At 47.3% G+C, this 142,078-nt stretch overlaps 5 protein-coding genes across 6 annotated transcripts; 1 reads left to right on the top strand and 4 right to left on the bottom strand.

Annotated features, from left to right (window-relative positions):
- Positions 1-47,710: 47,710 nt before the first annotated feature.
- On the bottom strand, positions 47,711-58,449 carry MRM1 (mitochondrial rRNA methyltransferase 1). Its single transcript, XM_054394515.1, has 7 exons — positions 58,364-58,449; positions 57,770-58,116; positions 56,901-57,705; positions 56,375-56,468; positions 53,117-53,237; positions 48,598-48,717; positions 47,711-48,272 (listed from the first exon to the last, which is right to left on the bottom strand). The coding sequence occupies exons 1-7, from the start codon at positions 58,447-58,449 to the stop codon at positions 48,229-48,231; spliced, it is 1,617 nt and encodes a 538-aa protein (XP_054250490.1). The 3' UTR covers positions 47,711-48,228.
- A 4,718-nt stretch (positions 58,450-63,167) lies between these two features.
- On the bottom strand, positions 63,168-88,227 carry DHRS11 (dehydrogenase/reductase 11). The gene is made up of 7 exons (XM_054394421.1): positions 88,096-88,227; positions 75,441-75,650; positions 67,552-67,646; positions 67,049-67,178; positions 65,902-65,994; positions 65,188-65,253; positions 63,168-63,209 (listed from the first exon to the last, which is right to left on the bottom strand). Exons 1-7 carry the CDS (start codon positions 88,225-88,227, stop codon positions 63,168-63,170), a joined length of 768 nt encoding a protein of 255 aa, XP_054250396.1.
- A 2,222-nt stretch (positions 88,228-90,449) lies between these two features.
- Positions 90,450-110,058, bottom strand: GGNBP2 (gametogenetin binding protein 2). 2 transcript variants are annotated; one of them, XM_054394132.1, is made up of 13 exons: positions 109,946-110,058; positions 106,425-106,505; positions 103,948-104,201; positions 102,174-102,272; positions 99,063-99,176; positions 96,837-97,040; positions 95,602-95,776; positions 94,055-94,249; positions 93,316-93,466; positions 93,002-93,127; positions 92,186-92,337; positions 91,552-91,797; positions 90,450-91,017 (listed from the first exon to the last, which is right to left on the bottom strand). In XM_054394132.1, the coding sequence occupies exons 1-13, from the start codon at positions 110,036-110,038 to the stop codon at positions 90,814-90,816; spliced, it is 2,094 nt and encodes a 697-aa protein (XP_054250107.1). In that variant the 5' UTR covers positions 110,039-110,058; the 3' UTR covers positions 90,450-90,813. The 2 variants fall into 2 exon arrangements, with proteins under 2 accessions (XP_054250107.1, XP_054250108.1); XM_054394133.1 differs by having other exon boundaries at positions 93,316-93,463.
- A 5,160-nt stretch (positions 110,059-115,218) lies between these two features.
- On the bottom strand, positions 115,219-116,742 carry PIGW (phosphatidylinositol glycan anchor biosynthesis class W). Its single transcript, XM_054394438.1, has one exon. The coding sequence runs from the start codon at positions 116,740-116,742 to the stop codon at positions 115,219-115,221; it is 1,524 nt and encodes a 507-aa protein (XP_054250413.1).
- A 2,072-nt stretch (positions 116,743-118,814) lies between these two features.
- MYO19 (myosin XIX) lies at positions 118,815-137,826 on the top strand. The gene is made up of 24 exons (XM_054394336.1): positions 118,815-118,826; positions 120,710-120,854; positions 121,592-121,740; positions 121,966-122,079; positions 122,867-122,999; positions 123,210-123,279; positions 123,401-123,503; positions 123,821-123,917; positions 124,391-124,467; positions 124,836-124,926; positions 126,055-126,226; positions 126,554-126,627; positions 126,749-126,870; positions 128,515-128,628; positions 128,992-129,168; positions 130,100-130,246; positions 130,678-130,785; positions 131,536-131,606; positions 132,539-132,648; positions 134,461-134,624; positions 135,282-135,411; positions 135,594-135,679; positions 136,002-136,307; positions 137,698-137,826. Exons 1-24 carry the CDS (start codon positions 118,815-118,817, stop codon positions 137,824-137,826), a joined length of 2,901 nt encoding a protein of 966 aa, XP_054250311.1.
- Positions 137,827-142,078: the final 4,252 nt, after the last annotated feature.

Genomic DNA, 142,078 nt, shown 5'->3' with positions numbered 1-142,078 from the left:
AGGGTGGCAAAACTCAGATGACTTTGATTCTGCAAGGATACTGCAGACAAGAGGGGAGGCAGCAACACCTCGTGCTGGCTTGTGAATGTCAGCAACTGTTCTATGTCACACTGTAAGGTCATGTACTGCCCTTTGGATACCTACCCTTGTGTATTCTCCATATCCTTCTGGTTTGTTCTGATTTTTAAACAATGTTTTGCTTGCTTTTGCCAAGAAAAAATTCTCTATTCCCATTCCTAAAGCTGTTTACTTTTTCGTGACAACTGTCACAGATTGTACTTGCTACTTCCAGCCAGCATAAAGTACCAACCAGCATGGAAGCAGAACCATGAGTTTTCATTTAGGTACAATAGACACTGAGGGGTCTAAAAATCTGTGAACCTTCCTAGCTAACACTCTCATCCATCTCAGCAGAGCTACATGAAGAAAATGATTAGCTCTGTGAAGTTCTGATGACATATCCAAATAATTACCTACCCGAAACATTTCATCCTGGAGAAGAGAAGGCTGCAGGGACACCTTAGAGCAGCCTTCCAGTATTTGCAGGGGGCTACAGGAGAGCTGGAAAGGGGCTTTCTACAAAGGCATGGAGTGAAAGGACAAAGGGTGATGGCTTCAAACTGGGAGAAGCTCCATTTGGGTTAGACATTTAGGAGGAAATTCATCCCCATGAGGGTGACAAGGCACTGGAACAGGTTGCTCAGAGAAGTGGAAGCTCCAACCATGGAAGTGTTCAAGGAGAGGTTGGAATGGGGCCTTGAGCAACCTGGTCCAGTGGGAAGTGGCAGGGGGTTGGAACTGGATGATCTTTAATGTCTCTTCCAACCCAAACCCTTCTATGAGCTCCTTCCTTCTACCAACAAATTGGCCTCACCTTAGGTAAAAACCTCCCTTAATTACTAAATTTCAGTTATTTTTTGTAGCTGAAACTTTCTTATCTCCCATCCCCACGTGAACTGCTTCACAGCTTACCTCTAGTTTTTAACAGCTATGACCACCTGAACTACTACAAAAGTAAACTCTACAAAGTCACAGCCCTGAGGGTCAAAGCAGAACCCCCTCCTTTATAGGGAGCACATTTAACTGTCACCCAGCTCCTGCCCATTTTGTGTGTCACCATTACTGACATATTTCTCCAGCCATCCCTGCCTCTGTGCACTCAGCTTTTGAGGGTGAGCACCACCACCTTGGACACTTTGTGGGACAAGGGAACCAATAAAAAGACATTCATGAAAATGACCATTTCAAGGGAGATAAAATATCATTATGTGAAATGGATTTGCTGGCACTCCTCACCAAATTTAGCACCTATTAAATTATAGAAACCATTATTCCTCTTATACAGAAAAGTTTGAAACTTTCCCTCAAAGACAGATTTTTATTGTTTTAAGTGGGGGCTTTAATTATTTTTTTTCTTCTCCTTGTGATAAATTTCCACACATGAATGTTCTTGGAGATCATAGATTCATGGAATGGTTTGGGTTGGAAGGGACCTTAAAGATCATCCAGTTGCAACCCCCTGCCATGGGCAGGGACACCTCCCACCAGCCCAGGTTGCTCAAGGTCTCATCCAAGCTGGCCTTGAATACCTCCAGGGAGAGGGCAGCCACAACCTCCCTGGGCAGCCTGTTCCAGTCTCTCCCCACCCTCACTGTCAAGAATTTCTTCCTCATCTCCAGTCTAAATCCATTCTCTTCCAGCTCAAATGCATTGCCCCTTATCCTGTCACTGTAGCCCTCTTCTGGTACTGGAAGGGTGCTCTGAGGTCTCCCTGGAGCCTTCTTTTCTCCAGGCTGAACAGCCCCAACAGGTTCTACTAATGATTTCATTGACCAAACAGGACAATCCTTCTCTTTCCTCACAGCAGAGGAGCATTTCCCTCCCCAAGTGCTGCAGCTTGGTTTTACTAACAGGACAGCCAACCTGAACTCAAGCAAGTGTTATGTGCAGAATTACTGCTACACTTCCCAAGAGAGATCCATTTAAATCCTCTCCCCAGGCTTTCCTCCCACATCTTCTGAACTCTGCCTCCTTACTTGCTTTGGTCAGTGTGTCGTTGAAGAGGGTTAGCACAGCCTGGCCTGTTTGGAGCTGTAAGAATCATTGGAGGTTTTATTTCCTTTCACCAAGTAGCACTCTGGGAAGACTGGAGGCTGCAGTAGCATTCAGCAAGTCTGTAATCAAATTTCCCATGTCTGGGTGGGCTGAGTGCAGGAGGCCAAACCAATTAAACAGAACATCAGCACGCTGAGGGAGTCAAGTGTCTGAAGGAAGCTGCCTGGAGAAAGAGGGATGGGTTGGAGAAGTGTCTGGTGAAGGAAGGAGACCTGACCTTGCAGGACGAAGCTGAAGCGCGCTCCTAGGAATACTTTCTGCAGATGCCTGGAGGGAACCCATGCTGCAGATTCCCAGTGGATGCTGCTAGACATCCAGGAGGCAAACAGGGAGGAGAAACTCGAGAAGGGCTGATCCTGTTTGATCTCCGAGCATGGACAAAGATGGAAGAGTGGAAGCACCTCTGCAAACAATTGTATTTTCCTCTTCCTTTTTAACATCACGAAATTTTGAAACACCTGCAGTGGGAAACAAAAGGTTAATTAAAAAGACCCCCCAGTCTTTGCACTAAACTGATTGCTGGGACTCCTGCCAGCCTGGGAAGGTTAAAGAGCTCAAGCATGCGTGGGCTGCAGGGGGAATGGCTAAAATTTACAGCTGGCTCCCTGGAAAGTCACAGTTCAGCTGTTCTGCAGAGCAGGTGCTCATGGGAGCAGGCCTGTCCCTCTCAAAGCCTGAAGATTGATGAAGCCTTCGCTCGCACCAACTGTAAATATACAACCAGCCTTGTCAGGCCAGGTTTGTAACATCACTTGCTGACAGCAAGGATTTTTTTTAACCTCCTAAACACACACACACACCTACCCCATACAGCAGCAACACCAAAACACAAAGCTTTTGCAGGAAACACAGAAAAGCCAATAAATAAAGTGTGGGAGAGGCATTTATGTTTTTCCCTGCCCAGAGAGGCAGTCGATAGAGGATGTGCACAGGGTGATTTCATCTTGTCCTTCAGGAAACAAGCAACATCTTCCTTGGACTGCACAGTTTATGCCCAAGTCTTGTAAGGCAGCTCAAGCACTTCAGCAGCAGAGCCAGCATGGGAGCTTGGCCAGCTGAAATCAGCAGAGCAGTGTGCTGCCAGCCACCCCTCTATGGAGATGGAGAACAAGAGATCAGAAGAGATGATACAGCTAAAACAATCATTTCACCCTGCCCTGATGCCTGCTAGCTGAGGACTTAATGTGCTACAGAGAGGAATTACTTACCCCTTGCAGCCACACTTCAAGAAGTTTGACATGGCTGTGGTTAGATCAGGATTTTCAGAGAGGGCTTTGGAGAATCCCTCCCTGGGGGAAGCCTGTGGGGTGAGCAGGTCTCCCTGGGGAACCAGAGAGCAGCACAGAAGTGATGTGATGGGTACCTGGGGCCCTAGCATCTCCCTTTCTGCTTTTACTGACAGGTATGACACAACCCTTGGAGCTTCCTGCAGGGTCTGAGCGCAGGCACAAAGTACGCTGGAGCAATGCATAGCAGAGACAGCAGCAGGGAAGAGGTGGCTGCTGCTCCTCAGAGGAAGTTCTTCCCACTAGTAACATTGAAGAGTCACAGGCAAATCTAGCAGGAAAGAATAGCATTGGCAGGGCCTCCCCAAGGCCCATTGAAGCCAAACAGACTGAATTGACTCCTGACTCCAGTGACTGAACTCCTTGGATGATTGGAAGCAGAATTAGTATTCTTGCATGAGTTTATTGTCCTGCCCCAGAATTCATTTTTAGCATTGCAGTCAGTTTAACTAAAATAATTCTGCAGCATCCTTTACCCATTTCTTTCTCATGGAAATTCCTTCTATGTTATCTATTCTCTGAGGCAGAGCTTTAGGCTAACAGAAAATGTTTAGCCTAATTTTCTGAAGTTTGATGTCACCCTTGCAGTATGGGGGCACTAAAATCCCTCAAACCCTCAAGGCTTTCTTTGGGGTCTGTGTGTGTGTGTTTGCTTTTGTTTTTTTCTCCACTGCTTTTACTTTACTACTTTCTTCAGGCTGGATGAGGCTCTGGCCAGCCTGATCTAATGTGGGGTGTCCCTGCCCATGGCATGGGGGTTGAAATTAGATGATCTTTGTGGCTCCTTACAACCCTGACTGATTCTATGATTCTATGATTATTAATAGCTCCCCAGAGCTCAGTGATATATCCCCTGTGCTCTTACACACACAAAAAAGGAACCCCACACCTCAGTTAATTTCCTCACATTTTCCAACAGCCCTTTGGTTCTCTTTTCCCACAAGAGCTTTCTGCCTGTCTGCCATGCAGCACCAGCAGAGCCAGCTTCTCTGGGATAAAACTCATCTGCATTTTCTGCCAGAAGTTAAAGGCCACACCTATGAAAAAAATCAACTCAGAGCCTGCAAACTGCCAGCTGCTTCCTTTTGCTCTGCAGGTCCTGGACTGACCTGGCTGTTTGCCCTGCCAGCACTCAGTGCTGGGCACTGGCACTGTGTTTGCTGCTGTGCTTACCCAGGGCTGCTCACAGCAGGACTCCCCTCCCCAGTCCCTCACACCATGGCACACAGCTTGTAAGAGGCACAAGCCCTTCCCTTCTTATTTCAGCAGCAGACATGGAGCAGCCTGATGAACAGGCCAGAGACTGGGAACGTTTCCAGAAGCTGTAAGGGGAAGAAGAGGAGTAATTTATTGCAGGTGCTAAAAATACATCATATACCTGTGAGTACAGGTGACCATCGCCTGCTCAAACATCTGCTGCTGTCCTTGGAGGGAAAAAGACCACGAAGGTCTCTTTCTAGTGTAGTAAACAGCAAAGTCCTACCCGAGTTTGGGAGGGGCAGACATTGATGTGTGCCCATAATTTACTTCACAGCAGAGCTGGCTGGAAACACAATTAAATTTGCTCAGTGAAATTACATTCAGGTCTTCCATCAGATCCAAAATGGTTAAAGCAGTTTTTTCTACCAGCTTCATTATTACCCTTCAAACAGCATTATCCTTCTCCTCCACTTTTATTTTGCTTATCCCTTCATTAAACTTCACCTGCTGAGGTTTCAAATCCACAGCTAGTTGCCTATTCCTGCCCCATCTCTGCTCCCTCTCCTTGGCTCCCTTTGCCTCTCTGCAGCTAGGAGAGAATCACACACGGGGGGAGGGTTTGGAAGGGAGCTCTGGAGATCATTGAGTCCAACCCCACCCTGCTCAGGCAGGGTCACCTAGAGAGGGTCACACAGGAACATGCCCAGGCAGGTTTGGAATGTCTCTAGAGACGGAGACTCCACCACCTCTCTGGGCAGCCTGCTCCAGGGCTCCAGCACCCTTATATTAAAGTTCCTCCTCAAGTTTAGGTGGAATTTCTTCTGTTCCAGTCTGCACCTGTTACCCCTTGTCCTGGCACTAGGCACCACTGAACAAAGCCTAGTGCAATCCTCCTGCCACCCACCATTTGAGTATTGATCAGCATTGATCAGATGCCCCTCAGGCTGCTCTTCTCCAGACTGAACATCCCCAATTCTCTCAGCCCTTCTTCACCACAGAGCTGTTCCAGTCCCCTCTGTAGCCCTTTGCTGCACCCATTTCAGCAAAAATGCCCTTCCTGAACTGGGGAGCCAAGAACTGGACACAGTACTCCAGATGTGGCCTCACCAGGGCAGGGCAGGGCAGAGGGGGAGGAGAACAGTCAAGGTTTTAGGGGTAGGGGGGCATGCACCCCCTGTCCCACATGTATAAAATGCTCCATAGTATCAGGACTGCCCCAGAGGGGTCCTGCTCTTCCTCACATTGCTCTGGGGTGGAGCTGTCATTACTTGCTCCACGTTGAACACAGAGTCACAGCTCCTCCGAATTTCTAGGAGGTCTTCAACCAGCCACATCCTCAGGTACCTTCTCAGCAGTCTAAATTAATCAAGCTTTTTTAAAGCCCTATTAAGGACTGCTCCAGTTTTGATCTGTGGAGGATCAGACCAAAGAGATTGCTTTCTTTTACTCGTTGTGTGGCCAAAATGTTACAAGGAGGGTGGCCAAGGCATCACCTCCTAAGCCCTCCCTCACCTAACTCCTTCTTCAGACACTGAAGCTCTGCTCAGCCCCTGTCTCCCCAGCCCAACACAGCACCTGACAAACTCCTGCAGTTGAGAGGATCTGATTATTTTTATGGAAATTTGCTCCAAGTTCAGAAGTGGATCAATGGCAATTTCTTGAGCTGGCTCCATTTTGAGAACCTAAATTGACTTTCTGGAGAAGCTGCCTGATTTCCCAGCTTCCCCCCCACCAGAACAGAGATTATTGCATAGGGCAGGGTGATACAATTCAGCTCCAAATATGTTCTGGGCCTATTAGACCCCAATATGAAACTCCCCCAGGCTCCAAGGAGAGCAGAAAAGCTCCCTGCTACTCTCTGCCTTCTCACCCCTTACACCAGAGGGAAAAGGGAGGTGTGGATTTACACTGCTAATACTGCACACACCACACAGGTATAAATGGCAGCTCAGGACAGAAGGCAGGAGAGGCTCATTTTGAGCAATTTCCTTCAGCTGTTCCTCTCTTGAACTCCCCAGTTTGCCCAATTTCCATTACCCAGCCCTGCAACTTCTTTGCTTTCTATATTGTCTTGCTGTCTGCCCATCTCTCTCATCATTTTCTTTTCTTCTTACATTTGAAAACACTTTTACTCTACTTCAAAAGCCTTGTATGTGAGTTCTTCTGTTTCCCTCTCACCCATCACCTGCTAGACCCCTACATGTTGCTGGGACCACACAAGCACCACCCAGTGCTCCCTCTTCTACCGAGGAGCTCTCAGCATCTTTCTGCCAGAGCAGCCCAGCCTGGTAAACTTACATTTCATGGTCTGCTTGCAACACAGAAAGGGACCCCAGATGCTTTCTTGGCCTCTCGGTGTCCCTGAGGGCACAGTATGGTGGCAGATGCAGACACTGCAAAGTTATCCTGCTCCACAGCAAGAGTTCCTGTGCCTGTTCTCTGCTCTGGGAAAACAGGACAACCTTTTCCATCTGTCTTGGATGGAGAAATTCAGAATTTGTCTTCTTCAGCTGGGCCTTTCTCTGGAGCAGGATGTGCCTACAGAAGCTGTGCTGCAGGAGAACTTTGGGTATGTTTGCTAGAGTTCAGCAAAGAGTCTGGAGAACAGGGCTGGGGAGGAGCAGCTGAGAGAGCTGGGGATGTTCAGCCTGGAGAAGAGGAGGCTGAGGGGAGAACTCATTGCTCTCTACAGTTCCCTGAAAGGAGGCTGCAGTGAGGTGGGGGTTGGTCTCTTCTACCTAGTCTCAGCTGATAGACGGAAAGAAAATGGCCTGACATGTGACAGGAGAGGGTTAGGCTTGAGAGGAAGAAAATTTTCTTTGCTGCAAGAGTGGTCAGGGATTGGCACAGGCTGCCCAGGGAGGTGGTGGAGTCCCCAGTCCCTGGAGATGTTCCAGAAACCTGGGGCCATGGTTTAGTGGCTATGGTGGTGCTGGGTTGATGGTTGGACTGGATGATCTGAGAGGACTTTTCTAACCCAAACCATTCTGTGATTCAGCAAACATTTACTTGGATTACACCTTTTCCACCCTCAGCCCTATAACTCAGTCCCTCTTAGTAGGGCCCAGTGCCTGTAATGAGCACAACCGCTGTAGTCTTTCACTTATCTGTTAAAATCGTTTTGGGGGCACCAAGGCTGACAAAGATTTAGGCAATCAATGCAAATTCCTGGCATCAGGTTCATGCAGAGCAGAGCCTTCTGTGAGGCCTCCATAAAGAGGCTTTTAATTTAGCTCTAATAGGGAGGCTATTGTATATTAAATAAATACTAATTGATTATTTAATATCTATGCATTGAGGGTTAACTGCTATGTAATGAGCTCCTCTCCATTAGTGGAGCTGCTGAACATCAGTTATTATGGGGGTTATAATCAATTGGTATTTAACATGTCCTAACTTTTCTGGTCAGACTGGATGGGTCAGCACTCCTGGAGTGGCCAAGGTCAACAGGTTCTTTTAAAACTGAAAAAAAAAATATTTGGTGCAAGATTTACAACAGGCCAGAAAGTTGTGAAGCTATTAAAAGCTCAGCAAGTCAGCTGCACAGAACTGGGCTCTGCAGGGTCTGTCTGATGCCAAGAGTCGCAGGTACCAGAGGCCTCTGGAAACAGAATCACAGACTGGGTTGGGTTGGAAGGGACCTTAGAGATCATCCAGGTCCAAACCCCTGCCATTGGCAGGGATACCTCCACCAGCTCTGGGTGCTCAAGGTCCCATCTAACCGGACCTAGAACACCTCCAGGGAGGGGACAACCACAGCCTCTCTGCGCAACCTGATCCAGTGTCTCACACCCTCACTGTCAGGAACTTTGATTCTAATATCCAGCTGAAATGGGTGAGAGGAGCCACGTTCCCTTCTCTTCTGTGGGACTTGGGATTTTTTTTCTCAAGAGTTTCCCAGAAAATGCTCTGTAACCTTTCAGAGCTTTGTGATGTGTTCTCCTTACTCAGAACATTAAGCAGTCTATGGCACAGAGCTGGGCTTGGCCCATGTATGATCCTGGTTTGCCTGTCCAGTTGCACTTAGATACACACCAAAAATGGGATGTGCAATGCCCCATTTGGAAATAACCACAAGATAAAGATGAGGGACAAGGTTTTCAAGGACGACCAGAGGATTTAGACACACAGCTTCCATTTGTCTTAATAAGCATCATGTCTCTAAATTCCCAACTGCCTTTTTAAGTGTCTAACAGCTAAGATTTTATTCCCTTTGCTTCCCCTCCCCAAACACACACAAATAAATCATGTGAAAGACGTTTGTGGTGTACACCAGGAAGAAAACAAGTTTCTAATGAAAGAAGTGATCATAACACATTTACAAGCATTATCTAGCAATTTCTTCTCTGATTTCCTTACTGGCACCTTTTCAGCCAGTTGCCACGATGTGGCAGAGCTTTGCCAAAAATTCAGGCTGGCAGATAAGGTACATGTGAGCGTGGGACCTTTCCCCATCTGACTGTCCTTTAAAGGTTTGCCCTCTCTTGAACCCTCTCCAACCTCTGCATACTAGCAGGTCACTAGAGAAGTTAAATGCTGCCTGGCAGTATTGCAATATTTCTAATCAGCAGGGCTGGGTGCAGGATGATGGATTCCCATTTCAGTGCTCTCACTGCAGTATGCAAGAGGACTCATTAAAGGCAGCTCCATCACTTTGCTGTTTTGGAGAGCAACTCATCTTACCCACACAGAAACACCAATGGGCTAACCAACACCAACATCACAGCCTAAAGCCTCTTCTGGTCCTCATCTCCCATACCTGCTTAGTAGAGAACAAGTCTTATAAGGAGTAGCTAAGGGAAGTGAGGTTGTTGAGCCTGGAGAAGGCTGAGTCTGGAGAAGGCTGAGCCCTCTGCAGCTCCCTGAAAGGAGGTTGGAGCCAGGTGGGGTTGGACTCTTCTCCCTGGTGACAGAAGAAGAGGAATCAGCCTGAAATTGTGCCAGGGGAGGTTTAGGTTGGAAATGAGGTAAAATTTCTTTGCTGCAAGGGTGGTCAGGGATTGGAACAGGCTGCCCAGGGAGGTGGTGGAGTCCCCATCCCTGGAAGTGTTCAAGAAAACTGTGACCATGGCACTTTCAGAGGTGGTTTTATGGCGATAGTGGTGTTGGGTCAATGGTTGGACTGGATGCTCTGAGGGCTTTTCCAACCCAAACAATTCTCTGACAGGCTTTGTAAAACCTGTCATATTTGAAGCAACAAAAGGCTCTCTGCAGAGCAGATGAAAGCTTGGAAATGCCTCCTCTGACTGCATTTGTGCAGCACAAAGACAATGGAGCTTAAAGCATCATTGCAGCTCTCAGGGAGTGTTATGATGCAGATAACAAAGATGAAGAAAGAACAAAGAGGAGTATGTAGCCAGATCATGGTTTGAAGTCTACAGGCTGATTTATGTCATCTGAGGATCAGGCCCAGTTAGATCTAATTTTAACACCCTTGACAAATTCCCTTTAACAGCAAACTGACAAAAGGGAATCTTTTCTCCGCCCCTCATCGTTCCATCTCCATGAGCTGCTCCCTGTGACAACACTCTCTCCAGCAGTAATTGGCAGTATCATTCTATTATCACTTACTTTTGAGGCCTGAGGATTTCATTCCTTGCAATTTTCCTGTTGTACAAATTCCTGTCTATTAGTTTAACAGGCGTGCATGTGCACGCAGCCGTGCCGGTGTGTCCGGGGAGGCAGCCAGCGCTGCAGGCTGGAAAGGGCATTGTCTTACAAAAATATCATCTTAAGAAGGCAACAGAGCTAATTGCTGGCACTGCGTAGTTGTGACTTGCAGTAGGAGGTGCCTCTGGCTTCCCCAGCAAACAGGCTCAATTCCCCACATAAGCATTTGAAACGGATGATGATCCTAATGAACTTCACAGCATCACTACCCAAGGACGGCAGCGGCTCGGCGCCGTCCTGCTTTCTGCAGAAGCAGCTCCTCGGGAAGCAGCCTGGCCCTGCTTTGAGCAGTAATGGTTTTTAAAAGTGTCTCAGCACACAAAGGCAAAATCTTTCTTGAAACAGGGTGGAATTGGTTGGTGATTATCACTGAAAAGCTGGCAGCCACCAGCTAACCTTCTAACAATGAAATATGGGAATTTACCTTCATGCTTCAATGCTTGCTATTCAGCTGTCTACCAGGGTCTAAATCAATGATTCTACATCCTCCACTCAAGGTTTCTCTTTCAAATGCTGCAGATATGACCTTAAGTTCATCATCTAAACAATGCAGTTCATGTTTAATTTCATTAATCTAAGATCTTCCACAAAATTGCAATATGGCACCATACCTTTCAAGTACCTTCATTAAAATCCATGTTATTTCTAAATCCTATGCATATCTATGAGGTCATACAGTGGTTTATTAAAATGGATTTTTGAAAGGCTCAGCTATTCTCTCACCAATTTTCATAAAGTGGTTTACAATAAAAAAATAAAAAAAGAAACCCCTCTCCTTCAGGGATGAGCAGATCACCCAGTTGTGCACCTTACCTCTTCCCTAATTTTTAGTCTTCTTCCAAGGATTTTATGTTCAAAGAGGGGAGGGAAAAAATTATCAAGCCCCCATTTAATAATTATTAACCTCCTTGTTTATGTGTTTTCTACTGTTGGCTGTGCCTGGTGCACCCTTGCCAGATGGCTCAAGCCATTCACATCCAGGGGACGCAATTCCCAAGGTTTGCCTGCAGACTGCTACATGGCACTGTGGTCTCAAACTGGACACTGAGATGGTTTTCTCCTCTTCTTGGAAAAATAAACTGGCACACGTTGGTTTTTCTACTGCAACCCTTGCCTTATTTCTTGCCTATGTCACATATTGCTTGGTGTAACACTTTGGAAGGCCAGTTAGAAGCAGTGATCTCATGATAGCAGATCCTGAGAGGACAAAAGACAGATCCTGCTCCCCCTACACCCACCCCCCCTACACCCACTCAAGCCCCCTCGCTCAGCACTTCCCACCCATTTAGACTAAATATATTCAAGGGAGAGAAATTCCCTCTTTATTTTGTGCTCAGAGCAAGCAAACACGATCTGTGCAGCAAAGTTCTTACATAATTCAGGCTTATGTGCATGATAATAATAATGGCAGTAATGCAAAATAAACAGATTAATCATCTTCCTAATAGGAGATCTGCCTCCAGTGCCCTCATCCTGCAAAGTCCTCGTGTGCTGCTGCCTTCCCATACCCCAGGCACCTTCAGACTCCAGACCTTCCTCCAGGCCATTGGTGCTGAGAGGATTAGTCCCAGGATCAGGGAACAGATTCATCCTGCAGATCCCTGAGCTTACCTGAACCGTGCTTGACTCTGGGTGTTTGCAGAGGCCCCCAGCACTGCTTAAATAAACAGCATCATAGCAGTGAAGGAGGGAGGGAAGGTTGGGCTCCCTTGGGAAGCATCTCAGTGGTAGGGCAGATTCCCTCAGCCTTGCAGAGTTGTTGTGGATTCTGCCTCTTTATTAGCACTTGCTCTCTGTAAAACAAGCAAAACAAAGCACTGCGCCCCACCGTTTATTGCAGAGCCACCAAAATCCTCTGCCATGAGAGATCAAAGCAACAATAAGTTCCTTAAGACAGGGATGGTCAATGAATGTCACTGTGAACCAGGGAGCAAAAATACCAGAAAAGACCTGGATTGAAAACTCTCTGGAGTATGGCAGAGCCTGGGGAATACCTGCCCTGGTTGAGAAGACAGGAGTACACCAGCAGGCAGCCTGGCTCAATGCAGAGCTGCCCAAGATGCTGCTTTGAAACACTCAGTAACTAACTTTGGTCCCTACCCACAGCTTGAGGTGAACCAGCAGAGTGATTCCTGCCTTCCCACCCTCAGCAGTTCCAGACTGCACCAGACTCAGTTGGAAACCTTGGGAATGCAGGTGACAATCCCAGCCTCCCACGTTGTCCCCAGACTGGTTTCCATCAATGACGTCTGTGAGTTTGGAGCATGCTGAAACCACCAGAAGCTTTTTAATTAACTTTAAGTGAGGCTGCACTGGAGCAACCACTGCTCCCCACTTAATTAAACTTGCTGCTGAGACCCAAGTTCAGCATCTGCTCTATCGATCTCTTCTGGAAGAAAATCCACCCCTTACCTTAGTGCTAAACAAAACCAGATCTCGGTAAAACCTAAGGTAAACATTCCAGTCTTTAGATGTTAAACAAAGCTAAAGGGAACACTGGTGCCCCCAGTGTAAGAAGGACATGGAATTGATGGAGCAGGTTCAGAGCAGGCCACGGGGATAACCAGAGGCTGGAGCACCTCCCATATGGGGACAGGCTGGGAGAGTTGGGGCTGTTCAGCCCGGAGAAGAGAAGGATTCAGGGAGACCTCAGAGCAGTTTTCCAGTACCTGAAGGGGCTCCAGGGGAGCTGAGGAGGGACTTTTGACAAGGGCTGGGAGTGACAGGATGAGGGACAATGGCTTTGAGCTGGGAGAAGGGAGATTGAGACTGGAGATGAGGAAGAAATTCATGAGAGTGAGGGTGGAGAGGCACTGGAACAGGTTGCCCAGGGAGGTTGTGCATGTCCACTCCCTGGAGGTGTTCAAGGCCAGGTTGGATGAAGCCTTGAGCACCTGGGCTGGTGGGAGGTGTCCCTGCCCATGGCAGGGGGTTTGGAACTGGATGAGGTCCCTTCCAACCCCACCCATTCTATGCATCTATGAAAGAAAACCAACATGCCACAATGCTTCCTTCTTATAAACAAAATATTCAGCAGCCTGAAGCTGTGCCATGCTCCAGCCCCCATCCTCTGCACTGTTTTACTGAGGCTACGGCAGGAGACACTGAGATGCTGCTATTGATATGTTGGTTGTGACAAACCTTCCACAGTTAATATGGGTTGATGACTTCAACCTAGTCTTCCTTCATCCTTCCATAAAAGCCTGCCCCGGCTGCAGTGCTGCGCTGCCGGTGCAGCATCGCTCCGAGGAAGCAATTACAGCGAGCAGGGGGGAGCTACAGACAGGGCACACAAATGAATGGAGGGGAAGGGGCACGGGAAAACAAGAAATGTCTTCATCACTTTGCAGGCTTCAAATTGGAAAAACAGGGATCAATACAGCAGAACTTCATTTAATGGTGTGAAAAACAATCCACCCTGAGACAGGCAGGAATCACTTACGGCAAAACAAACAGACCCAATTAGTGCCAGGCGGGGAGCTGCGGGGAGCGCCACCCGGAGCCATTTCCCCAGCAGCAGTTGCCCCAGACGTGGCAGCAGGGGCTGAAGCCACCAAGAGGTGTTTGACAGGCTGAGAGGTGGGGCTGTTCAGACTGGAGAAGAGAAGGCTCCAGGAAGACCTTAGAGCTGCATTTCAGTATATGAAGGGGGCCACAGGAAGGCTGGAGAAGGACAGTTTCCAAGGGTGTGTACCAACAGGACAAGAGGCAATGGTTTGAAACTAGAGCAGGGCAGATTTAGATTGGACACTAGGAGGAAGCCCTTTACCGTGAGGCTGGTAGAACACTGGAACAAGTTTCCCAGCTTTGTGGTAAAGGTTCCATCCCTAGAGACATTCAAGGTCAGGCTTGATGGGATTCTGATCAGCCTAATCACGTTGGGGATGTTCCTGCTTACTGCAGGGGCTTTGGAGCAGATGACCTCTAGTGGTCCCTTCCAATCAGAGAATTCTATGATTCTGTTTTCTGGAGGTGTTCAAGAACCATGTGGACATGGCACTATGGGACAGGGTTTAGTGGCCATAGTAGTTTTAGGTTGATGGTTGGACTCAACCTAGAGGGCTTTTCCAACCATGATTCCATGACTTGTAAGATGGTAAATGGGTGTTCCCTCCTCCCTTTTTCCTCTCCCTTGTCAGTCACAACAACTTCTTGTTCTACCAAGTCACAGGGCTGCTGGTTTACAAAGCACCTCAAGATGCCAAGTGGACATCAGACCTCAAAACTAACTTTGAATTTATATTTACCTTCAAAAAAGAAGAATCCACCCCAAAACATGTAGCCAGACTCTCTGGACACATTTACAGAAAACTGCCATGAATTGCAATTTTTATCTTCCTTCCCCCTTGCCTCCCTGCTACTGAAACATTGGTTGTATTTCCTCCCTTTATTTATTAGAGTGCTAAATTGATTATTTCAGTGATAAATCAGGGCCTTTCATTACTTTTTTTAAGGTGTTGTCACTGTTATGAAGTACAGTGTGCCATCAAAATTAAGCTCAGATTGCATTACCACCTCTTTTATAGATAGAGAATTACTTGATGGATTTATTATTTTTTTTCCAGCAGTCCAAGCACTTTGTATCTTTCCTTCAAAGAAAACTGACTTCCCAATTTCACTGCAATTTTCCTCTGCAAGCAATGGAATTTTCCCTCAGGTTGCCTCCCAAATATCTTTGTTTTCAAACAGAGGGATGAGATTTCTTTTAGCCCAGCTACTCATGTAAATGTGAGGACTTGTAAATGGGCGCAGGCAATGCTAGAGAAGAATTACCTGGAGTGTCTGGCTCCTCTCTTCACTTCTGGAGGTATAAATCAGGAGTCATTTCACCAAAGTCAGCACATATACCTCACAGCACACAAACATTGCCTCCATGGCACTCAAGTGAGGCAGCCCTTTGGTTTTGAAGGAGGTTCTGGTTTCCAGGGTAATTTCTAGCTAAATTCATCTGAGCAAGAGTCCATTTTCCATGTCCACTTTGCCCTGGGTGAACATATGGAGCCCATTTCATCCTCCCTCCATTCCATGGCTTCACCGCAAAGGAGGAGAGCAAGCTCTAGAGAGACCTTACAGTATCCCTCCAGGGAAGGAAGCTGGGGAGAGATTTTTTACAAGGGTTTGTAGTGACAGGACAGGGGCAATGGATTGAAGCTTGCGGAGAAGGGAGATCGAGACTGGAGATTAGGAAGAAATTCTTGCCAGTGAGGGTGGTGAGACACCGGAACAGGTTGCCCAGGGAGGCTGTGGATGCCTTCTCCCTAGAGGTGTCCAAGACCAGGCGGGGTGAGGCCTTGAGCAACCTGGACTGGTGAGAGGTGTCCTGGCCCATGGCAGGGGGTTGCAACTGAATGATCTTTAAGGTCACTTCCAACCCAAACCTTGCTGTGATTCTGATTTTCAGTCACACAAGTTACATTCAGACCCCTGAGCTGTGATCCCCTTCCCCACTCTGCTGCCCTGCAGCTGTTTTTCAGCAATAGATGGTGCTTCAGGAAAAAGATTTTTCTACATTTTCAAAGTAGGGAGGTATTCAGAGTTCCACCTCAGTGCCTTTCCTTCAAATTGACAGTAAGGTTTTTGCCAGGCTTTTTAGAACCCAGAACGTGCCAGAAGAAATGAATAAAAGATGTCTCACCTGAAAATCTATACAACCTCCTCCCACCTGCGCTGTGCCTGATCCTTCTTGTGACCCCCAACAAACTAGGAGCAATCCAAAGAAATTAGTGATATTACCCTCCAGCAGCCTGCTGCCACTTCTGCTCCAATCTTCAGAAAAGTGGCTGCAAATCTGTGGCTGTGCCTGCCTAGTGCTGCAGAAGTCATTCGAGCAAAGTAGCTGCTGCACATTATGGGCAATGCTTTGAGAGCCGAGCGTGTCAGCGACCTGCTGCTGCATCCTCCGGCAGAGCTGCAGAGCATTTCATTTGTCTTCCCTCTCTGGCCACAGCACTGGCACGATGAGTGCCTGAATCTTATGCATTATTTAAACCTTCCCTTATTTTTCTCTCCAGCAGCTCCAATTGTCCAGTTTGGGATAGCCACAGCCTTGGGAAGATGGGACCAGTCTTTTCTCAGTGGTGCCCAGTGAAAAACGCTACAGAAAGAGAACAGCGAAGGGCTACACAGATGCAGAGGGAACTGGAACAGCTCTGTGACGAGGAAAAGCTGAGAGAATTGGGGATGTTTAGTCTGGAGAAGAGCAGCCTGAGGAGGATCTGATCAATAATTCAAAGGTGGGTGGCAGGAGGATGGGACCAGTTCAGTGTTGCTCAGTGACAAGGGGAAATGGGCACAAACTGGGACATCAGAAGTTCATCTGAACTTGAGGAGAAACTTCTTTAATGTAAGGGTACTGGAGACCTGGAGCAGGCTGCCCCGAGAGGTGGTGGAGTCTCCATCTCTGAAGACATTCCAAACCCACCTGGATGTGTTCCTGTGTGACCCTCTCTAGGTGACCCTCCCTGGGCAGGTGGGTTGGACTGGATGATCTCCAGAGGTCCCTTCCAACCCCTGCCATTCTGTGGTTCCCTGCTTCTGTAATGAGCTGTGTTTCTGCAGTCCCAGCACCACAGCATCTGCAGATCCTGATCTAGAAGCTGGCCACTGACCACCTCCAAGCCAGGCTTTGCTCTGTGGCTTTTCAGGCTGCAGGGCAGGAGCAGAACTTTGCAGCTTGTGGGGAAAAGCAAGAGTTTGCCTTTCGTGCTCCAGGCTGACTCTCCCTAAGTGCTGAGAGGGTGGAGTGTGCTTGGTGCTCGCTGGGGAAGGACCACATGCTCTCAGCTCCTGGCCACAAGAAAACAACTCCTGACAGCTCCAAAGTTTTCTCCTTCGTTAAAGGCATAGCAGAGGACCAAGCTGCTCAAGGAGTTAAATGTATTAAGCAATTTACAATTAATATAGAACTCATTCCAGAGATATCTACTAGAGAGTACAACAGGGCAATTAACCCACTAATACACTAGGCTATTACATTGCTATGTCTCTTATTTTAGCCTGAGGTGATTTGAAACGCATTGGATTAAAGGATATTACAGGAGATAGCATGAAAAATAGCTTAATGTAATGAGCCATCCCGTGATGTCTGCTATTAAAGATGATTTGCAGTTGAAAACTACAACATACAGTAGTTCAGCCATTTAGAAATGTGAGGATGTTTAACCCTTTTCTAGCCCACGTCCCTTGAATGAATCAGTGCAAGAGTTCCTCCATCTCCTCCTCTCCCCATCCCCACCCTCAACTCCTTTATCTGGGGATTATCAAATGCACCTTATTAAAGCACGATGGTATCTTTGGGAGACTGGTGCCTGAGGCTGATAGAAAGGCAGTAATCTGCTAATAACTTAAAAATAGATCCCAAGTAAACAGGCTGAGGCTGAAGGGAGGCTGCTTGAGTGGTGACACCTTGGTGAAATGGGAACTCGTAACAAATTTCTGTTCTAGCCCTAGGCCTGCCAGAGCAGCTCAAGCAGTAACTCAGAACTGGGAAACAAAAGCACCTTATCTGCAAATCTAGAACTGCACAGCTTAGCATGGGAACAGCAACACCCAGGGAGAGGAGGCCTCAGCAGGTGAAAAAATTCCTACCTTTGAAGCAGCCTTGCCATGGAGAGCTCTTTGATAGCTCAGGCATGTTCACTGCTGGGGCTGGACTGTGGACAGCCACAGGGCATCAGCTCCTCTTCTCTAGTTGAGTCTGGCTGTAGTTAAGAAACCAGCATAAGAAGTCTGGGTATTGAATAAAGGCATCCAGAAGGCATCTTGTCTCTGAAGAGAAAAACTCACCTGAGCATGGACAAAGCTTACAGCTGAGTACTTGCTCAGGTGAGCTTTTCTTTTCAGGAACAAGATGCTTCCAAGGATGGTGACTCCACCACCTCCCCAGACAGCCTGTTCCAATGCCTGACCACTCTTGCAGAAGGAATTTTTCCTAATATCCAATCTAAACCTCCCCTGGAGCAACTTTGGGCAATTCCCTGCTTCTACTTACTTGGGAGAAGAGACCAGCCCCCACCTGGCTCCAATCTCCTTCCAGGGAGTTGTAGAGAGCAATGAGGTCTCCCCTGTCACAGTTCTAGAAATGCAGGATTGGAGGTTAGGAAAAATGTCTTTGCTGCAAGAGTGCTCAGGGATTGGAACAGGCTGCCCAGGGAGGTGGTGGAGTCCCCATCTCTGGAGAGGTTCAAGAAACCTGTGGCCATGGTGGTGTTGGGTTCATGGTTGGACTCGATGGTCTTAGAGGCCCCCTCCAACCTTAATGATTCTGTGATCCTTACCAGCAAGGGAAGGATTGTGCTGGTGATATGAGGCAGACAGCAAGACTGTGGAGTGCTGGGTGGCAGACGCTGCCCACAATGGTGAGGCAGCCTGCACGAGAGCCCAAAATCTGCACTGCAGACAAGTGGCTTTAGCAATGCTTTCTGCCAAATAATGCAGCTCTAGGTCACCTTCCAAACCCTGATCTCCTCCATGGACAGGTTAGGGAGTAGCAGATAAGGAAAGTAAGGAAAAATCTTTCCTGTTTTCCTGCACAAAGTCACTGACCTCAGATGATTTAGATGCTCAAGGTCTTCTTCAGATGAATTTTAAAACTCTCCAGGGATGGAAATTCCCCTCACACCTTTGGGCATCTCTTCCAGTGCCTGGTCGCCATCACTAAAAAGTGTTTGTCTCAGATCCAGTGTAAAATGTATTTGCTGTTGTCTCTCATTTCATTTAATACCACACAGAAACACCTACAGAAGACCCCTCCAGCTGCTACATCTACTGATCTTGAGAGAAAGAGGAGAAATCAAAAACTCAGCAGGAGCAAATTAACTCAAAGCAGGACCATCCCATGGCCTCTCTCAGAGCCTGCAGAGCTTTTGCAAACCCACTCAAGTCAGCAGCCTCTGCCTGTCTATGGTGAGCCAAGGAATCAAACCCCAAAACTGCCCAGGCTCAGGAGCCCCACCAAGGAGCTCTGGACAGCACTGCTGAGGAGAGGGAGCCTGTCCCTCACTTTCATTGTGCTGTGCTTCTAACACAGCTTTTATCACTTCTGTCTGCGGGAATTGGAGCCCAGCTTGCTGTCTGTCAGCTGGGATCCTTCCAGCCCAGATGTCTGCTGACTTCAGTTCTCAGGAAAAATCACAGTGCTGGGAAAGCACTTCCCACCTGGCCAGCATGCATTTCCTCCTCCTGGTTCTGCATTTTCCTCTCTGGCTCAGAATGCAGGAAAGCCATTGAATTCGTGCTGCCTGTCATGATGGCGTTTTGTCTGTGAGATAAAACCTCTATGAGGTAAGATTCTGCATGCCCCAGGCACAGTCTCTCTTCTGAACAACCTCATTTACACAGAAGCAGAGATCAACACAACTGACACTTGTTTTTCTATCAGAAAAGAAGTAGGATTTTCCCCCCTTTTGTTTCCTGTGAAAAAGTTTCTTTCCTCAGCAGCCCATTAGAGACATCCCAGAAGGACCTGGGGGGGAGTTAGACATGAAAATACAATTAGAAGATGATCATTTTCTGGGCAGCTTTGCATTACAGAGCTGGGATGTCTCACCCATACCAACGGAGACAATGCCACAGCCACTTCTCAACTGTTGTCATCTTCCCCATCCTGGTTTGCTATGAAGTCCTGCAGGTCTGTGGCAAACGATGGGTCTCACCTCTTCCATCTCAGGTGGCCTTTCCCTGGCTGCAGTTCTCTGCATTCATGCTCTATTCTCAAATAAATAACAGCCTGGTGTGGGCTGGCTGACTTCAGAGGAGTCAAAAAGAATGTATCAGGATGGTTTGTAGGCAGGAGGACACAAATGCTGCCTCAACCCACACCTCCCAAATATCCTCTGTTGTGGGTGCAGCCACTTGTTTCCCAGGAGTTTCCATCACCTGCACCAGCACTGCTCCTGAACAACCTTCTCAGAATATGCGTAGACAGCATGACCAATTATCCAACAATTACAGCAGGCAACCACCAGTGACACAAACACCACAAAATTAACTCTCCACCTGAGAGAATATAACCTGGCAGCACTCAGCACCTCCCTCATGTTGCTCCCAGCCCTGTCCCAGCATCATCCCCATCCCAGCCCCAGCCACCTGGGCAGCAGACATTGCCCAAAGTAAGGTCAATGGCTACTCAGAGATACTGCCACTGGTCGTTTGCTTGATTGTTACCCCACACCCTGACATTTAAAGTTATTTGTTGGTCTGCACTGCAGTTATGAGGATGGTTGGTACCACTACTGCTCTTCCTTTGAAAAATTCGTGAAGAATCATAGAACTGTTTGGGTTGGAAAAGCCCTCTAAGATCATCCAGTCCAACCATCAACCCACCACCACCATGGCCACTAAACCCTGTCCCCAAGGGCCATGGCCACATGGTGACTCCACCACCTCCCTGGGCAGCCTGTTCCAATCCCTGACCACTCTTGCAGCAAAGAAGTGTGAACCTAACCCTCCCCTGGCACAATTTCAGGCTGATTCCTCTCCTTCTATCATTTGAGACTAAGGAGAAGAGACCAACCCCCATCTGGCTCCAACCTCCTTTCAGGGAGCTGTAGAGAGCAATGAGGTCTCCTCTCAGCCTCCTCCAGACACACAGCCCCAGCTCCCTCAGCTGCTCCTCATGGATGAGGAAAAGAAAGAGAAAAAACAAGAAATATTAGGGAAAAGATAGGTCTGAGCTGAGACGTTTCTGTACCCAAGTGGAAAGAGGAGACAAACCCCATTCATTTCCCCAGCTGGCTCCCACCTGGCAGCACTCGGAGGGGATTTTAGGAAGGAATGGTGCTTTCCACAGACCCTTCCACACAGGTGGGCAGGAGCAGGTGGGCAGAGCCTCTTTCTAATCAAAGAACTTGTCACTGTCACTTGGGTGTTAGCAACTGCCATGAACAATAATCAGGCCCCTGTGCCTCCAGATGCATTATTAACAGGCTGCACTCACTGCTCTCCACCCTGCTCCAGCCGGCTCTCCTTTTCGCTTCTCTCCAGGCTGCCTGCATCCCAAGCGGCACAGGCACCTGTCATCTCTTGTTTCCATCCAGAGGGGCAAGTGATTTGGGAGAAGGGGAGAGGATGACCAGGGCTTTCTGACCTTTTCTCCTTCAATTTCATTCCTCTCCTCTGTGAGGAGAAAATGGCAATCAGGCTAGGTGGAACCGACAAACTCATCTGGGTCCCACTGTCTTACGTGAACGGTTGCTGTGTCACTTGGTATCAGGGGCAAGCGGCATCCAGGGCATTACAGGCCCATGATGGTCCTAATCTGTGAGCAGATTTAAACGTTCCTGCTGTCCCTTCCTGCTGCTGGCTGGGATGGGGTTATGTAATTGTGAGCATGGTTGTCATGTGCACCAAAAATCTACATGCTCAATGCTTTTCTCTTTTCCAGATGGGATTGGTGCAGAACTCTTTTCCAGATGGGATTGGTGCAGAACTCCTCCTCAGGAAGTAAGACCTTGTGGCTTACAGGCTCACCAAGCTCTTCACAGCACTTCCTACACTAAATCGAAGTTATCTCAGTTATTTCACCACCATCTCGCTATAGTGATGGGGAAACTGAGGCATGGACTGTCCCAAAGCATACCACAGCTCCTACCCTGCTGCTTCCAAGTTCATCTGTGCCAAGCAGAGATGGGCATCCAGGGCCAGCCTCTGCTCTCTGTGGTGTCCACCCTGTGCTACCTCCAAAACTGCTCTGCCTGCATCAGCAATGAAGACAAGAGACCAGTGAGGGGAACACTAGCAGCAGTTCACTGTAACTAGTTCTAGATGAGCCATGGTGGTGCAGGACTAGATGCTCCTGGCCAGCATGATGCAAACTGGCTGATTACTCCCCACACTTGAATGGTAAAATGCAGAAAGGCAAAGGGAGGAGTGGAGAGAAGCAGGGGAGAAGGTTTTGTACAGAAAGATCTTCTACAGGAAACTCCCTTTTTGGAGGGTAGGAGAGATATTGGCTGGTAGCAGCAGGAGCACAGATTTTTGCACTCCTATAAATCATTATTACTGGAGTGTCCCTGAGGGGAGGAGGAGAATGAATCAGTTACACAGAGACAAACTTTTAGATGGAGAAATGGGAAAAGGGGGAGCAGGAAGGGAAGGGGGGAAGGGGGAGCAGGAAGAGGGGAAGAAAAGGGGGAGCAGGAAGAGGGGGAAAAAGGGGGATAAAGAAGAGGAGGAAAAAGGAGAGAAGAAAGAGGGGAAACAAAGGAGGAGAAGGAAATATAATTTTTTTTAAAGGAGAAAGAAGAGTAAAAAGCAAGGGAGAGGAACATAGGCAAAAAGGAGAGAAAAAGAAAGAAGATTAAGAAGATAAAAAAGTGACAGAAAAAAATAAGGAAAAAATATTTAAAAAGCAGAACAAAGGCAGGAGGAAGGGAAGAAGAGAGTGAGGGAGTGAGAACAAAACCAAAAGGAGGAGGAGGAAAAGAAAGCAAAGGATGAGAAGAAGAGAATGAATGAACTTTGGAAGCAATTTATAATTCCTTTCACCTATATCATGAATTGAACATTAAAAAAAAAACAAAAACAAACAAACAAAAAAAAAAAACACCACACAAAACAGGGAAGGCAGGAAGGGAGAATATCCTGCCTGGCATGCAGATTATCATTTGAAAAGATTCAGTTGCTATGTTTTTGTCCCTGGGTGATGAAAATGAAATTGTCTGATGTGTGCGCCGTGTTAGATTTACCTTTGCAGGGTTCACCCACAATCAGCAGAGAGGGGTCACGCCACAATATGTCATCTCACAGCTCCATCACACCAACTCCAATTTAGAGGAGGAGGTATTATGCATTTCAAAGGAACCCCCTGCGCGTGGCTCTTGTTACTGATCTATATCACAGCTCAGCTGAGGGAAGATTAGTTCTGCTGCAAGGGCAACCAGACTTATTTGTTTATGATGATATTCCCCTTAAAGAAGCAACAGTCCTTTTTTTTTAAATGTCTAATGTAAAGTGTGCATTAAAAGGGTTGTGGAGGGAGTGGGATACAAAAGGTGAGAGAATTCCACACTCTCCCACAAGGAAACCTAATAGTCTTAGTCTCCCAAGCATCCTGCTCATTAAAAAAAAAAATAATAAAAAAAATCTCCATTTAAATGCAAATTTGAGTTTTAGCTGGGGACTCCCCCAAAAGCTTCTCTTGGAAGCACCAGGGAAATAGGATTCAGAAAACCTAAAATGGCTGACAGTAGCCGAACGCCGGCAGGAAGAAAAGACTTCCCCATCTGAACACCCCCAGCCTTCCCCCTCCTCAGCCCCATGTCCCCGGGTCCTCGCGCCGCGTCCCGGCACAGCATCGCTCCTCAGCGCTCGCTGCCGCGCGATTTTTTTACCTCGGGCAAACCCCACCCCGGCGAGCTAAACCCACCCCGGCGAGCTAAACCCACCCCAGCGAGCTAAAGCGGACAGCCTCTGACTCCTGCACGCTCTGCCTTTCAACAACGCTTCCCCGGTACGCCGACGGCTTCGGCCCTCATAAAGCTGGGAAGGATTGATTGAGGCTGCCCCACGCCACCCAGCACAGCTCCCTCCGTGGTACTTGAGTGCACCTTTCGTTTGGGGTCTCCAGGTGACAGTGGGCATCCAGAACATCACCACTGGTTTCAGAGAATGCTCTAAAAGGGACCTCTAAAGCTCACCCAGTCCAGCTCTCCTCCAGAGCCCCATCTAGCCTGACCTTGAATGTCTCCAGGGATGGAGGCACAGCCCATTTCTACCCCTGTCCTCTGCATTTGATGTGGTCCCTCAGCTTTGGAGGGTGGCGGGCTGTGTACCCCCTGCTGTTAAAAGGCCTCTCAGTCCTGGGAGTTCTTACAGCAGAAAAGCAAATTTCTATGATGAGGGAAAGATGCAGACGGGAAGAGTGGTTGCACCTCATGGTCCTACAGTGGTGGGGAGGTTTAGGCTGGACATTAGGCAGCCCGGGGCAGCGGGGGGGGGGGGGGTGTCCCCATCCCTGGAGGTGTTTAAAAGCTGTGTACATGTGGTGCTTGGGGGTATGGCTTAATGGTGACCTTGGTAGAGAGTAGGGTTGATGGTTGGACTCAAAGACCTTTGAAGGTCTTTTCCAACCTGAATGATTTTATGATTCTATGTTCAAAGCTGCCAAGAAAACCCCACAGCTGGTACCCAGCCACCCCACCACAGAGCACCTGGGGATTGCCCTTGCTGAGAAAGACCTCATGCTGCCAGGTACCTCCCAAAAGATAAAAACAAAACAAAAACAAACAAACAAACAAAAAAAAAAACCCCAACAAACAAAAAAAGCAAAGGGACAGACATGGGATGAGGGCGATGAGGATACCTGTGACCACACTCACAGTGGAAGGACATTTGCAGGATTTGTGCTGAGCTCCCACAGGGAAACACTTTTGCTGATTTCCAACTCCTCTACCTGAGATTAAGGTATCACTGCTTACAATACATAGGCCAATTCCCATCTAGGAGATAAATAGGTCCAACTAGGACCACAAAGATGCTGCTCTCTGGCCCCATTTCTTGGCATCTCCCAGTCCCTCCACTGACCAAAACCAGCATCACTGATGGGATTCACCAGGAGCTGGGCAGCAAAGGTTGGCCAAACACCTCAAACTTTCCTCACTGTTTTGTTGAAGCATTTTGCCAAAGTTTGCCAAATCTACACAAAATTGGAGGCACAGAATCATAGAATTGCTTTGGTTGGAAAAGCTCTCTTAAGATCAAGTCCAAATGTCAACCTAAGCTCACCACGGCCATTTAACTATGTCCTGAAGTGCCATGTCCACACATTTCAGGACATGGGTTTATGGCCATGGTGGTCTTAGGTTGGCAGCTGGACTCAAAGATCTTAGCTGCCTTGCCTTCAAATTATTATTTTTATCCACATCAGTTAGCTGTGCAGGACTGATAGCCATGCCCTTTGCAGGGGCAGCAGGAGCAATGGATGAACAGACACAGGTCTATAAAAGAAAATGAGCCTGTTAATTAAAGGCAGAATTGGCTTACATTGGACTTGAGGTGTACCCTACATTGGTGTTTCCCCTCACCCAGCATTTGATCTCTTGGTGGAACAGCAGGATTGTTGCAGTACCCATGGGGATCCCACCCACAAAGACCTGCTCGTGCTGCAGCAGGTCTCTCTCACCCTGGGGGCCTGATCCTGCTCATCCATGTGCTGGGGAACACCCGGGAAAACTCTTGGTATCACCAAGCTCCTGTGCAGCAGCACCAACAGCCACACTGGGGAAGGAGCTCTCCCAGCAGCTCCCACCCACAGTGTTAAATATTTTCTGCTGAAGTGCAAAATCTTTACAGCATGGCTCATTGAGCTTCTGCCTAGATCAGACCTGCATTAGAGGAGGAAAATCTGAGATGCCAGGGCCCAATAAAGGTCCCTGAAAGCTGGCTTTATCCAAGGAACATCACAACCATCGGGCTCCAGCCTGAGCAAACAGTTTGTGCTGGCCATGGCATCACAGGAGCCAAAAGCCCAGGGCAGGCAGGGAGGTGTCCACCTCCACCCCTGGTTCTCCAGGATGCCCTTTTGGGAAGGAAGCCAACCTTCCTTCCCCTGCCTGCCGTCTCCTGCCTTGTTCTTTGTGGAAACCCCTATTCATTTCCCTCCTCAGAGAGCCTGTGATACGATGGGTGAAAACAATTAAATGAAACAGGCTGGTAATACCCATGGGAAAACATTTTTAGATATGATATTACAATCTTGTTTCCAAATTGGATTTTGCCAAGAGGAAATACAGTTTATTATAAAACACGTTTTCTTTTAATTTAATTATATAATCTTTGGCTTCAGAGAAGGGATGCTTAAATCAGACCCATTTGAATTTAATTCACCCATCACCTAGGGCAAATTGGTTTAAATTAGTAGGTGACTGTGTAAGTTCTAGATATGTGTCAGACAAAAATTTATCTGCAAACTCGATGTAAAAAAGACCATCTCCATCAGAGCCCAGCAGCAGAAATTACCAGGGCTAGCAGACAAGTACCTGAAGAGCAGCATTTGCTTTGATTTCGATGATCTCTGCTACAGATCCCCATCTGAAGGTATTCTTTCATTTTTTTTTCACCTTTGTTAATGTTTTGCCAGATCAGTTCATCATGTTGCATGTCTGCACTCTGCCAATAAAAACTGATGACCTGCAGTTAGTTTCTACCAGGTGCATTAAATTCCCATAACATGAGCAGCTTTTGCTAAGTCTACCATAGCCACAGCTTTTGCAGAGATTACATTTCCACCCTAATGCTGAGAGTGGTTTGTTCAGAACCTGAAGCCACTGAGCTCTGCCTCTGATCCATCACAGTGCCCCATGGCTCACCAGGCTCTTGCAAAACAGCTCCAGAGGGACAAGTGCCCCTGCACTGAGCACTGGTGAGGCAACACCTCAAATACTGGGTTCACTTGTGGAGCCCTCACTCCAAGAAGGACATTGAGGGGCTGGAGCAGAGAAGGGCAACAAAGCTGGGGAAGGGTCTGGGGAACAAGGATGGGGAAGAGAGCTGGGGGTGTTCAGCCTGGAGAAGAGGAGGCTGAGAGGAGCACTCATTGCTCTCTACAGCTCTCTGAATGGAGCTTAGAGTGAAGTGGAGGTGAAATTGTGTCAGGGGAGGTTAAGAAAAATTTCTTTGCTGCAAAAGTCGTCAGGGATTGGCACAGGCTGCCCAGGGAGGTGGTGGAGTCACCATCCTTGGAGGTGTTTAAGAAATATGTGGCCATGGCCCTCAGGGACAGGGTTTAGTGGCCACGATGTGTTGGGTTGCTGGTTGGACTTAGTGATCTTCAAAGCTTTTTCCAACCCAAATGATTCTGTGATCTAAGCAAGCCATGAATAATTATATATGGTTATTCCAACAGGTGTTGGACATCCACCTCCTTCTGGGCCATTGATGTTCTTCATCTGGCCATCCAATTTGGAGAGGTACCTGGACCATCCCACAAGAGCAAACCCTGTGAGCAGCCCAAGTCTGCTGTGATGCAGATGTTCTCCTCCAAGTGCAATGAAAACAGATGATCTCAGCCACCACTGGCAAATAAACATCACAAGGAGCTGTTTCGGGTCTGTAGTAGCAAATCTCAGCACTTAACTAGTAATGCAATAAGTCCTATCAAGAGCAGGCTGAAAGGTGGAATAAATTTTCTGGAGAACAATGTGGGTGATGTATGCATATGACCAACACACAATAAAACTGTAGAATGGGAGGGGAAAAAATGCATAAAGTCAATACAATAAAATCAGCACAAACACAGGCTGTGTAAGCAAATAAATCCAACAACCCAAATATTTTACAGCACTCATGTGCTGAACATTTTTTCCCCCTCCTCAAGAAATCTTAGGGTAAAAAAAAAAAAATTAGAAGAAGAAGAAAAAACCAACAAACCAACTCTTGGACTGTTTTGCATCTTGGTGTATTGTAAAGGCATCAGCGGCTGTCTGCACAAATTACCATTCATCTAGGCGTTGTTGTGGAAATTTTCAAGGGATTTGCAGTAATTATATGACAAAATGCTTGCAAATCTCACTCATTGCTGAATAGAAACACACGGGTCAAAGATTGAACACTCTCAGCTTGGTAATTTGTAAATGTCAATCAGAAGGGGGCCAGGGGAGAGGTGCAGAGGCGGAAGCAGTGAAAGGCAGAGCCGGTCCTAGCAACCAGAAAAAGCCTTTTCGATGCAGATTAGAAAAGGCAAAGGAGACTTTCACTTGCCAGGTTTTTCTTTCCCCTTTGCCCCCTCACCTTCACCCTCTCCTCCCTCCCCTTCCCCCAGTTATATTTTCCTTTACCCTCCTATCTTTTTTCGCCTTCTATTTTTCCTGTTTTCCCTTTCCCCACTCTTCTTTCCACCTTTATTTCCCTTTCTCCCCTTTTTTACCCTCCCCCTTTTTTTTCCTTATTCTCCCCTTCTTTTTTCCATTTTTTCCATTTTTCCCTCTTTCCCCATTATTTTTCCCCTTTCACACCATCTTCTCCCCTTTATTTTTCCTTTTTTCCAATCCCACATTATTTTTCCCTTTCCCCTCACCTTTTTCCCCCATCTGTTTTTCCTTTTCTTGCCACTTTCTTCCCTCCCCTTTTTCACCCTTTGTCTCACTTTTCTTCTCCCCCCTTCTTTTTCTTTCTCTTCCTTCCATCTCCCCCTTATTTCCCCCTTCTCCCCCTTTCCTTTCTCCCTTCTTTTCTTTTATCCCCCCTTCTTTTTATTTCCTTTCCCCTCCTTCCTTCTTTTTTTTTCTTTCTCTTTTTACTTTCCCCTTTTCCCTCCCCCACCTTTGTTTTGTTTTTTAAACAAACTGATCACCTTGCACCAAGAAGAGTAGGAAAGGGGTGGGGGGAGAAAGAGAGGAGGAGGAAAGTAAAGAAAGGAAAGGAAAACAGTTTAAATAAAACTGGTGAGATTAAATTAACTGATACATATATTGGCAGAGGTAGATCGTTTGTGCTGTAATAAATATGGGACTCCTATCTTCCCCTCTCCCAGACAGCAAGGGAAGCAAAATAAAATTAAAAGATATAACAATAAAAATTATAAATGCATTGCAGGCCTGCAGACCAACAGCCTGCAATGAAGTGAAGGCTGCTGCTGGCTTGGGTAGCACTTATCTCCTGGGATCATAAACAGGTAACAGGAGGCAAGGTGAGAGGGTCCCATGTCCCCTCCCAACCTGCCCCACAGGGACACAAACCTTCTACAAGAAGTCACAGAATCACAGGAGTGTTTCAGCTGGAAAAGCCCTCCCAGATCATCAGGTCCAACCCTCAGCCTAAAACCACCATGGCCAAAAAGCCATGTGCTCAAGTGCCATGGCTGGGCTTGGGAGGGACCTCTGGAGATCATCTAGTCCAACCTCCCTCCTAAAGCAGCCAGCTCCTGAACTTTGCAGGGGGGTTATGGAGTGCCTCATGACACTGGGAATGCACAAACTGCTTGGCCAGTAGCTCCACCCTCAATCTGGGGAAGATGACAAAGTGCCACAAAGCCACGAGTGTCATAAAGAGAATAATCAACCTGAGAAAAGCCATTACCTGCCGAACACAACAGAGCCAGGCAACACCACTCGGGTGGTGGAAACCAGCCATAAAATAAAGCCATCTGAAGCCATCATCCTGAGTTACCAACTCTCTTAATGCACAAGTCGCACGTCCCTTCATGGCACCCAGCCCTACTGTCTGCCTCCAGAGCTTTACATCATGGATCTTGCTCTGCTGCCCAGCGTACACCTGCCCTTAGCATGGAACGTGGAAGACCTCAGTCCACGCTGCAGTACTCTTACAGCCTCCCAGTAAGCAGCTCCACTATCTCCATGTGTGATGTCTTACCCAGCCAGCACCTTAAACATCCACCAAGCGTAAAACCCACAGAATCCCAGCATAATAGGGGTTGGAAGGAACCTCTGGTGAACATCTAGTTCCAACCCCCTGCTAAAACAGGGCACCCATAGTAGCTTGCCCAGGATCACAATGGCCAAGAGGGTTTGGAAGCTCTCCAGAGAGGGAGACTCCACAACCTCTCTGGGCAGCCTGCTCCAGGGCTCCAGCACCCTCAACATCAAGAATTTTCTCCTCCTGATCAGATGGAACCTCCCAGGTTCCAGTTTGTTTCCATTGCCCATGTGGACATAACACTTCAGTACATGGTTTAATGGCCATGGTGGTCTCAATGATCTGAGGTCTTTCCCAAGTGAAACAATTCTGTGACTCTGTCTCAGGGTGTGTGGTGCAGCTGCTTTGCATTTGCTCACTCTAACTGAAGTCAGGCTTTACTTTATCAAGCTCCCCTCATCATCCTGGAACAATTCTTTTATTTACTCTCAAGGTCCTGTATGCTATGAATATTCATTGGAACAATTAAACACCCTGTTCACAGCTGCTTGTGTTTACTGCTAGCCCAATAAAGCCCCATCAGGTTAATGATGAGCTTTAATACGGGAATTTAAGATCATTTCAACTATATATTGGCTAAAAGTTTAACTTCCCCTTTAAGCCTCATCAATTTACTGAAAATAAAGCATGCTGGGGCTGTAAGTCACAGGTCTGTGCCTCCAGAAATGCAATGTCTGGGATTTTTTTGCCTTAATCCTAGTGCAAGAGGGACTGGAGAGAGTCCAGCAGAGGTTCAAAGATTCTGGGGGCCTGGAGCACCTCTGTGAGAAGGAAAGGCTCAGAGCCCTGGGGCTGTTGAGCCTGGAGAAGAGCAGCCCCAGAGGGGATCTGCTCAGTGCTCAGCAAGAGGTGGGGGGCAAGAGGATGTGCCTAGTAACAGGACAAGGAGCAATGGGCACAAACTGAAACCTGGGAGGTTCCATCTGAACAGGAAGAGAAACTTGTTTGGTGTGAGGGTGCTGAAGCCCTGGAGCAGGCTGCCCAGAGAGGTTGTGGCGTCTCTTATGGAGAGGAGGAGCTGGACATCGTGATCCTGGGCAAGCTGCTGTGGGTGCCCTGCTTTAGCAGAGCAGTTGGACTCGATGATCTCCAGAAGTCCCTTCCAACCCTCATCATGCTGGGATTCTGAGATTTTTCTCATTTTGGTTTTGTCTATAGCACAGGAGGAAATAAAACTGAGGTGTGATGTTTTTCCCTAGAAGAACTATTCTCATGATGGGGAGTTTGGGGCAGTTGGCGGGTCAAGAGAAAGACAGATGGAAAAGCACAGTGTGGTCTGACTGGAAAAACCTTGTTGGGAGCCAGCAGTTGTTAGGAAAATACCTTTACCAAAGATTGTATCCTAGTGAGGAAGCCTCTTAAGGTAAATTCTAATTCATGCTTCTGCCTTGCCGTGGGATGAAGAGGCCACAGCACCATCCTGGGCTCCCTCAGATAGGGCCACCAGGGCTGGGATTTAATGATTAACCTGCTCCACCAAGACCTCTTCACTACTGAGAATGGGCTGGCAGAGACACGCAGCAAGAATGGAAAGGAGCAGCACAAATCAGGGGAGTTTATGAGGATAACTTACATTAATTTTATCCTTTATGGGCAATAAACCTTTGCTGGTTCATTACTGGCCACTGTTAAGTTTTAAACGAGTTTCTTAACATGTAGGGGAGGTGCTGCCCATCCCCATTGGCACCACTCAGCTTCGCTGCCTGCTGTCACCATGGAGAAGAGGTGTTTTGGGGGGACAGCATGCATTTGAGGTGGGGTTTGGGGTGGTTTTAAGGGGACAAAATGGGTTTGAGAAGGCTTTCGGGGGGCAACACAGGTTTGCTGATGGCACAGAGTAGGGAACACATGCAGTCCTCTCCCCTACGGACATAGAAAGGCCATCATTGACCCAGAGAAGGGACTTCCTCCCCCAGACTGAGGTCCTTGATGTTGTTGTAGTGGCATAGGATGATGTTCCCCATCTGAACTTGATTTGCTCCCAGCTGAGCACCCCTGAATTAGGCATGGATGCAGTGTTGAAGGTCATTGGTTAGCACCAGACTTGGTAGAGTTAGAGAACTGTTGGACTCAATGACCTTAAAATTCTGTGATTCTATGAATTTTACTTTCCACTTTTCTAAAGAGTGCCCTGGCCTGGTTACCTCTTTCCTTTCTGCTCACAAGATTTCAACCAGCACCAGCAGCCCAGGGATTACCCTCTGGTGCCCTAGCCCCCACTCACAGAAGCTGATCCCATAATAAAAACACAGATGCTGGATCTTCCCATTCCTCACCTCTGCCCTGTGTTGAGCATCTCTGCCAGGAGACCAGCAGCACTAGCCATGATCAGAAACATGTCCCTGAAGGGCCAGGGCTGGGGTGGTAACTGGCTGCTGCAGACCATCTCATTGCCCTCACGTGGCAAAGACAAACCTCACTTAATTTTCTGCTCGCCTTGTTCAGCCCAAACACCGAAAGTAAGTGCCACCAGGTCAGGAAGGAATTACAGAGCAAAATATCCAGCTGCAGGCAAAAATGGTAACAAAATTGCAAAGCTGGAAAATAAAGAGGAGAGGAGGATGCCCTGCAGACCCCAGGGCTGCCTGATCTCCAGTTTCACAATGGTTCAACAGCAGCCACTTGGCTGCAGACTTTCTCTGGGTCTGGAACAGAGAAACATCCTTCTAAGAACTACCTGAAGTTTTAGTTAATGCAATAAAAGCTCATTTTCACTGGGAATTAGCCCTGAAATAGATGACTATTAAGAAATGCTGGATGATGCACAGCTCAGCCCTCCGAACTAATGAGCCCCCAAACATGTAATGGTGAAGTGCAGGGAAGGTCTTTGATGCTTTTGTCAGCAAGGTGGTTAACAGCGCAAACTGTTACAAAATGTCTAATTCAGCACTGGAATTAAAGGAGCTCTCAGGCTTTATACACACTAAGCAGCCATTCCTCTACCACAACTTTAGCATCTTCACAGACTGAGCCTAAGCAAAGTTCCTCTTTCCAAACTACTCCAAGGAGACAAGAAACTGAATCCAGCCCAACAAATACCCCCAACCCAGAAATAAACCCACAGAGCTGGTGTGGGATTAAGAAATCACACCAACTGGGTTTCAGTTTATTTCTTCCCAATTTTTGGCACTTATTTAATAAAGTGAAGGAATCCAGGGGAAACAAAGCAGGGCAGCCAGAACTGGGGTCTCGGGGGTACCCCCTAGGCCTCTGGTAAAACTTTTCTTTACAAGGAAATAAGAGAAAAATAAAAGGAAGAATCAGTAAACCAAAAATCATCAAGAAGGGGACAAACACTCACTCTGCAAAGACAACAACAAACTCAGATCCTCTTCAGAAGGCTCCAGGCTGAGGGTAGACAATCAAATAGCTCCAGGAAATAAGCTGCATTTTGGGTTATTTTTCACCTTCAGGGATCCTCAGCTGAAACCTGGTTGGGGAGCTGAGATTCTGGAGGAGAAGCTCCACCAGACTGGTAACTGGCAGCAGCTGAGTGCTTCCTCCAAAGACCTTGCTGAGTAATTAAGGCACATATTCATTTAGCAAGCAGTCCTTTCTTGGTGGCTTTGATTAACTCTGCAGTATTCCTCAGCACACACCACCCCCAGCAACAACCAGGGCAGTTCCTTAACTTCCTTGGAATATTTCTGCATGCAAGAGAAACAATGAGCCCCATTCCAGCAGAAAGCAGATAAAAGGGTGGGGAGATGGAGTCAGCCCCTGCCACATGGAGCTGCACTTGCAGGCAGTTTGGCCCAGACCTGGCTTGTTTTCCTTCATGTTGAGCTGGAACCTCCTGTGTTCCACTTTGTGTCTGTTGCCCCTCATCTTACAGAGAGAGTGGTCAGGGACTGGAACAGGCTGCCCAGGGAGGTGGTGGAGTCCCCATCCCTGGAGAGGTTCCAGAAACACATGGCCATGGACTTGGGGACGTGGTTTGGTGCCCATGGTGGTGTTGGGTTGCTGGTTGGACTGGATGATCTTAGAAACCTTTTCCAGCCTTAATGATTCTATGATCCATCACCTACCCCCAAAGCAGACCCTCCATAACTGATGGAGGAATGACCATTGGGGGGTTCCTCCATTTTCTCATCAGTTTGCCATGCCCCAGCACAATTTCCAGGACAGTCCAGCTCCATCTGTCTCTCTCATGGGAAGGAGATGCTGGGGGCCAAAGAGAAGATGGGCAGAGCTGTACCACAATGAGAATTTCCAGACCTGGTATGGCTGCATCCTGCGCCCTGGAGGGACCAACCCAGTCCTGCTCCAGCTCTTCACCAAGGGTGCACTGAGCCTTCACATGCTCATTGCACATCACCACACCATGACAGGGAAAGCAAAGGCGTTTTTCTGGAGCTGGACCTTGATGATTGGTGTTTCCTCTCCCACTTCCCATCATTTTGTCCTTCTGGGAGATCACAGGGGCTCTGGGCTCGCCCATGGGTGCTGGGTGGGTGACCACATGTCTTTATGGCTAATATCAGAGCTCCATCTAGTGCTGTGCAACACCACCCCCACTAATCCCACCCAGCTATGATTGTGCTGGAAGGGGGGAGGGGGGAGAAAAGGGAAGAAAAAAAATTAAAACATATTAAAGGTGTTAATAAGGGACTTATTTAAACGGAGTCTCACATATTGAACATTAATCACCCTGAAGTAAAAGTGTAATTAAGGAGTCACTCTGCCTTCTGGGGAAGGCTCGCTTGGAAGCCGGGAGAAAATGGGCTCTTTATTAACACAAATTATTTTATTTGGCTAAAGGTAATAATTCTAAGTGAGGTCAACGGGCCCCGTGCACACACGAGCGGCGCCGGGTCCCGGCCAGCGTTTCCATGGCGACCGAGCCAGGTTCAGCCTCTGCGGGAGCCGCCTGGCTCTGCCTCCAGTGCCGGATTGCGGCCTGCGAGAACAGCATTCAGAGTGCGTGGGGCTGGGAGGGACCCCCAAAGGGGCAGCAGGGACACCTCCAGCTAGAGCAGGCTGCCCAGGGCCACATCCAGTTTGATCTTGAACGTCTCCAGGGATGGAGCCTCAACCACCTCCTTGGGCAGCCTGTTCCAGTGTCTCACCACCCTCACTGTGCAGAACTTCCTCCTGATGTCCAACCAAAACCTCCCCTGCTCCAGTTTCAAACCACTGTCCCTCATCCTGTCCCCACAGCCTCTTCTGAACAGTCCCTCCCCAGCCTTCCTGTAGGTCCCCTTCAGATACTGAAATGCAGCTCTAAGGTCTCCCTGGAGCCTTCCCTTCTCCTTTCTGAACAGCACCAATTCTTTCAGCCTGTCTTTGTAGAAGTGCTCCAGCTCTCTGATTATCTTTGTGGCCTCCTCTGGACCAGTTCCAGCTGGTCCATCCCAACCACAGCCATGAGAATTGTGCTGCCTCACCTTCCCAGCAGGAAGCTGGAGTAAACTGCAACAAATTGCAAACCCAAAAGGAAAACTTCCAGGGCCGTGCTCTCTGGTGTTTTCCAGGCAGAAACTCACTTTCTCCCACATCTAGCTGATTGTTTCGTGTCCTAGCAGGTCCCAGCAAGTCATTTACCCATGGGCATTTCCAGGCTCTTCCATCACTGAGAGTCCATCAGGAGCAGGGGGCAGCATATTTTAAAACACACCTGATTTCCTAAAATCAGCTGTAAGAAACATCCTGCTGGAAAGCAGAGGAGGTTTGGGCTGCAAACCCCCATTTTCTCAGCACATTCCCATTCCAAGTTATCCTGTCTCCTGCAGATCGTTGTCTGAACAGGGGGTGATTCATTTATCTGTCTCCCACCTCATGCCAGCCCCTTCTGCACAGGATGACACATGTGCAGCAGTCACTTTTCACTGCTATTTCCCCTTCGGTACAAAGCCAGAAGGGTGTCAAGATGGAAACAAGGGAGACAAGGGATGTGTCAGCAGAGCTGAGCCAGCATCCACAGGACTATCCTCCTGCCTTGGTGCACTGAGTCTCAGCTGAGTGATGGACCACATCTGGCCCAGCAACCAAAATGTGATCATGGCTGTCACTAAAATGTGACTGAAATGTGACCGCAGCCATCACCACAACGTGACCAAAATGGGATCATTGCCATCACCAAACTGTGACCTCAGCCATCACCCAGCACTCACCACCCCCCACCCCAACCAACCACTCCTCTTAACCCAACCATCCCTCTCCAGCACAAGGCGTCCTCCTGGGGGGCTGCAGACAGAGCCCCCTCCCTGCCAGGCCAGAGGAGCCCCCAGCAGCCTCTTCACAACTTACGGCCAGGCCCCGGAACTTGTTAACACCTTGTGAAGATTAATCAAGCAGGGAAGGCAAAGACAGGGCCCTAATTAGTTGCTGCTGATAACTATATTTGTCATCCTCTCCCAATTAGTCTGCTGTACATTTTGGAGTTTAATTGCACCTTGTTCCTCATTTCCATGCCACCACGTGCACACACTCTGCCCAGTTGTTCATAAATTTGAGACCAAGTTGACATTAAATAAAGACAACCTTTAGCTTTCCAGCATTAACACAACTGAGCTGATGCTGGCCTAGAGACTTCTCCTTGTGCCATCCAAATGGCTGTTCTTGTGCCATGTGGGTCTGCATGCCCCTCGCACTGGTGACACTGGGGCCATGCATGGGTGGCACTGATGGGTGTGGTCAGGATGTAGCCTTGGGGGTCCCCTACAGAAGGAAGAGATGCTCCTCCCTGGAGGTGTTCAAGGCCAAGTTGGAAGAGGCCTTGAGCAACCTGGGCTGGTGGAGGTGTCCCTGCCCATGGCAGAGAGTTGGAATTGGGTGAGCTTTAAGGTCCCTTCCAACCCAACCCATTCTATGGCTCTATGATGGGGCACTCCTTGGGGTTTCTCTCTTGTAGAATCACAGAAGTGTTTTGGCTGGAAAAGATCTTCAAGATCATCCAGTCTAGCCATTCACTAACTCTACCAAGGCTGCTGCTAAACCACATCCTCAGTAACATGTGTCTGCCTCTTTCAAACACTTCCAGGCATGGGGACTCAACCACCTCCCTGGGCAGCCTGTGCCAGGCTTTGAGAACCCTTTCAGTGATTTTAAAGGTCTGATTTACAAATATCTGCAAGCCATGGGTCAGATTATACCCAAGGAAATGGTGATGAGACTGTTTCACCTCCTTCCATCCTGCTTCCAAACCTGTCTTGGGGTGGCAGGGACAGGCAGCCCTGCTCACCCCTCCTGTCCCATATCACCCTTAGGACACAGCACATCTGCTGCTCTCCAGGGGCTGCCCTGTTCCCGTGGATCCAAATTGGAGCATGTTCAATATATTGATGTGCAAGACAAAGCTCTGACCAAAACTGCTGCCCAGTGACCTGCTGCTGCCTCCCACTGCCTTTAACCCTTCAGCTGCTGCGCAGAGCTCATCAACAGGGCTCGGAGCCTCCTGCCTCCCCTGTCACCCAGCCGAGTTGTCATGCTGGCTGCTGACATCCAGCCACAGCTCCCACCTGCCTCCTGTGCCCAGCTGTGCAGCTGATCACCACCCTGGTGTGCCAGCCTGGGCATGCCACAACAGCTCAGGAGTCAGACTAGGGGGCAGCTGACCACCATCACTACAGAATTCAAAGTCCCTTGTGAATGTGGAGTCTCCCTCCTGCCAGAACCATCCTCCCACAGCCAGGCTCTGCCAAGCCCCCAGCCCAGCCAAGCCACCCCTGTGAGGAAACAAAGCCAAAGCGATGGCCCAGTGCACCAGAACTGCAAGTGGAGCTCTGCAGCAAGGACATGATGGGATGGTCTGCCCCACACTGCCGCCTTGCTGGCCCCCACATCCCATGGGGTCTCACCCTCACTGGGCTCCCCCAGAGTATGATGCTGGTGCATCAGCTACATGTTTGGCACAGGAACAAAAGAGCAGCTCACACCCATCAGTGGCAGAGGCTGGGGCCAGCAACAGCCCTTCAACCACCCAGCTCAGGCCCCCCCATCCCTGTCAGGGCACCTGAATTTGGTCCGTGGGGCACCCACTGCCAACTCCTAAGTACCCAGCAAGCTGGAGAAGATGCTGGTGGCCAACAGCTCCACAGACGGCAATGCCGGTGCCAAAAACCAAGGCTCATAAAGAAGAGGGAAGAGGGAAAAGCAATGAAGGAACTGAAGGATCCTACCTGTCCCTGAGGAAGAGGCTGAGCACACAGGTCATCCCTCTGCCCAGTAAAAGCTAAAATCCCACTCCAGGCTGTGCCATCCCTAACTGCTCCAGGGCTCAGCGTTCCAGTGCCGGCACTGCAGCCGTGCTTCCCTGGGAGGAGACTGCTGCTGCATCGAGAGAGGGTGCAGGGTGGAGAGGAGGAAGGAAAAGTGGGGAAAAAAATGAAATCAAGGAGTAGACAAAAAGTGTGTGAGAAGCAAATTTGGAAGGAAATCAATGGCATGTAATTGGATTTGATTTTTCTTCACATTTTGTTCGGCTGGGGGTTATGGAGAGACCCTGAGTGAAGCAGGGAGATGAAGGCTTGGAGAACAGGTGCTGGATCATGAGCTGGTGGCCACCAAAGCATGACAGCTCCATCACTGCTGTCAGAAGGCACAGAAAAATAAACATATAAATAAATAACAGAGAAACCATGCAGGAAGGCATTTCTTATTTACTGCTTTAGCTGCTACTCCCCTCCAGCCTAGGCACACACACTGCCCTGTCAGCAAGAATGGGTCAGTGCCCAACAGCTGCCTGCTGCCCTAGCTCTGCTCAGTTCTCAGGGTATAGCACTCCCAGGCCCTAATGAGTCCTGCCCAGCATGGAGTGGCACATACAATGATAGCTATGTCCCTGAAATCATGTGAAGGAATCTCCATGTCCCCACTGTCAAGGATGCTCCTACATCCCCTACCCCAAACCTTCATCATCCTGGTCCAGATACCAATGCAAACCCAACAGAGCTGCATGGTCACCAAGAAGAGAGAAGAGATCATCTAGAATCAGAAAATAGATACGGTTGGAAAAGCTCTAAGATCATGAAGTCCAACCCATGACCTGACACCACCATGGCCATTAAACCGTGGCCCAAAGTACCATAGCCACACATTTCTGGAACACCTCCAGGGATGGGGACTCCACCACCTCCCTAGGCAGCCTGTTCCAATGCCTGAGAACCCTTTCTGTGAAGAAATTTTTCCTCATCTCCAACCTAACACCACCCCCAGCAGGCCATTTCCTCTCTTTCTATCACCTGAGACTGGGGAGACCAACCCACACCTCACTGCAGCCTCCTTTCTGGGGCTGCAGAGAGAAATGAGGTCTCCCCTCAGCCTCCTCTTCTCCAGATTACACAACCCCTGCTCCTTCAGCTGCTCCTCCCCAGCCCTGTTCTCCAAACCCTTCCCCAGTTTTGTTGCCCTTCTCTGGACCTGCTCCAGCCCCTCAACATCCTTCTTGGGGGGCCCAAAACTGACCCCAGGATTCAAGGTGCAAGTCAGGGAATACATTGGGCTGGAAAGACCTTTTGGAGGTCATCCAATCCAATGCCCCTACAGTCAGCAGGGACATCCCCAACTAGATCAGGTTGCCGCATCAAGCACACACAGACACAAGCACCGTGTTGGGTTGCTGAGTTGACAACCATTGCTCCTCACCCTCTGAAGTTGGGAACTCTTTTGTTTTTTACCCTTTAACCTTGAAAATGAACCTAAAACACAGGGTGCTATGCACATGACTTGCTCAAATAAATTGCATCCTTAATTAGGAACACCCTGGGCTCCTCTGTGCTCCAGGCCACGCTGCCCCAGCGGACACCCCCACCCTGCTGATGAGTGGTTATTGAACAGCGAACGACAATCAACACTAATTAAATACTCAGCTGTGGAGAGCAGACAATGTTTATCACAAAAAGTGCAAGAGGAGGAGTTGGGCATCTCCTGTTTTCTATAATTAGTTCGCAATATTCCCCAGGCGGCCACGGAAATCGAACTCAGCTTCGTTCACATCTGTTTGGCACAGGCAGACAAAGGCCACCATGGTCAAGGGAGGGGATTCTCCCCCTCTATTCTGCTCTTGTGAGACCCTACCTGGAATAATGTGTTCAGGTTGGGTATCCTGAACACTGCCAGGAAGGAGGCGTCCACAACCTCCCTGGGCAGCATGTTCCAGTGTCTCCCCACCCTCACCATGAAGAATTTCTTCCTAATCTCCAGACTCAATCTCCCCTTGCTCAGTTTGAAGCCCTCATCCCCTGTCCTACCACTGCACTCTCTTACAAAGAGTACCTCCACAGCTTCCCTGCAGCCTTCTTAAAATACTAGAAGACCATCTTGGGTTCCATCCATTGCACCTGGCACTATTACCAATGTATAAGCTTTACAGCAAAATACACAAGGAAACAAAAAGATTCCATCTCAGCCTGGCTCAAAGGCACCGCTGGCTCACAGCCCTGCACACAGCAGGTACCAAGGGCTTTGCTCCCTCTTGCTCTGGTCATTAAGAGGGAAGGTTAGCTGGGGATCAGCACAGGGCTTCTCTGGCCAAATTTGGAAGCTATAATAAAGAGCAAATGATGCTTTCATAGAATCATAGAACCATTCTGGTTGGAAAAGACCTTCAAGGTCATTGAGTCCAACCACTGACCCAACACCACCATGGCCATTTAACCCTGTCCCCAAGTGCCATGGCGATACATTTCTTGAAACCTCCATGGATGGGGACTCCACCACCTCCCTGGGCAGGCTGCTCCAATCCCTGACCACTCTTGCAGCAAAGAATATTTTCCTAATCTCCAACCTAACTCTCCCCTGGTGCTATCCGAGGCCATTAAAGTCCTGTACCCAGTAAGGAGCAAGTGAGCTGCTGCACCAGTCTATGCCAAACCAACCCAGGGAAAACTTTGTATGAAGATGGCATTTTCCATCCAAGAGAAATCAAACCCTTGTATTAAGAGCAGGAATTAACCCAGACTGCTTCCCTGTGAGACAGAGAAGGACTGGGATCCTCCAGTCATGACCAGAACATCACTGTGGCACTGGTGCCAGAAGCCAGGATGAGCTGGGATAGTGGCAGAGCAGAAGCTGCTGCTGCTGTGGATGTTGGTGGTGTCACTGCTATGGGTTTATATAACCATACCCAGAACTCAGCTCACTGTCCTGCTACTCCACTATGATCTACCCTAAATAACTCCAATACTTCTGGTAGTAAACAATCTCCAAGACTGATTTTTTTGAGCAGCAGATGGTCAAGAGCGTTTCCTGAAATTGAATATTCTGATGGATTTAGGATCAAAAACATTTACATAATAATCTGGTTTAGATTCTGGGAGTGAAGAAACCTACACAAACTGCTTCTTTTCAGCTATCTGAATTAAAGCATGAATCTTCAGGTACTTTAATTAGAAACAAACTCTTTGCTGTTCCAGATCCATGAAAGAAACTGAAAAATGAACTCCCCAGTGAGGCTGAAGGCCACAGGGCTGGGTGAACCCAGCAGCAAGTTCACCACTCGTGACCCAGCAGTGGCTGGGCTGGGGTGCTCAGGGACTGTGCAGCCACACTCAGCTGGGCTCATGCCTGTTCTGTTGACTTGAGATTTGGCTGATCCTGACAAGTCCCCATTCACCCACACAGCCTACATGATCTCACATCTCCAGCTTGGGCTGGGAATCTGCAGAGCTGCAGAGGGGAGGGCAAGAACTCTTGGACTAGGGCAGTTTTATGGCCTTAGAGCTCTCTGCTGTGGTGTGTACACAGGTCTGCACCCACAGCTGGGGATGTGGATGGAGATGAGCAGGGTGAAATGAGAGGGGAGGGATGGCATGGCATGGCATGGTATGTTATGGCATGGCATGGCACAGGTGGGATGACATGGGGTGAAACAGGAGGGATCAAGAAAATGCCACACTAGGAATTAGCTATGCTCACATCCTGGTGAAGGGAGGTTTAATGCCCATGGTGATGCTGGGGTTGGTGGTTGGACTTGACAATCTTGGAGGCCTTTTCCAACCAAAACGATTCTGTGACCCATGTCAGGCTGTGATGGTTCCACCACAGAAGCCCTGGCAGAGCTGCCTCCATCCTCCCAGAGAAAATTTCCCTTCCCACTTTCATGCTGGGAGGTGCAGAGGGATGTTCCCTCTTAGAAAAGCAAATATTTAGTTTAGATAAAAATCCCTGTGAGCATTTCCTGCAGGTAATGCTGGTAACTAAAATAATCACATTCACTTTGCTGGTTTAATTTTATATTTCCATTTCTACCTTATCTTTTTTCTGCAAGCATCATTAAACCCCACCATAACAAAAATACATGAAGTGTTATTCTGCCAAGAGAAGCCATAAACCACCTCAAAGCTTTTCAAGTTTATTTTTATCTCATACATCTTCCTCTGGTTCTTTTTTTGTCTCCTTTCCTTCCCCCCCGCGCCCCCTTCATGCATTTCACAAAGGTATTTTTCCCTATGTTAAGAATAGAGGCACTGAAAATGAGATGCTGCCTCTGAAAAAAAACCTCTGGGGGATTAAAGGAGTAAAATATAGCCAGAAAATAAACTGGAACGTCATTACAATAATTTTGCAAGAAGAAATCCTTGCTTTACAATAGGTTTGCAATATCACTTAGAAAATTCTTCCAGTCATATACATATGTTCTTAGTTCAGGACCTGCCATTAAAAAAGACATTAGGGAGGGAAGTGAAAGGCCATTTAGTACCCGTGTTTAGATAAAAATGCATATCAGGCTCAGATGCAATCTCCAGCAAGAGGCTGTAGTGGAGTTTGACTAAGCCCCATGCTGCTGAAAGGTGCTAATGAGAGTTGGTAAAGCCAGGAAGGCACCTCTAGGCCCTCACCACCTCATTTATTCTTAAGTACAGAAAACCGCCGCTCATGAGCAAGGCCATTGCTGCTGCCCACCTCTAGAGCCAGTTTTGAAGATCAGTTGAACATCCCAACAATCATTTCACATGAAGGAGGCAAAAGATCTCCACCAGAGGAGAAAACCCAAAGCAGAGGCTCCTCACACTGAGCCCACACTTGCCCATGGGGACAGCAGGAGGTGTCCCTGCCCATGGCAAGGGGCTGGAACTGGATTATTTTAAAGGTCCCTTCTAACTCAAATCATTCTGTGATTCTACAATCTTGAGTCAAGCCTTGAAATATCTTTAACAATCTTGAGAGTAAAGCCCAAGGGAGGTTAAAGCAGCTTCCCTTGAAGCAAAATAAGCTCTCAGTCAGAGCCCCCTGCACAGTCATTAGGGTGATTCTGGTGTTAAATCCAAGCCATGCAGGCGTTACAGGCAACACAGCCACAGCAGAAACACCTCTGGGGTGACCAAACCTGATTGTAGATGATACTTGGGCAGCAAGTTTTGTAGAGAATAAATATCACACTCCAATTTCATGGTAGCTTAGGAGGGTTTCCTGGCAAATACCATGGCTGTTACATGCTTCTCCCAATTACCCAGCAATTACACATGCCCTGGATCTGGAGGACACAGAGCTGACATGGTGGAGTCCTCTGTGTTCAGAAGGAAAAAGTGCTTAATAGAAAAAATTTTTCCCCCTTTTCTATATTATAAACAATACTCCTGTGTGACATTAGGAAAATTCCACATTGGCATTATGATAACTCCAGTACCTGGAAGGGGGCTACAAGAAAGCTGGGGAGGGACTTTTTACAATGGCTTGTAGTGATAGGATCCACAGATTGCAGTGGGCTGGAAGGAACCCTCCAAGGTCAGCAGTCAGAAGGGATGTCTCCAACTAGATCAGGCTGCCCAGGGCCACATCCAGTCCGATCTTGAACGTCTTCAGGGACAGAGCCTCAACCACATCCCTGGGCAACCTGTTCTACCACTCTGTTTCAAGCCACTGGCCCCATAGACCCTTCTGAACAGTCCCTCCCAAGCCTTCCTGTAGGTCCCCTTCAGTTATTGAAATGCAGCTCTAAGGTCTCCCTGGAGCATTCTCCAGGCTGAACAGACCAAAGTTTCTCAGCCTGCCTTTGTAGAAGTGCCCCAGCCCTCTGGTCATTTTGTGGCCTCCTCTGGACCTGCTCCAACAGCTCCATGTCCCTCGTGTTGTGGGTCTCATAACTGGACACAGCACTCCAAGTAAGGCCTCACCAGAGCAGAGCAGGATGAGGAGCAAATAGATTTAAGACTGAGAAGGGCAGATTGAGACTGGAGATTAGGAAGAAATTCTTTAGAGTGAGGGTGGGGAGACACTGGAACAGGTTGCCCAGGAAGGCTGTGGATGTCCCTTCCCTGCAGGCCAGGCTGGATGAGGCCTTGAGCACCCTGGGCTGGTGGAGGTACCCCTGCCCATGGCAGGGGGTTGGCACTGGATGATCTGTAAGGTCCTTTCCAACCCAACCCATTCTATGATTCTTCCTATGACAGCACACCCAATCCAAATGCTGCCATCCCACCACCACAGCAGCTGTGGAATCAACAAACTTTCACTTCAGGCTGTGCCATGCTGTTCTCCACAAAAGTTTGATTATTTGGCTTCATCAGTTTGTACCTCAACCCCTCCTGTGATTAAATCTCATTTAGCAGCACTGACCTAATTTGAGCTTGTTCCTACAGCTGCTTTGGACTTTAACAGCACTTCTAAATAAACAAACCCAAACTGGCCATGAGCACAGGGTGGGATCCGAGGAGCTCTGCTGGGAATCCCTCCTGCACCCGCTGCTGGCAGCTCCTGTGCTGAGAAGGGGCAAAGGGAAAAGAAAGGAGTGTGGCAGGTTTGAACTTGCTGTAGCATATTTGTAAACATCGTTAATCACAGATTAGCAGATGGTGATGTTAATTGCACCTGTGGAAGCAACAAGACCTCAAGGTTGATTACATTTACAAACTCAGGTGGGGGCTGCAGTGGGTGGAAGATTCCTCATCACCAGTGAGAAGGGAGTCCCTTGGGCGGTGTTTCCATCACCTCCTGTCCCAGCCCAGGAGCACCCACCTTAGAATCATGGAATCACACAGAATCACAGAAGGAACCCCAAGGACCATCTGCTCCAACCTTTCTAGGTGATAGTGGAGTTGAAATGAGCTGGCTAGCACCCTGTCAAGCTGAGTCTTAAAACTGTCTCATGTAAGGGAATCCACTGGTGCCCTTGGGAGGTGATTCCAATCTCTAACAAATTGCTTTGGTGGGAAGAGACCTTTAAGATCACCAATTCCAACCATTAAGCCAGTGCTACCAGGTCACCACTAAACCACGTCTGTCAGCACCACATCTACACAGCTTTGAAACCCCTCCCAGGCACGGGTACTCTGCCACTGCGCTCCTGTTCCAGGCCTTAGCAACCCTTTGGGGGAAGAAATTGTTCCTCCTCATGTCTAACCTAAAACCTCCTCTGGTGCAACCTGAGGCCATTTCTTCTTGTCCTATCACTTGTCACTTGAGAGAACAGACCAACCCCCACCTGGTTCCAACATCCTGTCAGGGAGCTGTAGAGAGCAATGAGGTCTCCCCTCAGCCTCCTTTTCTCCAGGCTAAACAACCCCAGGTCCCTCAGCCGATTTTTGGCACAAAACCAAAATTTGGGGCACAAGCTGAGCCTCTCCCACAGCCAGTTCTCCCTGTAGTTGATCTGGGGGCTGGGGATCTGTATGAAAAGATTTGAGGTCACCCTCTTCTTGGGATTAAAAGGCTGAGGCATGGAGCATGCCCTCTGAACTAAGGAGGACAAATATTTTACCACTGTGCTTAGAGACACTTTGATTATTGAGAAATCATCTTAGCAGGGCAGTTACTAAATTTTTAAATCAATTTGGTAAATAAGCCTCTGAGGAAAGAATCCATGAGAAGCAGCAGGGAGGGGAGAATTGACTTTCAAATTACACACAGACACACACTTTACTCATATCTAAATATCAAAGAGACTCTATGTACAAACAGAAGTAATCAGGAAGCATGTTTTGAACCTGCTGATGTACACAAAAAATTACAATTAATGTCCTCCTTTCTGATAGAAAGCTGGGAGTTTTTTACAGTTACATTACAGGGACAATTATAGTCGAGCTTAAGGCTAAAAATAATGAAAGACTATAAACCCTGCATTTTAACATTTAAAAATATCCAGGAAATTAACTGGAGAAGCAGGCAATGATCCAGTTAATGGATTGCATTTATTAGATCAGGGGCAAACGGCACAGCACAAAACTCCATCTCCAGAGGTGTGTGTAGAGGTCTCCACGCAGGTCTCAGCCTAGAGCAGGATGGAGATGGGACTGAAGGAGAAGGCATCAGCCATGGCAGATACATCCAAAGCCAGCCAGCTGACGGCTGAGGGGCATCCCAGTGCAACAAAGCAGGACCAAAACTTACCACTGAGGGCTAGGGGTTAAATGTAAACAGCAGAGCTGTCTGGAGTGGGATTTACTTTGCTCACAAAGGCCTCTAGCGCAGCTCTCAGGCAAAAAAGTCTGAGCTGCAGCCCTGGTTCCATGCTCAAACTCCTGTTTCTTAAAATCCAAGTCTCATGCAACTCCCAGTAAGCCCTGTCTGATACTCCAGTGCCAAATCCAGGTGCTCTTTGGCCATACAGGGAAATTCACAAGGAGAGTTGTGACTGCTGGACTGATGGACAAGATCTGAAGAAACTTTCATAGAATCACAGAATGGGTTGGGTTGGATTGGAAGGGACCTTAAAGTTCATCCAGTTCCAACCTCCTACCACGGGCAGGGACACCTCCCACCAGCCCAGGTTGCTCAAGACCCTCATCCAACCTGGCCTTGAACATCTCCAGCAAGGCACATCCATGACCTTCCTGGGCAACCTCTTCTAGTGTCTCCCCACTCTCACTCTAAAGAATTTCTTCCTTAACCTCCAGTCTCAATCTGCCCTCCTCAAGCTTCAATCCATTCCCTCTCAGTCTATCACTCCAAGCCCTTGTCAAACTTCCCTTCCCATCTTTCTTGTACTCACCCCAGAGCTGCTGCAGGCAGAGGTTCCAAAGCTTTCTGGGAGCCTTCCACAAGTGAAGTAGTTGCTCCCCCACTCCTCACCTTGCCTTCTCAGTAGAGGGGCTGAGCCAGCACAGCTGAGCTGTCTGACAGCAGCCAGCTTTCCCAAACACACCAACTCAGTCAGGTGCCTCCACTAGGAAACTTCTGCTTCAATAAATTAAAACGAATAAAAGGAGAAAGTGCAGCTTGTGTGAAATCAGAAATATCTAAACCTACCTGCGGGTCAAGAACACGGAGACAGATTTATCCCCATCCCTCCGGAAAGGAAGGACACAGTCAGCTCCAGCACTGAATCGCCTCCAAAAGCCAAGCAAATCTGAGCCACGGGCCCCCTCTGCTGGGGCACCCATGGCTGTGGGAACAGCACTCCTGGCCTGCAGCCTTTTTTATTTCAGCATTAAAACCAAACAAACCAAACTGACTTATTCAGCCTGCAAAACGTTCCCGGCAATGCTCCAGTTCACTGCTGATCAGTGACGAACTAACCTTGAGAATCAGGCAATAGAGCTTCAGAGGAATTTGGAATTTGTCCTTTTCCACTGAAGAGGGTGAAGGGACACACCAGACACCCTCTCCCCAGAGTTCCCTGTCCTATCCCATCCTGGGCTCCTGAGGAGTCCCCAGCCCCACAGCACCCTCCCAAGGATGCATCTGAACCCCCCCCACATTCAGAGCAGTTTACAGAGTTCATTTACCTCAAATGAAAGTCCTAATTAGTCACTCTGAGTGATTTACTTGTTCATTTGGAAGGGGGGAAGGGTGAGCGAAACTGAATTGTTTGAAATTATCCCTAAAGGGCACTGTAAATTAAGTGTTAATGAGGAATCCTATGCACAGGGCCACAGTAGCTAAATAAAATAATTAAGGTACTAAGTGATAACATTCATTTGGTTCTCAGCAATCTAGCCAGCCTGGTTTTCAAGCAGGGTAATTGCAAATGAAAACTCCCTCACCCAACCCCTCCATGCCATCAGAGGGGACAGTGGTGATGGAGTAGCTCAGCATCCAGTAGGATCAGCCTGGAAGAAGAAAACAAGCTCCTGACTCCCCATCCACAGAAGTGCTCTGTTCCACTACTCCCATTCTGGATCGATGTGTGACACAAAAAGGAGAGACTGGAGCCTACAATCAATCTTTACAGAGGTTTTATTTCACTGGGAGCTGTTCTTCCTCACCACAGCTCATTTCTAACATCTCCTACCCACCCCTGAGCAGGGCTGCAGAGACCCAGATTACAACCAAATACAACACGGGGTGTTTTCAGCCAGTCCAGCAGCAAGATGGAACAGAGAAACCACCTCAGCATGAAGGCACTGCTACACAGCTGTCCCAAATCCTACCTGGCTCTCACTGGCACCCTCTTGGCTGCTAAGGGGGTGCTGGGCTTGAGGCACAGCTGCTCTCAGCAGCAGCAGCACCAGCTGAGAAGTTTCTCACAGCCCAAATCCTCTCTGCAGCACGAGCAGTGTATGAAGCCCCCTGCACAAGCACAAAGCTCGGAGCCATCACCAAGTGTTTATGCAAGAGCTGCAGGATCAAGACACAGCTCAGGTCAGTGGGACTCTCCCTGAAACTTGCAGTGGTGGTGAAGACGCTGCCAAGAGCATTTCCATAACCATAGACCAACAGAGGCAGCCACAAAATGCACAGCAACTTCCCCAGGCAAATAAAAACCATTTCAATCACGATGCTTCTGGCTGCAGATGGAGTGCAGGAGAATACCTACAGGGAAGTAAAGCCAAAAAACTAAATAAAGATCTTCTGTTAAAGCACAAGAAAGGCATCCTGCAGGCATGGATGGTTGGTTGTTAAACACAGACATGTGGATGGTGAGGCCTTTGTGCTCAGACACTGGAATGGGCTGCCCAGGGAGGTTGTGGATGCTCCCTCCCGGGAAGTGTTCAACGCCAGGTTGGATGAGGCCTTGAGCAACCTGGGCTGGTGGAGGTGTCCCTGCCCATGGCAGGGAGTTGGCACTGGATGATCTTTAAGTCCCTTCCAACCCAAGGCCCTTCTGCCATTATATGAATCTATGAACTGTCCTTACCTGTAGCCACAGAGACGTTCAGCGACTCGATGCCAGGGTGCAGCACTCTGCCAGGGGGTATGGCCAGCATCCGATGGCACAGGAGCTGGGTCTCCAGGGAAAGTCCATCCCCTTCATTTCCTGCAGAAGGCAGACGTGCTCAGGTCAGCTCACAGCTGCTCTCACATCCATTTTCCATTCCAGTTGCTACCACATCCATCTCTCCCAAGTTCTTGCTCCTGCTCTGTCATAACTACAAGCTCACCAGCAGCCTCACCAGCTCCTGTGCAGCAACAGCCAAGAACTGCCAGAGGTGAGATGGGCACCTTACCTGCCTTCCCTTCCTGGCCTACTCCAGCCTCCTCAGACCTGTTCTTCATTATCTGAAGTGTTTTGGAGGAGTATCAGTGTAACAAGCCTGCCTGCACAGTGCAAAGCACAGAGCCTTGCAGCCTGAGCACAGAAGTCTCCTCCACAAGCAGCCACCCTGCCAGCAGCTGGCAGCCCACAGATGCTGACTGCTGCCAGAGAGACAAGGCAGAGAAGAGACCACAGGTCTGATCTGGTCCAGGAAGCCCAAATCCCTATTGATAGTGACAGGTTCAGCCTTTCCAGCACACAGTACCACCATCTGGGGGCAGCTTGGGAATGCAGACAGTTTAACCAGAGGCTTCAATTGATTAGTTGTTAAACCATCCAACAGCACTGATATGTTTGGGCTGATACAGTGGTAAAATAGAGTTGAAATCTATCGCAGGTCATTAGTAGTTGTTTGACTCACACTGTCACAAAGGGAACTGTAAAGGGAAGCTTTAAACAATCCTGCATGCAGACAAGTGAAAATGTAGAAGACCACAGACCTCCTAGCCCACTCAGCTCCCCACAGAACTCTTCCATATTCATTACTTAGAGCTACACAGGCAGCTACACACTGCAAGAACAGCCAGAACACCTCCAAGATGTGCTCACCCTCAGATTAAACAGGCTCAGCAGGCTGGGAGCTAAATGTTCCCCTTCACAGCCATCCCCCAAGCCTGGCTGAACCCCAGACTCGTCCTGGGATGGCACTGCTGGGGCACATGGTGCCTACCAGGAATTTTGCACCTCTGCCTGTGTGGGCAGTGCTATCACCAAGGCTTTGCCCAGCTCACCTAACTGCAGACACTCACCTGAAGCTCCAGCGGAGAGTTTTTATACTAGATGATTCCCAGAGGTCCCTTCTAACCCCCACCATTCCTTGGTTCTCACCTCTGATCACACAGAGTAGGAAAACACTGCTGCTCCTGTTTCACAGACTGGAAGCTGGTCCCCAGGCTCCTGTTTTGCTAGCCTGATCTAACTGACAAGATGAATTTTGTGCGAGGAACAGAACGCTCTGGGTAAGGCACCCTGCAGCACCCTCTCATGTGAAGTAAGCCATACAGGCAAAAGCAGCCTTTCGCTGGGGTAACTGAACCTTCAGAAAACCCCAGCCCCATCCTAACCACCATCTTCTTCCTCCTTCCTTTAAGCCAGAAGTCAGGCAAGGCCTAAGCGAGTTATCCAAAGTCACAGGACGAGCCTAGGTGACCCAAGGAATGGAAGCCAGGCCTCCCACAGCCTGGTCTGCCTCTTCAACACCAGACTGTGACTCTCCAGGGATGCTTCGAGGGAAAAATATAAAAATACAGCTATTACCCTACTTTTTACTAATTCAACATAGAAAAGTTTCACAAATTCCAGCCTTATTTATCTCCTGAGCCTCTCAAACCACACTCTCATAGGACTCTCCAACTGGGACAGCAGCTATTGCCAGAGACAGGACAGCTCTTGGAGCAATCCTCTCCTCTCTCTCATAAGGGTCTTAAGATGCCTAATAAAGGCAGCAATTTTGCTTCCAGCTTTTACAAAGCTTTTTATGGCTCTTCTTGCTTAAAATAATTAGCAACCATAAATTCAGGGTAAAAAAGACTTGCACAGAGCTTGACACGAGGGAGGGGAGTATTGACTGGATCAGGTTAAACCTTAGTTTCTACTGGTGAACAGAACACTTCCCACTTCAGGTCTCTGACTCCAGTCTCTTAGCTTTGACCCTGACAGGTCACACTGACCCAGTCTGAGCTTGGCTGCAACAACAGCATAGCTTTCCTGCCCTGTTTCCAGCTAACAGCACTCTAAAGACTGCGTTTTCCAGCACAGGAAGTTCAAATCCAAGCAGGAAATTCGAATCCAGGCAGATGCAGTCGTGCTGGCAGCTTAGAGAAACATGCAAAAACGAGCACCTCAGTAAAACCACTGCTTCCAGGAGCAGCCTTAAAGCCCAAGCTCCAGCCCCCAAACCCATGGAGGTGTTTAAGACACAGATATGTGGGGCTGAGGGACATAGTTTAGCACCAGAGCTGGTGCTTTGTTTACATTTCACTACTTTCTGTTCAAGATCTGTGAAAAAGTTTTAAAGGCATAGCCTAAAACTACCACAGCTGGTAAAGTTAGAGAATGAGAAGGATAGAAGGGGGCAGATTGAGTCTGGAGATTAGGAAGAAATTCTTTAGAGTGAGGGTGGGGAGACACTGAAACAGGCTGCCCAGGGAGGCTGTGATTGCTCCCTGCCTAGAGGTGTTCACAGCCAGGCTGGATGAGGCCTTGAGCAACCTGGGCTGGTGGGAGGCATCCCTGCCCATGGCAGGGGGTTGGAACTGGATGATCTTTAAGGTCCCTTCCAACCCAAACCCTTCTATGAATCTATGAACGCTCAGACTCAATGATCTTAAAGATCTTTTCCAACCAAACCAATTCTGATTCTAAAGACTGAGTGCACAAGAAGAACAAATTACCCAGAAGCTCTTACTGCTCAGCCATCTAACTCCTCCCAGTCTCTGCCTGCTCACACAAAGCTCCCTGTCACCTTCAGCATAGACTCCAGTGCAGACTGTCCAAATCACTCTCTGCCAAGCCAGTGAGGAGGCCAGGAGGGTGAATCCAGTACAGATGCTAGGAGGGTGAAGTCAAAGCCTGCACATGTTTAACTCAGAAGACAATCTGTGCAGTGCTGGAAGCTCACTACCATGCTAAATGATCTCTGCTGTTCTCTGCAGCTGCAGGGGCACTACATATTCAGATCTAGGATGTTTCTTCAAACAACCTCAGCATCAGACAACTGTAATGTTCAATTTTCTTTTCACCCAAGAGTTAGTGCTCAGCAGAGAGCTGAAATCATTACTGCTGCAAGGCCCGGGAGCTCTCCTCATGCATCTACCAATCAGCCCCCACCCTCCCTTGACAAAAGGATATTTGGATTTTTTCCTGGAGAAATCTCTCATAACTCAAGGTAATGACACCACTGCCACTTTCAGCCCCTTCCTTTCTGCTGCTGGTGGGATGCATTTCTTTGTGGTCCATCAGCAGCACTGCCAGTCTCCCTACTCCCTTTAGAGCACAGCTCCACACATCTTGGGGGGATGCCAGATTTGCAGCCTTGTCTCATCAGTATTTCTAGGGGTTCAACAAACATTTTAATTAAAGGAATGTCTCTGAGCCAAGACAACCACAGCACAGGGAAGGATTACAGCCCCTCCATGGCTCCTCGCCAGCCTCACACTACTTCCAAGTGTAAAAGCTCCAACAGCTCTTGTGCCAAGCCACAGCATCATGGCCACACAAGGGTGTATAGAGCAGCAGTCCTGGGGGAACTGCTCTCTCCAGCTGTCACCAGGCTGTTACTTCTCTTCACCTTCTGTGAGGCTGCATAGCCCCTGCCTATAAGATTCTCTTCCTTTGCAGGGGAGACAGTTACCCCTGCTCCTCCTGCTGGGAGCCACAGCTCCAGCCTTCTCCCAGGCATACAACAGCAGCCACTGACTGGTCTCCACAGTGGTCCCTATGCCACAAAGCCCAACTTTGTGTTCAAATCCTCCTCAGCAACAGCTCATTTTGTTTCTTCCTCAAGTTGGACACAGAGATAAAAAGGAAACATGAGGGGGCACAAACATGGCACAGGCTCACCCCTGCAGCCTCAGCACAGCAAGAGCTAACATGTACCTCCTGTTCTTTCACTCATGTTTTGGTTCACCAAGACAGAAAACACAGCTTCAAGGCTCTAGAACAGGACCAAAAGCACTGCAGAACACATCACAAAATGCTGCGGCTGCAGTGACCCAGACCTGTCCTGCCACTGAAAACTACCACTTAGACCCTGTTCACCTACACAAACTGCTTTGTTCTTGCAGTTTGTACTGGAAGGCTTCTCAGCTCTCTTCTGGGTCTCTATTTCTTTTGCAGCCAAATCATTCTAGTACTTCATGCTTAGTTTTCCTTTTCCAGACCAAAGTGTGATGTGATGTAACAGATCTGCAACCAGCTTTGGGGTGGAACATTTGCTCAAGACCAAATTGGATGAGGCCTTCAGCAACCTGGGCTAGTGGAAGGTGTCCCTGCCCATGGCAAGGGGGTTAGACCTGGCTGGTCTGGAAGGTTCGTTCCAAGCCAAACCATTCTGTGAATCATGCTGACCATTCCTCACACACGTACTTCCACCACCCCAGAGCTGTTGACATTTAAGTACCTATGACTACAAGAATGGGTTGATTCCACCGAAATTCTGAGCAGCTGATGACAGGAACATTTTCCACCTCCTCAGGACTCTTGACTGTTCCCATGACTTCCCAGCCCTCTGCGCTTTTGGCCTAGAAAGGGAAAGGAAACAAATGTTTAAAAATTGTCTGCTTTTGAAGCTTGAAAAGAACAATCAGTCCCGTATGCAAACATGCTTTGATTTTCCCACTCCAGTGAAGCTGGATAGCTTTTCTGCCTTGAGTATTTCCCACCATAGTTGTGGAATCACTAAGGCTGGAAAAGCCCTCTAAGATCATCAAGCTTCTACCCAACACCACCATGACATCTTGACCACACTCTCAAGTGCCACATCTACTCATTTTTTTGAACACCTCCAGGAACAGGGACTTGTGCTGGTTTGGGGCCAGACAGATCCTCTCTTGCCCCGAAAGGGACAAAAGAATGAGACTCACACAAACGGATTGGAGAGTGATGGAAAGTTTAAATGGAAAAGCAATTGGTGAAGCTATAGAAAACTACAAACTACACAGCATAGTGGCAGAGAACATCCCAAAGTGTACAGAGCCCGTTACATAATTCCCAAAGCTTCCCAGTTCTTCCCTTCTTCCCAAGAGGCTTCCCAATCCTTCCTTCCTCCCACCTGAAGTTCTACCCAAAACCCCCAGGGCTCTTTCTTCCCCCTCCCACTGCTAGGCAAATCTCAGGCTGGCCAGGTCTGAGACTGCCCCCCCTCCATTCTCCTCCTGGCATAATGCCATACTCCCCCGGCATTACCCGATAAGAGAGGGCATCTCCCAAGGGAGCAGAGAGGGAAGAAAGAGGAAGAGAATGACTCTGCAGATGGCTTTATAGGGCGCAGGATTTATGGGTAGAAATACGCCGTTTCCTGTGTCCACCCCTATTGGATGGGCACCCAGGACACCAGAGGTGTATCTCATGCAGCAGTGGCAGGGGGCACCTAGCCTAAACTGCCACATCCCACCCCTTATTTCATACCCATAATTCCAGCACCCAAAACATATCATCAAATCAGAAACAACTTTCAGATGACATGTCTGGCAAAGTCCAAGTCTCCATCTGGGCGTCCTTCCAAAGAGTCTCTCCCTCGGGCTCAGGTAACAGTTCAGTCCAGCTCTTCTCCCTCATATTGTGGAACCTCCCAGCGATGCAGAGTTCATTCTTCTGCACGGTGAACTCTTCATGGATCCGATGGGCATCCTGGCCACCTGGAAACAACCTCATACCTTCTCAATCAAACATCTATCTCCATCCACTCAAGTGGCATGTTTCCACCCCTCGAGGCAATCGAGTCTGAGCAATCAGGCTCCTCAACTCGACTCCTTCCACCTCTTGCAGGCAACAGCACGCTGAGACTTTCCAAAGCTGCACGGACCTTTCCCAAGCCCAGTGCTGACCGCTTCCAGCCGCGGCCCGAGGCTAATACAGATGCACACCGCGCACAGGCACACCGCTCCCCCTGAGCGTACGCATGCCGAGGCATGGAGGCATCCGGCTACACAGCCCACCCCGGAGAGGGAGTGGCTGCACTGCAACCCACCGAGAAGAGAGGCGGAGCCAGGTGCTAGGCGCCATTTTTGGAACGCGTCCGAAAAAATCAGGGGAGAGATAACAGCGAGAGCCGCCGTCACCTCTGCAGCCGCGGTACAGATCAAAACCGCCGCCACCCCTCGGGCCACAAGAGCGGCTTTTCCAGCCAAAGCTATACTCACTCCCTGGGCCCTCGGAAGCAGCTTTTGAGCTGCAGCCACTGCCCGCCTTCTTGATTACGGGAGCCACCGCTCACCTCCCGCTGCGGCTAGCCCCCACCGCCGCGGGACAAGCCGACCCTGGCCTGCTTCCGACTGTCCCTCCCCCTTCCTTGGCTCCGCGCCGCTCTGCTCGCCGCTGGCGCCGCGGGGAACAGAAGGGAAAGGGACAGGCACCACATTCTTAAGCTTTCCCCAGTGCCTGTAGCTGTAGAGTCACCGCTGCCGCCTTAGAACAGCAGACGGGATTCTACGCCACGGCTACGCACCAGGGTGTCCCCTCGGAACCCATAAAACGCCCACACGGTCGCCCCAGCAAAAAACCTTGAGCCCAACCACCAAACCCAAGAACGCCCAGATATCCATTTTAACTTTTCCATCTCTGCACTTCTCCAATCCAATTTGCAGAGTTCCGCAGCAACCATCCTCTGCTACCAAAAAATCTGTGCTGGTTTGGGGCCAGACAGATCCTCTCTTGCCCCGAAAGGGACAAAAGAATGAGACTCACACAAACGGATTGGAGAGTGATGGAGTTTAAATGGAAAAGCAATTGGTGAAGCTACAGAAAACTACAAACTACACAGCATAGTGGCAGAGAACATCTCAAAGTGTACAGAGCCCGTTACATAATTCCCAAAGCTTCCCAGTTCTTCCCTTCTTCCCAAGAGGCTTCCCAATCCTTCCCTCCTCCCACCTGAAGGTCTACCCAAAACCCCCAGGGCTCTTTCTTCCCCCTCCCGCTGCTAGGCAAATCTCAGGCTGGCCAGGTCTGAGACTGCCCCCCCCTCCATTCTCCTCCTGGCATTAGGCCTAGTCAGGCCTAAGAGGCCTTGAGGATACTCCCCTGGCATTACCCGATAAGAGAGGGCATCTCCCAAGGGAGCAGAGAGGGAAGAAAGAGGAAGAGAATGACTCTGCAGATGGCTTTATAGGGCGCAGGACTTATGGGTAGAAATACGCCGTTTCCTGTGTCCACCCCTATTGGGTGGGCACCCAGGACACCAGAGGTGTATCTCATGCAGCAGTGGCAGGGGGCACCCAGCCTAAACTGCTACAGGACTCCACCACCAACCTGGGCAGCCTGTTCCAAAAAAAAAAAAGAAAAACAAAAACCTCCTGGTGTTTATTCCAGTTCAGCAAACAAACAGCCGCTGAATACTTTTTTTTCCATACACCAGTTTTTGCCAGGAAAGCAAACAAAAAAAGAGTTCTGTTAAACAAATTAGCATAAGGGTAATCCACAGAGCAATGCAGTGGAAGTTGTCAAGTGCGGGCTCAGCCACTAGAAGCCCACAGTAAGGTTTTCAAACACAAGTATGCAGAGATAGTCCAACAGCACAGACCACCGGCAGCAAACAGGAGCGCAGAGCAGAAGCACAGGACACCAAATACCCGAGTCCTTTACCCTCTCTCTGTTCAAACACGTGCAGTATTTAAGGTTTGCTGAAAGGAAAGGGGGGAAAAAAAATCGATCACTCTACCTTCAAAAAGCTCTGGAGATCATTTGTGCTGTAGACATCAAAGACTTCCACAGCTCCAGAGCTAGCTTTGCTCACTGTTGGAGTCAAGGGGCAGCTGCAAGGGAAAAAGAATGGAAAAGTTTCATAGGAGAGAAAAATAAGAATTTCAGGATAATTTTTGTTTCTGTTTTCCCTTCTCTTGCCTCTGCAACCCAATTCCAACCAGTCCGCTAAAGCTCTCCCTCACTATATGGATACATTTTCCTATGGAAAACAGGAGGGCTCAGAAATGAACCCAGGAAACAGGTTGCAGTAATTTTTTCAGTTGGACAACTGAAAACACAAAATGTGTTACAACAAGAAGTGCTCAGGGAGATTCCCTACCAGTGTGAACCACCGCAGAGTGCAACACAACAGCAGCCTGCTAAATCCTGCTCAACCCCAGTCCCAGAAAGCCCTCTAAAGCTGGTGAGCAATGCAGGCCAGAAACCTCTTTATGAGCTAGCAGGAAGAGAAAAGCTGAAGGAGCAGATAACCAAGGCTGTACCTGTTCCTCTGGCTTGTCACCACTCTGTCCACTCCCAAGAAGTATGCAGAGCGCAGCACTGCCCCCAGGTTCATGGGGTCCTGGAGGCGCTCTAACACCAGCCAAATCAGCTGTCGGTTTGGGCTCTCATCATCCCCCAAATCAGGCTGTTCAGCTTCCTCCAAACTCTTGAAACGGAGAGGAGTGGCTTCCAAACAAACTCCCTGGTGGACCTGACCACTGCAAAGAGCGTTCAGCTCTCTCCTTTTGACATGGTGTACAGGCACTCCCCGGGCCATGGCCTGAAGAACAAACTCACTCATGAGAAGCTGCCGAGAGCCGCTGCCTTGCTTGAGGAACAACCTGAACAGGTCCCTTCTTGACTGGGAGAGTGCCAGGGAGCACGGTGCAACTCCAAATAAGATCTCTGAGCCTTTAGTCCTTTCGATGAAGAGAGGCTTTTGCTCCAGCCTCCTTCTTGCCCTTGAGATGCCACCCTCCTGTGAGCTCAGCTCCCTGCTGGCTGGTGCTGCCTGCCTGGCCCCTCTCTCGTATGACTTGTGCCGCGCTGGTGGCCGGCTCTGCGGGGCCGGCTCCTCACGGGCCATACAAGAGTCAGCCACAACAGGGCGGATTGGTGCGGGAAGCCGACCTCCACCATCCCCACCTCGGGGTGGCCCTCCTTCATCCTCACCAGCGGCTGGCGATGCGAAGGGCCTGGGCCGCTGCCATCCCGTGGAGCGGTATCTAACCCCCCACCACCACCGTCCGCAGTTGGGTGCCAACCCCACGGCCCTCCACACGCCGGCCTGCAGCACTTGCCCCACTGGTGTCGCAAAGGCCTTTCCAGGCGGGAGAAAGCAGCGCACAGGCCCTGGCGGCCTGCCTACGCGAGGCGGTGAGGCCTCCGGCCGCGCTGACAGGTGGCGGCCCCGCAGCACCCCACAGGCACGGGGAACAAGCAGGTGGGTCTGGGCGAGAGGAACACAGCTCGGCCAGCGGCAGAGGTACAGACAAGTCATAGAAGGGCTGGACGGGGTCCTGGCACGGTAACAGGAGCAGCGCCAACGTGTAGCGCCCGCCACCGCCCCCCTGCCGCGTGCCACATGTCACTTCCGGCGGGACCACAGAGACGAGGCCCTGGCCACGCTTCTCGCGGCAGCGCCGCCTGGCGGTGGCATCGCCTGGCGGAGGGCCTCCAAGCTCCCGGCTCAGCCCCTGGTTCGGGCGCCGGGCCCTGCGGGGGAAGGGGAACGCAGCCTCTGTCCCCCGCCAGAGCACCTCAGGGACCCCCACAGGGTAGGGGAGGATGGAGTTAAAAATTTAGAGGCTTAAAAGGCATTTAATGAACTGGTCTGAAATCAGGATTAGAATGGAAGGCCCTTGAGACTAAAGGACGGAAAGACCTCACAGGTCAAAAGCCACAGTAATTAAAAGCAGTTCTGTCAAGCCTTGTAGATAATGCCTCGTTCTGGCTTCTTTACGATAAAGCAGAGACAATTTTGGACAAAGAACAAAACACTGAGGTGTCCACTCCATAACCTGTGAGGATTTTAATACTAAGACCCATCCTGTAGGACCACCTTAGGGTAATGAATTGATAGTGCCATGGATTAGGCCAGTGGCAGACCAGGCTGCTATGTCAACTCATAGAATCATGGACTTGTTTTGTTTGGAAAAGACCTTTCAGATCCTCCAGTCCAACCCTTACCCCAGCACTGCCAGGTCACCACTAAACCATGGCCCTCAGTATCACATCTCCATGGCTTTGAAATCCCTCCAGGGCTGGGGACTCCACCACTGCCCTGGGCAGCCTGGGCCAGGGCCTGACAAACCGTTTGGGGAAGACATTTCCCCTAGTATCCCACCTAATCCTCCCCTGGTGGAACTTTAGGCTGTTTCCTCGTGTCCTGTTGTGATCACATCACCAACCATATACAATTTGTAATTTATAGTGTACCTTAACTGCTGCTGTTAGACCTCACAGGGGCTATTTATATCCTGGCCCTTTATATCCTGGCACCCATTTCTACAGGGCTGAAATAAAGCAAATACCTCAGCTGTGTGGAGGGGTTTACACACCGTGGAAAGGACCCTTTTATTTAGGACTAGAGGGAGTGGGAGCAAGCTTTGTCCCTGTGCCCCTCAGGCAGGCTGGATCATCCCATTGGCAAGGGCACAAAGGGCAGGGCGGGTGCTATGCCTGGTCAGAGGGGAGCTCACCTTCTGGCCTCCCTTGATAGGGCCTCTAATTAACCAGAAAAGAGCTTTTAACTGCTTCATCAGAGCATCTCACACAGACTGGGGTGAGGGGCTGCACCCCATAGACCCCAGCCTGAACAACCAGTAACCACCCAGGTCCAGAAACAAATGCAGTGGTGCTTTGGAAAGTCCTGGCCCTGCTGGCCCAGATGTTTTAATATTAAACAAAATAAATGAGTGTTTGAACTGCAGTTACCTCAGGCAGTGGGGATTTCTCCCTGACCTTGTTCCCAAAGGCTGTGTGTGCTCAGGCAAGCTGCAAAACCCCACAGGCAATGGGAACTGTCCAAACAGCATCTAATCAACTGGAAATACACCTTCTGACATGGTGTCCTGTCCTATTTACCACCCAGGCTCAGTGACTGGAGCCTGCTTCTCTAAACATCAGGCAAGCCCCGAGTGCAGGCCTGTGCTTCCTCTGAACCTGTAACTTTACACCAGAACACTGCTCTTTTAATTGTGTGATATTTTATATATATATATACGAATTTAATACATGAGTAGACAAGGAGCAGGCAAACAGGAAACCAGGACACAAATCCAACAGCAGCCAGTTCAGCAATTCATTACCTGTGTGCAAACCTGAGCTCAGGAATGTGCCTCTGTGCTTGGACCAGCTGAAAGGAAACTGAGGAACAAAAATATCTTCTGCTGACAGCAACTATAATCTGTCTTCAAGGCAAGCATGAGAGGCTGAGCCAGTTCAGTACCCATGTCCAAGCAGCGACAGTAGCTTATCCCTTGCATGGGTTAGTCAAACCCAGCCATGCCCAGCAGCCTACCTGGGGATTTCAGTGAACCCCTGTGGAGTGAAGCTTCATTTGAATAAGGAGGGGCAAGTCCAATCTCCACAGGCTATCCATGAGACAACTGGATGCTATTCTACTCTAGAAAGCAATTACAGGCTTTCTTATGAAGAACCAAACCCACACACATCTGTCTGAAGTCCTTGCAAAAGAAAGGTTTAGCTGTGAACAGGAAAAAGGATGTTCTGGTTTGCCACAGCCTACAACACACAACAAAAGAACCACAGTGCGCCTCTCTTTTTACTCTTTATTTTACAGTTCACAATTAGGAACCTACTGATAAATTATACCGTTCAACCTCCTGTTTGGGGTTTGCAAATGCCTCGGGTGTGCTGCCAGCCTCAGCTCACCCCAGGAAGGTGGCTCAAAGGTGCCACCAGGTTAGAGGAGGTGAAGCAGCCAAACGACCCCAAACGAACCCCTCCACAGGTGGTGCTTCACACAGGAAGTTAACAGGAAGCAGGAATCATCCCATAAAAACACATTTGAAATGGAAAAATATAGAAGATCGCATTTCAAGGTTATTTTACAGACTTGCAAATGTTACAAATGTTCTTGGGAAAGTAAAAAAAAAAAAACCAAACCCACTACAGAAAAAAAAGCAAAAAAACAACAAATCCCAACAAAATTCCAGGGCTGCAGGTCAGCCAGGTTGTTTTTGCAGGGAGCAATGCCCAGAGTGACCCTTTTTTCAAGGCTCTACATCTTCAGCAATTCTCTCCAAAGTCTCCTTTTACAGAGCAGAAAGATAAGTTAAATTCCTCCACAACCACAAATTTCAGCATCTGCATAACATTGTACAGTTGCAGCCACCAATTCAGATGTTTCAGCAGGGCTACCCACATCCCTGCTTATCTTTTTTCCCACCTCTCAGAAGTTCCTAATTTCTCAACCTTTTTTTTTTACCTCCCAGTTCAACAACCTTGTCTTTAGAAAAGTGGCTCACACTGCACACAGCACATTTGTTGAATTTCCACAAGCTCCTGGAAAACAAACTCTATGGAAAACACCAGGAGATTTTGTATCAAGCCTAGCTGTTATGAAAATATACAGTAATGCCTGAACCTTCCTCAGGAAAATGCCTCAGACTGAGGATCATGATGGTATGGAGACTGAAGAGCTTTTCCAGCTGGTGCAGGCTCTCTGCTGCAGTGAGGATCACTGGCTGCATGCAGACCTGAATTAGTTGCTCCTTGCGGGACACAATCCAACCCAATGCCACAGGTGAAACCCAGCTCTGTGCAAAGAACCCACACAAAGCCACTACCTTTGTGAGGTGGAGGAGGGCAGTGCATTACGATGGTGCAGGACATCGCCACGGGGCATGAATTTCACTCATGGCAAACGAAAAGGCAAAATTCAGACAAGGTTATGTGTACTCGACCAGTGATGGATGAGGAATGGACAGAACACACCATGGGCATGCCTTTACAGGGAGGAGAAAAAGGGACAAACTGCCTTTGCTTTGCCCCTGTGAAGTTTTACCAGCTCTCTCCTTGTATCCTTCCACAGCTGCTCACCTTTGGCACAAGGAATTCTATGTATCACAAGATGTAACTAATAAGAATACTTCATATCAACACTCAGCACTTACAGAGCACTTCTCATACTCAAAGTGCTTTACCAAAGTTTGTGAGTCCTCACAACACCCCTGTGAGGTAGGTAAGTATTATTATCCCCATTTTACAGATGGGGAAACTGAGGCAGAGAGGTAAAGTGACTTGCCCAAGGCTATTTAGGGCATTGAAACTCATGACGTAGTGGCCCAATTCTGGTCTCCCTTACAGTGGTGTAACACAGATGGACTCCCAGAGAGCTGTACTGGTGTAAGCAAAACAATGCAACCCAAGTTCCTCTGGCTCCCAATCCTCTGCTCCAACCAGATGACCACACCTGCTCCACCTGAACCAATGTTCACCTTCCAAAACACTCAGAAAGTCCAGGGTGCAGCAGGAGTGAGTCTGCAGCCTTAAGGCAACATGTATGATACCAGCTGCGTAGCTCTGCAGCAAGCTGGGCTGCACACAGGTGTTTCTGCCATGCTGCCAAAGCCTTCAGACAACTGCAGTGGTCTCCAGCTCTGCATGTGCCCCTCTGCTGGGGGTTGGTTCTCTTCTCCTTCAAGTCAGAGCAAATCCAGAGCAAAGCAATGGGACTGCACCAGCACAGAACTAGCACCAGATCTGAACCAAGCCTTCCACTAAAAGCCTCTACTAACATCTTTTAATTTTGGACACCTTCAGCCTGGTTCACTTCCCTCACTCTCTCTCTCTCCAAGTTTATATCTGCATATACACAAACGTTTCAACACCTCTACCCATCAGCACCAGCACTTAAACAGCACCATCCCTCTTGTTAAGAGTGAGCCACGTTCCAGAGAAGTGTCAATGCATGCAAACATCACACAAAAACATCGAGAGTGCTGGGAGAGGAGGCCAAGGGTGGAGGTGATCACAAGACAGCACAGGTTTAGTTTTTATTAAAGATACCAAACAACTCACTCTGACTGTAACTATGCCACTTAGGTGATCGTTCTAACCCACAGCACTGCAGGTACTTTTCCTCCAACTATTTACCTACCTACATAGAAAAAAAGCAAAACAGCAAGCACACACACCATTTGTACTTCCTCAGACTTGGTAGGCATGATTCCTGTGAATGGGAAAAGAGGGTTTGTGGAGGTGGGTGAGGTTGTACACTGGGTTTAGGGCAGTGGAATACAAAAGAATATCACATGCATCAGTACCATCAGTAATCAACCTGATGAAAAAAAAAACCACAATATTAGATGGATTCATGTAGAACATCTGCTGAAAATCTCAAGCCCTAACCACACTGAAGCTGGCAAACATCTCGTGCCACTTCACCTATGTCCAGACCAGCATCACAAAATAAGGTCAAACAAACCTTGAAAAGAATATGAAAGGAAGAATAAAGCAGCCTGGAGACAACGATCTTCCACAAACCACTTCCCTATTATTTTCAAATACGTTTTCCTCTTAAGCATTTTCAGAAAGGAGTGGAGGAGAAAGAGACCCACTACAATTTCTTTTTAAACTGGCTCAGCACCAGCTCAGAGAGAGGGAGAGAAAAAGAATTCTTCACACATGATCCTCAGTACTTGATTACAACGTTGCTAGCCAGCCGCCGACACCCTAAAATTGCCAGAGGGTTCCAAGTGGAGTGGATACACGGTGCTGCCCATGGCCCTCTTCGTGTGCTAGGATATCTGCTCCGTGGGCCTCATCTGTATATCTCCAATCTAGAAGAGACCAATATTGGATTTTACTAGAGCACTGAAGCCCATTTTGAAGCCTGCACTGGGCACTTCCAAACTGCACCATTGTGATTGGCAAGCTGCACATGAAGAAAGCTCCTGTGACTAGAATTCTCAAATGGTTCAGGTCAGAAGAAACCTCAGAGATCATCTGCTCCAGCACCCTGCCATGGGCAGGGACACCTCTCAACTAGACTCAGCTGCTCAAGGGCTCATCCAACCTGGCCTCAAACATCCCCAGGCAGGAGGCATCCACAGCCTCCCTGGGCAACCTGTGCCAGAGTCTCACCACCCTGGTACTAAAGAACCTCTTCCTCAGCTCCAGTCCAACCCTGCTCTGCCTCAGCTCCAAACCATTCCCCCTTTGTCCTGTCTCAGACACCTTCATGAAAAGTCCCTTTGCAGCTTTCCTGTAGGATCCCTTCAGGTACTGATGCCAGCTCTAAGGTCCCCCAAGAGCCTTCTCTTGTCCAGGCTAAGCAACCCCAGCTCCCTCAGCCTGTCCTCATAGCAAAGGTGCTTCAGTCCTCCTTAACAGATATTAGAGAGAAATAAAGGTGAATGCGACTGCAACTGCTCTGCCTTTAGTGTAAGGGAGCACAAACATGCACAGTGAAGAGTGCAAGATGACACTGATTATAACCTCTGATGTTTCAAGTCTAGTTGGGTCCTGCTCACAGAGGGCCAGGCAGAAGCACTGCTTGACCAGCCACAGGATGGTCAGGCAGGATGTTTTACCCTCTTGAGACAAGAAGGCAGGCAGCTGTCACCACTGAGCCAATGCCAGAACAGCCACATCTGGCTCCAGAGGAGCAGAGTTCATGTGAGGGGCTGCTAAACCTCTCCTGGTCAAAGCTGGCTTTTGCAACAGTAACTTCTGTGTTGCATATACAAATTTCTGATACTGCTCCTGCCTCCAGCTCACAGCTGGTCACTTACTTGTTTTGCAGGAGTAAAGTCCTCCTGGCAGCAAGAGCATCTCACATCAACCTTGGAGAGGTGCACAGCACTTGGCAGGATCAGGCCCAACATGTAATTTAGCCACTGGCAGGACATGACCCAGATGCAAAACTGTCAGAAAATCTCAAATGGCCCTTCCTGCAAAAGGGCAGAACATGCCCACAACCCATGGATTCACAGATTGCATCAGGTTGGAAGCGACCCTCAAAGGTCATCTTGTCCAACCCCCCTACAGGCATCAGGGGCACCTCCAGCTAGAGCAGGCTGCTCAGGGCCACATCCAGTATGATCACAGGATGTCCGGGACCCAAATACATCGTCGAGTCCAACCCCTCTGCCAGAGCAGGACCATATAATCTAGCTCAGGTCACAGAGGAACACATCCAGATGGGCCTTGAAAGTCTCCAGATTAGGAGACTCCACTGCCTCTCTGGGGAGTCTGTTCCAGTGGTCTGTGACCCTTACAGTAAAGAAGTTCCTCCTTGTGTTGAGGTGGAACCTCCTGTGCTGCAGCTTTCATCCATTGCTCTTTGTCCTATTACAGGCAGCAAGTGAGAAGAGCCTATGATCTTGAATGTCTCCAGAGATGGGGCCTCAACCACATCCCTGGGCAACCTGTTCCAGTGTCTCACCACCCTCACTATGCAGAACTTCCTCCTGATGTCCAACCTAAATCTGTCCTCCTTGTTTCAAACAGTTGCCCCTCGTTATTGCTACAAGCCCTTCTGAACAGTCCTTCCCCAACCCTGGGTGCTCTCCACTCCAGGCTAGGGTCAGAGCACCTTTGCTGGATCCACAGGGCTGTGAGCAGCCCAAGCAGCAATCCCAGAGCTGCCACAAGGGAAGTGTAAACAAACATTATCACTGCTAATCCCCAGCGCAAGCTCTGCTAAGCACACAGCTGATCCAGGGGCCTCAACACTGAGCAGCAAAATCAGGGCAGCAGTTACCCGCTTCACACCTTCAACCACCCACTGCAGAATCCTCCAAGCTCACAGCCTACCTGTACATGAGGTGGGGCACTGAGGACGTATATGACAGCATTAGCCATGTCTTCAGCTTTGAGACACTGGAAAGAGATGAAAGAGACTCTCAGTCAAAGGGCACCTCAGAAGGTAACCACCAGATCACTCCTGCCCTACCCATCAATAATGAGTTTCCACAGTGTCACTGCAGCGTCAGAAAGCTGCAAGCAAGCAAGAAAAAATAATCCATTAAAAATTGAACAAAGCACATGTCTGGTGCTGATAATTCTCCATTTGCTGTGAACAATCTTACTACTGGCAAAGGAATTCTACCAGGTCAGGCACTGCCATCCCAAACATTTCCAGAAAAGCACAGCAAACCCCGTGCTAGCCACCTGCAAGGCAGCAGGCTCTCACATTTCCTCTCGTGTAGGCATGTTTGCTCATTGCAGCTTATCTGCAATGAAAGAAGCCATAGCCTGCAAAATGTCAAAGCTGCCTGATATTTATTTACAGCAACACCAAAATAGAAGGAAAAATTCAAGGAGTGGGAAACTGACCCTGAATGAAAATCTGCATAGCATGTAAATATCAGAAGAAAGGCTGAGTGCTGAGGCTGTGGGGATGCTGAGCACATCCTGCAAAGCACTGGGTACTTGGCAGAACTCATTCCTCGTGCTATTAGCCAGGAGTGAGAGTAGTAAACTATAATCAGAGCCACTTCCCTCTGTTTGCATTTGTCCATGTCCTACCCGAATGCTCTCATAGGTTGCAGCAGCTCTCTCAGGGTCGTTATCATGAAGTTTAAAAGCAAATCCTGTTTCCACCAGTCCTGGAGATATACACTGGGAAAAAGCAAAGCACATTCTAATAGGATTTGCAATTTTTCAGTAAAAGAATAAAAGAAAAGGAGAGAAAACTTTTTAGCACACAAAAAGAAAGAAACAAATCCAACCCCCTTTCTATTTTCTCCTTTCCCACCCTTTTTCTAGGAGAATAGTTTAAGTGAGTGGGCTTTGCCTTGATGACTGTTGTGGTACCCCTAGGAAGCTGCTGGTAGAGAACTCTCTTTTCACATCCCAGAGGGACAGAGAAGCAGAGAAACTGATGGAAAAGCTTGCAGAGCAAATTCTGGACACATTATTCCTGAGGTGCAAGATCTGAATGAAAGCAAACAGCCCAGCCAGCTGCCTCCCTCTGCTGTCATAGAATGGTTTGAGTTGGAAGAGATCTTAAGGATCATCCAGTTCCAACACCCTGCCATGGGCAGGGACACCTCCCACTTAGCCCAGGTTGCTCAAGGCCTCACCCAGCCTGGTCTTAAACGCTTCCAGGGATGACATGTCCACAACTTCTCTGGACAACCTGTTCCAGTGTCTCACCACCCTAATAGTGAAGAACTTCTTTCTGATGCTCAATCTAAATCTCCCCTGCTCTAGTTTCAAACCATTGAGCTTCATCCTATCACCACAAGCCCTTATTAAACGTCCCTCTGCAGCCTTCCTGTAGCCTCCCTTCGGGTACTGGAGGGCCACTATAAGGTCTCCCTGAAGCCTGCTCTTCTCCAGGCTGAAAAGACTCAGCTCCCTCAGCCTATCCTTGCAGGAGAGGTGCTCCAGCTCTATCATCTTTGTGGCCATTCTCTGGACTTGCTTCAACAGATCCATGAGTGTCTCTCATTCCTTGACAAGTCCACTTTCTCCATGCACAGAGTTTATTCCCTGACACAGCTCACTGCTGCCATGCCTCCTGCACCCCAGGCTGCTTCTGCTTGGAAAGAGAGGTGGCCAAGGACTGCTTTTGCGTTTTCTGGTCTGTTTTTCAAAGTAAAAAGCTCTGCCCCTCAAGGCCCACCAGCTCTCTACCACCCATCAAAGCAGGGGAGCCCACAGCACTCACTGTAGCTCTTATGTGAGTCTTTGCTTCTCTGAGTTCTTGTCTCAGCCCCTCCGTGAGGGCTGTCACCGCATACTTGGTGGCACTGTAAAAGTGCACCACCGACTGTGGCACAACACTGTGGCCATTCATGCTGAGGAGAGAGCAGAAAGGAAAGTGATGAGAGGTGGGAAGTCCCAGGAAGGAACCAAGAGGACGTTCAAACCACCAAAATGACCACAGAGAAAGACGGTGAAGCTCCTCTCCACACAGCTGTTTCCTCGAGCTGGTCATCACAGTGGTTGGCATTATTCATTTCTCCATGGTTTGGTCCTTCTTGCATTTAGACCAGGAAAGGTTATAAAAAGTGATCTAAAAATCAACCATTGCAATTCTTGGAGAACTCCTTCTTGGACACCCTCTTCTTGGCCACTGTCAGCCCACTCCAAGATTAAAGTTCCACTGCTTAAATCTTTTCTGCAAGGCAGGACAGAGGAAGCCTGATCCCACATTCCCCACCTAGATACCTGTTAATGTTAATAATATGCCCATCATCAATGTTTCTCTCTTTCATGGACTGGTAGGCTTCTCGGGTGCAGATGCTCACAGCCATCACATTGACCTGAGGGAAGAGAGAAGAAGAAATTAAACCAACAGCCCTGCCTGGCACTCTTTGACCCGGCCCCCTGCACACCCAAAGCTGTAGATGCAAGTTCCAGTTCTGGACTCATAGCAATTCCTGCAGACCCCAACAGAGGGAAATGCCCATACAGCACCATGCAACTGCACACCCCACATCGCCCCAGCCCAGATCAGGGCTGTGATCACAAGGTGCTTGGGCAGGCACAGACACCCAATGCTGTGAGACAGCCTTGACCTCTGCTAGAAATAAATGGACTACTGGTGCAGGGGCAGTTGTGGGGGTAGAGTGCAGAGCAAGGGAGAACAAATCCACTTCCCCACAGCCAGCACTCTGTCCAGGAGACAAAGTTGTTGATTGTGCACAGCACTGAGCACACTGCTGTTTGGGCACTGTTAGCCAGGCTCTCAGAGGCACTGCAAACCACAAAGCCAGCAAAGAGCTTCCCATGCAGAAATCACAGAATCATTTGGGTTGGAAAAGCCTCTAAGATTGAGTCCAACCACCAACCTCACACCACTATGGCCATTAAACCCTGTTCCCGAGTGCCATGGCCACAGGTCTCTTGAACACCTCCAGGGATGGAGACTCTACCACCTCCCTTGTCAGCCTGTTCCAATCCCTGACCACTCTTGCAGCAAAGAAATTTTTCCTCATCTCCAACCTAAACCTCCCTTGGTGCAACTTGAGGGCATTTCTTCTCATTCTACTGTTTGTTCCTTGGGAGAAAAGACTGATCCCCACCTCACTCCAATCTCCTTTCACAGAGTTGTAGAGACCAAGATGGTCTCTGCTCAACCCCCTCTTCTCCAGACTAAATACAAAAATTAAAATAAAAAAAGAAGCCAAAGATCACATCATGCCATGGACAAGCCAGGGTAGGCCAGTAACCCTGCAGGTATGAAAGCCACCAACCTGCCACTGTCTGCTGATATTTTCCTCTGCCCTAACTGGATAAACCAAGGATGTTAAGGACATGGCAATTTCTCCAGCCCTATAGCACTGGATCCAGAGCATTCCAGACTCTTGCTCTTTGGACCATCACTGCCCAGCACACTGTGGCTGGGATACACTCACTCGTGTCACCATCAACACGTGGATGCTCTGAGCATTTGCTGACCATAAAACACAGAGTCAACATTTCCAGGAAAACAGAGACATGGAAATTCCTGGGGGTGTGTGCAGGACTGATGAGCAACCATCTCAGCAGCACTGTTGGTTGCTCAGATTGATAGTGGCTTGGATTTGGAAACACGGCTGGAAGGGGTTGCTGAAGCCCTCTAAAAGGATGTGGCCATTTCAAAGCAGGACATGCTGTCAGGTTCTACTTGATGGACGGCACTTTGATAGCTAAATGAGCAGGCCAGGCAGGTCTAAAACCACCACTGTGAGCTAAATATCCAGGAGGAACTAAACTTTGGATGAATCACAGGTCAGGTACCAGCTACAAACAGTAGTGGCAGAAACATGGCTGCAAGGACAGCCAGCGAAGGAGAGGAGAGGCCTGGCTGTCACCCTGTGAAACTGACAAACGAGGATGGGACAGGGTAGGATGGGACAGGGTAGGACGTGCCAGCACAAAGGGATGTGCAAGAGAGGGACCCTTTGGAGCCTGGAAAGGAAGAGACAGCAAGGGATGGACTTGGGAAGTGTAATTACTGAGCTGCACACAAAAGATAAGCAGGGTGGGTTGGAGGATCTTCCAGTCACTGCCTTTGTCTCGGGACCTAATTTCCTATGAATTCCTGCAGGCCATGCTTGTGAATTTTTGTCTTGGCCATAGACACATAGCATGGCTATCTGATCTTGGAGCAGCCAGCAAGCACAACTTGTCATCATCCTCGTCCAAGAGCACACTGTCGGCATCTCAGTCATCATATCTGAAACTGCAGAGATAAACTCCCTGGCACCAGGGTATGCAAGGAAGAAAATTAGCAGACATGTCAGCAGGAGTGGCACCTCAGCACTGGAGTGAATCCCAAGCAGGCAGGGCTTCTGAAGGCTCTGAAATGGCTGAGAAAAGCAGGAGCAACCTGCTCCAGTCTGGTACTGAGGAGCCAGCCCTTTCAGATGCAGATCTGGGCAACTGTTAGCACAAAACCCCTTTGTGACAAGTGACATTCCTGCGCCTACCAGGCACCTTCTTTGGTGTGGTTGCTCCCCAGTTCCACTCCATCTCCACAGGCCACTAGAGGGTAACATCAGCCTAAAGCCTGAGATCTTGCTCCACGCTGTGACTCAGGCTGAGCAAGGCTTCCTGCACCGGCAGAACTACAACATTTTGACAGCTACTGACACAGCAGGACACTGATCAACAGCCACATGGGAAAGCCCAGAGCCCCTGCGACAGGACACCGGTACAACAAAACGACTGGCTGGAAGGTGGCTGAGCTGGGATGGCCTTGCTGCTTCTTCCTGATTGCATGGAACAGGCAACCCAAAAACATGCCTGGAAACCAAGCAAGGCTTAGGGCTGTATTGCTCTGAGGAACAATCTAAAGGCTGTTGTGGCAAACAACCCCACAAGACATTTCTCAGCCTTGTTCCTATTTTAAGAACAAAACAAAGGTCAAGGCCAACACATCTGTGCCCTGCCTCTGCACAGCGTGCAGCACGCCTGCCACTGGCCATACTAATGTGACAGAAACAATGAAACTATGTTTTCTAGTAATGAGTTCCACCTGCCAGCTTAGGAGAGCATAAAAGACCTGTTCCTGAAAGTGCTGAGCATTTCACTTCCCAGAATCAGCATTTTTTAAGGCATCAAAATGAGTATCTCAGCTCCTGAGAACATCTAAAAATGCAGGTTACAGCAAACATCTCTGCACAGTTAGTTTATAAAAGCAGGAAGTGCTGAGCCTCACTGATCAGTGAATTATAATGCCAAGAAGAATCAAAGCCATTTAGTGTCTTGAGGAGTGAGAGAATGTGTGCTGCAGTTCATAGATTCACAGAAAGGTTTGGATTGGAAGGAAACTTAAAGACCATCTGGTTCCAACATGGGCAGGTTCACCTCCAACCAGCCCAGGTTGCTCAAGGATTCATCCAACCTGTCCTTGAACATCTCCAGCAAGGGGCATCCATGACCTCCCTGGGCAACCTGTTCCAGTGTCTCCCCAGCCTCATTCTAAAAAATTTCTTTCTCATCTCCAGTCTCAATCTTCCCTTTTCCAGCTCAAAGCTCATCCCTCATCCAATCACTACAAGCCCTTGTAAAAAGTCACTCCCTAGCTTGTTTGTAGGTACCCTTCAGGTACTGGAAGGCTGCTCTAAGGTGTCCCTGGAGCCTTCTCTTCTCCTGGCTGAAGAGCCCCAGCCCTCCCAGCCTGTCCCCTTTGCAGAGGTGCTCCAGCCCTCAGATCATCTTTGTGGCCTTGTTTGGACTCACTCTAGAAGTTGGTTGTGCCCTGAACAGTGCAAATGGAAAGTTCAGCTGGAATTCCTAGCTGTAGTGGTCAGCAGGTAAAACATGAAGGAGATGCTCAAACCCCAGAGCCTGGAGTCAGTGTGTACACAGCACCCAGCCCCAGTTCCTCCTGCATGGATCAGGGGTGGCTGGAGGACTTTGTTCCAGCCTCATGTCAGGCTCATAAACAAGGAGAGAGAAAAGCAGTAAGCTGTGAACCAAGAAGATGCCTGGCCTGAGAGCGTTCAAAAAATGAGTAGCTGTGGCACTTTGGGACATAGTCTAGTGTTGTGAGGTTGCACTTGACGATCTTAGGGATCTTTTTTCTCAGTCTCAGAACCTGCCTGAGAACACCCTCCCTCCTTCCTGCACACACCAAATCTGCTGGCTGACAGTGCTGCTGTAAAACAACTGAGACACAATTCCCAACAGAAGCCACTGGCAGCCCAGGGGAGAAGCAGTTTCCTGCTTAGGGAATAAATACCAGACAATAAGGAACTGGAACATTAAAAAAGAGGAGGAATAAGCCAATGAAAACATGATTCCAACTGCTGAACTTATAGCAAGAAGTGTTATGGAATAGGTGTACAGAGAGGAAAGCCTGGAAGGAGACAGAGCCTCAAAGCTCATGAAAAGTGCATGGAAACAAACAAACAAAAATCAATTTACCAAAACAAAACCCCCAAACCAAACACAAACAAACCACCAAACACCTTTATGTTAAAGCCCTAATGCCTCCTAAATCAATAGCTCGCTGGCTCTTCGAACGTTTTCCTGTCTTGCTGCCCAGAAGTGCACTGAAACCTTCCAACAGCATCTCAAACCCTGCTGCTCTCCAACACTTTTCTCCAAGGGACCTTTGGGAGAAGCCTCCCTGCTCCTGCTCAAATCTGCAAAGCCCAGTGGCCTGTGAAAGGTGCTGGAAACCTTCCCATCTTCTGACCCTCCAACAGCTTCAGAGCATGTAGGAGAAATGGGCCTGGCAACTGTTTCCCTGGGGCTGGCTTGGCACTGCAGGGAGAGCTGTCACTGCAGATCCCTCCCCAGACCGGCGCCTGCACAGCCACTGCACGCTTGGACAGCTGCATTTCCAAGCACAAACAAGGGCACAGCAGAAGGAAAACCCCTGAGTTATTTCTCCCAGAAGGCTAAAATGCAAAGTCCAGATTTCCCAGGATGTCGAGGCTGAGGCGGGAGAAACATTTGGTTCTAGAGCATCCCATGGCTTCACCTTTGCATTAAAGGTGTGAGTGTTACTCAGTCACACACATGAGGAGAGCAAATCCAGCAGCTTTTCCAGTGAGAAGAAATAACTCTGCCAGTATAGGAGGAAAGCGCAGGTGTCTCAGTCTGTTCCCAGGGTTACAACAGCATTTTTGCCAAGCAAGGAGAGAAGACACAGGCGTGCTGATCACTTCTAGAAATGAAATGTGCCCCCAGATGGGTTTCCCAGTTGTGAAGCCACCATCCTGCCTCTCCTTTCACCCCATCCAACAACCCAAAGCACCTCCAAAAAGTGCACACAGCAAGCACCCACAAGCAGGGTAATTCCACAGGCTACCAAACTTTGAGCAACTCTAAATAGCAACACTAAAGTGTCTCCTAGAGGACAATCCCCATTCCAAAATCTTTCTCTCTGAAAGTGGTTGAAGGTGAGATGAAGGGAGCACTTCCACCCGAGCAGCCAGCTTTCCTGGAGAACAGAGAGGGGAAGAGCCTTCAACTGGCAAAAGCCACATGTTCCCCCTTCAGCCTGCCCACCTTACAAAGAACAAAAGTTCAGAAGAACAAAGACAAAGGGGCAGGAGGGACACAAAGCATTCATGGAGGCATCCTCACATAAGAGGATCACAGCCACCAAGGATAAGGACCAGGCAACCCAGAGGACCAGGCTTGCAGTGAGACAGGGCTGGGAAGTGCCCAGCTTTACACCAGCTCAGCCTCAGCTACACTTCATTTTCTTTAAAGACTCCATGGCAACCAGGGACTGGGAGATGAGGCTGTGCAGTGACCCAGGCTGGGCAACCCACAAAAGCCTGGATGGGCAGACAAAGCCAAGATGAACTTGCTTTGCCTACAGTCACAGCAGCCAGCAGAGCAGCCAAAATCCTAACAAGAACTTAATTAGCCAGGATACAGCAGCTCTTGCCCTGGCAGCAGGAGTCTAAGGCCTCAATGTACCTCTCTGTTTTACTTTACACAGGCCCTGAGACTACTGCTGGACAAAAAGCCACCAGCCAATGGATCCTGGCTGACTCTGCTGTCAGACACAGCAGCCCCGAGCAGCTTTTCAAACAGATGTGTCATTGCCTTCACTAGGACAAGTTCTCACAGCTGCTGGAGCTGCCACAAGCCTTATCCAAAGCTGTGAGTTCAGCTCCTCGTCCTATGAGAACGCTTTTCACAGAATGGGTTGGGTTGGAAGGGACCTTAAAGATCACAGAACATTAGGGATTGGAAGGGACCTCCAGAGAGCATTGAGTCCAAGCCCCTGCCAGAGCAGGGTCACACAGGAATACATCCAGAGGAGTCTTGAAAGTCTCCAGAGAAGGACACTCCACAACCTCTCTGGGGAGCCTGTTGCAGTGCTCTGTGACCCTCACAGTGAAGAAGTTCCTCCTCATGTTGAGGTGGAACCTCCCGTGCTGTAGTTTACATCCATTGCCCCTTGTCCGATCACAAGGGTGCAACTGAGCAGAGTCTGTCCCCTCCCTCTTGGCCCCCAGTCCTCAGATATTCATAAACATTTAATAAATCCCCTATCATTCTTCTCTTCTCCAAACTAAACAGCCCCAGGGCTCTCAGCCTCTCCTCATAGGGCATCATCCTGGTAGCCCTCCCTTGGACTCTCTCCAGCCTCAAACCATAACAGAAGGCCAGGACAAAAGCGCTGTTGTAAGGACATGGGAACTGGCCTGAGGTCCTACAGCTGTGGCTGCCACTGCTGTGGGCAGAAAACGGCCACCACACAATGACAAAAGATGGTGAAGTCTCGGCTCCCTGGGACAGCGCAACCCAGGGAGAAGCACCACTAGTAAGTGGCACAGACTATTTGCATGAACTCCCAGTTTGGGATGTGAAATCGGCATGTTCACATCCAGCTCTAACCAGATTATGGGCAGAAAATTAAGCATTAAAGACAAAAAGCATCACAGCTTTTTAAGCCAAAGAGAATCTGCTGATTTTACAACCCACTGCTAGAACTAACAGGATTAGCTACAAAAGCCACTGCTTGCCACTCCATTTCCTATTTTATTGGAGAAAGCAAAATGCTCATGAAAACATCCTGAAAACAGTGTTTTCATACTCAAAGGTGAATGAGAGAATGATTTCCGTTGGAAAAGGCCTCTAAGATCATCCAGTCCAACCACTGACCAACACCACTGTGGCCACTAAACCATGCCCCCAAGTGCCATGGCCACAGGTTTCTGGAACACCTCCACCACCTCTCTGGGCAGCCTGTTCCAGTTCCTGACCACTCTTGCAGGAATGAATTTTTTCCTTATCTCCAACCTAACCCTTCCCTGGAACAATTTCAGGCCATTTCCTCTCCTTCTATCACCTGAGACCATCCCCTTCTAGGGAGAAGAGACCAATCCCCATCTGTCTCCAGCCTCCTTTCAGGGAGAGCAATGAGGTCTCCCCTCAGCCTCCTCTTTTCCAGAACACACACCCCCAGCTCCCTCAGCTGCTCTTCCCCAGCACTGTTCTCCAGACCCTTCCCTAGCTTTGTTGCCCTGCTCTGGACAAGCTCCAACCCCTCGATGTTCTTCTTGGAGTGAAGGGCCCAAAACTGAACCCAAGGTTCAAGGTGCAGCCTCACCAGTGCCCAATACAGGGGCACAATCTCTGCCTTGCTCCTGCTAGCCACACTATTCCTGATCCAGGCCAGTATGTTGTTGGTCTTCTTGGCCACCTGAGCACACTGCTGGCTCATCTTCAGCTACTGTCAACCAACACGCCCAGGTCCTTTTCCACCAGCCAACTTTCCAGCCCCAAATCTGGAGCATTGCATGGGGTTGTTGTGACTCAAGTTCAGGACCCAGCACTTGACTTTGTTAAACCTCATACAACTGACCTTGACCCATGGATCCAGTCTGGCCAGCTCTGCTGCAGAGCCTTCCTGCCCCCCAGCAGATCAACAATGCCATCTGCAAACTTACTGAGGGTGTTCTCAATTCCTACCTGAGGGCACGTGGCCCAGCAGTCTTTCTGTTTCCCAATCAGCAAACCTGGGCCATATCAAAGCTACATGGGAAGCAAGTCCTCAGCTCTACACACGTGGAATAAGAAGACTGGGACAATGGTGCTGATGGCCAGAAGGAATAAAACTCTAGCGCAGTCCCTGCTCTCCTAGCAGCACCACTCACGTCTATCATCATCCTCCAGCCCTCTGTCTTCCCTGAAAGCAGGGGCTCTGGGCGGGCCAGCCCCGCATTGTTGATGCAGACATCAACTCCTTGGTGAAGGGTCTTGATGGCGGAGAACATGGACAGGATCTCCTCTTCATTGGAGAGGTCACACTTGTAGGGGATGAGGGTCCCTGGGTAGCCAGCACTCTGGCATTCAGCTGCCAACTTCTAGGGAAAAGAAAGGAAAAGAAGAAAACAGCCATCAGCCTCTTCTCCTTGTGGAGCAGCTTATACAGCCATTTGCTTCAAAACACACCCCATGGCTCAGAGAACACAGCAGGCTTCTCAGAGAGCCTCTTTTGAAAGCCGGCACTGGGGAAGAGTCGTTGTAAATGCTAATTAAGAAAAAAGAAATATCAATACTCATGAGAGTCTGAGTTCTTCAGCCTTTGAGTTATTCATCTGGAGGACACATTCTGTGCTGGTGCATCACCCCAGGCAATACAAGTTGAGATGAGGAGGTGCTGGCAAAATACAAATCAACACTGTCATGGCACTGGGCTGCAGGCCTGGATCATGGACTCAGAATTGTTTCATTTGGAGAAGCCCTCTAAGATCAACAAGTCCACCCATCAACGCAACACCACCATGGTCATTAAACCATGTCCCAGAGTGCCATTTCCACATTTTTTTGATGAAGGACATGGCAATCACACACCTGACAACTCCTCATTAGCTATTACCAATGATTATACCAAGCACCCAGATCTTTTACAAGGCTAGCAGATAAAAAGCAAGTGAAACCCCAGGAGCTGGTACTGGTTAACGATGTGGCAGCCACTGCACCACAGGCTCTGGAGGGTGCCGTCTCCCCACTGACACTAATGAGCAGCAGCATCTCATCTCTGATGTGTGCCAGCAGCGACAGCTCACAGCGCAGCAGGCCCCACGTGACGTCTCCTTTCCGCAGAGCGAGGACTCTGGCTGCCAGTGGCCACCAGCTCACCCCAGCGCCTGTGGTGCCAGCACCAACCTGGCACTTCAGCAGCTGCGATGAAGTTCTGCTCCGGCCAGAGGCAGCTTTCCCGCTCCTCCTGGCTCCTCCCTGCCTACTGAGGACTGCAATTAACAGCTGGTTATAAAAGGAGGAGCAAGGCCCAGTGCAGGAGTTGCCTAGCTGGGAGCAGAGGACACAGGATGGTGACTGCACATGAAGGTGGCTGCTGATCAGTTTGGCTTCAGCTCAAGCTCAGTGCCAGGCTCGGCCAGAACAAGAACAGAGGGAACCCAAGGTATCAGCCACAGCACGCAGGACCCCTCCAACCACCACCACGATGGAAGTACACCAACTTTTCTTGCTGTCATGTGCAGCATCACCTCCCAGGTTGGTCCAGCCCCTTCTGGAAGAAGACATAAGGAACAACTCTGAAGAAGGCAGATGCTGAAACCAGCCCCACCATCTGTACCAGCAATGGGGAACAGTCTGGAGAGCCACACTGGCCATGGAAAAACCAGAGTGACAAACCAGAGCACTGAAGGTATCCTTCTCCCAGGCCCAAGGTCTCCTGTCCCTCTCCTTTAGCAGAGCTGGTCTTTTGGTGGCTGCCACAGGGGCTTGCCTCTAAAACACATTGCTCTCCATCATTTTTCAACAGTCCTGGCTCACTGGAGAGGTTCCTGATGACTGGAAGCTGGCCAGTGTGATGCCCATCCACAAGAAGGGTCAGAAGGAGGAGCCAAGGAATTCCAGGCCTGTCAGCCTGACTTCAGTGCCAGGCAAGGCTATGGAGCAGGTCAGGACACCAAGGGATCAGGCCCAGCCAGCATGGATTTAGGAGAGGCAGGTCCTGCCTGACCTACCTGATCTCCTTCTATGACCAGGTGCCCTGCCTGGTGGATGTGGGGCAGGCTGTGGATGTAGTCTGCCTGGCCTTCAGCAACACCTTTGGCACTGTCCCCCATAGCAAACTCCTGGCCAAGCTGTCAGCCCACGGCCTAGACAGGGGCACTCTGTGCTGGGTTAGGAACTGGCTGATGGCCCAGAGAGTGGTGGTGAATGGTGCCACTGCCAGCTGGCAGCCAGTCACTAGTGGTATCCCCCAGGGATCAGTGTTGGGCCCCATCCTCTTCAGAATCTTTACTGATGAGATCCTCCCTCAGTCTTCTCCTTACTTTGTATCTTAGCTATACCAAAAGAAAGCTCTTCCTCGTTCAGAGAAAGGCTTCTCTGCCACAGCTGACCTGAGAAATCAAATCTCTCTCAAGATCTTTCTTTTCTTGGCTGGGGTCTCAGGGCCTCAAACGAGACTCAGCATGGATCCTTTCATCTTTCAGGCTGCACTTGTGTTAAATTCTCTTTGAAAATGAAGTGTGGAACACCACTGACACCCACGCAGAGCTGGGTGCACCTCAACCCTTTCCAGATAAAGAGCCATTACAGGCCCTTCAAAGAGACATCAACCGTAGGTGAGTTTGCAGGAGGAGACTTGTGTAAAGCAACTCTCAAAATCAGGCAGCTTTCAAGATTTTTCCAGAGCATCCATTAAGCAGAAAATACGCATGAGGAGGAAAAAAAAGAAAAGAAATAGAAAGAAAAAAAAAGAAAAGAAATAGAAAGAAAAAAAAAGAAAATAAGTAAAGCTGGTTGTCCAGATGTCCTGCTGGAGAGTGACCACAGGACACAACACCCATACAGACCAGGGCCAGTGCACCTCTAGCAGGTGGACATGTAGATTTGAAACAGGACCCAAGCATCTCTCTGTGAGAAAAGTTATAGAACTGTCAAGGTTGGAAGAGACCTTTGATATCATTAAAGCCAACCTCTTGCCTGGAGCTCACGATCCCACCACTAAACCACATCCCTCAGCACTACATTCACGTCTTAAATACCTCCAAGGATGGAGACTCCACCACCTCTCTGGACAGCCTGCTCCAGGGCTCCAGCACCCTTACATTAAAGAAGTTCCTCCTTATGTCCAGATGGAATTTCTTCTGTTCCAGTTTGTGCCCACTGCCCCTTGTCCTGTCACTAGGCACCACTGAACAAAGCCTGGTGCCATCCTCCTGCCACCCACCTTTGAAGTATTGATCAGCATTGATCAGATCCCCCGCAGGTTGCTCTTCTCCAGACTAAACATACCCAGTTCTCTCAGCCCTTCCTCATCACAGAGCTGTTCCTGTCCCCTCAGCATCTTTGCAGCCTTTTTCTGTCCCCTGTGCAGCAAGTCCCTGTCCCTGAACTGGGGAGCCCAGAACCTGACATGGTATCCAGATATGGCCTCACCAGGGCAGAGTAGAGGGGAGAAGAACCTCCCTTAACCTGCTGGCCACAGGATGCCATTGGCTTTCCTGGCCACAAGGGCACATTGCTGGCTCATGGGCATCCTCTTGTCCACCAGGACTCCCAAGACCTTCTCCCCAGAGCTGCTCTGCAACAGCTCATCTCCCAACCTGATTGGGGATCCATGTTGATGTGTGTGAAGATGGCTCACATTTATGGGATGTTTTCCACAAGTTAGGAATAGATTGGTCCTGCTCCCAAGAAGAGGTTAATGCTCTCTGTGCCTGCCACACTTGGGAAGGAAACCATGCCACACATTTAGATTCAGGCTTGGTAAAATGGTTTTAGAAAACTGATACAAACATTTCAGAGGACTTTTAAGGAGAGGAGAAGTTAAAAAAAAAAAAAAAAAGGAAAGAGTCACATAGGGCTTTATTTGGCAAACCATCCTATTAACTTCAGCCACATTTAGTTCAGAGAGATTAAAGCCAGAAGAAACCATTAGGCAAGTTTTAATCTGCCCTGCCATTCATCACAGGTACTTTCATCCTAGTGCTTTGCTTTAGCTTCTGCTTCAACGAGAAACTAACTGGAAAGAAACCCAAGTCACCCCAATTACTTTTGCTATCTGAAGGAAATGAAGAGGAAAAGCCCTAATGAACAGCGCTCCAGTTGGGAAAGGAAACTGTGGGGTTACAAATCCTTTTGTTTGACTGATTGGCAACTTTGAAGCTTCTTTTAATTAAGATTTAATAGCATTGCCACAGCATTAAGAGAAGGAAGATCAAGTGAATAAGGCACCAGAGCAGGGCTTAAGGTACACAGACTCATGGAATTGTTTGGTTTGGAAGGGACCTTAGAGATCATCTGGTTCCAACGCCCTGCCATGGGCAGGGACGCCTCCCACCAGCCCAGGTTGCTCAAGGCCTCATCCAGCCTGGTCTTGGACACCTTCAGGGAGGGGAACATCCACAGCCTCCCTGGGCATCCTGTTCCAGTGTCTCCCCAGCCTCACTCTAAAGAATTTCTCCCTCATCTCCAGTCTCAATCTCCCCTCTCCCAGCTCAAAGTCATTGTCCCTCATCCTATCACTCCCAGCCCTTGTTGAAAGTCCCTCCCCAGCTTTCTTGTAGCCCACTTCAGGTACTGGAAGGCTGCTATAAGTTCTTCCCAGAGTTGTCTTTTCTTGGTTGGACCAGATGATCCTTGGCATCCCTTCCAACTTGGCATTCTGTGATTATTTCCATAGTACGTTCTATGACAACATGGCACAGCAAGGCAGCTCTCCCTCTTGCTGAGCTCCTCACCCATGGAGCTGCAATGATTTATGATACCCACCAGAGACCATTCAAATTTACATCTTGGCATATCCCTGGCATCTGCTGTTTGAGATGCCTCATGGATGCTAGCCATTCTTTGGACACTGGACATCAACATGGCACCTGCCCCTCACCCAGCAAACACATCCTACAAGCTCCATAGGGGCCAAGCAGCATCTCCTGCCCATGACTGAAGGTGGCTCATGGAGCCACTGGTTTCATCCCAGGCACTGAAGTCAGACTCCCAGCTAAAGAAGGGGCTGGCTGAGCAGTCCCAGTACTGGTAACTGTCCTCCCAGACTGCTCCAGACTCAGGCTGCTTTCTTCTAAGCCCTCTCTTTTCCCTGCACTTTCTCAGTGCTGAAACATCTGAGATGACTTTGCTCTTGGCTCACTTCATTTTACATCTCCAGTGTCACACACAAGCCCGTTTACACTGCCCTGTACGTTCCTGCTACCTTAAGGCATCCAAACAATGGCTCCTTACGTCAGGGCTGGCTGCTTGCTCAGATCACGTTGCTACAAGCTGGTGTGGGGGAGGAGGATACACGCTGCTGCTACATGACAGCTCGTTACAGCAATATCTCCTGCTCATTCCGAGGTATGACTGGGCTAAAGCATCCACCACAGGTGCCTGTCTGCTCTTCAGCTCCAGCATGCACAGCAGGTTCCTATGCAGCCATGAAGACACTTACCTTCCCCAAAGAGCCCTAGTGCCCTGCACCAATGCTCTCATTCAGATTGAAGCTGCTGTACCACAGCCACCTGTAGTCCTCCACCAGCCTTTGGCTGCCCTCACAAGCAGGGTTCAAAGACCACAGAGCTCCAAGACACCCAAATGCCTGCACACAGCAGCCCCAATGGTCCACACCTCGCAGGACGGATCGCTGCCCATTCCAGCTGAGATTTCCAAGGCAACCTGCAAATGCACCACTGGGAGTGCAGAGCTGAGGCTGAGCTTCAGCCTGACACCCTCAAACCATGGCATGTGCCTTCTCTGTCATCTCCACTGCAGGCAAGCACACCTCCATCGTGCTCAGGGTCTTGAAAGAATTTGTTTATTTTAATTAAATCAAATTCCACCCAGTCTCATAGCCGTGAAGATCTGAGATGCCCAGAGATACCCTGAAAACCTAGGATGTGATCAGAGGTCCATGGTGCCCACCTTGAGTAGCAGATGTAACTGAGTGTATCACCACACCTTGCAGGTAAGACTGGGGAGCACTCCAGGGGACAGCCAGGACCCATTCCCAGCTCTGTCACAAGCTCACCAAGGGACTTGCTCCTTTCCCAGTTCCAGACAAAGAAGCAGCAGATGACAACCCACTGGTGAGTGCTGAACCTCTCACTCAGGGAGCCAGGGAAACCTGCGTGTTAATGATGGTCATGGGGCTCCAAGATCTTGGCCAAGCCCTGCACCTCACTGTGACACCACTTGCCTGTCAGCACAGCCATCTGCAAAGCACCCACCACTGTCACCCAAAGAGCTGTCCCAGAGCAGCAGATCCCTACTGCCACATCACCAGATCAGCCTTGTTTGCTCTTAACACCCCACGGCACAGCCCTGGCTTTCATCCAGAGCCTGGAGCTGAAAGGAGACTGTAGAGAGGGGGGCATTGGTCTCTTCTTGCAAGTCTGATAGGACAAGAGGAAAGGGCATCAAGTTCCATCAGGGAGAGTGTTAGTTTGGACATTAGTAAAAATTTCTATACCAAAAGGGATTTTCAAAGCCTGGCACAGGCTTGAGATGGTGCTGGGCCATCTCATTTTAACTAAACTATGGCTTAGAAAGGTTGGACCTGATGATCCTTGGGGTCCCTTCCAACCTGGCATTCTCTGATTGAATCCCCATCCCTGGAGGTGCTTAAAAGCCACCTAAACATGGTGCTCACAGATATGGTATAGTAGTGACCGTGGTATAGCTGGAGAATGGTTGATGATCTTGAAGGTCTTTTTCCAATCAGTGACTCTGTGCTTTCCTCTCTCCCAGTGCAAGGGCAGGGCAAGTGCTGCATCCCCACACATCCCTGTCTCATCAGTCCCTGTAATCCTTCACGAACCCTCTTGAGAGGGGACAGATTAGCACAGGCTGGGACAGCAGCGAGATGTCCCCCACCGGCTCCCAGTGCTCCCTCCTCCTAAAACTCAGATGATGGCTGCTGAATCCTAATACAGCCCAGAGTTACCACCCACTGCCAAGTGGATGTCCCAGCCAGGCTGAGGTGGCAGCAAGCAGCACCCAGAGCAGGGATTAAAGCTTCCCTCACTGCTGGGCAGCTGCAGGTGCCACGATCAAACATCTGCAGCAACAGCACCGCTGCGTCCAGCTTGGCGCTGCTCATGTCCACGCTGCTGCTAATCCCCTACTAAACTGTGCAGAGCTGCAGGGAGCTGCACCAGCCCAGCTGGAAGCAAAGCCTGCTCAGGCAGGTCCTCTGCTCCTGAAGCACCAGGGGCCCATTTTACCTAAAAGACCAGGGTGGGCACAAACCTGCCCAGGACCAACCAAGGAGAAGTAATGATACTGTCAGCCAGGAAATCTTGGAATCACAGAATGGGTTTGGTTGGAAGGGACCTTACAGATCATCCAGTTCCAACCCCATGATGTGAGCAGGGACACTTCCACCAGCCCATGTTGCTCAAGACCTCATCCAGCCTGGCCTTGGAACACCTCCAGGGAGGGAACATCCACAGCCTCCCTGGGTCACCTGTTCCAGTGCCTCTCCACCCTCATTGCCACTAATCTCCAGTCTATATCTGCCCTCTTCCAGCTTAATACCTCTTGTCCTATGTCCAGTAACTCTTCCCAACACGGACACTGGCAGGAATGAAGGTTCAAGCTTGTCTTTAGCACAGTCACTATTTTCTGCAGAGCTTAAACTTGTCACCCCTCAGAAAATCACCATCATATTTTCTCCTCAACACTATGCCAGCTGTGTTGGTACCTTCCTGCCCAAGGATATCATCCATAAACCCAAAACAAAAGCCAGAATCCCCCTTCCATGTCTGAAGGCTGCTCCTGTACAGTTTCTTACTTCCCCACTCCCCATAGCAGCAGCTGATGGGTTTTATACGGGGAAACTGAGGCACAGGAAACTGCCATAGAGGCAGAACAAGGACCCCAGCAGATCTCCAAAATCCCAGGGAAGGCTCAGTTATTACTCATTTTTAGGGCTGCAAGGACAATACCCCCCAGTACTGCTGCTCTACTGCAAAGCCAAAGGGCACAAGAGAGCAGCAGAGAATGGGGTCTGTTGCTGTAAGATCTTTTTAAAGCACATTTTGGGAGAAAGGAGGATGAATCCAACCACATTCGATAGTAAAACCCTTCCCTCATGAGCCTTCTGAGCTTCAAGGCTGAAGAAAACCATCAGGACAGCAAAGCATTTCTTCCCACTACTCAGGACAACATTTCTGGGATCTCTTTCATATTTATCAGGAAGGAATCTCATCAGGGACAAGTGACAATAAAAGCTCCTCAGGGGCCTTGAGTACTTGAGGCCTTCACTGAGCACAAAACAAGGTCCTTCCAGAAGCCAAGGAGATTCTGAAGGTCATTCATTTACACAGAGACCATGCCTGGGGATGACCTTGCCTGAAGTTGCTTCTCCACCTTAAAGAAGATAGTTTCTGTGGCTACCATGCAGCCCAGCAGCACTGCCAGGAGAGCAATGGGTCCAGGGAAGAACAGATGGGGAGTGACAAGGTCCATGAGTGCTTTAGGCAGCAGCTCACCCACCTTCAAGACAGGGAGGATGACAGGCAACTGCTGAGCCTGCAGGCTGCCCAGGTGATGGGAGCCAGGCACCAAAATTCATAGTTCTCACCTTTCAGCCCCAAGCCTGTGGCTCTAAGTCACAAGATTAAGACAATACAAGCCCAGAGAGGTGAAACCTGTGGTTTTGTGAAGGCTCTGCAAAACCCAAACCCAGCTGTAGGGCAGAGGGACAGACCCCACCACGGACACCTGGCACTTCAGAGACATCCACAGCTCAACCCCACAGAAAAAATACCATGAGGGGAAGCCAAAATTTCAACCAGTTGACCTCTAAGCCATCAATATGCCTTGTGGCAATGCAATTAAATTCCACATTCAGGATCTATGGAATGATTTAGCTGTTAATTAACCACCTCAGAGTCAAAAGCTTGCCTTGCACCTCACAGCCCAGGCAGCGATCAGCAGAAGTGATGAGCCAGCTCTCAAATGGTTTCTTGGGATGCTCAGCTCCCAGGATAAAGGCTCAGCTCCGTCTTCCTCCTCACAGTGAGCACCAACCTCTGCAGAGCCTGGACTGCTGGGTCTGCAATCAGTAGCTCAGCTTATCAAATGCTCTTTCTTGAGCAAGACCTAACCTTGGCAAGGCCATCCCTGGTTATAAACGTTACCTTTGATCAATAACTGTCACCAGTGCATTCCAATTCATCAGCTAAAGCTCAGCTTTTAAGCCATGTTTATTGCTTCCTGTGCTGCTCTGTCTCCACATCCCAGCAAAGGGGTCTGGGTTGGAAGGCACGTTAAAGATCATCCAGTTCCAACCCCCTGCCATGGGCAGGGACACCTCCACCAGCCCAGGCTGCTCAGGGCCAGGTTAGACAAGACCTTGAGCAACCTGGTCTAGTGGAAGGTGTCTCTGCCCATGGTGGGGGTGGTTGGCACTAAGGTCCTTTCCAACCCAAACCATTCTAGGAATCTATGAAAATGAGGGCTGTGGTCCTGTTCTCAGCTGTATCATTCGCCATGATCTCTGTTTTGGGGTTACCCACAGCAGTATTTAGAGAATTATTCCATCTGATACAGCAACAAAATTTGTCCAGCAGCAATCACAGCCACGATGCGCTGACCTCTCCTATATTCACATCTGGAAATACCAAGCCCACAGCTCCTTCATGTTTCTCTCCTCTCATTGATCCATCCCCATGCCTCAGCCCTGAATATCAACAAAAGGAAATGGTCTGAAATTGTGCCAAGGAAAGGGTTAGGCTGGAGATTAGGAAAAATTTCTTTGCTGCCAGAGTGGTCAGGGATTGGAACAGGCTGCCCAGGGAGGTGGTAGGAGTCCTCATCCTTGGAGGTGTTCAAGAGAAGCGTGGCCATGGCACTTGGGGACAGGGTTTAGTGGTCATGGTGATGTTGGGTTGACAGTTGAACTCTATGATCTTCAAGGACTTTTCCAACCAAAAGGATTCCATCATTCTACCACTTCACCCATCCTGCCCAGCATGCTGAGTAGCACTCTCCCCAAGTCAGCAGATCCTTCAACTCTCCACCAAGGCTTCCTGCAAGGATCCTCCTCCAGCACCCAACAACAAAGGCTTGGAAAAGCAGCAGTGACAGTAACAGCTGAGTTTTTCTTGGGCAGATCTGATTATACAATAACTAACCAAGGCAACCACATGCTCACAGTGCCAACAGCACAGACCTTCCCTCTGCCTTCCCACTGCCTGGAGAACCTGAAGACCCTCCAGCAGGCAGAGGCCCCAACAGCATCTCCCAGAATGGAGTCCAGCTGCATCTCCCAGTGTGTCAGCCCCTGCACACAACACCAACTCCTGCATCTGCAGATGGCTTCTTTCAGCCATGTCCAAAGTCCCAAGTCCCAGAATGAGCTCAACAGTTGAAAGCCTGAATATCTTCCTCTTTTCTTTTGTTAAAGGAAAAACGCACAAGGTGAAGCTTCTGGAGGAAAGCTTAGTTATCATAAACAACTCAGCTCCAAAGGCATGGCAGGAGCTGGTTAGAAGCCTCATCAGTGTCCCTGGCAGCCAGTCAGAGGTGATGGACCTGTTCCTAGAGTGACCCTGGACCGCCTCGTGCTCCACTGCCTTCCCCAAGCACGCGACACCTTCTTCCTCTTTAAGGCAACAAGGTTCGTGATAAATAAACCCAACAATAGCAGCGGAGCAAAACACAGTCCAGACACCTCCCAGAACAAATGACCCTGTGCTGCAAGCACAGCTTGGGCCTTAGAGAGGAGGGGAGAAAGAACCAAGCAGGGACAAACATTGGCTGCAGTGTCAAACACAAAGGTTTGAAACATGACAGCAACAAGGGAAGATTGGAAGATGCCAAAGGGTCAGCACTGTTGAGTCCATGAGCATAACAAACAACCCAGGATCAATCTCCTGCAATTTGTGCAGATTCAAATAAAAAGGCCAATTGTTTAAAAGATCACTCTTCCCTAGATCTGGGCTGTAGTTTGGCCAGAGAACTTTCAGAAAGGAAGGTTTCAGGCTTCAGAAGGCAAGGAAACTCCTCTGCAGCACTGAAGGACAATAAAAGTCTCATTGACTTTACCAAAGAAAATCCTCGGATTTCACAAGAAAACGCAACAGACTGGGTCAACAGAAAAGCCAAAAGATTTCATCAACAGAAAATGAAGAAAAGTCAATACTGGAAGTGGCTTTTACATCCTTTTTGGAGGAGGATGGGAAACAACAGCATCCTCCAGCAGGTACCATGAGGGAACCACAGGCTGATGAAGCCCAGCTGTGGAGGTAGGTAAAACCCCATCAACCACACATGGGCAGTCTTCAGAGAGCTCAGCTTTCCCTTAGACCACAGCACCAAAACGCTGTGGAGTCCAAAATTAGAAGCAAGCCCTAAAAGGCAGGTAAATCACGCTGGTGTGTTTTCTCCTCTCTGAAGGTAGTGTCTGTCTGATTCACCCTGAAGAATGGAAAAAGTTTTGTTTCTTTCCAGCTTCTCTTTTGTTAATCCCTCTTCTCAGCACATCACCAATGTCAAGCCTTGTTGTCTACGATTTTTTGGACAATTTATTCTTGGTGCAGCCAGCTCTGCATGGTGGGTCCTTATCACCTTTACTAGAAGGAAACACAAGTGCTGGATGTTCATATAGATAGATGAAATAGACTGCCCAGAGAAGCTGTGGATGCTTCATCCCTGAAAATGTTTAAGATCTGTCTGGACGAGGCTTTGAGCTACCTGGTTCAGTAGAAAATGTCCCTGCCCACAGCAGAGGAGTTGAAACTAAATGCTCTTTAAGATCTCTTCCAACTCAGGCAATTTTGTGATTCTATGATCTTCTTTAGCTCAGTGGGCTGGTGCCACAACCAGCCAAGAAGGACAAGACTTAAACTATCTGACTGTAACATTTTCCTTCCTCAGAGGAAACTTCTTAAAAAGTAAATAAGCTCTAGATCATGTCATTGTGAGGTAAACACTACAAATATTGGGTTAAGGTCTTCATGATCTTAATGGTCTTTCCCAAACTAAACAATTCTACAATTCCACCAAATGCATAAAAGGATCCCATTGGAACTTTTCAGCATCTTTAAGACAGTATCATCAGGTTATTGACTTAGCTGTAGAGATGCCCATCATAGGGATAAACGGCATGTTAAAGACTTAACATTAACTCAAAAGGGTGTCCCATCTGAACACCAGCATGCAGGCACAAAGCACATTGCACCCCACAAAAAGGCAGTTACACCCCACAGAAATCCCATTACACCCCACAAAAAGCCCATTATAACTCACAGAAAGCCAGTTATGCTCCCCCAAAAGCCTGCTACACTAGTATACACGTAGCATACACCTCACAAAAAGCCCAATACACCCTACACCGAGGGGGTTTAAAGAGTCCTGGAGCACTTGGCAGCTCAGCCCACTCCTCGCAGCCCGGCACAGCGCAGGGCCAGGTGCTATTTACAACCTCGATAAGGAGCTCAAAACCCCAAACCGCTCCTCAGGCAACTTCCAACCCCGCCTCGTCACTTGCCCCTCTGGGCTGCGAGAAGCCCCTGAAGGCTCCGAGAGAGCGCCCAGGCCGGGAAGCCCCCGCGCACCGGCCATACCCGGCTGCAACAGGGGCCGGGAACCAGGAGCACGAAGGCAGAGACCGACCTGGGAAGCAGAGATGGGAAAAGAGTGGGAGCCGTCCCTACAGCCTCGGAACCCGGCAGCCAGCACAGCATCAACCCTGCCTCACGGAGCACTTTAGTCGGCTGCCGACAGCGCTTCCACCCCCAGCCCAGGCCGCTTGGGGAGGCGGCAGCCAGCACCACAATCCCAAGGTTTCCCTCCCCTCCACCCAGACCCACCGCTGCCCGGTACCTCGATCTTATCGACGCTGCGTGCGCAGCCCACCACCTTCATGCCGTGCTGCACCAGCGCCCGCGCCACGGCCGCGCCAATGCCCACGGAAGCACCGGTGACCAGTGCGACGCGCCCGGTCCAGCGCTCCATGGCCCCGCCACCGCGCACAATGCACCGCGCGCGCCCGCGGACCCGCCTACTGCGCCCCGGACACGCCCGTAACCAATACCACGCCCCAAACCCACCAGCCTCGCCCACGGCCCTCCGGGCACGCGCAGGGAGACGCCCACAGGGCTCTGGCCACGCTCACAGCCAGTTGCCCCACCCACAAACACGCCTACGGACCAATGGCTGCTCCCAGAACTTGCTGGCCCCGCCCAGGGTCATGCATAGATATATGACCACGGCCGCAAATATACGGCCCCGCTCCTAGACGCACCTTTTAGCCACGCCCAGGGACCCAGCCCTTTTGTGACTGAGCGCAAGATGCAGTAAAAGCGCTGGAGCCGACGGCCAGGGGAACGCGATCCCTGGTGTCCGCTGCCTTGCGAAAGCCAGGTGCTGAAGCTCACCCAGGACACCTCTTTCATCTCTGATGTTGTACAACAGTTATAAAGTAACCCAATGGGTGGAGTGTGCTTCGCCAGAGCATGACTCCTTGAATGCTCACATCAGGCATTGGAACAGGCTGTCCAAGGAGGTGCTGGAATCAGCATCCAGCTTCCAGGTGTGAAGTGTCACAGAAATCAGCTCAGGTCAGCACAACTCACAGATTGCATTGGGTTGGAAGCAGCCCTCAAAGGTCATCTTGTGAAATCTCTATTGCAGGCAGCAGGGACACCTCCAACTAGATCAGGCTGCCCAGGGCCACATCCAGTCTGATTGTGAATGTCTCCAGAGACAGGGCCTCAACCACATCCCTGGGCAACCTGTTGCAGTGTCTCACTACTCTCATTGTGCAGAACTTCCTCCTGATGGCCAGCCTAAACTTCCCCTGTTCCAGTTTTAAACCATAGCCCCTCATCCTATCACCCTTCCAAACAGTCTCTCCCCAGCCTTCCTATAGGTCCCTGCTCTGGACCACCTCCAATCCTGTTCATTTAAACTACTTTTTATTTCATCTTCCACATCCCATATCTTCACTGCTTGTCTGCTCATCCTCTTCAAACAAGCCATGCATATAGATACCACATTCGTAAGAACAAGATATGCCTGGAAGGATATTTATGCAAAATGAATCCTGTTGTGTCCTCAGATGAGCTCATTATGCCATGAAGAAAACATCCAGGTGTTGAAATCCTGGGGGGTTTTATTCCATTCTGATGGCCTCACACAGAAGCTGTAAGGCTGCATTGTCAGGGAGGAAGGAAAACAAGCAGAGGTCTCCCAACTCACTGGCATCAGTAATTTTCTTGCTGAAAAACTAAGTCAATAATAAGTGGCCCGGGTTGCATGTTCACAACAGATCTGGCACCATCAGCAGCCTGAACATACTGACCTTGGGCCAGGCAATGGCAGGAGTGACACAGCACAAGGCAGGTCAGATGCCTCCAAAAGCTCCATGCCACACCATGCCAATACAGTATCTGGGATGCTGGAATAAGCCACTTGGTTCCAGGCAGCTTGGGCACAGGGCCAGGCAGACATAACCCTGGCACCATTGGCCCTGCTGGTTTGGCAATTGCTCCAAGACCTCCAGCGCACCCATCAGAGGAGGATCACATATCCTGGGACTGGTTTTCATGAGCAACCTGGAAGGAGGACAGGCTGAAGGAGCTGGGGTTGTTCAGCCTGAAGAGAAGGCTTCAGGGGAATCTTAGAGCTACCTTTCAATACCTGAAGGGATGCTAGAGGCTGCAGAGGGACTTTTTATAAGGGTGTCTAGAGACAGGACGAGGCAGGGATGGCCTGAAGCTGAGGGACAGCATGGTTAGACTGGATCTTGGGAAGAAGTTCTTCAGTATGCGGGTGGTGACTCTGGAAGAGGCTGCCCAGGGAGGCTGTGGATGCCTCCTCCCAGGAGGTATTCAAGGACAGGCTGGATAAGGCTTTGAGCAACCTGGTCTAGTGGAAGGTGTCCGTGTCCCTGGCAGAGAGGTTGGAGCAGATGATCTCCTAAGTTATTCTATAATTCTGTGATCTGTACTTCTCTCCCAGGCACTTTAACTCACCTCACACCAACCTCCATGAAGCTCTGCAGGGTGAAGTGCCCACCTGAACAGCAGGCATTCCATCCTTTGGGCAGGAAGCTTTAAAACAGAACAAGCACACCAGCTGGTACTATGCATATTAATAAATATTCTTTATTTAAATTTTGCACATTGCGCTTTAACATATTACATCCAAAACATTTTGCAAATGGATGTCTACTTTGTAAAATCTTATATTCAGCTCATTGTCATTCTGTACAGAATTATAGGTACAACATTACTTTGCCACTAGGTTTGCCTTTTTTTTAATAAGTCTCACAGTTAAGAGAAACATTTAATGAAAAGAGATGGCTTGAATTATAAAGAAAGGCTTGCACAGCTACTCAACTAAAGATACAAGCCTGAAGAAAGAACAAAAATTAATAAAATCACCTCCACCCAGCCCCTCCCCCCAAAAAAAAAACCAAGAAAAAAAATCACATTAATTTAAGAGAAAATTTTGCCTTAAGTCACTAAATTAAGTTTGAAAGAAGGCGCAGTAGTCATCTCAAGAATCTCAGTGAAAGACAGAGCTGCTTTATTTGGTTTAGTTCGCTCCGGCCGTCGTCAGCCAGCCGTTACAAACGGGCCCCTTGTGATCGTTTAAGCGGCAGTATTTGTTAAACTTCTCCTTCAGATGCTGTCGGTATTGTTCTCTATTGCTGTAAAAAGACTTGTTGTTCGCCATGAAGGACTGGATTTCATCTTGGGAGATAAAGATTTCCTCATCAGAAGTGCATTCAGACTCATCCTGCAAAAGAAAATGGGCGTTTAGGAAGCAGAGTGCAGCCCTTCCTGCACCGTGGCCGCACACACTGGCCAGGGCTGCTTGGGAGAAAGATGGAGCCTTCATGACAGCACAAAGCTTGGCTGGTGAACCCAGAGAGGGGAACAAAAAGGAGGGGGGGGGGTGGGGAAAGGAGAGAGAGAGAAGTTGTCCAAGATGCCTGTAGTGGGCAGTAATATTTGAGGCATGAAGGCAGCAATAATGCATGCTTCATTTTCTGGAATAATGCAATCCCTGATACTTATAACAAGTTCTGTCACTCACATTCCAGGGACAGGCAACTTCTCCTCCTCTACAAAGCCTCTGAGTTACAAACTTCACAGAGAACACACAAAAGCAAAGCCAAAGCTGGGAAGAATAAGCCATGAACTCAGGCACATTCTCTATGCTAACAGCTCTTCAGTGGGATCTGAGCCCTAAACCCCATCCTCAATCTCAAGGTGTTAAGGCAGTGTTGAGGCAGCATAATACAACTCAGAATTCCATGTGGTTACTTACAAGGAGCTCCACTAAGCTCTTGGCACCTTTCCCAGTATCAGGAGGAAGTGACATTTCCATAGGTTCTGCAAACTGTGACACTTTTTTCATATGCTCAAACCAAGGCAACTGCTGCCCACTTTTTTCTGAGCTACAGCAGCTTTCGGCACGTGTGTCTTTGGTCTTGTCAGGATGAAACTCTGTGCGCACGTTTCCTGAGGTCTCTCTGTTACCTGGATCAGCCATACAGCTTCCAAGCTTCTGAATCTAAAATGGAAAAGAGCCTTTGATGAGCTACCAGCAGCATTAAATCCACAACATTCAAGTTTGAGATGGTAGCAGGAGGGAAGGAGGAAAGGAAGGTGTAGAGAGTGAGGATGTATGTCTTTTCAGTGAGTGTGCCTGGGGAGGAGGAGGAAAAATAATTCACCAAGAGTGTGCAAAGTGCATGTGCTTAGGAACACAGCAGAGGAGATCCCTTCCACCACAACCTTTTCAAGGAAGGACCTCGATTCAGAACTTGGATGGAGAGGTAACAGAAGATCCTTGTTATCCTGTTTACAGCATTAGTCACAACTGAAATTTGAAATACCTTTGGACTGAATTTAAAATGTAGGCATTGAAATAAGCATTCTGGAATAGCTATATTCCTTACATGTTCATTCTCACACTTCAAAGCTTTACTTTTCTTTTTCTTCTTTTTGCTTTTGCCTTTTGTATTACTCTCTTCTGAATTCGCCCAACACTCCACACAGCTATCTCCATCCTCCTCCTTGTCATCACAGCGATGGACACATGAATCATCTCCTGCAAGAGACAGGGAATTTTCTTAGAATGATAAGAATTGTTTGGGTTGGAAAAGGCCTCTAAAATCATCGAGTTCAACTGTCAACATAACACCACCATGGCTATCAAACCTTGTCCACAGCCACACCTTTCTTGAACACCTCCAGGGATGGTGACTCCATCACTTACTTGGGCAGCCTCTTCCAATCCCTGACCACTCTTGCAGCAAAGAATTTTTTCCTCATCTCCAACCTAACCCACCCCTGGCACAATTTCAGGCCATTTTCTCTTTTTTTATCATCTGAGACTAGGGAAGAGACCAACCCCCACCTCACTGCAGCCTCCTTTCAGGGAGCCGTAGAGAGCAAGGAGGTCTCTCCTCTTCTCCAGGCTGAACAACCCCAGCTCCCTTAGCTGCTCCTCCCCAGCCCAGTTCTCCAGACCCTTCCCCACTTCTTTGTCCTTCTCTGGACAAGCTCCAGTCCCTCAATGTTCTTCTTGGAGTCAGGGGCCCCAAACTTATCCTGGTATTTGAGATGCAGCCTCACCAATGCCCAGTACAGGGGCACAATCCCTTCTCTACTCCTCCTGGCCACACTGTTGCTGATCCAGGCCAGGATGCTTCTTGTCATACACTGAAGTTTTTGTGGACTTTTAACCCATATGATGCTCTCAACAAACCTACCATTTTCATCATGGTTGCAAATGCCTTCAGTACAGGCCACATCTGAGCCCTCTCGAGATCCTGTTTCGCTGCCCTCCATGCTGGATGAGTAGCCACAGTCGCTGCCATTACAGTGTGGAGACAAACCTGAGACAAGAAAACTTAAGGTCACCTGTAGCAGTTGTGTCTTGTTTTTAGTTATACCCCTAACAAGGAAGAATTATTACAAGATAGCTTATTAAAAAAAAAAATCAAACCAGAAAAGCAGATGAGCATTGTTTATTTTATAAACGGTAAATGCTTTTAAAACTGAAAAATGACAACATTTAACTTACCTTTCTTGATTTTAGGTGAGTCTAATAGGGTACCACTGCTTGGACAGGTGCAAGAGGTGCTTTCGTTGGTTACAATGACTTCTACACAGCTGTTGGCCTCTTCACTGGTACCACAGGCTTTGCAGCTGCTTTCTATGAAGTTTGAATTCTCCTTAAAACAACCAAAAGAATCCTTCTAAGTACCAACAGTAGCTCAGCCAGCAGCTTTAGAAAGGACACTCTTTCCACAAGGAAAAAACACAACTGATGCTGACTGTTAACAGCCACAGCATTGCTTATTAATTAGTTGTCTTGTACCCCTGAAAAATTAAAAACCCCAAACAAGCGCTTTCCTCACTGTAGTATGACCTACACTTCCCCAGGTCCAGTTAAGACATTCAGAATAAAAATGGCACTTAACTAATTAAAGCTTCCCCCTTCCTAAAAATTCAATAGGAATTTTCTTCAACTAGCACCTGAATTCCCTTTTTTTTCTCAACTCCAATTGAAATTGCCTCATGCAGTTACTTGACCCCATCACCCCTTGTCTTTTCCACAGGACTCCTTGTAAAAAGGGAGTCTCCATCCTCCTGACAGCCACACTTTACGTACTGGTCCACAGCAGTAAGGTCTCCCCTAAGCCTTCTCTTCTCAAAGCTGAACAACCCCAGCTCTCTCAGCCTTTGCTGCTACAGCAGGTCCTTCAATTCTCTGAGCATTTTCCTGGCCCTTCTCTGGACTCTATGCTGGAGCTATTTACCTTTCCTTGACCAATTTCCTTCTCTTCTGTGGCCTGCAAAGGAGCAGGGATCTCACACACACACTTATTTTTCCGTCTATTCTTTCGTTTTTGGCGTTTCTTCTCCTGTTTAAGCTCTCGCACTCTTTCCTCTTCTGAGAACTCTTCACAGAGCTGTTCCAGTCGACTAATGCCCTGCACTTTTTCCACAGCCATCTGTTTAGAAGAGGTTAGGTCTATTTATAGATGTTAACACCATTCAAGCCTTTACATTTAAGAAAAAACAAAGAACCCCAACAAAAAACCCCAACAAAAACACACAGAGGAGGAAAAGGGCTGGTAAGTACTTCTGACAGTCATGGCAACACAACCATTGAGAATAAAAAGGGCCTATCCAGATTCAGTCACTGATTTAGATTGCTGGAGAAGATCTACGCATGAGGAGAACACTGTGTTCAACTTCTGGCCCAGATTTGTGATTTTCAGCAGCACAAAAAAAACCCCAAACATCAGAACTCTTGCTGCAGAATTCCAGCAGCTCTCAGCAACAGTGATAACATCTGATTTTCTAGGCAGTCTGATTTTGAAGTGTAGATCAAAATATAACAAGTTAAGTTATTCCTTAATATTAAATTTGGAATAAATATCAGAATGGCCTGTCTACATACAAAATTATAAGAATATAGTTAAACTAGTAAACTATACTGGATCACTGCTCCTAAAGAGGCAAAAATAAAAATCATAGGTTTTGGGCTTTATTCTCCAGATCATTCTGGGAACTCTTTAAACACCTTAGAAACAGCATATAAAGATCTAACAGTTCCATACTTCAGACTCATAGCCAGCCTTGCATACCAGTATAACTACCTAAGTTTTACAATGCCAATGAATTTTCAACATCATGCTTTACTAGGTTAAAAACAAACATACCAAAACAAAACCTGACAAAAATGCTACCTGGTTCACTGCCACTTTCGTGGCCTTATCTTTTGAAAAAAAAAAAAGTATAAAACCCTCCAAGAACTAACTAGAATAGGGCTCCATATGATCTTCCCCATTATGAATGGAAGACAAATAAAAAAAGAGACCTGTCACACCACAGGTGAAGTATACTTACTGGCATGTGTTAAAGGATCTGCACAGAGTTCTGTCTGACATTCAAGATACCACAAGATCAGAGTGCGCTTGGAACTTGCACACTGAATGCGAGAGTTAGTTGTGTTTGTAAATCAAAAGCACACCCTCCATTTTTACCAATAATCCAAATAAAACCTGTTTTAGCCAGAGCTACTTTAAATGCCAGCAGGTAGAAATACCTTCAGTGTGAAATAAACGCAGAGAAGATCCAGCCTATGGTAACGTGCAGCCTTAATCTTTCACATTCCAGCAGCCTTCCCATTGGAATGCAGCTCAGCTGTGCTATGCATTGGTATTGCACAACTGCTGCCTGCAGCGAACAACGGACTGGATGCACCATCCCTGCAGCTCCTTCCAGCTCAGTGTTAGAACAACACATACAGAGTTACTACAGCAATTCAAACATGAGGTAGATCAAACCTGGTTTTTACCTCAAAGCTTTTGCGCAGAGCATCCACACCTAGGTAAAAAAGCATCTGCCAAGTTTGCTCTTCAGCCCGCAGCTTCTGCCAGATTCGGTGTAGTCGTTCATAAAGATGAATGCCCAGGCAGGTCAAAACTTCTTCTTGGGCTATGTCTATTGTCTTAGCATGCCTTTCTCTTCGCCTAAAGGAAAAGTTGAACCAAAGCACAGTATGGTTAAAGGTGCTGGAAGTCTACCAAGAGATCAAAGCACTTCAGCAACGTATTTTCTTTATGTACAGTTGATGGTACGTTTGCACAAACAGTTTTTAAATCCAGTTCTGCTGTGCTGCATGCAGATGCAAAATAGAAAGGACCATGTCAAAACTACCGCTGCATTCCTGACATGTTCATCTGTACACAGCACTGTTTAGCTGCACTATGCTTTCCAACCTGTGGCTTGTGAAGGTACTGCCCCTTTGGTCTTTCCTTGCTCCTACTAGGAGGGATCAGCAGAGTTTTAAATGCCAGATGCAGCCATTCTTTTGCTTCCTAGAATTTGTACTTAAGTTTCTACACAGAAAATATTTTTGCTTCTATACAGCAAATATTTCAGCTTCCCAGACACCTGTGACAGTTAACTGAAGCTGAATAAGCACACACTGAAGTTTATGTTACTTATCATGCACAGTAAAACTACTTCACTGTTAATCAGCAGCTCTCATCTATTAAGGAAATATTACAAAAGAATTTACCCTCCTAATGAAACAGTTATGACTGAGCTTTAAAGGTATTGAGCTCAGGACTGTTATGTTTCATTGGAATATTTTAAGTTGCTGAAAGAGGCTCAGAAATTACTGCAATAAATGATGACTAAGTGAAATGGACCAGTTGGCCTTTGGTAAAACTGTCAAGCAAGGTTCCCTTTCTATTTCACATATTTTGAAGACCTGGATGGAAAGCAGGCAGCCCTGGTGAGAGAGCAAATCAACTAGAAGACATTTGGCAATTTCCTTCAGTCTTGCCTTCAGTCAAACACACTTCAAGGTCAAAAGCACATAAAAAAAAGCACATATAAACCCTTTGCTGCTCTGAAGCACGACCTCACTAGTCTATTCCAACACGAACATTGACATTCAGAGGCTTATGATGCAGCAAGGAGGCAAAAAGGAAAAAATAAAGTCACTTTTGCAAGATACAGTGGACAATAAAATAAAGAAGCAAAGCGCTAGATAGCCCACTCTAGCAAATTACATACTCATACCCTCCTGCGAACTCTGGCTCAGCCCGGCCCAGCAGGTGGGCGATGAAATCTGTTTCGCAGCAGACGTGGATGTGGCGCTCATGGGGGCAGCAGCGCAGCCCCTCATAGAGCGCAGCACAGTAGCCCTTCTCCTTGCTGCAGTCCAGCTCTCCAGTAAGGATGTTGTATGCTCGAAGCACTTTGTTCTTGCAGTCAGTGCAAAACCTGTTTTAGGAGAAGAGAATTTAATTCTTTTGCAGGCAGCTGTGCTTAGTCCATGTGATAACACACTGAGCTCTTGAACAGTGCTTGCTATATCTGTACTAGGACACAGCAGGTTTATGATACTCCAAAAAGTAAAAGATTTAATCTTCGGCTGCAAGCCACCTAAGTTTACTCTCTATATTATACTACCTATCATACATTACAGGGATCATCTTTCATGCCTCAAGGCATAAATGAGGCTGCTTGTTAATATGATGAAATTCCTACATGGGTCTGTAATTCACAAGTGGTTTGGGTTGGAAGGGACATTAAAGATCATCCAGTTCTAAGCCCCTGCCATGGGGAGGTAGGTACACCTCCCACCAGCCCAAGTTGCTCAAGGCCTCATCCAACCTGGCTTTGAACACCTCTAGGGAGGAGACATCCACAACCCCCCTGGGCAGCCTGTTCCAGTGTCTCCCCACCCTCACTGTCAAGAATTTTTTCCTAATCTCCAGTCTAAATCTGCCCTTCATATTCAAAGATCAGAAATCCAATAGTGAACAGAATCATTAGCACGAGGCAGGGCAAAATTCCTCTCAAATAACATGCTCCACATCACTTAACAGGCATTATTTAAAGTAATAATGCCTGTTATAAGTGCTAAGCAATAAGAAGAGTGTCTTCTGTTGCCTGCTGCATGAATGATGTGCCCACTACAAGCACCTTTAAGCATATTTTGAATTAATGGATCATTGCACAGATAGCCAAACAAGGTTTATTTATAAACACAATGTAATTTAAACACGTGACAGCTCAGATAACTAATGTGAGAAGACTATAGTTACAAAGTCTGTTATAATTAAGCTCATTCTAAGAGGAATAATCTTCAAGAAGCCACAAAACCTATTGTTGTTTCACTCTAAAAATGCAAGTCAGACAAGCTGCTCACATTTCAGCTTTCAGCTCGAAAGGCTGGCTCCTCATGCCATCTCTGGATGGTGTTTTTCCCTTTCCTAGTTTGTCCAGTCACGTGACAACACTAAGTCAAACATATTTTGGTCTTTGAGAAAACTATGATAACTGGCTAGTTTCTGTGGTGAAAGGAAAAGAAAACAGTAAGATTATTGCAGGTTAGCATCAAGGAAAGCTGCCAACACCATGTTTAATGTCACAGGAGATTAAAGTTATTTTGTTTCCAAAGTGTTATTTCCACAGCACCCCCACTCCCATCAGTGTCCCCATGATTAACAGCAGAACCTTGAGACTACTGGAAATTAAAACTTTTTAATCAGCATGGTAGCTGCCATACACATGCAACAATAATTTGGTGGCCTATTTCTTCCTCTGCAAGGGAGGCCTAATAGTGCTACTAAGCCATAAACAAGTGTTTGAAACTAGTCATTTACTAGCAAATACCAAGCCTAAAATCTGCTTCTGTTTAGTTCATATTAATTTGAAATTTACCCTATTCCCTGCAAGCCTAGTCCAAACAGAGCAGGCTGCTCATGCAAAGTGAAAGAACATACACAGTTTTAATACATCAAATTGGTGATAAAAAAATTATTTAAAAATGAAGACAATTAGCTATGACTTCACCAGGTCTCTGCATTTCCCTGCTATAAACCAGATCAAAAGGTAGGTCACAAAGAATACTTAGAGTAACAAAACGGTTCGGGTTGAAAGGGACCTTAATCGTCCAGTTCCAACCCCCTGCCATGGGCAGCGACACCTTACACTCAAGGCCCTGAATACCTCCAGGCAGGGAGCATGCACAACTTCCATTGTCTCACCACCCGCACTGTCAAGAATTTCTTCCTAATATCCAGTCTAAATCTACCCTCTTCCATCTTAAAGTCATTTCACCATCTTAGTCTCAACAACAGTTACAATGCAATCTGGCAAGGTTCTCCTTCACCATGAAGCTTAGATCTGAGGTTTTAGAAGAATCCTCTACACTTTCAGACATTGTGTGAACTTGACATGCACGTTGATTTACCCAGCATGTATTCCTCAAAATGCAGGTGTCTGTTCTTAACATACCTGTGTTTTCGTAGATAGGTTTCTAATGTTTCTAAAAGACAACTAGAGTCAATTAAAACTACTTCATCCCTGCACTCCTGGGACATGAGCTCCCACACATCCATCCAACATCCCCTGCAAGAAAAAAAAAAATTAAGTAACAAAAGTCCTGTTATGGGGTAAGAAAAAGAAGCAAAATAAAGGATCATTAATATACCTGACTGCTCCCTGGAAAGGTCCAGAGTGGAAAGGGAAGCTACACTTGCTCTGTTCCTTCCTGCTGTCTTCACTGTTTTGATATTTTGCACTTAATTTCTCTGCACTGAGTGTGCTACTGCTCCTTTCACTGTCACATAGTATTAAACCTCCCCCCTTTTTTTTTAAACTATATAGATATAATGAACCAATTTTTTTTTCCTACACAAATGATATGAAAATGGTATCACGTTGTTTAATTTGCTTGGACCTCTGGCTAAGCTAAGCCTGAAATCCCAGTGAAGTTAGGGTCAGACATGAGGAACGCATTTTGCTGCCTGTGTTTATAAACCTAGATTCATAATGACTTTTTAAAGTTACAGCTGAAAACCAGTAGCAAGTACTGAGAGTACTACCTGAAGTATATAAGCATATACAGTTCTAATGCTTTTGACAGATTAAGTTTCATTATGACTAAAAAAAAAAAAAATCTCCAAATGAAAATCAAACAACAACAAAAAAAAAAATCAACCCAAACTTCCACATACACACCATCATAAGAAACCATAGGCATTCTACATTAAATGTGCAAATTTTGTTTAAAAACACATATTTGGATATGCTAGAAGTGCGCTTATAGAGCGAAGAACAAACTTTAAACAGTAAGTTATGTTTGCTTACAGGCTTGTCTAGACCTGATCTTTTATCAGTGGTCATTTAGAGCAGGAAATCAGTGGGGAGAAACACTCATATTTAATAATTAGCTCCTTGGGAGCATTTCTGTATGCTGTTAGCTAGTTCGCCAGGTCACATGGCTTGCATTATGAGAGGTTAAAAAGCTTCTTAGTCTCAAAAGGAACCCAGTAGCCATAAACAAGGTACACTGAAACTGAAGACATCAAGTAACCCTCAAGTGGTATTAGCTAGTTATGTAACTTGTATAATTAAACACACAAAGGCAATTCAAAGCCCTTTCAGAGGGTATAAGAAGCCTAAGAAATGTAACTCATCTGGAGAATGTAGTCAACAGAAGCTGTAAGTTGGTAAGTAAGATTTGTTCTCTAAGACAATTCTCCATGTCTCAGCTCTCAGTGCATTTGCTTCCACTCAGGGCAGCACACTGACATGGATAGGTATCAGCACTCACACACCCTGATCAATTCACAACAAACAAGTATCAACTGAGCAAGCAGTTATGCTCCTTTAGTGAGCTACACTGCTTGTCCACAAGCCATTTTATCAGATAAAGCCTAAAGCTTCACTTGCAGTGTGTTAAAATATGGCTTTTCCATATATTCCCTATTAACCTGCCATCACTCAAAATTCTCAGGGGATTTATCCTGGTGTGAACTGAGGAAAAGCCAGGCAGTGTTTTCCTCTCCATTCAGTCTCAGAATAGTTCTTCCTTACCAAAATAGTAAGCACAGGTTCTATGATGTGTTCTGATACACAAAAAAGATTAAACTTACTGAAAACAAAGAAAAAAATATATGTAACACTTTTATAATGCTTTGACTTTGCTTTATGTTAAAAAAATGCACCTCTGCTCTTTCACCTGTGTAACATATGCTTTAAACTAATTATATGAAAGGCCTGTAACCAAAATATAATAGGAGATAATGATTAGTTACCACTATCCTCAAGCAGCCCAAGTAAAAACAAAGTGTCAAATTCCACATGCCTTACATCTTAGGGGATTTATCTAAACCCAAGAGACTCAAGTCTGCATAGAAAAATCCATGTCCTGTAACTGGAAACCACAAGCTTCTTCAGCTTGTATGCTTAGCCCAAAGCAGGACACAACTGACTAAACCAGGTCTTGGACACTCCAACTAAGCATAGTAGTGTAATGTATTGGTCGTCAGAGCAAAGACATATATAAAAAACACCCCACAAACAAAAATCTCACAAACCTAAAATCCATAGTGGATTTACAGAGAGTGTTTTCCTGGTTAACCAGCTGGAATAATCTATTGCAGCTTCAAGACACAGAGGTGGGTATGTGTGTCTTTTTCACTGGTGTATTCAAGACATGCTGTCACATTTTGACAAGCATTTTTCCAGTTTTAGTCTTAGCCCTGCAGCCCAGCTACAATAAATCCCTGTTTTAATAATCCCAAGCAAAACGCTGTATATTTGTTTAGCCTGTACCCTCCTTCCACCTCAACAAGAGAAATAAATTGATGATGAATCATTTTGGTGTAGAGCACAAAAACCAGTTTGTCTTTCTAGAGCATGGCTTACATCACCCTGCAGGAGCCATCCATGCCCTCAGCAGACTATATTCCATGTTGTGTCAGATGAGATATGAGAAGCACATCAGCAAGCACTGGTTTGTAATGGCCAAATGGAGTTTTGACAACTGGTTTTGAAACTAAACATGGATATTTTTAAACAAATGACACCCCAAACAAAACATCCTGCTACCAAGTAAGAGACCCAACAGTCAAGAGGCAAAAATGGAACAGCCAGAGCTAACCAGCAAGTTTCATGAAACAGCATCACCAGCTGCCTCAGGGAGCTCTGACAACAGGCAGAGGAACAACTCTCACATTAAGGAGTAAGGATCTTATCTTGGGAGGACAGAAGACAGGTTTTGTCTAGTCAGTAAAGCATGAGCAAGGGTGGTGGGGAAACCATTAAACATCCTGCTGTTAAGACTCTCACTGCTCAAAAAAGGGCTAACCACCCTCTTATGAAAACCTCTGGTGAAAGGCTCATCCCTACCATACGCTGCCCACTCCTGTTGTGGTGCCTCTGGTCCTCTCCCCCAAAACTACTGGAGTTTACTATAATCCAAATATCTTGGAGATTACTATTCTGGCAATGAAATAACAGCACAAAAAATTATCTCAGCACTTAAAAATAAGTTAGTATCAATAGCTTGGTTCCCTAAAATATTTTAGATTGAGTCCTGCATAGGAACCACAAACTTACCCCAAAGGTTTTGGTTTATGTGTGTCCAGGGAGTGTAACTGACATCTCTTGTTCTTCTTACTTTTGGGAATTGCATCAATCATATCATTCAGTTTGGACCTGTGGAAAAAATGCCACTTGGTACTCTGGAAAGATAATTACCCAGAGGAATTTTAAAGGGATTGACTCATCTCACATATTGGAAACAAGTATGCCAATGAACATCAAATCTAAAGTTCTCTTCCTGTTCCCCATTTTCACTTATGCCGTACAATCCTGCAGCACACAACGAAAACACAGCATAGATTTTCCAGACAAACCCTAGCAAGATAAAGTTAAGCCACATCTGAAGAGCCACTGCATAACTTCCTATGCAGACCTTGAGCAATGCCACCTATTTCAGCAGTGACCACTTTATCAAGTTACACCACCTCACCCCGCGCATCTCTCATCCCCAGATCTGTACTGGCCTTTCCTACTTCTCACTGGCCTGCTAACTGGAGCAAGAAGTAGAGGAGCTGAAGCCATCTGGAAGGCAAAGGCATGCTTGCGGTGAGCAGCCACTGCCTGGCCTGCCAACAGCTGAGAAACAAATGGCACCGAGATGGAGGCTCTTCATTGTGCTCACCAAAGCCAGAAGGTTTCCATTTCTCAGTCTTACCTTCGCACCCAAGAGCGGAAAGTCTTCTGGGAACATGTTCATTATTTTAGTTTAACATGCAAAGAAGCAGCATGAAAAAACACTCTTCTTTCAGACATCATGAAAAACCCACAGTGTCTGTTTCAGATTAATGACTGAACAGTTTAACAGTGGTGTCTTATAATTGCAGTCATGGCATTGCAACTGATGATACAAAAGATTAGTTTTTCTGGGTTTGGTTTGTCACAGCTCAGGCAGTAACCAGCTTAACAGGGCAGCAAAAGACAAGCGTATACTACAAGGTTCAAATCTGTGACAATTTAATATCACCAAGAAAGCTGCAAAGTCAAATGCACAGCAGCTAGCCTTCCTTCTCCTTAAGTAAAGATCTGGGATTGATGAGAAGCTCACCATCAGCCAGCAATATACACTCACAGCCCAGAAACCAACCCAGGCTGCATCCTGGCAGTGTGGGCAGCAGAGGGAGGGAGAGGATTCTGCCTCTCTGCTCCCCCCTGCTGAGACCCCACTTGCAGACCTAGGGCCAGCTCTTGAGACCTCAGCAGAAGAACAACATGGAACTGTTAGAGTAGGTCCAAAAGAGGCCAGGGAGGTATCAGAAGGCTGGAACCCCTCTGCCAGGAGGGCAGGCTGGGAGAGTTCACGGGCTGTTCAGCCTGGAAAAAGAAAAGGCTCTGGGGAGACCTTAGAGCAGCCTTCCAATATTTGAAGTGGACATCTGGAGATGGACTTTTTACAAAGGCATGTTCCTGTGTGACATGTGGTCCTGCTCTGGCAGGGGGGTTGGACTGGATCTTTCAAGGTCCCTTCCAATTCCTAACATTCTGTGATTCTATGCGACAGGACAAGGGGCGATGGCTTCAAACTGGAAGAAGGTGGATTTAGATTTTACATTAGGAAGAAATTCTTCCCCATGAGGGTGATGAGACACTGAAGCAGGTCATCAAGAGAAGTTGTGGAAGATCCAAGCCTTGAATTGTTCAAAGACAGGTTGGATGGGACCCTGAGCAACCTGGTCTAGTGGGAGGTATCCCTGCCTATGGCAGGGGGCGTTGGAACCAGGTGATTTTTAAGGCCCCTTCCATCCCAACCCATTCTGTGATCCTATGATCTGAGCGGTTCCAAGACACTTACCCATGCACATAGAACAGTGTGTAAAGCTTCTTTGCATCAGTCATACAGCTACGAGTTACAGAAAGAACACCCTTTGGCCCCACTGTGAGAGGCTCAAGGGCTGGGTTTCCAGACTCAACGAGCTGAGAGAACAGACGCTCCACACTGCGACGACAGCCAACACAGGGCACCAGCTGAGAGAGGGCACTCAGAACTTCACGTGATGTCACCATCATGGCAATATTCAGATCCTGCTGCTTGAGCATACTATGCCTCTAAAAAAAGAGCAAGAAATTAAATCATTTAAATAAATAAAAACACATCTTAAACTGTCCAAGACTTCTCTGCCTTCAACAGCATTTCCTGATCAAAATAGCACTGGTGGGAACTGTGCAGTGCTCAGTTTTAGGTCACTGTCTTACTGCAGATCACTTAAAATACTGCATGAACAAACCCACACTTGCTGATATCACAGGAGCAAATTCTGCTTCAAGTCTTACACTCTGTCCTCTGGAAGAAAGCTAATGTTTTTCTCCTCTTGTTCCCTCCTCCCACCACTCAGCTCAGTAAACGCTTCTGAACAAATGTCACTCCTCCTTGTCCTTATCAGGCAGCACTTTTCTCTCCACCTCAGCACAGATGTTTCACTAAAGGGTCTCACATACAATTCTGCAAGTTTTCATCTTCTACTCACAGTCACTTCATCTTTGGCACATAGAAAGGAAATTCCTGGATGCTCATATATGGAAATCTCACTGACAACAAATCTATTCTGTTCAGACCAAGACAATTTAGCAATAATTTTTCTGGAAGGTTAAATGCCGCTTCCCATTATAATTCTAATATGTGAAATTTAAAAAGCACACGTTACTATTAGAGGTGAAATATTCTACTTCAGTAGCAAACATTCCATGTGTGCTAATAATAGAACATTAAAGAGAAGACCTTCTAATATTTCTTACATCTCTAAACATTTACGAGCTTCTGCTGTTTTTTCTGTCACACACATGCATGCACACATACACACACAAAACACATACCCTTCCTCTTCTAACTGCTAAATGGACTTGGACTTCATCAGCACTGAACTGCCAGCACTACACTGCACAGCTGTGTAGAATAGAGTCCCCTCCTCACACCCCAGCACACCTACACTTAACATACCAGCACTACTGTACTTGCCACTACCATCTGTAAAGGCACAGTCCTACCAGAGTATTAGTTGTGATACAACTATTCTTCCCTGGTTATACAAAGTACAGCTTTGTAAGCACAGTTGTAGCTATGCAGGGAATGTTTTGCCATGATACTATATCATTGCTGTATCACACAACTTAAATACTCCTACTGCAGAAATTACTTGTTGCAATTTCTGGGGAAAGAAGGAGAAGACCACACAACGCAGTCAAACTGCTCAGGGTGTAAATACCTCCGTCAGAAAAAAAGTATTTTCAGATCCTTTGATGCAACACACGCTATGAAAAGTAAAGCTATTATCAGATAACATTTAAGGTTTGTGCTTTTAAAGGCAGGCACATTAAATAATCTGACAAGTGATATCACTCTGCAATAATCCTCTTTCCTGTAATTAATAGTACTAGTCACGCAACAGCAGGAATGAGCTATTTTCACAGCACAGCTATGCTTTATATGCAGCATATGTCTGAGCTGCTGCTGTCAAACCACAAGCAGAGAAGTACAAGCTGCTAATCAGCAAACTGGCCTGTTCCTCTGCACATCAAATGGCACCATTTTTTACTTGATACATGTGCCACAGTACTAGCTATTTGCCAGTGTTAGCAGATAGGTTTCCATTAGTAAAGCTTCAGGAGTACCACAAAACTGTCTCTCACTATTGAGCTGTATATAATCTATAAACCTGCACATTAATTCCATCTTGGTATGGCAGAAATCATAAGAACTCAGTCCTAAGCAATGTGCACTTCCGCTTGAAAAAGTTCAAAAGTACTTAGCAGAAAGATCCGCATAAAACGTACTTGGAAACCACAGTTTCCATTCCATGAAATGGCAGTGGCCAGAAGACACATTGTTCTGACAAATGTTCAATTCTAACCAGATATGCAGCAGCTGCCTCCTGACAAGGCACCAGTGCATGAATGCTGTGAAATAAGACCAAGAAGGCACCCCAGTGTACTTTGGTATCAATATGCAATTCCACGCAGGTGCTGACCTGTCTTTTACATGATTCCAGGAATGTCAACCTGCTTGAGAAGTGAATGCACAAATCTAAGACAAGCAACATCTGATCTGTGGCCTTTTCAGAAACCAGAAGATTTGGGACTCCTTTTTACAAGGAGCCACATGGAAAAGACAAGGTGTGATGAACAGAAGTTACTCCATGGCAGATTCTGATTGGACTCAGAAGACTCAGCTTGACAGGATGCTGGGCCACCTCATTTCAACTCCACTATCACCTAGAAAGGGTGGATCTGCTGATCCCTGGGGTCCCTTCCAATCTGGCATTCTGTGATATTTACCTGAATGAACTGTTTTAACTGTGTGCTGTTATTCTGATGCCCATCAAGGTTTAGCACATTATCAGGAAATTCCATCACCATCTACACAAGAGAGGAAAAAAAAAAAAAACAAAAGCAGCTTTCAGGAAAGAGTTAAACACAAAGCATTATTTTATTTTACTTTCTTTGGGGGAAATAAGATAGAAATTATTGTCAATGCTCATCCTTTTCCCCTAACTATTGAAGCCTGGGAAAGGATAAAAGTAACAATTTATGATAGCAAGTGTTTCAGCAAAATAACTAAGTGTTTCAGGAAGAAAACGTTTCAGCCGCAGTTTAAAGTGGCAACTCTTCAACAGCTGTTAGAGCAAAAGCATGAGTTACTAATACAAATACTCATGTGTCTTCTGTGTGGTCTATACAACTCGAGACCCTCTGTACTTCAACACATCAAGATCCAAACTGATTCAACAGCCCAACCCAATTTACACAGCTATGAAAAAACAGTCACAACAGCTTAATGTCTGTTGACCCTTCAAAGGCCAAATTAAACCATATTAACCCAACACCATACTCCAGGGTATACTTTGTCTTCTATGATTTCAGCTGCAGCTCTCCAGAGTTTCAAAGTAAAATGTTCAGTATATGGAACAATGTGATTACTCATAATTAATAATATTTCTTTCCAAATTACTGAGCAGTTTTCAGGGGTGTGCGTGTAATCTGTCAAATAATTTTCAGTCAAAAAATCCAACTTTATAACCACAGAGAAAAATTAATCTAACTAGAAAAAAAGCGTAAAGACTGGTTTAAGTTGATCATCTTTGTCCAAACTTAGAAATACAAAGCTTATCAATATGTATACTGAAAATTCACTTTAAAATCCGAAAGACAAAAAAACCCACCTTAATACTAACAAACACCAAATGAAATTGTCCAATTCATCCTTCTCAGCCTTCCACCTTCCCTCAATCACCTAGTGGAGGCAGAATTCCTTCCTGTCTTTTTAATTGCCGACACCACTTCCAGAGAACTCATACATTTACTTCTACAGGCACCTAGCACTGCTCCAAAATAAACATCTATCCTCTAAGGCCAGAGAGAGGCAGTATCTTGATCCTACATGTGCTACCATTGTAACATTAGGCCTGCTGTCTTATCTTTGTGCAGAGCAGTGCCACAAGTCAGTGCTAATTCTGACCTCTCATGCATTTTTCCAGTTTCCCTCGCCCCAATCCATACACTCCAAGCAGGAGCACAGCTTTTTGCTCCAGAATTACAGGTTTTCTCATTACTAATTCAATGTTTCTGTGCAGAAAGAGCTACATGCAAAAGTAAAAACTATCTACTAATAACAAAGAAATGAATCTTCCTTTTTCCCTTCCTCATCTTCATTTTCCACTGCCAGACAGCACCCTTAGGTGTTTCATACAGAGTGAAATGATCAAAGACTAAATTAATTCATGTGTCTGATGAGATTTTAGTAAGTGATTAAACACCAACCACCACTGGAAGAAAAAATTCCCCTGCCACCACATCAAATTAAATGTCTTCTAGAGCTGCTTAAGAAATTTAAAGGGTTAAGTATTTAAACTTCCTTTAATTTCTAGTTGAGCCAGAAGAAACAGAAAAAGTGTGATAGTGAACAATTCATTTAGAGGAACAGTATCACATTGCACTTAAACAGCTTTATATGCTACCACAAATCAATGCTACAAGGTTGAGAGCATCACAGGCCACTCAGCCACTAATTTGTAATCACGGATTCACTATTTCTAGATTTAAGGCACAGATTAAGTCTTCCAGGTGACTAACAGCAATGGAGTTCAGTTTTAAATAAAGTTTGAATTTGAAGAGGTCAACAGAAGCCAGTTACTCTCCATAAACACCACTATTTTTAAAGATAACGCTGCAGATGTAAAATTAATTTAAAAGAAAACTGCATGTCTTGCAATAGCTCTCATTAAGAATTTAAAACATAAATTGTGACAAGGAAGCCAAGAGCTCATTCACTTGCTTCTGCAGATTTGTTTAATAAAACCCTTCAAAAGCCACCTAGAAATCCAAGTACTTTGTAACAGAATAGAGAAAAAAAAATGCACCCAAGACAGTATTTCTTCATGGTGAGAATGACTTGCACTTGCATAATGTCTTTCCTCCAGATGGATACAAAACTAAGTGGAATGATAGTGACAACATAGCGCAGTGGCACAAAGTTTGGGCCTGGTGTTAACTTCTGGAACTAACACACAAATTGAATTCTAGGGTTTCCAGTTAAGTAACTCCTCTGGGAGACCAAAATACTGCTTTGGACAACTTAAGGAAAACTTTGCCCAACATCTAAGGTCTGTTAACTAGAGATAAAACTACATAAAGCCAAAAATTAGTGATGATATCAGGTAAGTTAACAACATGCCATCATTTTAAATGATCGAAACCAAAACAGAGTGAAAGTTCTTTCTTCAAATGTAGCAAAATCAGATGGTATTAAGATAATCTTAAACAGAGAGGTAGGGGGTTAGACTGAAGATATTCAATGGTTTTGTTCTGGAAGATGGAAGAAATTACATTTCAAAACTCATAGCTGACACAAGGCAGAAATTCTTCCATACTAAACATGAGATTAGGAATTTAAAGCATATAAATCTTACACCATTTAAAGTCACAGCAGCTACTGCCAGACTGAGAGCAACAGAAATCAAATACAAATAATTAAGATACCAAGCCACGCTACCCTGAATCCGATTTTATTTTGGCCCAGCATTTTCACATCTTACGAGTTACAACAAACTACAACTGGTTAAGGATTTTTTTTACCCATGATATATTTCTGAGCTTTTCTCAAAACATGTGAGTTAGACTAGAGAACCCCCAAGCTGCACTCTTTTTCCACTGAATCCTCTGGAAATGGCAAAACCTCCATGTTTTTTTCGATTCAGAAAAACACACTGAAATGGAAACTCTCTCAGATTTGTTCCTGTAGACATAGCAGCACATTATTCCAGCCTAGATAACCCTGACTTTAAGCCAAAGCTTTCCAAAATGCCTTCAGCCTTTTCTTGCCTATTTAAGAGCATAATAATTACCTAGTCGTAAACCTGGGGTTTAACCTTAATATGAATGGCTCCCTTCCTCATTAACTTCGGGGGATGGGGGGAAGAAAAAAAAAAAAAACACAACAAAAAACCCAACCAACCAACCAACCAACCGAAAAAACAAACAAAAGAGCTTTGCTCTACATTTGGGCTTTTGCACACACTGGCAAACAAGCTGTGCACAGGCCCCGGTACAGCAGTAATTTTCTTATTATGCGGTTCGCATGTTTTCAGAGCTGGGAATCAGATAAAAAAAGTTGCCACATTAAGCGCTGCTATACCCGAGCGTTGCAAAGTCCCAAAGATTAACGCTGCAGGAGCAAGGAGGAGCCAAGGCGGCCTGTCCAGGGAAAAGGCCTCGCCTGGGAATTGCAACACGCCGCCCGCACGCGTTGCAAGCAGGAGGTGAGGGGCCAGCGGGAGCTCGCCCAGGTCACAGGAACTCACCGTGAGGGTGTCATCGATGTAAAGTGGAATCTGCCTCTTCTCGAAAGGGAATTCCTCCTCCCCGTCTCTGCAAACTGCAACCAGCCGCGCCATCTCTGCTTGCTGTTGCTGCTTCCTCCCAGCTCCTGCCTGCGAGTAGCCAAAGCCCGGGGAGGTAAATACCCGCCGCGTTTCCCCAACACACTTTCAGCAGCCTAGGAAGCAGCCTGCTTTACCCCATCGCCTGATTCACCACAAGGAGCCCTGGCCCCGCCGCCCAGCCCACGCCCGGGCGCGCAGCCTGCCCGCCGCTCCGGCCTTAGAAATGACTCAAAAACACTACGGGCCGGGAAGGGGCAGAGGTAGGCAGGCTGGGAAATGCGACATAACATGGAAGAAAGGGAGGGAACCGGCGGGGAGGAGAGGACCCGGCCCTCCGCTGGGCACAGCCAGGGAAGGAAGGCCGGAGGCCGGCAAGGGATGGAGCTCGCCACGCTGCGGGCCGCTCTCATCCCGCTCCCCGCCGGCCACCGGACCAGACAGGCCGGCGGGGACCCGCCCCGCCCGGAACGGGGTTTGCGGCTCTCCGCCGCCCCCGTCCCGCGGCGGCCGGGAAGGGAGAGGAGCAGCGGCGGGGTGAGGGGACGCCCCCACCTGCGAAGCGTGGCCGCCTCTCCCCCTCACAACCGCGGGGAGGGGAGCCTCCCGGTTCCCAGCTTCAGTCTGGGAACCAGGCCATCTCCCTCTCTCTGGCGGGCCGCGGGACAGAGCAAACCGACTGGGCTGCAGCCCGGGCAACGCGGCGGGCAAGACCCACCCTTTTGCTCCCTGTCCTCGCCCGGCCTTCAGCCGGCGCGGCTTCCCCCGCCCGGGGAGGCAATGGCGGGGAAGGCAGCCCCCAATGGAAGCAAGCCGGATGACCGGCTCCCACCCTGCCTTTCCTCTCGCCCCCCCCTCAAGGCCGCCTCTGCCCTGCGGCTCAACCGGCCGCCTCTCTCGGTCTCGGGCCTTTACCGGCTTCTCCGCGAGTCGGCGGCCCGGGCGCAGTGACAGGCGGGCGGACACCCCGAGCTCCGCCACAGAGCCGCCTCCTTCCTCTCCCCCTCCCCGAACCCTCCCCACAGGCGGTAGCTCCAGCCCCGGGCCGCTCCGCCCTGTTCTCGCGAGAGGCCACAGCCCCGCCGCTGCGCTCCGTCCCGGGGCTTGGCCGCCGGAGGCGCTCGCTCGCCCGTTACCTCCCGACCCCGCCTGCCCTCGGCCCCGCGGGGCTCCTGTCACAAAACAGTTGGAGGGGCGCGTTCGACTTCGAGTCCGGGCAGGAGGCTGAGGTACGGAAGAGCTCAACGCAGCCCCTGGGACGAGGACACGATAAGAGCGCTGGCCGCGGGGGCTCCTCCTTGGGCCTTGCCACCCCCTGAGGAGGCTGCTACTGTCGCCTTCCGGCCCCGGGACCGGGGCGGCGCTGAAAGACCCTGTGGGCCAGGAGAGACTGTGGGACACGAGAGGGGCTTGTGGGACACCTGAGGGGACTCGTGGGATGGGAGGGCCCCTGTGCGGCATGGGAGGAGCCTGTGGCTGGCTCTCTCTGAAAGGCACCATGGCTATAGTGGGATACAAGGAACCGGCCCTAGAGTTATTTCTGAGCAGCCCCCGATGAGGTGCAGGTCTTTGGAGCGAGGGGTGGGTGAAGGAGAGCAGGGGTTTAACCCCCATGTTGATGGGATGAAAACCCATTGACATCTTGAGTGGAACAGGGTGTCGGTGCCCACAGACAGCAGCATAAGCTAACAGAAACTCATCAAACACCCGTGCTTCAGCTGCGGAGCAAACATTGAACTGCAGCCTCAGATTTCTCTGCCCGGATTTCATGCCAGGTACAGCAGGTTTTCACTTATTTTGAGACTTATGATCTCCAAATAAGGCTGTTGGCTTCTGCAGCACCCTAGTGCAACCAACTAGAAATCCTGTGGCTGCTTAATTGAGGCAGCCAAAACAACCCAATCCTCACAGGCTTTCTTGAACCATTAAATAATACAGTTGATCTGTTCATTCTTGTTATTTATGTATATAGATAAAGTCCTCAGAAGTCAACACAGGGGAGGTAATTAGGGAGCAAGATTCCCCGCCTCTCTTGTTTCTGCATAAAAATCATCTTTAGGGGAGGAGTTAATTTAACTTGAATTTGTTGTGTAGCATCCCTAATGGAAATGTTGTGCAGATTCCCATTGCTGCACAGTTTGCAGTTTGTGTATTATTTGCACAGGGTCCTTTCAGCATGTGGGCTCCTGTGATACTTCTGCTTCTCTGCGCCCAGAGTGCAGTTGTATCACAAAAAAACCCAGCAACACCCCAAATTTTGTATTCTCAGGGCACATTGCTAAACTTTGTATTAAAAGCATCATTAGGTTTCATGTCATTTTTTATCCATGAAAAGTGTGGGGGAGAGTATGTTGCTAGGAAGTGCAGCTTGTTGTCTGCACAACTGACAAGACAGCCCCTCTCTGCTGTTCATTTGCATGGCATCCTTGTGCCTGGAGAAATTCCTGTTCTTAATGGCTTTGAAACATTTGACTTACTACTAGCTTGGAAAGGAAGGCGTGCTAGTGGGTTAATCCTTAAAAAGAATGAAATTCAGTGAGTGGCTACTAATACTTAACAAACAACTAGGTTAAGGATAAATGTGATCAGCTCTGCTCTCCCATTGCATTTTTTTCTATCCTATAGCCCTACAAAAGGGTCGTTTGGTGGAATTAAGGCAGCAAAGACAAAACAATTCATGTTTTCCCAGTCTTCTACTATTATTACTGAAGTATTCTTACCCTACTATTATTACTGAAGTTGGTGGCATGCTACAGTTGAACCATTTGATTCTTAACTAGTTGAAATATTTTCAACTTCTACTAATTATGTAATTAGTCAAAGTTTCTGATTTTTTAAAATCTGTCTTTGAACTATACAAGCGTACTCATCTAAACATACCCCAAAGTGAAGTGAAATGTGGTGTTTGTGTTCCTACCACTGTGCTAACAGCTACTGAGGTGCATGTGGGGAAGTGTCTAAAGCAGTGCCCTAGTGTTTGCCCCTCTCCCATCTTTTCCCACTCACTAGAGTGCCGTTTGCTGCTACAGATTTCTCTGATCAGAGAATGCTTGCTTGCATTTCTTGGTTCTTTCAGAAGCACGGTTAATTATCTATTCATAGTCTAAGCATTCAGCACTAATAATTATGCAGTTTGCTTCAGGGCATAGCTTGCTGCATTTTCTATCGACAATAAGCAGTGAGAATTAATTGTCTCTTATTAATTGGTGAACAACTTTACAGGCCTTTAAAAGAGGGAGAGGGCCTCACCATGTGGTGTCAATGCTGTTGTGGAGAGAAGTGGGTTGTCCTCACTCTGTCCTCATGCACCAGGGTCCCCTCTGTTTGCTGGCTCCCTTGTTGCAAACCACAGCTCCAGCACTGGAACCAGAACTTGCCAGCCTGCTGCCTGTGTGGATAACAGGGCTCTGCATAGACACAGCAGAACTCCCACAGAATTTTTGCATCACAACACAGAGTTGGCATCTAGATTGCTGCTTGTCCAGACACAGCTCTGCTCTGTCACACCCAATTAATGCCTTCATTCTGAATCACATTGGTAGACTTGTGTGTGCAGGCAGAGCTTGGTGCAGGTCTTGTGCTTCATATATTTTAAAAATTAATATCCATGAGGAATTTTGCATAAATGAGCAGTGCTGTTCAATTCATGGTGGAAGCCTTTCTTTCCTAGGCAAGGCTAGGAAATGTTTTTAAATCAACACATAAACCAGTGAACAACAAACTCTGCTATGAACCATGACAACTGTTTATAAGATGTTGATGCCAATTAAATGCATTTGTCCCAAGGATAATACAGTTTCTCTTTAATTCTGAAAGGTTTTCTTTTGTTTTGAAGCCAATATGGCTCTAACTTGGAAACAAACAAGCATGAAATCAGCCTGGCCACAGCCTGTAATCCTCAGACTTCACCTTTCCGTTGGCCAGTGGCAAAGAGAACCTCATAAATTCAAGACTATTCCACAGTATGTCTGCCTGAAGCAATCTGATTTAGAGGCTTAATCTCCAGAGGCTTTATGATTCATTACATTTGATAGACAAGGACAAATAAGAAATATTGTCCGTGCCCTGCTGCAGCTCCACTGACATTAAACATCTATCATCAACTAGCATTTATATACTGCTTCTTAAGTATTTATATCTCCCGTTATTGAATTCTTCACAATCCTTAAATATATTTCTCTTCTCAACAACCTGATGAGGTCAGAAAGAGCTGTCACAGTTGGAAAGTGACCAAAGAGGGTGTTCTTGCCCTGGGAAGAACAGGACAGTGACAGAAACCAAGCAGTGTCCCACTAGTACCATGCCCTGCTGCATCATGCTTCTTTCCTTTTGCACAGTGCAAATAAAAATTAATACAGAATGTTCCCACTTGAAGGCATCTCAGCTGTCAAAACACAGCACTAAATGAGCTGCTGTTTTAAGTGACTGTATAGACAAGTAGGTGGGCCTCGAGTACTTTCAAAGTGGAGCTGAAGACCATATTTTACAGCCTTCCTGAAGACGAGCTGTCACAACATATTGGTGTGCTTTCTCATAAAGGCTGTGCTGCTTTTATTATCTGCACCACACAGTTCAACAACCGCTTTTATGAATCCAGTTGAATTTTAACCATTACAGCATCATGCTTTACCTCAGGTTCTTCATTTATATTCATCAGCAAGGACGAAAATAAGATTTAGCTTTAAATCAAAGGCTAATTTAGATTTCAGTGTATGATTAATATCCCATATCAAATTATGTCCATCAAAGGCAACCATATGCATAAATCTTTGCAAGACTGAGGCCAAAACATTTTGAAGTATCCACTTAACTCAATACATGCAAAGGACTTAACTAGGTAAATCTTGTCACAGCTAAGTCTCTCTCTAATTACTCATTTTCTTACTTTTCATCTGTCTTCTGCTCTATGTTGTTATCTAATTCTCCCAGCAGCTGGGTATGAGCAGGGTTTACTGTTACTCTTCTCAGGAGCAGCAGGAGGATTCAGAAACAAGCTCAAAAACTTAACTTTTCAGCAAAATGTGTGACAACAGGTAACAGCACTGACTATATAATTTGGTAAACCATTAAAGCACTACATCATAAAGAGCTATACTAAATTATAAATTATTGCTGTACATACAGGGAAAATACTCATTTTTCCTATTAAAATACCATCAATTGCAGCAAGCAAACTTCACCTTGAAAGAGTGGCCTCACCAAAACTTTAATACTATGTTTTTGGTGTGCAATACATGCATAATTAAACAGATGAAAAACATATAGAAGTGCAGTATGCATAATGTAAATGCTGCCTTGCTGCAGACTGTATCTACCAGGATATTGATGGCACCAGTCATAACATTTGCTAGCAAGAAAAACAGTAATTGATTTTTATTAATAACACTAATCAGGCAAGTGTGTGACAGCTTGCCTTCCCTCCACCCAGGCACAGCCTCCATTTCATGCCTTCTACTGGTGTGGTGGTGTGTGTTTCCAATGTCCCAGCAACAGGGCACACTGGCGCCCTTCACAAGCAGCTTTGTGAACACCAGGGTGAGGTCAGTCACTACAAAACAGACAAATAAAGTCAGGCAATGAGCAACCACCCAGATGCAGTAGGACAGGTTAGCCATCCGGCGGGACACGGGGTCTGCATATGCTTGAGAGACACAGAGAAACATGAAGAGCAGGCAGATAATCAGCAGTGAGAAACACACTGCTTCAGTCCAGCTTCTGACTGAGGGTCTGCACTTCAGCAGAGAGTGTCCCACTTGGACACTCGCCATGTAGATGGCTAGATAGCCAAAAAGGGAGAGCAGCCCTTCCCTGTTGGCATTCAAAAAGCCAACCCTGGTGTCTCTGCCATTGCTCCCATGCAGGATAAACATCTTCAGAGAGGTAGTGTTAAGAATAAGCTGATAAAGTACAGCAAGATTTATAGCAATGATCCAAGATTTAGTTTTTGGAAATATGGCTAAAAGTAGAGATGCTGCAAGCCTCACAAATGCCAAAGTAAAGAAAAAATTCCAGTGCACTCCATACTCTGAAGTATGCTCATGATACTCTAGAGATTTAACACTAAGAAGCCGTCCAATGCCAAGAAAAATCAATGGCCAAATGGAGAAGACCTGCTTGGCCAGACTGGAAAATTTTGGTTGTCTTATGTAGGACTTGTTTCTAACTTCAGGACAAACAAGAGCATTGCCAAAAATAAAAGCTCCAACCCCCAGATCCATAACTCCAGTTCCATAGGTCTCAGCTTTGGCATATCTCCTTGGATACTGTGGGAAATCCACTGCTAAAATGCTGATGGATGTCAACACATTGACATAAACACGGAACACAGTTATTGCTGGAATGTATTCTGGATCCAAAGGTGTCTTCTGGAAGTCTTTCACAATTTGCCTAAAAGGCACTTGGATCTCATGTTTCTTCTGGCTGTATATCACACAAAATATTCCAGCACAGAAGGTTGCAATGATAGCTGGCATGAAAAAGATGATTTGAGACAGGACTGTACAGCAGAACAGGAGGGGGGATACCAGCACAAGGAAGTCAAGCAGCAGGCTGTATTTCCTGGAATGTAGATGTTTCCCATAGTGCAGGTAATACAAAATCAAGAGAAGCCCTCTGCACAGCAGGCAGAGTGGAGCCAAAGCCAGGCCTGCTGAGATCTCCAGCAAACTAGTTCCGTTTAAGTTGCTGATAAAGGCTTCTTTCAGGTGTTTTTGTGACATTCTTCTTGCTTCCTCTGAATGCACAAATGTGAACTTGAGATAGTTTTGTAAAAAAGGGCTCTTAGAACTTCTTCCAAAATATTTTTATATGCTTGTTCATAAAAAAAAAATACATCATGTCAGAAGTCTTCCACTTTTCAGTTACTCTTCAGTTTAAAGAGCAGAGAACAGCCTCAGTGCTGCAAACTCTGATCCTCAACTATGGCCTGGGAAACCAAGCAGGAGCCTGGCAGAGTTCCAGCATCATAAATCTCACAGAATCATTTTGCTTAGAAAGGACAACTTTGAGGTCATTGAGTCCAACCATCCACTAACTCTACCGCCGCTGGCTCAGCCGGGGCCCCCTGCCTTACGGCACCCGTCCCAAGACAACACACGTTCAATATAAAAAAGCAGTAATTAATCAGAACTGCCAGGTTGTTCGTTTAACCCGCGGTGCAGGCAGCAGCAAAGACCCTCTCGCCCGCACAGCCCTTACCCGGAGCAGAGCTTACCGGTTCCGGGACACCGGCACCCTTCTCCCGGAGGCCCAGTAGTGCGGTGGCCGGAGAGAAACGGGTGTCGGGGCTGGGGGCACGACGCGCGTTTCAGCGCTGCTGTCCCCTGTGAGGCGAGAGAACGAACCACGGAGACTCCGCCGCACATGCACCCCGGCCCTCGGCAGCCCGACAGTGCTTCCGGCAGCGCTTCCGGCAGCTCTTCCTCCGGTCTTAGGTAAAGGCTGGCCGCACTCCCCGGCCGCACTTTCGCCAGTGGGAACCAGCCTGATGTTTCGCAGCGACCGATTCACCACTGGCCGCTACCGCTGCCAACAGCCCCCGCCCCGGCTCCGCCTTCTCCGGAGGCCTCGCCGGGCTGCCCTTTGCCTCGGCCCGAGCTTCCCGCGGTAAGTACGCGCTGCCCAGCCCTGCCCGCGATCGGGATCGCCGCGGCCCCGAGCGGAGCCGCTGCCGGCCGATGCCCGCCCGCCTTAACACCTACGCCCGGACCTGTTCCGGCGTGGCTGTGCCTGCCCGCGCCTACGCTTCCCAGGGGGAGGCCCTGGGCACTGGTCAGAGAACCCGTAGGCTTGCAGCAGCTGAAGAGGGACAGGCCGGGTTGGAGCGACCTTGGGGACAGGACGAATGTCAAGTCCTGCCCTGGCAAAGCCTGGGGGGACTTGTTGGTAGCTCGTGTCCTCCAGGGAACTGGTTTAACTGGCACAAAGAGTCCTGCAGCTCCAGGCAACGGAAACAGAGTGTCAGCAGATGAGAAACCCTGCAAAGGCAGAGAGGGTCTTGATGATGAGTGATGTGCTCTGAACTCTGTGCCCTTCAGCTCATGGATTGAAGTACTTTCTAAATGGTGGGTTTGTGCCAGGTAAGAAGGGAATGGGAAAGAGAAAGGAGAGGAGAAAGAAGGAGAGCAAAAGAGAGAGAAAGACAAGGAGAGAAGAAGAAAGAGGAGAGCAGGAGAGAATTCTTCCTAGCTGTGTGACTGCAATCTCTGTCTTTATCACAGACATTCAGAGGGTGAGTTGGACTCATCTTGGGTTGGCTCCACTGCTTTTTCGAGGTAAGAGGGCAGCAAGCAGGCATAGCTTGTTTCTGCTGCAATACAAGGGCTTCTCGGAGTCACTCCTTTCCAAAAGCACCAGCTTCTCCCACACTGGCGGACCCACAGATCTTTCCTATTTGTCCTAACAGGAGGAATTTAATAAAAACAAAGTTGCAATGTCTTGCCAAGAAATGTCTCTTTATTAAGTCAAAAGAAACAAAGCTTTTTATTCCTGCAGTAAGGACAGATGTGTTATTCCCTCCGCATCAGCTTTATTTGCAGGGGCAAACAGAACTCTCATAGCACAGGTGGGCTTTCTAGCTCCAGTGTTACTTGGGCCCCACTGGGATCAGTACTTCTTTCTAAAGCCTTTGGCCTCTGCTTGTGGAACCCTCTGGAAAATGACATGTCTGGAGTTACTTTGTTCTAAATGCTTCTTAAAATGTTTTTTATTTAAGTGTTCTTCAGTGTGATTTGAATGAGGTGCCCTGCAGTAAAGGCCCTCTCCAGAGTTCCTGTCCATAGGGCTGGACAAGATGCCAAAGCAGGTAAAAAGAAAACCAGGAATCCTGTGTGATAATTACCTTTTACTGCCAGGAAAGAATGCTTGGCTTGTTTCCATGCAGTCCAGATTAGGTAACTACTAATGTGTATTCACCCTGTCTTCATGAACTGGCTGGACCTACTAACTGTGTGGTTTTGAGCTGTGTTACTAACAGCAGCCAGTGGTTTTGGTTATGCCACTGGGTCTAAAGGGGCAGGTGTTAGTGCATGGAGCAATCACATCCTTAAGGATACTTTTCCAGTGAAATTCATGGGCACATGAGCCATGCAGTGTAGGTATTTTCAGATAGGCTTTTTCTTTTGGCTAAGAGATCACCATCTCAAATGAAGTGATATTGAGCAGGAAGGAGGGAAAATAAGCCCTTTCTGAGGTGTTGCACTATCAGCTGGTGCCAGTGAACACAGGGGATGGCACAGGAGGCACAGACAATTGGCAGAACTCACCTTGTCCGCAGAGTATTTCCTAATGGTGTATCTGTTTGCAGCAAGCTCCTTAATGTTCATTTAGGGGAGAGTAACAGAAATCATTTTGATGGCAATGTCTAACTGCGTTGCTAAGCTTTTTTTCCCCCTCTTGCTGGGTAAAATTTTGTATTACTGGAAATGAACTGCTTATACTGTTTGCAAAAGGTAGTGATGCTCCTAAATGAGTACATTACTGTAGCTTTTTTTTTTTTTTTTGGCATGTGTTCATGGGATTTTGCAATGTATTTTCCACTTTATTAATAAACTTAGCTCATGTAGTAGGAATGCTCTAACTAAATTTGGCACTTTTGCTGCATAAACAAGGTGATGCTGTTCATTGACTTGGTTAAGTCATGAAGAATTGCAGGTTTGTGCTGCTAAATACAAATGAGTAGGGTTACTCTGGAGAACTTTCTGTCAAGAAGGGGGCCAGACAAGGAATATCATAGACTCACAGAACAGAATTGTTTCTGTTAGAAAAGACCTCCAAGATCATCAAGTCCAACTTTCTGCCTAAGACCACCATTATACCATGTCTCAAAGTACCATGTCCGTACCTAGAATGTAGAAGTCAGGACTGCCATCTTCTCCTGTTTTATTTTTCCCTTCTAGCCTCTCTGTCTTCTTCCCCACAAGAAATGACAAACAGGACCTGAAATCTCTCTTCTGGCTGAGTTTTCCATCATGCAAATGTGTCCTTCCAACTAATACTGTCAAGGACATGGGAGCCCAGAGGCTAAGATTTAAATACTTTGATTCAGAGGGGACAGATCTTCACCTAATGCAGGCTACCTCTTAAACACCACCATTTCTTTCTCCTTGGCTGCAACACACACACTCTGCAAACTTCATGCTTGGGACCCTCAACCCCTGCTCTAAAAAGGAAAGTTTCTGCTATGAAAATTGCATTTGTGTTGGACCACAGGAGCTTTCAGCTCTTCCTTAGTTTCTGCAGCAGGTCCTTCCTGCTTCTCTCTGCCCAAGATAGTGTTGATGGCGTTCATAGGCTGAGAAATATGCCAGTTAAGAAACACTGTGGATATGTGTCTGTGCTGAACAACCTGCAAAATTGCAAGCACCAGGTAGTGTAAGTCTGCAGACAGATTCTTTCTGAGGGTCTTAGCTTACAGCCAGAATTGCCAGTGATGAATTCAATTTACAGACAGTGCTGTCAGCCTGCCATCTCTCATATGCTAGGTAATACCTTTCTAAAAACACAGCACCCTATGGGAACCATTGTTGCAAGGGGAGGGCAGCTGAGAGGAAGAGTAGCTCGACTGGACTAAGTTATGACTCCTGCTGTGACTGAACTAGCAGTAGAAGAGCTATAAACTGTAGTGGGTGAGGTGAAAGTCCAGCTATATCCAGCCTTTGACTGATGCTGCTCTGCCATCCTCTCCAGGAAAATGGCCAAAAAGAAGATTGTGTCACCAAGAATGACCTCAGTGAGTCATTTGAAGAAGAAGTTGGAGCATTCCTCAGTGATGAAGAGAAACTCCATCTTATTGATGACCTCACTAAAGTCAATCCTGTGACAACTACAACAGGTGAACAGCCAGCCAGGGGAGCATCTCCTGAGGAGTCTCTTTCCATGGTGACTACTAATGTGTGGTAGATCCTGTTGTCATTGCATTAATACTGTCATAAATACAGTAGTTAAAGATTCCAAGCCTTTTAAAGCCTATTCAAAGCCTTAAAGTCACATTTGGCTTGGTTACTTTTTTTTTCAACACTTATTGTAGATTTAGCCATACTGATCCCTTACCAGTATAGGAGCTCGCAGCCCCTGTACTGGTGGTTCAGGTAGCCAGGGTGTGGCTGATATTTAATACAGGGCTCTTGCATGATCTTCTGACTGGTTTGGTGTTAAATGAATGTGTCAGAAATCGAAGCTCTAACTTAAATTCAAAATATATCCATGAACTTGGTTTGGAAAAGTAAATTCCTCACTTCACTTTTAAAGGTGGTCCCATTAAGAGAAGCCAAGGCCTGTTCCTAGGGCAGATGGAGAAGTTTTGCCTTTGCTTGTTCTGCAAGTGAGCAGATTTGCTTCATAGGGCTATGTGAAACCTCATGAAAGCGCAAGATTTCTTGAACAGAATAGTTAGCAGATTCCTTAAGGGCAACTCTTAAAGATATTGTTATGTATCTTAGACCTGTATCACTCTCTTGATCACTTCGTTCTCTGTCAAACCCAATAGGTAAAGTATCTGAAGATTGCTAGAAAGAGGAACAGGAAATACTATGCTTTTCAAAAGGTGCTAACAGAAGGTGTGTCTTTCAGTTCTGAAATGTCTTCAAGCAAGATACAGAGTGAACTTGTTTTATACAAACGCTGGCTGCAGCCTGGTGGCTTTAAACCCATTTCAGCCTGTCTCCTGCCTCTATTCCCCTGAGCTTATGAGAGAGTACCACCTTGCACTTAAGTCTCAGGTAATCCTTATAAGTTGAAATAACTGTCCCTCCACACAACTCCGATTTCAAAATCTGTGTGAACAAAATAATCTTAAAGGATAAAACTAATTTCTAGTGGAAGATGAATTCTGTTGAAAGAGCAGTACTGCTTTCAGAGAAATGTGAGAAGACCTTTGCTGTCCATTCCTGTTGAACTGTGTAATTACTGCACACTTAAATATGAATATTCTCTTTTACTGCCAGGATTTAAAACCTCACATCTTTGCAGTGGCTGAGGAAACCTACAGAAATGTCCAAAGCCAGATAGATCCTGTAAACCAGTCTATAATTGTGAGTGGAGAAAGTGGTGCTGGGAAGGTAAGGACATTTTTACTCTGTTTCTGAAGTTTTTACCATCAAACTCTGAAGTTTTGAGATTTGCCAGTGATTTGTGGTACGTAGTATTTCAGTGAACAAGCAGAGATCAAGAAATGAAAAATTCCAAGAGAGCACAAAGCCAGGCTGCTCTAGCACAGCTCTCTTGAAATAGGTGTAAAGCAGCAAGTGCTGCAGTTAAATAGACTCTGCTAAATCTAGCTGCTCTTTGGGTGACATCTGCAGTTTCTGTGAGGCCTGGATTTGAATCGTTTAACAGGAATTACACCTGAGTTCTTGTCTCAGCCTGGGCTGTTTTAGGGAGCTTGTGAGGGTCTCAGCAAACCCTCTGGAGAGACATAGATAGGAGAAGTGAAGAGTTCAGATGCTAACCTAGGCTCCTCTGTAATGGTCCATCTCCGTTCAGGAAGATTTTTAAGCCTGAGAATCAAATGATTTGATGACTGTTAATGACTTAAAAGTTTATGTTCAATTCATCTTAAGATACTACCTGTAAATTCTAGCTGGGCTTCCAGATGGGTTTGCTTTGGTACAGCCTCCATTCAGCAAAGCACTCTGACTCCAGTAGCATTTAAATGTCTGTCTGTTGCACATAAGCACATGCACAAAATGTTCCACTGGAGCAGAGCTAGTAACCTGACACAGTTCCTCTCCTCAACGTCATCATCAGCTGCATGCTGTGTTTTCAGAAGCTAGGACTGTTTCACTGACTGACATAAATAATAACATGGTAAAAACAAAAGCCGATTGTCAAGCTTCTTTCTTGCAGACCTGGACATCTCGCTGCCTTATGAAATTTTATGCTTCTGTGGCTGCTTCAGCTATCTCCCCAAAAGGCAACGAAACTGTGGAAAGGATAGAGAAAAGAGTGTTGGATTCTAACCCTGTCATGGAAGCTTTTGGTAAATGAGGCTTTTTGAACAAAAAAAGAAATAGTGGCCACTGTGTGAGAATTTTCTTTGTAAGACAGAAGTCTAAGCTAGCTCTCAGCCCTCTCCTTAAAAGGCAAACTCTTCAAATATTGGAACTCTGTACAAATCACTTGTCTATGTCCTGCATGGAAGGGTGGAACCAGTCTGCTTATTCTGTGTCTGTCACTGGTAATTTCACAGGGAATGCCTGTACCCTGCGGAACAACAACAGCAGCCGTTTTGGTAAATACATCCAGCTGCAGCTGGACAGGTAAGACCTGCTGTCCACAGCCCTTGCCTGTTGTGTTTGTCCTCCTCTATCGTAACAGCACAACATCTGTCAGATTCTTGGAGGAAGCTGTGTTAAAATCTTTGCTTCTTTTTCCCTTTAGATTCCACCATCTGAGCGGTGCTTCCATTCAGACCTTCCTGTTGGAGAAGACCAGAGTTGCCTATCAGGCCCCCAGTGAAAGAAATTTTCACATTTTTTATCAGGTTTGCCTTCAGTTAATTTTACTAGATGTTTCTGATGAACAGTGGGGATAAAAGTCATCAGATTTAGTACAATTGCAACTTTTAATATTGAAGAGTTTTGCTATCTGCCATGTTTCCATACTAAATTATGGTCCTGGTGTGCTATTTGTTGTCTGTGTGCTGTGAGTACCAAAGGCAGATTCCAGCCACAGAATCACAGAACAACAGAGGTTGGAAGTGACCTCTGAAGATCATGGAGGCCCATTCCTTGCCAGAGCAAGATACCTAAAGGAGATCACATAGTTACCTTGGTCGTTATCTTGTTTTTTTGTCTCCAGATCACAAAAGGTGCTACTGCAGAGGAGAGGCTGGAATGGAACCTTCCAGAAGGGGCTGAGTACTGCTGGCTGCCAAATTCTGAAAGAAACTTAGATGGTAAAGATTAGTTTCACAGACTGTCCATTAATAATGGCTGTCACTTTAAAGGAAGGCATGTCTGTCCTTATGAAATCCCATGACCCAGCTTGGTCAGCCAACAGCAGACATTCTGCAAAGCCACCTGCATTAATGTGTTTCTCTTTAAGTTTCAGTTTGCACTGTTAAGAGTTTGCATCTGGCTTAAAACAGCACTTTCTGGCCTAGTGAATTTGCATCTCTCTGGCTGTATTTAGAAACTGTCTTGTCTTTGGATGTGCTTCAGCAGCCTTCTGCCTAACTTCAGAGCCCCACAGAGTCAGTGCTAAAGCAGTGTCTTGGTTCTCCAGGTTGTACTCTGGGATGTACCAAGAGAACATGTCTTCCTTGATCTCCCTTGACAGTTCCAGCTAAATTGGTTGTGGTGCAGAATTCTGCTGCCTGTGTTTGTGTGCATGGCTTTCTGTTAAAACAACACTTGTTTGGCTTTTCAGAGGACTGCTTCGAGGTGACCAGAGATGCAATGTTTCACTTGGGCATTGACCGCTCCATGCAGAACAATATTTTCAAGGTCAGGTACAAAGCACAGTCACCAGGAGGCTGCTAATGATGTTTGGAATGTCTTTTCAGGCAGAATTAAATCTGTATCCATGTTCAGAGTGTGGGTTGTTTGGGACTCCTGACTGGAGGGCCTGCAGCTACACATTAGGTTGCATAACCAAGTAATAGTTCCTAACTAAAAGCCTGCACCTCTGAACTTTGGTTTTCCTTCAGTAATTGCCATGTTAGGAATTGATACAGAAGCTTGGAATCTACTTGCTTTGTTTTGTGCAGAAACGTTTTGACTTGTCCTGTTCACATGGTTAAGGGAAGGCTAAGAGGACGCTGCGTTGGAGGGGAGCTCTGTTTTAGGAAACTAAATGCTTGATTGTGTTTCAGATATTGTCAGGCCTGCTCCATCTTGGGAATGTTCAATTCTCTAATCCTGTGGATGAATCTCAGCCTTGTGAACTAGAAGACAAAGCCAAAGGTGAGGCAGCAAGCATGCAGTGCTCCAGAGGGTCTTGTTCTCTTATGTAGGTGTCTAATGCAAATGATTACTGTGCTCTCCTGCTTGATAGGAGGCTACCAGGGTCATGGGCAAACCCAGGGTTAAGCATGTGTGTGTGCAGTACTTCACTTCTTCAAAGGACTGAACAAACAAAAACCTAATGCTCCCCTGCTCTGAGAGATAATATCCTTCTGTTACAGGTCAAGGCAACTGCAGCGTTAGACAGTCATTTCAGAAGGGTTATTGGCAGAACTCTTACTCTTGATTGTAATCTTAACAAGACATCACCAGACTTCCAGAAATCTGACCCAGAGTGGAGATCCGGGCTTTTAAAACTAAATCTTTGATGTTTTCATGATAAAGACTAAAACTTTGTAGCAGCAAAACTGCTAAATTGCAGCATAGAACACAGGTTGTTCTTCATGTCCTGAGGAAGCTCATGGATTTAGTTTTCCTTCAGGACTACATCACTGTCCTCAATAGGGAGGTTTCCTTCTGTTAATTCACATGCTCTGGATTCACACTACTTAACATTCAAATAGTTTTGTATATAGCTCAAGTTAACAAGATCTTAACTGCTTTGCTAGCAAATATTAGTTCCTTTCCACTTCCTTACTATCTCCCAATTCCCTGGTGTTTTTTGTTTTGTTTTGTTTTGTGTGGTTTTTTTTTTGTTTGTTTTTGGTGGTTTTTTGCTTTGTTTTGTTTTGTGTTTTTGTTTTTTCTGGTCATGACTGTTTGATTTGTCTGTCTGGATTTAGAGTTCTCTGCTCAAACAGGTGAAAAAGTAAACAAGACACACCTAGAGAGTACTCTTTAAAATACCTGCTGCAGTGTGGCATACTTCAGACTTTTTGGGTATTTCTTAATTTGAAATAGAGTGCCTGCAGTTCCAGGGGTACTGTACATTCCAGTTAAGAGTCTGGTCTTGCAAAGCTTTCTCCCAAGTTTGAGTAAAACGTAAGATGCAAAATCCACATTTAAGCTGGTGAGTTCATGAAAGTGTCATTTTTTAGTATCATCTCTAGATCACCTCTAACTTTGAAGGGGTTGCGTTCACTTCAACTCCAGATAATCTTGCAATGTTTTTTTTAACTCCTGAACAAGATTTTGTGAAGACTGCTGGAGATCTGCTGAGGATACCTGTCAAGGAACTACTGGAATCGTTAAGAATTAGAACAATAACTGCTGGAAAACAGCAACAAGTCTTCAAGAAGCCATGCTCCAAAGCTGAATGTGAGACTAGGAGGGACTGCCTTGCCAAAGTGATCTATGCAAAGTAAGGACATGGAGGCCAGGCTGCTGTGCTAATCCATAGAATTTTGGGGCAATAGAGAGGCCAGAGGGATTTACTTTGCCTGGCTGTCTGCATGGACTCAATAGCAGGATCATCCTCCCCAATTTCCACACCCTTGATTCAGTTGTAGATACTGGCATAGCTGCAGTATCTAATAGATAAACCAGCAGTTCTCTGAAGATCTGTGTCACCTGGCAGCATGCCATATTTTTTTTTCTTTTATGTGATGCTGCTAAAAACAGCAGTAAAAGAACACTGCTGTGATTGTTGTAAGCAAGCACTTCCCAACTAATCCAGGTGTCATTGCAGATTGTTTGAATGGCTTGTTTTGGTCGTAAATGAAAGCATCTATGCAGATCCATCAGTGTGGAAGAGCTTCATAGGTATGGTTTTTCATCCCTGCTTTAGCTGAGTAACACTGAAGTTACTCAGAAGTAATGTTACAAGAAGTCCTTCATGCTTCTACTAGACCAAAGTGCACTGTCTTTCCCTTATTCCTCCTAGGTTTGCTGGATGTTTATGGGTTTGAAGCCTTCCCTGAAAACAACTTGGAGCAGCTTTGCATCAACTATGCCAATGAGAAACTGCAGCAGCACTTTGTAGCACACTACCTGAAGGCACAACAGGTAATAGCACAATAGATCAAATGTTAAATAGTTCATTTTAAAACACCTTTGGTCTCTTTAGTTGCATTTCTGATTGGATTGCAACTTTCATTTGAGTAAACAATGCCACAGAGATCAGTGGGATGTAACAATTGCTTTGTTAAAGAGGAGAGTGAGGGGCACTTGGTGGGATGAGACAGCTTTCTCGGATAGGGTACTGGAAATCTGTTCCCTTTTACACAGCTCCAGTAGCTCTGTGGCCTAGTAAACTGTTTGCATTTCCTCTCTCAAAACTAAATTGTTGAGGTAAGCTTAGCCTACACTGAGATTCTCTTGGAAGCTGCTGCCTTTACCCACAGTAATTCTCTTCCTCAAGCGTAAAGTACCCAAAAGCATGGGGAGCTTCTAGACCTCAGATTATTATGAAGGCAGAGAGTCCAACAGAACCTTGTAACCTGGACATCATCAGCACATGGTACCTGGTGGAGGTCTTCTGCTTCAGGAGAACAGCATCATGACCCAGTTGTTTTGCTGGTCCCTTTAAAGACAAAACAACACTGTGCATCAGCTTTTATTTTTTAGTAGGGGCATTCACAAGTTGTATTGTTTGACAGCAGAGATGGTATTTACAGCATGCTGAAGCAGTTGCTTGCCTCACTGGTCACACTGCTGATGCCAGTTCTCATCTGGGTGCTCAGAAAGCTAGAAAAGCTAGAAAGCTGCCTGGGCTGCTGCTCTAGTGGGAGTACCTCAGTGAATTTCTCCCCATTACAGGTACATTAGCACAGTGCTCTAGTACCTTCTGTCTCATGGCATAGTTGTATCCATTTATTCAGGTAATAATTATCTCTTGGGACATAATTTGTGCTTTAGATGCCCAGCATTTCTTTTTTCCTGCCTGTCCTTGTCACTATGCCAGGGGTTAATGGCCAGTGAAGACAGAAACCAAGTTCAAGCACACAATTACTTTCCTTGAAATTGATTCATGACCTCTGTTTATAGAACCCCTCCCAATTACTGCCTGCCCTCTTACCTCCTTTAATCTAGCAGTATCCCAAACTTCTCACAGGCCATTCACAGCTGTGCTGAGCAAGCTGTTAACAGGAAACTTTTAAAATAACTGGCCAGAGCTTGTGCTTGTTAAACACTTCTGACAGTTGGTTCTGTTACTTAGCATAAGTGCACAAATTATTTCAACCAGTGTCTTTCTCCACTTCCTGTTGGATCAGGTTTTACTTCAAATGGAGGCCAGGTAATAAATTCAGGCACATAATGGGTGGTTTAGAGCTATGTCCAAATTTTAAGGAAAGAGTTCTGTGTGTTCCTTGCCCCTCAGGACTAAACCCAGTGTAGCCAGGAAAGGCTTAGAGTCAGACTGGAGTCTGTTTGTTTCCTCTGTAAAGCAGCCCTTGCAGCTCTTTTGGATAAATTTTAAACAAATTGTTCCAGCAGGATCTGCTGCTACCTTCTCAGAAGCTACCTGGTAGAACACCCTTGATTATTTGGAGTTTTTTGCCTCAAGATTGCCACTGAACATGAGCTGAGCTTTGGCTGAGCAAGTTGAGCCTGGGATTAATTTGTTAAACAGTAACTGCACCAAACTGCAAAGTTAGTTGAGTTGTGGTGCCCTCTGCTGCAGAATAACCAATGTCTCTCTTGCTTCAGGAAGAATATTCAGCTGAAGGCCTACAGTGGTCTTTCATAAACTACCAGGACAACCAGCCCTGCCTTGACCTGATTGAGGGCAATCCTCTCAGCATTTTTTCTTTGCTGAATGAGGTAAGTGTGGATCTAAATCCCTAAAGCTTTTGGCCTAGTTGCGTGCCTTCTGTCCCTTGCCACCAAACATGGATGCTAAATGAGTAGGAAACTCACCAGCTGTAGTATTTCTGCAGAGCTTATTTCTCAGAAAAAAGAGCTGCTTCTTTCCTGAGTCATCCTTTTTCTCCTGATCCGGGATGTTCTCATTCCAATACAAAGCCTCAATTATTTTTTATTTTGGCTTTTCCCCCCAGTTTTTCAGGCTTTGCACTTAAAGCAACTCCAAAAGCACAATTTGACTAAGATTTTAAAGTGCTGTAGCTTTTAAAGACAATTTCTTATGACAAGAGATGCTGTCATTCTGTCTTGTTTGTTGTCCAGGAGTGTCGTCTGAACAGATCCTCCAACACTGAGCTATTTCAAACTCGGATTGAGAAAGCCTTGTCTAATAATCGATGCTTGAGTCGAAACAAATTTAGTAAGAAGCCTAACTTCATTATTTCACATTATGCTGGCAAAGTCTGCTATCAGCTGGCAGCAATGGTAGAGAAAAACAAGGTAGGTCCTCTCAGAAAGAGCTGTTTAAAAAAAACCCGAAAAAACACCACCAAAAATCTTGCGGACCAAAGGCAATTTAAATCAAAGCATCATTAATATGTATATCATAGAATTGTTTTGGTTGGAAGAGACTTCCAATCTCATCGAGCCCAACCATCAACCCAACACCACCGTGATCACTAAACCATGTCCCACAGTGCCATGTCCACAGGTTTTTGAGCACCTTCACGCATGGGGACTCCACCACCTCTCTGGGCAGCCTCTTCCAATCCCTGACCATTCTTGAAAGAAATTTTTCCTGATCTCCAACCTAACCCTCCCCTGGCACAATTTCAGGCCATTTCCTCTTGTTCTGTCACCTGATACTAGGGAGAAAAGACCAACGCCCATCTCACTCCAATCTCCTTTCAGGAGGCTGTAGAGAGCAATGAGGTCTCCCTCATTCAGTGATGTTTAGTGGATATTCATTTCTTTGTCCAGATCAATCCTTCAGGCCACCTGAAACTGAGTAATCCTGCTGATTTTCCGTGAGCCATCACTGGCATAAGAAAATGCTTTATTAGTAGAGTTTTCTTGCTGAGGATTAAGTTATCCCAGGCTTGTCCCATTCCAAAGACAATGCAGAAGTGTTAATAGCATCAGGAAATTCTATAACCATAAATACTGCATTTCATTTCCCCAAACCAAAGTTCTGAAAGTACCAGGAAACTGAAGTTTTGGCCTCATTGTGCCATTAGTGAGCAAGTGAAATAGTCTGTGTATACAAGGGTCTCTCATCAGTCTGACACTACCAGTAATTATGGCAAGTAGTATCAAGTGATGCAATAAAATACCTTATCTTAATTAAAAGGAAGACTTTCTAATACAAGTTTGAAAGGTGGCAGGTTTCTGCTCAAGTCCAAATACTAACAAGTCACATTTGTGTTTGCAGGACCCCATTCCACCAGAGCTAGTCCCAGTTTTGCAAAATTCTAAGGACCCTTTGCTTCAAAAATTATTTCCTGTGACAGAAAGGAACCAAAATAACCTCAAACCCCAGAACAGAGCAGCTGTTGTTACAGTGGTGTCAAAGTTCAAGGTACATCCTATTCAGATTTCTGCTTTCAACTGCTCTTTTCATAACTAGATGGGAAAACAGTGTAGTTGGACCAAGATGAGTAAATGTTATTAAACTGAAACATCTGTAAAGCAGAAATAGCTTCAGACTCCTGAGATCTTCTGGGGTTTAACTCACTTTTATTTTACCTTTAACAGTTGAGCATCTGCCTTTGTAAATCTTCTTCCTACCTGTTGCTCTGGAGGGGCCAGCTTCAGCTGGTGGACCTGCTTTATGAATTTGTCACCAGCAATTTTACAGAAGCATTCACAGAGTGGCTTTTTTGCTCAGGCTCTGTGAATACGGAGTCTGTAAAGCCATCCTTGCACAAAAGAGCTTCATTAAGATCACCGAGGAGCTAACCTACCTATGGAGGAGTTGTCCCTAATAAAACCTGTGTTTGTTTTCTGCAGGGTTCACTTGAACATCTCATGCAGATCCTGAACAGCACCACGCCACATTACATCCGTTGCATCAAGCCCAATGCTGACTGCAAGGCAATGACTTTTAAAAGGGAAGAGGTAACGTTTCAAAAGCCTTCCCTCACCAAGTCAGTGAGGAGCTTCCTGCAGACATTGTGTGGGGCTTTGGGTTGGGTCTCTTACGCACATTTTGAAATAGCTTTTTCTCCTCTGGAGCTTCCCAGAAAAATGTCCTTTCAGAGTCACTGATGGTGCTTGTCTGGAATGGAGACAACTTGCTTGTTGCTGTGTGAAAAGTTCCCTTACTAGAGCGCTCCTGGGTTATTTGGGGTGCTACTGTCCCAGCCCTCAAAACAGATAAAGGTGATCTGACTGCTCATCAGTCCTGGTCACATAGATATCTTCATGGTGAATGCCCACAAAAAAAAAAACCTTTGCTTGCTCCTGGAGTTGAGTCTAGTCTAGGACAAGGTGACTTCAGCTGACTAGCATGCCTTTGGGAGCAGAGCAGCAGATGTTAAAGCTATAACTAGAGAACCTCATCTGATGTGAAAACAAGCAGCTGGAGTTAATTCTAACCACTCAGAAGGCTCACAAGGACTGTCCCTCTGTGCTAGCACTGCATTGACCTACTCTGGCTGTTTCTCAAAGCAGTAGCTTGGTGTCTGCACAATCACCTTCTTCACTTGTCCATCCATTACCCATCTGCCAGTGAGGTGGTGCATACCAGGCAAATTCAGGTGTGGTTGCTGAACTGAGCTGGGTTTTGGGTCAAGCACATCCTCTGCAGAGCTAAGCAGCTTCTATAAAGCCAGTGGTTACCTAAAACCATCTCAATTTATGCCTCAGGTTCTCAACCAGCTTCAGGCATGTGGAATAGTTGAAGCCATCAGCATCAGTGCAGCAGGATTCCCTGTTAGGTAAGTCTTGAGCTTCTTGAGCAAGGTCTTCCATAATCCATTTCTATAGCAATTAGTGGCATGTTGCTTATTCAGAAGGGCTTTATAAGCAAGAAATCCAAATATTTTGGAGTCTGTTTCAGACCGAAAAACTACTAATTCTTTGGAAGTTCCTTCAAGAGTTCTGCTTACTGCCTGCTTTTAAGCTTACCTGAGCACCTCTCTTACATGTTCTGGAGTGAAAAACATCTGTTACAAACCTGGACTGTTGTTCTGTGGTTTGGATAATTCAGCAAGTCCAAATGTGCAGTGACAGCCCAACAAGCAACTTGCATACACCAAATACTAACAGCATCCAAATGTGTTTGTAACACAGCCCTGGTCTGAGAAGCTGGAGGAGAGATGTTTTGATGTGAACTACCATAGAATGTACCAAGTTGGGACCTCTACAAGTCATCTAGTCCACCCACCCTGCAGCCAGCAGGGATATCCACATGCACGAAAAGTTCTAATTTTCTGCAATTAAAAATCAGTTATAAACGACACTCATTTAAGTGTAGTCATCTGGAAGTTGAGCATCTCCTCGCAGCCAGTCATTTTGCTGGGCTTTCTTGACCATCTTTAGAGGATGGATGGAACAAGGCCTGAGGTAGTCATGGTTTTGACAGCTCAGTATTGATGGATGAAGCTCAGCATTATCACAAAGAAGCCAAATTCTTTCCCAATCCTTGATGCAGGCAAAAGTCCCTGTCTGTACTGGGCAATGGGCAGTCTGAATTTCTGCAGGAAGTCTGTACGTCCTTGCATCTTGGTGACCATGCTGGCATCAGACTGTTTGCGTTCACTGCATTGGATCTTTGAAGCCCTTCTGCAATTTATCCCCTCAAATGTTATATTATTTACCATATAGTAAATGATACCTGCTTACAATTAACTGCACCTTTGTCTGTCAGGATCCCTTTCCAAAGTTTCATGGAGCGCTATGCAATACTGAGAAAATCGTGTGGATCCAACAAGAAGAAAGTGTGTGATAAAAGCAGCTCTCCTGCTGCTGAGGAAACAGGTAAGTGTCTTCAGATAATCTCTCTGCTATCAATAAAATTATCACTGACCAATTTGATGCCACCTAGATCAGCTACAATCACTGTGCCAGCACTAGGGCCATTCTCAAAACATTTCCGTATTGTATCACAATGTGAATTTCTAATTTGCCTAATGCTTACAGCAGGCTCTCTTTGAAAGTGCAGGTTTTTATCTTGGTTTTTCTGGGCTTCTCTGGGTAAAACAGCTACAGTCACAGTGGTGTTCCAAGTTTCCCCTGTTACAATGCGATTTAGAGCTAGTTCTTAAGTAGACTTAAAACTACTTACATATTTGCTTATAGTCTTTCTCCTTTCTCTCTTTTTCTTTTCCCCCCACCTTGTTTTCTTGCTGAATGCACTGACCTTCCATAGCTTCCCTGGATTCTGCTGCTTCTCCTACCTTTTGCAAACTTCTGTGAGTGATTCTTTTTTTCTAAGCAGGAGTGATGATGGAATTTCAAAACCACAATCCAAGCTACAAGGTAACATCTTTGGTGTGAAGGCCCCCCAAAAAGGAGCTCTTCAGGTGGTTACATTTGATACTGACAAGTCAGGCAACCCCCAGAGTAATCCAATAGCCAGCCAGCAGGTCTGTTCAGTAGCCAGTAGATGTGGAAAAGCGGGACCAGTAAGTGCCAGCCTATATCAGATAAGGAAAATGGCTGAAAATTCATCCACCACGTGGAAATGGAATGAAATAACACAATGTGGGCTGGAAATGGCTTACACGCTGTATCTTTCTCCCTCAGTTACAAACCCATTAGCTGAAAGGCCTCACAGGTCCTTTTTATCTTCAGCAGGTAATAAGCTGCAAACAAAGCAAAACAATTTCCTAAACAGGGGGATAAGCTTTTGGTTCCCTTATCAGCCCAGCTCCATGAACACCATCATAGTCACCAGATGTCTTCCTATAAGCAAGAATTGCTTATGCTTGTTTCAGTGCCTTAAAATGCTCTCATCTCCTTAGAAATATTTGTAGCAGAAAAGCAAACAGTATCCAGGATGGAAAGAGACAAAGACCGTCAAGTTCTGGCACTGAGCATGCAGAAACTCGTGCAGCATTGCCTTGAACAACCCAATCTCTTTCAAAGACAGGTCTGAAATGTCTGCCTCTATTTCCAGATAGATCAATCAGGCTAAGCTCTTTGTCTCATCATTAAAAAAATTGTGTACTATGTCCCAGAAATGGTTTTAGTGACCTCTTACTGCTGCAATAGACTCCTGCTTAGTACATGTCCCTGTGGCTGCTTCTGATGCCCAAAAACTGTAGAATTGTGTAGAATTTGTTCTTCTGTTCCTGCATCTTTCTGTACATTAAGGCTACGAGTTCAAGTTCTTTCTTTTTGTTCTTTGTTCCTAACAGTTTTAAGTTTGGGGTATTTCATTAGATTTTCTTAGGACTAAGCTGCTCCAATCTATCCTTAATTGCAATGCTGTTGCTTACTAATGTTTCCATGTAGGATGCTTTAAACAGCACAAGAACAGCTGAGCCCCTCCACGTCTGTTTCATTGTCTAGATTACCCAGAACAAAATTCGTTAGAGAGGTGAGATAAAACAGAACCCAAACTACCTCTCAGTTCAAACACACCATGCTGTTTTTCTAAGTTGCCAGCACATGGTGAAATCTCTTCTTCAACACAGCTAGATCTAGTGATGTCTCAGCCATAACCTCCTCCCCTTTTGCTGTAGGTCTGTCCCACCTAAATGGCCAAGAAGTTTCAGTGTAAAGACAATGACTTGGTCCTGGCATCCAAGTTTTGTGATACCTGGCTCTTCAATGCTTCATTTGCAGGTGAGGCTGCAGAGGTGGATGATGACAAAGCATCACCTTCTGTTGTTCTTGAAATCCTTCAGAATGTGGTTCCTGGACAGACCACCCCTGAGCAAACTGAGAACAGAGCAGAGAAGACTTTGGTGTATTGTGGCAAAACCAAAGTATTTATGGCAAATTCTGTGGTAAGAGAGCTACTGCCTTGGCTAGCAGTTCTGGATCGGACTCTGGCACAGATTATTACCGTGGCATAGGTGATACACCTGCCAATGCCAGTGTGCCCAGAACTGGGCATTTTCCTTCACATTACTAAACTAAATCAAACATCCATCAAAACCTAACCATCAGAAGCCCTTTGCTCAATGGTGTCCTTGTTGCTATCAGAGAAGGATCTGCACTCATGTCTAAAGCTGTTGGTGTCCTCCCCATCCAGTACAGATTACAGCTTTCCTCAGCTTCACCTGACAGACCTGGCTGCTCTGACAGGCCTAAGCAGTTGCTTTGTGTAAGGCACAAAGGAGACGAAGGCACTTAGGCACAGCCTGCATCCTGGAGGATGCAGCCATAAGAGAATTCCCTTCAGTGGAACCTTCTTTAAGCCATCTGCTACTGTGCCTTTAGGAGTGTGCACTTTCCCCCTCAGATACTTGCATTCTCGTTTTTCATCTATTTCATTAGCACTAATGAAGTGCTCTCACTTCTAAAACTTAATCCAGCAGTCTTAGGACACTGAAATGTGCACGTGGTTTCCTGACAAACCCCAAGATACTGCAGGAGAGGGAAGAGTTGTGAACATAACTCCATCCCCAAGTACTAACTGCAGGCTCCTGTCCCCACTGCAGCTGGAGCAACTTGAAGCTAGAAGAGCAGCAGCATTAAATAAGAAAGCATTCTGCATTCAGTGCTGCTGGAGAAGATTCAGACAGAAGAAACTAACAAAGGAGGGCCAGTCTGCAACTGTCATCCAAGCAGGTGAGCTAGTAAGAGTGTGGCTGAACATAACTGGTACCATTTCCAGGCACACTTGATGTTTAAAGTGACAGGAGTGGTTCTGTTAATTGAAGGTGGAGAAAGCCTAGCACCATCTCTCCTGCATTGTGTCCAAGAGCTTCTGAGGTTCTCTATACTCAGGTTTCTTTCCATTAAATCTTCAGCTGTCCGTTCCTGGTTAGCCAGGAGTCACTTTCAGCGGATGCGCAGTGCTGCTGACCTGATCAAGCATGGCTGGAGGAGATGGAAAGTGAGTACTCTGGGACAGAAAAGGCCTGAAATTGAGTGACTGAGGCTTTTCACTGTTTGAGAAAGAATCCATCTCTGGCAAGTAACTGTACAAACCAAATACTGTCAATTCCCCACAAAACTTTTCTCAAGCTGGAAGATGGATGCTAGTCTCGTGTAGCTGCTTCTGCAGCATAGACACTGCAGAATAAACTCATCCTTACCTTCATCAAGTGGGAAATGTCCCAAGGGGTGTCCTGTCCTTTAAGAGTCTCTCTTTTTTAGACTGTTATGTATTTTTTGTTCTAGATGTTTGAGAATTTTGTTCTGCATCTCTTCCTCAGGTGAAAATGGCTGCATTAGCAGCAGCAGAACTGGATGAGGGTGAAGAAAGGATATTCTCAGACCCTGCAGCTACACTGATCTCAGCCAAACCACCTCGCTCCTTGGAAACAAAGTGGCCTCTGCAGGCAGTAATTCAGTTCTGGCCTCTTGGCCTTGTCCTGGCTGCAGCACCTCTCACTGTAATGGGACTTCGGAGAGATCTGTCCTTGCTGGCGTGTCTCAAAGTGCTTCAAGAGAGTGACAGCTACAAGGAGGAAAGTGGCTCCTTTGGCTGTGGTATTACATCCATTAGAGCCCTCCCACAGGTAACAAACCTCACACACCTGAGTCTAGAGCAAGCTAAGCTGCTGTGAGTTCAGGAATTGGAGCTCTGCTGTTGAGCAGAGCAATGGTCAGGTCTGGTCTCAAGCTATAGCCTTCCCTGTTCTGCTGGCTTAGACATGTGAGGATGACTCTGGCATGATGCTACACACAGGACTGAGCTGAGACTTTGAGCTAAGCATGAAAGCGCTGGTTAATCTCTGTCACAAGAACAAACTGATCAAAGCTCTGCCTCAGAAACAGAGAACAGAGGATTCCAACATGGGTTCTGCTGTTATTTTTTCTGCTTATGGGATTTAATCTACACAACATAGGTGGACACAAAGTATCCACTTGGGGAGAAGCCATGGGGTGTATTAATATCCCAGTAATTCTGTTTTGACTTCTCTGCACAGCTTAATTCACACAGAGGGTTTTTCAGGGCAGAAAGCAGGCAGCAACCCTCAAGTACTTCATCTTCTACCCACATGCAGAACAGTCTTAGACACCATTTATTACAAACAAGCCACAACCCACAGTGGCTTCTCTCAGAAATCATGCTCAGCTTACACCTTGTGGCTGTTTTTTGTTGATAAATTTTGGAGGCTGCATGAAATTACATGTGCACGAATGAGCCTGTGCCTGGTTCACAGCTGATACCAGCAGTAAGAAGCAGCACCAAGTTCAGTACTACCTAAAAATTCAAATCTTCAGTTTAAGTACTGTATTAAGTAACTGAATTTCAGTTCAAATTACAGTATTGGTATTCTTTGTAGTAATCACTTCTTAAACCCACTTGTACTAGGACTCCTTTGGAGGTCTTCCTCTATTACTTATATTCACTACTTGCTCATATACATGTATAAATGTGTTAATAAATAAATAATAGCAAATACACTTTGCTATTCAGACTAAGTAACACTTATAAAGGGTCAGGAGAATGATCAGAAGACTGCAGGGCCTGCCATGTGAGGAAAGACTGAGAGTGCTGGGGTTGTTCAGCCTTGAGTTTTAGGGGAGACCTTACTGCCGCAGACCAGTACATAAAGGGTGGCTATCAGGAGGATGGAGACTCCCTTTGTACAAGGAGTCCCATGGAAAAGCCAAGTTACTGCTGGGGAGATTGGACTCCAGAAGAAAATGTTTCCTCATAAGCACAGCCAGACATGGGAATCATCTCCAAGGGCAGCAGTGGAATCCCCTACATTGGGCAGTTTGATGACTCACCTTGACAGGGTGCTGTGTCAGTTCATTTCAGCTCCACTATCACCTAGATTGGCACAGATGATCCTTGGGGTTCCTTCCAACCTGGCATTCTGTCATTCTGTGAATAGCAAAATTAGCTCCAAACCTGACAAAAACTTCAGCTGACCTCTCCCCCTCTTTTCCTTGCAGGGCTCTGTCAAGTTTCACTGCAAGAGGTCTCCACTGCATTACGCAGATGTCAGCCCCCACAGGGATGCCTGTTCCACCACTGGACTTAACCAGATTCTATTGGACAGAAAAAAAGTCTTTCCAGCATAGCTCTTGGCCATTGACACAACTGTACTTTTTCCTTCAGGGAAGGACTGGCTGCAAGCCGCTGCTTTCAAATTACTCAGTGTCCATATGTGCTGCTACCTCAGCTTGTATGTATGCTAGAATAGACCTCAAAGTTACAACCCATGGGGGCATTCCTCCTCTCTCACGCGTGCACACATGAAATACCAGTACTACGAGAACACTCAACACAGACCAAGTGCTTTAAGGAAAATATACTTGAACACTTCTGGCACCACCTGGGAGAAGCAAGAGGCTGGTAATGAGACAGCAAATAAGGCAAATATTTCTGATGTGGGCTGGATTCTCCTTGGGAGGTACAGCTGCAACAATTCTGAGTGGCTGTGAGTGTTCAGTACATCACACTTCTGGCAGACTGAGGACGTGAAGCTCAGTCGACTGTAACATTAAAGGCAGATGTCTCAGGGAAAAGCAAGACTGGACTCTTGCTTTTTATCTATAGGACCAAACCATATCAAGAATCAAGAAGGTTGGAAGAGACCTCAAAGATCATCGAGTCTAACCTGTCACCCTAAACCTTATGGCTATCTAAACCATGGCACCAAGTGTCACGTCCAATCCCCTCTTGAACACCTCCAGGGATGGTGACTCCACCACCTCCCTGGGCAGCACATTCCAATGGCCAACCACTCTCTCTGTGAAGAACTTTCTCCTCACCTCCAGCCTAAACCTCCCCTGGCGCAGCTTAAGACTATGTCCTCTTGTTCTGGTGCTGGTTGCCTGGGAGAAGAGACCAAACCCCTCCTGGTTACAACCTCCCTTCAGGTAGTTGTAGACAGCAATGAGGTCTCCCCTGAGCCTCCTCTTCTCCAGGCTAAACAGTCCCAGCTCCCTCAGCCTCTCCTCATAGGGCTTGTGCTCAAGGCCTCTCACCAGCCTCGTTGCCCTTCTCTGGACATGCTCCAGCAATTCAACATCTTTCCTAAACTGAGGGGCCCAGAACTGGACACAGTACTCAAGGTGTGGCCTAACCAGTGCTGTGTACAGGGGTATAATGACTTCCCTGCTCCTGCTGACCACACTATTCCTGATGCAGGCCAGGATGCCATTGGCTCTCTTGGCCACTAGGGCACACTGCTGGCTCATGTTCAGGCGGCTGTCGACCAGTACCCCCAGGTCCCTTTCCACCTGGCTGCTCTCCAGCCACTCCGACCCCAGCCTGTAGCTCTGCATGGGGTTGTTGTGGCCAAAGTGCAGCACCCGGCACTTGGACTTGTTGAATGCCATCCTGTTGGACTCTGCCCATCTGTCTAGATGGTCAAGGTCCCTCTGCAGAGCCCTTCTACCTTCTAACAGATCAACACCTGCTCCCAGCTTGGTGTAATCTGCAAATTTACTGATGATTGACTCAATCCCCTCATCCAGATCATCAATAAAGATATTGAACAGGATGGGGCCCAGCACTGATCCCTGGGGGACACCACTAGTGACAGGCTGCCAGCTAGATGTGGCACCCTTCACCACCACTCTCTGGGTCCTGCCCTCCAGCCAGTTCCTAACCCAGCGCACAGTGCTGCTGTCCAAGCCACAGGCTGCCAGTTTGGCCAAGAGTTTGCTGTGGGGGACGGTGTCAAAGGCCTTGCTGAAGTCCAGGTAGACTACATCAACAGCCTTTCCCACGTCCACCAGGCTGGTCACCTGATCATAGAAGGAGATCAGGTTGGTCAGGCAGGACCTGCCCTTCCTAAATCCATGTTGGCTGGGCCTGATTCCTTGGCCATCCTTCAGGTGTGCAGTGATTGCTCCCAAGACAATCTGCTCCATGATTTTCCCTGTCACTGAGGTCAGGCTGACAGGCCTGTAGTTCCCAAGTTCTTCTGTCCGTCCCTTCTTGTGGATGGGCGTCACATTGTTCAGTTTCCAGTCTTCTGGGACCTCTCCAGTGAGCCAGGACTGGTGGAAAATGATGGAAAGAGGCTTGGCCAGCTCATCTGCCAGTTCTTTCAGCACTCTAGGATGAATTCCATCAGGTCCCATGGACTTGTGAATATCCAAGTGACTCAACAAGTCTCGAACTAATTCCACATGGATTTCAGGAGTACAACACTGCTCCTTGACCCCATCGACCAGTTCAGGAGGCCAGTTATCCTGAAGTCCTCCTGCCTTACTGTTGAAAATGGAGGCAAAGAAGGTATTTAGAATCTCAGCCTCCTCCTTAGTTACAATGTTACCCTCCACATCCAATAAAGAGTGGAGGCTCCTCTTGCCCCTCTTTTTAGCGTTAATATATTTATAAAAATGCTTTTTGTTGTCCTTCACGGAAGCGGCCAGTTTAATTTCTAACTGTGCTTTTGCCTCTCTAATTTTTCTCCGACATGATCTAACAACATCCTTAAACATATTACTAGTTGCCTCCCCCCCTTTCCAAAGGCGATAAACCCTCTTTTTTTCCCTTAAATCCTTCAGGAGCTGCTTGCTCATCCAGGCCGGTCGTCTTCCCCGCCGGCTCGTCTTACGGCATGTGGGAACTGCCAGTTCCTGTGCCTTTAGCAGCTCCTGTTTGAAGTAGGTCCAACCATCCTGGACCCCTTTCTTCTTAAGGGCTGTTACCCAGGGAACTTTCCGAATAAGTTGCCTGAACAACCTGAAGCTTGCCCTCCAAAAGTCCAAAGTGAGGGTTCTGTTACTGCTCCTCCCTATTTCCCTGCATATTGAAAACTCCACTATCTCATGGTCGCTGCACCCTAGACAGCCTCCGACCATCACATCTCCCACCAGCCCTTCTCTATTTGAGAAGAGCAGATCAAGCAGAGCCTTACCCCTGGTAAGTTCACCTAAGAGCTGCATCAGGAAGCTGTCATCCATACACTCTAGGAACCTTCTGGACTGTCTCCTCTCTGCTGAATTAAGTTCCCAGCAGATGTCTGGTAGGTTAAAGTCCCCCACAGGGACAAGGTCTGATGATCTTGAGACAGCTTCCAGCTGCTTATAGAATATCTCATCGGCCCCCTCGTCCTGGTTGGGTGGTCTATAACAGACTCCAACCACGATGTCAGTTTTGTGTGGCCTCCCTCCGATTTTAACCCACAAGCATTCAACCCTTTCATCTGCAACCTCAAGTTCTAAGGCATCAAAGGATTCCCTAATATACAGGGCCACCCCTCCTCCTCTTCTCCCTTGCCTGTCTCTCCTAAAGAGCTTATAACCCCCCAGTGCAGTACTCCAATTGTGAGAATTGTCCCACCATGTTTCTGTGATGGCAACTACATCATAGTTTTCCTGGTGAACCAAGAGTTCCAGTTCGTCTTGTTTGTTGCCCATACTGCGTGCATTACATGCACTTCAGCTGGGCTGCTGATTTCACCAGTTTGTGTGGTCCTCCTTCCTCTCCAGGGAGACTGGTATCCTCACCCACCCCCTTCAGACCTAGTTTAAAGCCCTCCTAATGAGTCCTGCCAACCCCAGTGCCAGCACCCTCTTACCCTTTCTAGATAAATTCAACCCATCTTGGTCCAGCAGGTCAGGTGCAGTAAGAGTTGCCCTGTGATCAAAGAAGCCAAAATTCCGCTGCTGGCACCATCTCCTAAGCCAACTGTTGATGGTGTGGGTTTTCCTGTTCCTCTCAGTGTACACCACTGCTACTGAGGGAACTGAGCAGAACACCACTTGAGCTCCTGCCCTGTCAATCGATTTCCCAAGGGCCTTAAATTCCTTTTTAATGTTCCTGGTGCTGCTCAATTTCTTCACTTCCAGCCTGGATTACCAGCAATGGGTAATAGTCAGAGGGCTGGATTAGTTTAGGTAACCTTTGGGTGATGTCCCTCACCCGGGCCCCAGGTAGGCAGCACACCTCCCTATGGGATGGGTCGGGATGACATATGGGTCCCTCTGTTCCCCTCAAGAGAGAGTCTCCAATAACTATAGCCTTTCTCTTTTTCTTCGTGGCACTGGTCCTTAAGGTTTGGGGGGGCTGCTTCATCTTTGGCATCTCCTTGATCGGTTCCTCTGCAATACTCTCGTCCACATTGCCCTCAGCCTGCAGTCTCATACTTATTGCTCAACGGCAACGGGGGAGGGGAAGAGGGTTGGGGTGCATTCCCTTTGCTTCCCCTGACAGGGACCTGTATCCATCCTCCGCTTCTCCCCTCAACTGGAGAGGGTTGCAAAGCCTGTTCCCACATATCCAACTCCCTTTCACATTCTCGTATGGTCCTGAGCCTTGCTACCTCCGCTTTCAGCTCAGCCACTTCATCCTTCAGCTCAGCTACCAAATTTA

The sequence above is a fragment of the Indicator indicator genome, chromosome 30 (genome assembly GCF_027791375.1).
Source record: "Indicator indicator isolate 239-I01 chromosome 30, UM_Iind_1.1, whole genome shotgun sequence".
In the NCBI taxonomy this organism is placed as follows: domain Eukaryota; kingdom Metazoa; phylum Chordata; class Aves; order Piciformes; family Indicatoridae; genus Indicator; species Indicator indicator.
The sequence above is the reverse complement of the archived record's forward strand: the minus strand, read 5'-3'. Positions and strand labels throughout refer to the sequence as shown.

Bases quoted from the DNA above. Each gene is read 5' to 3' on its own strand.
- MRM1 (XM_054394515.1), bottom strand. From the start codon at position 58,449: ATGGGTCTTAGTATTAAAATCCTCACAGGTTATGGAGTGGACACCTCA. The intron at 58,117-58,363 runs GTAAAGAAGCCA...CTTCCCCCGCAG, and splicing joins AAAATTGTCTCTGCTTTATC to GGCCCGGCGCCCGAACCAGG. The intron at 57,706-57,769 runs GTAGGCAGGCCG...TTGCGACACCAG, and splicing joins CGGAGGCCTCACCGCCTCGC to TGGGGCAAGTGCTGCAGGCC.
- DHRS11 (XM_054394421.1), bottom strand. From the start codon at position 88,227: ATGGAGCGCTGGACCGGGCGCGTCGCACTGGTCACCGGTGCTTCCGTG. The intron at 65,254-65,901 runs GTAGGACATGGA...ATCTCTTTCCAG, and splicing joins CAACCTATGAGAGCATTCGG to TGTCTCAAAGCTGAAGACAT. The intron at 63,210-65,187 runs GTAGGCTGTGAG...GGTCTCTTCTAG, and splicing joins GTGCCCCACCTCATGTACAG to ATTGGAGATATACAGATGAG.
- MYO19 (XM_054394336.1), top strand. The intron at 124,468-124,835 runs GTCAGGTACAAA...ATTGTGTTTCAG, and splicing joins TGCAGAACAATATTTTCAAG to ATATTGTCAGGCCTGCTCCA. The intron at 130,786-131,535 runs GTAACGTTTCAA...TTTATGCCTCAG, and splicing joins TGACTTTTAAAAGGGAAGAG to GTTCTCAACCAGCTTCAGGC.
- GGNBP2 (XM_054394132.1), bottom strand. From the start codon at position 110,038: ATGGCGCGGCTGGTTGCAGTTTGCAGAGACGGGGAGGAGGAATTCCCT. The intron at 93,467-94,054 runs GTAAATAGCTCC...GGTTGTTTTAAG, and splicing joins AGGAAATTGGTCAAGGAAAG to GAGAATTCAAACTTCATAGA. The intron at 92,338-93,001 runs GTAGGTTTGTTG...TGTCTCTTGCAG, and splicing joins TTGCAACCATGATGAAAATG to GAGATGATTCATGTGTCCAT.
- PIGW (XM_054394438.1), bottom strand. From the start codon at position 116,742: ATGTCACAAAAACACCTGAAAGAAGCCTTTATCAGCAACTTAAACGGA.